This window comes from Panicum hallii, chromosome 7, assembly GCF_002211085.1.
Source record: "Panicum hallii strain FIL2 chromosome 7, PHallii_v3.1, whole genome shotgun sequence".
NCBI classification, from domain to species: Eukaryota; Viridiplantae; Streptophyta; class Magnoliopsida; order Poales; family Poaceae; genus Panicum; species Panicum hallii.
In genome coordinates, this window is record NC_038048.1 from 42,179,815 (window position 1) to 42,301,710 (window position 121,896).

General features: G+C 50.4%; 15 protein-coding genes and 1 long non-coding RNA gene across 23 annotated transcripts; 14 read left to right on the top strand and 2 right to left on the bottom strand.

Annotated features, from left to right (window-relative positions):
• The first annotated feature begins 4,491 nt into the window (after positions 1 to 4,491).
• Positions 4,492 to 6,816, top strand: LOC112901562 (protein DETOXIFICATION 49-like). Its single transcript, XM_025970498.1, has one exon. The coding sequence runs from the start codon at positions 4,602 to 4,604 to the stop codon at positions 6,609 to 6,611; it is 2,010 nt and encodes a 669-aa protein (XP_025826283.1). The 5' UTR covers positions 4,492 to 4,601; the 3' UTR covers positions 6,612 to 6,816.
• A 5,357-nt stretch (positions 6,817 to 12,173) lies between these two features.
• LOC112898985 (putative RING-H2 finger protein ATL69) lies at positions 12,174 to 15,559 on the top strand. The gene is made up of 3 exons (XM_025967314.1): positions 12,174 to 12,695; positions 14,173 to 14,270; positions 14,939 to 15,559. Exons 1-3 carry the CDS (start codon positions 12,534 to 12,536, stop codon positions 15,255 to 15,257), a joined length of 579 nt encoding a protein of 192 aa, XP_025823099.1. The 5' UTR covers positions 12,174 to 12,533; the 3' UTR covers positions 15,258 to 15,559.
• A 4,648-nt stretch (positions 15,560 to 20,207) lies between these two features.
• On the top strand, positions 20,208 to 21,363 carry LOC112901250 (ethylene-responsive transcription factor ERF025-like). The gene has a single exon (XM_025970120.1). It carries the CDS (start codon positions 20,297 to 20,299, stop codon positions 20,897 to 20,899), a length of 603 nt encoding a protein of 200 aa, XP_025825905.1. The 5' UTR covers positions 20,208 to 20,296; the 3' UTR covers positions 20,900 to 21,363.
• A 3,721-nt stretch (positions 21,364 to 25,084) lies between these two features.
• LOC112900126 (dehydration-responsive element-binding protein 1E-like) lies at positions 25,085 to 26,133 on the top strand. The gene has a single exon (XM_025968875.1). The coding sequence runs from the start codon at positions 25,129 to 25,131 to the stop codon at positions 25,804 to 25,806; it is 678 nt and encodes a 225-aa protein (XP_025824660.1). The 5' UTR covers positions 25,085 to 25,128; the 3' UTR covers positions 25,807 to 26,133.
• A 2,489-nt stretch (positions 26,134 to 28,622) lies between these two features.
• On the top strand, positions 28,623 to 31,786 carry LOC112900125. Its single transcript, XM_025968873.1, has 3 exons — positions 28,623 to 29,436; positions 29,584 to 29,773; positions 31,190 to 31,786. Exons 1-3 carry the CDS (start codon positions 28,942 to 28,944, stop codon positions 31,660 to 31,662), a joined length of 1,158 nt encoding a protein of 385 aa, XP_025824658.1. The 5' UTR covers positions 28,623 to 28,941; the 3' UTR covers positions 31,663 to 31,786.
• A 314-nt stretch (positions 31,787 to 32,100) lies between these two features.
• On the top strand, positions 32,101 to 37,165 carry LOC112901214 (nucleoporin NSP1). 4 transcript variants are annotated; one of them, XM_025970072.1, is made up of 10 exons: positions 32,101 to 32,465; positions 33,146 to 33,253; positions 33,686 to 33,773; positions 34,116 to 34,374; positions 34,485 to 34,808; positions 35,651 to 35,692; positions 35,820 to 35,917; positions 36,036 to 36,155; positions 36,557 to 36,646; positions 36,740 to 37,165. In XM_025970072.1, the coding sequence occupies exons 1-10, from the start codon at positions 32,380 to 32,382 to the stop codon at positions 36,863 to 36,865; spliced, it is 1,341 nt and encodes a 446-aa protein (XP_025825857.1). In that variant the 5' UTR covers positions 32,101 to 32,379; the 3' UTR covers positions 36,866 to 37,165. The 4 variants fall into 4 exon arrangements, with proteins under 4 accessions (XP_025825857.1, XP_025825858.1, XP_025825856.1 ...); XM_025970073.1 differs by having other exon boundaries at positions 32,102 to 32,465; positions 33,099 to 33,253; XM_025970071.1 differs by having other exon boundaries at positions 32,102 to 32,433; positions 33,099 to 33,253.
• An 8,842-nt stretch (positions 37,166 to 46,007) lies between these two features.
• LOC112901102 lies at positions 46,008 to 48,876 on the top strand. Of its 3 annotated transcripts, XR_003230245.1 has the most exons (7): positions 46,008 to 46,280; positions 46,376 to 46,581; positions 46,694 to 46,903; positions 47,259 to 47,380; positions 47,528 to 47,635; positions 48,021 to 48,072; positions 48,667 to 48,876. XR_003230245.1 is itself a non-coding variant. In XM_025969935.1 (6 exons), the coding sequence occupies exons 2-6, from the start codon at positions 46,750 to 46,752 to the stop codon at positions 48,724 to 48,726; spliced, it is 309 nt and encodes a 102-aa protein (XP_025825720.1). In that variant the 5' UTR covers positions 46,008 to 46,581; positions 46,694 to 46,749; the 3' UTR covers positions 48,727 to 48,876. The 3 variants fall into 3 exon arrangements, 1 of the variants encoding a protein (XP_025825720.1); XR_003230244.1 differs by having other exon boundaries at positions 46,008 to 46,581; XM_025969935.1 differs by lacking the exon at positions 47,528 to 47,635 and having other exon boundaries at positions 46,008 to 46,581; positions 46,694 to 46,767; positions 46,847 to 46,903.
• Positions 48,877 to 48,977: 101 nt separating this feature from the next.
• LOC112901415 lies at positions 48,978 to 50,346 on the top strand. Its single transcript, XR_003230277.1, has 2 exons — positions 48,978 to 49,095; positions 49,532 to 50,346. It is a non-coding gene; the product is annotated as an uncharacterized LOC112901415 (long non-coding RNA).
• Positions 50,347 to 66,360: 16,014 nt separating this feature from the next.
• Positions 66,361 to 68,934, bottom strand: LOC112900418 (putative pentatricopeptide repeat-containing protein At3g11460, mitochondrial). Its single transcript, XM_025969260.1, has 3 exons — positions 66,980 to 68,934; positions 66,822 to 66,906; positions 66,361 to 66,751 (listed from the first exon to the last, which is right to left on the bottom strand). Exon 1 carries the CDS (start codon positions 68,877 to 68,879, stop codon positions 67,389 to 67,391), a length of 1,491 nt encoding a protein of 496 aa, XP_025825045.1. The 5' UTR covers positions 68,880 to 68,934; the 3' UTR covers positions 66,361 to 66,751; positions 66,822 to 66,906; positions 66,980 to 67,388.
• Positions 68,935 to 75,334: 6,400 nt separating this feature from the next.
• Positions 75,335 to 76,193, top strand: LOC112900962. Its single transcript, XM_025969754.1, has one exon. The coding sequence runs from the start codon at positions 75,524 to 75,526 to the stop codon at positions 75,890 to 75,892; it is 369 nt and encodes a 122-aa protein (XP_025825539.1). The 5' UTR covers positions 75,335 to 75,523; the 3' UTR covers positions 75,893 to 76,193.
• Positions 76,194 to 80,379: 4,186 nt separating this feature from the next.
• Positions 80,380 to 87,871, top strand: LOC112899442 (SPX domain-containing membrane protein OsI_17046). 2 transcript variants are annotated; one of them, XM_025967923.1, is made up of 12 exons: positions 80,380 to 80,598; positions 80,735 to 80,875; positions 83,260 to 83,340; positions 84,019 to 84,139; positions 84,324 to 84,635; positions 84,743 to 84,847; positions 84,965 to 85,419; positions 85,688 to 85,989; positions 86,155 to 86,333; positions 86,773 to 86,963; positions 87,219 to 87,352; positions 87,470 to 87,871. In XM_025967923.1, exons 3-12 carry the CDS (start codon positions 83,288 to 83,290, stop codon positions 87,706 to 87,708), a joined length of 2,091 nt encoding a protein of 696 aa, XP_025823708.1. In that variant the 5' UTR covers positions 80,380 to 80,598; positions 80,735 to 80,875; positions 83,260 to 83,287; the 3' UTR covers positions 87,709 to 87,871. The 2 variants fall into 2 exon arrangements, with proteins under 2 accessions (XP_025823708.1, XP_025823709.1); XM_025967924.1 differs by having other exon boundaries at positions 83,266 to 83,340.
• A 1,017-nt stretch (positions 87,872 to 88,888) lies between these two features.
• Positions 88,889 to 91,194, top strand: LOC112899443 (protein HOTHEAD). Of its 2 annotated transcripts, none has more exons than XM_025967925.1 (4): positions 88,889 to 89,528; positions 89,605 to 89,984; positions 90,076 to 90,641; positions 90,799 to 91,194. In XM_025967925.1, the coding sequence occupies exons 1-4, from the start codon at positions 88,904 to 88,906 to the stop codon at positions 90,863 to 90,865; spliced, it is 1,638 nt and encodes a 545-aa protein (XP_025823710.1). In that variant the 5' UTR covers positions 88,889 to 88,903; the 3' UTR covers positions 90,866 to 91,194. The 2 variants fall into 2 exon arrangements, with proteins under 2 accessions (XP_025823710.1, XP_025823711.1); XM_025967926.1 differs by having other exon boundaries at positions 88,898 to 89,528; positions 90,121 to 90,641.
• A 6,300-nt stretch (positions 91,195 to 97,494) lies between these two features.
• Positions 97,495 to 101,950, top strand: LOC112899382 (copper chaperone for superoxide dismutase, chloroplastic). Its single transcript, XM_025967824.1, has 6 exons — positions 97,495 to 97,884; positions 97,989 to 98,012; positions 99,389 to 99,461; positions 99,568 to 99,702; positions 100,179 to 100,399; positions 101,571 to 101,950. Exons 1-6 carry the CDS (start codon positions 97,648 to 97,650, stop codon positions 101,805 to 101,807), a joined length of 927 nt encoding a protein of 308 aa, XP_025823609.1. The 5' UTR covers positions 97,495 to 97,647; the 3' UTR covers positions 101,808 to 101,950.
• Positions 101,870 to 104,740, bottom strand: LOC112899381 (subtilisin-like protease SBT1.3). The gene has a single exon (XM_025967823.1). It carries the CDS (start codon positions 104,416 to 104,418, stop codon positions 102,088 to 102,090), a length of 2,331 nt encoding a protein of 776 aa, XP_025823608.1. The 5' UTR covers positions 104,419 to 104,740; the 3' UTR covers positions 101,870 to 102,087.
• A 4,585-nt stretch (positions 104,741 to 109,325) lies between these two features.
• Positions 109,326 to 111,332, top strand: LOC112901475 (cytochrome P450 704C1-like). Its single transcript, XM_025970400.1, has 4 exons — positions 109,326 to 110,123; positions 110,214 to 110,549; positions 110,626 to 110,829; positions 110,910 to 111,332. Exons 1-4 carry the CDS (start codon positions 109,326 to 109,328, stop codon positions 111,090 to 111,092), a joined length of 1,521 nt encoding a protein of 506 aa, XP_025826185.1. The 3' UTR covers positions 111,093 to 111,332.
• Positions 111,333 to 112,741: 1,409 nt separating this feature from the next.
• Positions 112,742 to 114,991, top strand: LOC112898783 (cytochrome P450 704C1-like). Its single transcript, XM_025967071.1, has 4 exons — positions 112,742 to 113,639; positions 113,720 to 114,055; positions 114,170 to 114,373; positions 114,499 to 114,991. Exons 1-4 carry the CDS (start codon positions 112,836 to 112,838, stop codon positions 114,679 to 114,681), a joined length of 1,527 nt encoding a protein of 508 aa, XP_025822856.1. The 5' UTR covers positions 112,742 to 112,835; the 3' UTR covers positions 114,682 to 114,991.
• The last annotated feature ends 6,905 nt before the right edge of the window (positions 114,992 to 121,896 follow it).

Sequence of the window (121,896 nt, forward strand, 5' to 3'; positions counted from 1 at the left end):
GACAACAGAATTGATTTTCTCCGTTTTCCTAGTCTGAAATTTTCTGACCGCCCATGTATATATGGATGACGACTGAGCGTGTACTCTTTACGCTTCCTGAGTTGAAACTCATGCCTTCTGTCATCGTCCATCCTCTCTCAAGCTACAGAGTTTCTCAAAGACCAAAAATATCCTGGCAAACTAGACTACAGCAAAACAGATTTTTTTAAAAAAAAGAAATAGAAACTGCTGTAGCATGTATAGTAGGTTTACGTATATCACGATAACCTTTGTATGAAAGAGCAGTAAGGGAAAACAATTCCTACGGTAAGTTGTGCTGAAAAAAGATGCGGTCAGTTGATGGTTTCACACAAGAACGGAAAAAGGAGGAACATGATAAGTAGCAAGCAGCAGCAGATGGAGGGAGAGGGGAGAAAAACAGCAGAGTGCTGCTGTTGTTTTGGTTCCTGTCAATATCGTAGCTTTCGGCCGTAATTTTTTACCGCGAGATCCTTGCTTAGACCAGACGCATGCAAATATGGAGTAGACTAATTGACGGTATCGGATTCCAATTTTCACAGCCGCCCATTTGTCAGATGCCCTGCGATCACCACGATAAAAAGTGGAGGGCATCGGGCCTTGTCGCGTCTCCTATCCTATCCCCTGCGTCCGCATTTGGAGACACGCCTGTCTCGTTCCTGTGATTCCCGGGCAGGGCTAACAGATTTCTCAATCTCGGCAGCAATTGTCCGGCCACTGTTAAGGTAACAGAGTGTCTGCGGAGACAAGGGCACATGCGCGCCGCAGCGCCAAATGTTCTCCCCCTCCCATCTCTCTCTCATCTTTTCTGGCGCAAATGATTCGTCCCATCCCATGTCCGGAGAGGGGGAAAAAAAGGCGCTTCCTTTGGGGCAGATAATTCGATCCGCGCACATCTGAAAAGATAAGCATTGACCTCGCCACATATTACGTCGGTCGGATGGATTCCCCGGCGAAATTCCTCCTCCAAAACGCCTCAAAAGGATGTGCCAACACGTAGGAAATTCTTCCAAAACGCCAATATTTTATACGTGATCGTCGCTCATTTGCTTTGTTTCTCGTGGATTTAACTAGAGCTTCTTGGTCTGCGCTGCAGGCACGACAGGCTCGCTCGGATAAACTATAAAAACGGAGCGACTATCCAATACTCTGAATTTTTTTTAAGGGCCTGTTCCAGCCGTGTCAACAAATGAACAAGCACCGTATACTTTACTGAAGCTCGCCGTCCACAGTGCTTCGAATACTATCCTAATACGGTCGCATAGGTGTGCACACACCCAGACAAATCCAATGGATTTGCGAGGTCAAATCCACTACTGCAATCTCAGCTGTAATTTCTGCTCCAAGTTTGCCACCACGCCGGATACGATAGCATCCAATCCAACCGCGAGGGGCCCACCTGTCAGCACCTGGACCAGGAACCGGACGCCGCATGCCGGTGAATCCAAAGATCTTGTCACGTACGCCGCGGACGATCGAGGCGCCCGGAAACGTATCCGCGCGCGCGCGCCACCGCCGCCGCCGACGACGGCAGACGCGCCAAACCGAAGCGTTCTTTTGGCCTCAGCGTCCCCGCCGCGCTCGCACCAGGCTAGCTGAGGACAGCCCGGCCGCTGCTTTGTTGTGCCGCGTAGGAGGCGGGGTCGACAAGGCCAAAAACAGACGCGCGCGGCGCACGGGTTGGTTGCGTTCCGCGCCCCGTCCCTGTCGCCTTCGTCCGCGCGACCGCGGCTTCGCCAGCCAGCCAGCCTCGTGCTCGGGCGTGAGCCAAAAACGAGGCCCCTACTGCTGCGCGACACGCGCGTGAGCAGAAACCCAAGCGGCTCGTGCAATGTAATCGCGCGCCGGGCGTTCTCGTTGGCTCTGCTCCAGAAAAGCGCGCTCGTGTCGTGTCCTCGACCGCCCGCCGCGCCTCGTGGTCGCTGGCTTCGGCCAGGAGCAACGCAACAAACGAGTCCAGCGCGCGCCCCGCCCGCGTCCCGCGACAAGCGGAGGCCGCGCTGAGCCAATGGCGCCTCCGCGCCGGCCGGCCCCCCGGCGCCCCGCCCCCAGATACAACAAGAAAGGCCACGGCATCCGGCTTGGAACGGACGGACCATCTCACTACTAGCTCAAGGCAAACAAAACAACGCGAGAGCCTTGGAGGTAGCAGCAGCAGCGCTAGCACCGCAGCCTCACTGCTACTAGCTCAGGAAAGCGCCCCAGCGCATGCAGTGGCACCGCCCATGGACCATGCCGGCCGGTTGGTCGCTCGCTGGCCAGGACAAAGAGGCCAGTGCTGCCGATACTGCTGCCACTGCCACTGCCACTGCACTAGCTAGCCATGGACCCCGGGAGCCGAAACCTCTGGGTGCCCGGTTATAATACGTCCACTTGTTGCCAAGATGCGTTCCCCATGCCATGTGTGCCTAGGCGACGCGCACATACGTACCGCACCCGATCGGCGCCTAGCGCTAGCGGCCGGGGTGCAACTTGCGAGAGGCAGAGGCCTAGATTTCCTCGTGCATAACATGGCATGTTCCTTCCGGTGCCTCGCCGAGACGGGCAATGGTGGTGGCGCGGTGCCATCCAAACGCGCGGGGTTGCCTTGCTATTCTTAGCGTGCGGCGGATCCTCCAAAAAGGGAGATGCCATCATGCTAGTAGGTTGGGTGAGGCTACCACGGCCGCAACTTGACGCGAGGAGGGAGAATATCAAGGCAGCAAGGGGTGGTGGCGATCGCTAGCCGTTGCCTGATTAGGAAACGAAACAACTTACTCCAGGGAGGGGGAGTCCATAGTTTTGCAGACACCTGGTTTCGAGCACGGAGCCTAATCCCAACTTAGTAACGCCCTGCCTGTTTTTCTATGGCAAGCTGCTGTACTAGACCACGGCAGATGCAGGGAACCTCTGGTGCAAAGGGGCTATCCGATGCAAGCTTTGCTTTCTCTATAAGCACCTTGGCCAGTCGGAGCAAAGGCTAGCTAGAGATTCCAACTGTGCCATGACGACTTCACTACTACCTAGCAGGCGTGTTGTTAAGTCAGAATAGCTTAATTAGGGACCAAAAACGAATACGGCTTTTATGGTCTCTGCCGACCAAAACTCGTCGCCCACGTATGATATTGTTTGAACGGAACGTTTGCCACCATACTTAAATGCCCTTTGGTTTCTTGCACATCGAATTCAAGCATTGGTCTAAGCCTCTAAGTGAAGCCAAGCTCTTACCGATCGAGTCGCAGCGAAAATTGCCGGCTTCCCCCTAATTTTTTTCTGCATTGACAAGGGTATTTTTTCCCACAAAAGTACAAGATGACATAGCAACAAAGGATAAGAGTATAGAAACGAAGATGGCATCGTATTCCCCATCCATTAGCTGCAGGACAACGAGAGATGGTGTGATGCCACGGCGCCAAGTGTTGAAAAATTACGGTCTTCTCTTGGGAAATATTTTGAATTAGGAGGCAGGCTGGTTGACCGTCCAGACTACGTTATTATACACAGGTTTAATATATAACTGATGGCCTGCTGTATAAAAACAAATGTTGTGTCAACTCACAACTGAACACATTAAAATATGAGTTGACCAGAAAAAGTCCAAAGGTGCTTAAGGTAACAGTCGTCGTCGTGGTGTGGTCCCTGTAGCAAGCTCAAACTGCAAGTGAAAGCAAAATTCGAATCGGTTTCATCTCCAAACTTACAGATCGGGCTCGTTGAGCTAGAGCTACTTGCTAGTAACTTAAGTTCCATGATGATCGCTTGCAAAACTACACAAGTCAGCTCTTGGCACCGCAACTTCCCTACTAGCAAGTTTTGCAAATGTTAAAGCGTAGCGAAATGGGTCAAACGTAATGAAAAGAATCAAACAATTCGGATCGCTTGCGCGGGCCTCCATTTGTCGTCCATACGCAGATTGAAAATGGAGAGCCAGATTTGTACAACCGTACTTATGGATTTGATTCAGTATATTACCTCACAACTTATCTTCATCTTCCATTTGGAGTTTTGTATGGGACCGGCCAAAATGCAATGAAGAAAGATTCGGGACAATATCTTATTATCAGCAAATTATCTTAAACAAATCTGTTTACTTGAGCAGGTTGAAGAAAATTAATTCTCCTAGTAACATCTTTAGGTGTCTATTTAATTGTTGACTTTTTGCCCCCTGACACCGTTCTTCATTCAATGGACAAAACTCTGTCAAATGAAACAACTTTTAACAAAACTCTAACATCCACGAAAAGAGTAACCTACTCTTAAAGAAGAAAACACCTTATAAATAATATCAAGACTTGATTTTATTACCCAAGAGCAGTGACACTAATATTTTAATCAATGCTAATTACTGAAGCTGCAAAAAAAAAACTTATGTACGTAACCGAAGCGCAATATAAAAGTACTACCAGTACAACCAACATGTATGCCTAGGACAGACACACAACAAATGCTGTGAAGAATTAGTTTAGCAGTACGTTACCGGTACATGTATTGTACAAATACACCCTAAAAAATGCAGGCGGAGAACTGAAAGAAATGCTGGGCGGCACTTAACTGAAAGATACAGCAACAGCAAAGACAAACACAGAGCCGATCCAAGAGCTGTCATGGACCCAAAAAAGCCGAAGAAAGGGAGGCTCGCCGTGCCATCACCGAGGCTCGCCCAGCTTCTGCTCTCCCCCTTGGACGCCTATAAAAAGGCAGCTCCGGGCTTCCCAGTCCCCCGCGCCGCTGCTCACGGCTCTACCAACGAAGCACCTCCAGCCTCCAAAGGGGAGACAAGCGGCCAGACGCTTCTTGCCCCCAGCAGCAGCAGACCCGCGCGCGGTCTCGTGAAGGTGAATCGCCTGGGAGTTACCTGCGCCGCAAAGGTTTTTACTCCCTCGCGGAACCGCACGCGCGCTGCGACAGCCACCAGAGCAGAGTATTCCCCTGTTTCTCCAGCCGCCATGGCGTCGTGCCGGGACGGGGCGCCGCCCCATGGCGACGCGGCCCGCGCCCTGGTCTCCCCCTTGCTTGCTAAGGAGGGGCAGGTCCTCATCACGGTGCCCGCCGACGAGGTGCCGGTGCTCACGAGCAAGCCGCCCGGGCGGCTCGCCGCCGCGGCGAAGGAAGCCGTGTCCCTCTCCCTGGGCTTCGCGTTCCCGATGACGCCGTTGGTGTCGTCCAGCGACGCGCGCGGCGAGGCGCGGTCCATTCTCGCCCTCGCGCTCCCCATGATCTTGACCGGGCTCCTGCTCTACCTCCGGTCGATGATTTCGATGCTTTTCCTCGGTCGCCTTGGCGGCCTGGCACTTGCTGGCGGGTCTCTCGCCATCGGCTTTGCCAACATCACCGGATACTCTGTCCTCTCCGGCCTCGCCATGGGCATGGAGCCCATATGCGGTCAGGCATTCGGCGCGGGCAACTTCTCGCTCCTGGGCATCACCATGCAGAGGACCGTGCTCCTGCTCATCGCGGCCGCCGTTCCCATCGGCGGCCTGTGGATGCACATGCGGCCTCTCCTCCTCCTCTGCGGCCAGGAAGCCAGCATCGCAGCGGCCGCCGAGACCTACATTCTGGCCTCGCTCCCGGACCTCGCTCTGCAGGCATTCATCCACCCTGTACGGATATACCTGAGGACGCAGTCCATCAACCTGCCGCTCACGGTCTGCGCCGCGCTCGCCATTGCCATCCACCTCCCCATCAACTATGTCCTCGTCACCGTCCTCGGCCTCGGCATCAAGGGGGTGGCATTCGCCTCCGTGCTGGCAAACTTGAACCTCCTCCTCTTCCTCCTCGCCTACATCCTCTTCAAAGGCGTCCACAAGCGCACCGGCGGCTTCGCGCTCTCCGGCGAGAGCTTCCGGGGCTGGGGCGAGCTCGTTAGCCTGGCGCTGCCGAGCTGCGTGAGCGTCTGCCTGGAGTGGTGGTGGTACGAGATCATGATCCTGCTGTGCGGGCTGTTGCTGAACCCGCAGGCCACGGTGGCGTCCATGGGCATCCTGATCCAGACGACGTCGCTCATCTACATCTTCCCCTCGTCGCTGAGCTTCGGCGTGTCGACCCGCGTCAGCAACGAGCTCGGCGCGGGCCGGCCCGAGGAGGCGAGCCGCGCCGCCACGGTGGGGCTCATGCTCGGGTTCGCGTTCGGCGGCTTCGCCTCCGCGTTCGCGTTCCTGGTGCGGAACGTGTGGGCGAGCATGTTCACGGCCGACCCAGCGATCATCGCGCTCACCGCGTCGGTGCTGCCGGTCCTGGGGCTGTGCGAGCTCGGCAACTGCCCGCAGACGACGGGCTGCGGCGTGCTCCGCGGCAGCGCCAGGCCCAAGGACGCCGCCCGCATCAACCTCCGGTCGTTCTACATCGTGGGCACGCCGGTGGCGCTCCTCCTGGCGTTCTGGTTCCACTACGACTTCAAGGGCCTGTGGTTCGGCCTCCTGGCGGCGCAGGCCACCTGCATGGTGCGCATGATGCTGGTCATCGGCCAGACGGACTGGGCCAGCGAGGCCAAGCGCTCGAGGCAGCTCACCGGCGGTGACGCCAAGGCTGCAGCGGCCGGCGGGGACGAGAAGTCGCGCTGCTTGCTCCTAGACACGGACATCGAGCGGGCGAATGATCGGTCTGATCGGTGTTGATAGCTACAGCGCGAGCCGCATGTGTGCTCCCTCTAATCTACTCTTTTCCCCCTTTTCTATTTCCCCCATTTTTTTCCCCAATATTTTGGCGGGGGAGGGATCAGAGGCTGACACAATGACAATTTTGTTCACCATTTGCTAATGAGCCTGTAAAGATTTTTCTGATTGTTATATTACAGAGATTGGAAATATTCTAGTACTGATACGACGCAAATCTTTACCCTTTGTTCTCATTTCATATTTAAATTTTTTCATTAAAAAGAAAAGAGAGAGATTTTCATCAGAGAGAAGAGAGAGAGGGAGATGGGAACAAACCGTTCACGGCTTCCGTTGGGTGTCAGTGTCTGGTCCAGGGAGGCGAGCGAGCGAGCCGCGTGACGACCGGGTCGCCGGCGCGGGGCTACCGAGTAGCGCAAGCGCAAGCGCAACACAAACACCGGGTCCAAGTCGCGTGGCGTCGCCAAACCATGCGGCCAGGGGACCCACCTTCCTCTCGTGCCGTGGCGGCGAAAAGGCGCTCGAATTACAGCACGTGATTCGCGTAACGATACCGAAGCCTGACCGGTAAGAACATGCGTGCTAACGCAACGTAGACGAGTCGGACTCCGTGTCCACGAGGGCTACCATGGCAGGGGTTCTGGGCTCTGCGAGATACGTGGCCCACCTTTCTCACGCGCAGTAATAGAATTCAGGACTATTTGGCGATGACGATGGCATACTACTACAATCCTTAATTTATTTTCAGCTCCACTACAAATCGTTTTACCAAGTTCTAGAATCAACCGAACGTTCAAAAATATTTATATTTTGCATCCCCATCGCGCCGGCCGCAAGGAGAAAGATTCCCGCTGTGCTCCCGGCATCCAGGCAGGCAAGAGTGGCAACGTGCAGGATCCGTATCGATCCACCTGTAGCGGCAGGCGGCAGCGCGCGATCAGAGCCCCCCGGCCAGAAGCGCGGGCGCAGAGAGATCCCAGTGGCCAGCCCGTCCCGGCTCTCGGCTCTGCTGCGGTGCGGATGGCACCGGCAGCGCCGGCAGTCCGCATAGAAAACGACTCGCCTGACGCCTGCTCCTCCCGCTCGACTCCACTCCTTGGAGCCCCGAGAAGATGGCACTGCTTCGACGCCCCCAAAAGCCAGCACCAGCTGTTCCAAATACAATATACTCGACACCGTACGCGCTGCTAAAATTATCGCCCCGAGACAGAGAAAAAAGAAACAGAGAACTTCCCATATCATTGCACTCCTTCAGTTCGTGGGTCGCAGGAGCTCTGAATTCTGAATTTCTGATCGGGAGAGGGGGCACGATGCATTGCATCTGAATGTCAGACAACCGCGCCCCCGTTCTGAGCGTGCCGTGGCTGAGACTGAAAACACCCACTGTTCGTCACCCAATCGGCCACGCCTGGCGTGGAAGACGGGATCGTCTCTCCTTGGGGTCAACCTTTTATCAGTGAACTGATGTACTAGATGAGAGGAACCTAGCTGGCTCGTCAGTTCACGCCCGGCCGATCAAGTCAGGTAGTCAACGGCCGTACCCCAATCGGATCGCTCCAGCGTACCAAGCTCCTTCGGTGTCCCCTGGCGCCGGGGCGAGCCCTAGAGGTGTCCCCAGCGAGCTGGCAGGGCAATGCGCCTCTCTTTCCAGGCGGACCACGGCCACATCTCGCCATGACAGATGAGCGATGACTGGGATCAAGGCCAATATCATTTTGGACTTTTAGGGTTCTTTCATATTGTAAGCCCACTTGCTGGCATGGACGTACAAATCGCAGCTTTTCCTATACGCTTCGGCGTCGTCTATTAGCAGCAGGAAATTAGTTTTGCTTCCAGTTCACGCCGACCTCCGCTCGAGTGGCGGCGTCCGTGCATGCATATCCTCACTGGAAAGCACGCCGGTGTCTGTCCACATCGCTTCCGAATCATACCATCAAGAGAAAAAACAAACTCGAAAGCCTGCAGCAAGGGCATCGTCAAAGGCAACGCGACGTAGCCGGCGAGCGCGTGACGGCAGGGCACTGCTGATGATCCCGATCCGATCGATCGTCCCGCTCAGCCAGGTCACCGTGATGATGGTGGCGCCAGCAGTTTCATGCCGTCAGGGCTTCGTCCTCCGACCGGGCTAGCCGGCTGCTAGTAGTAGCTACGGTTCCGGCTGCAATGCTCGTACGACTTTCCGCCGCGACGCCGTCGCTTCCATTATACAACAGGAACCCACGGGCGCGCGAGTCCGGCGCCGCCACGGCCGGCCGGCCGGCCGGCCCCTGCATGCATTTCCTGTCGCGATCGGGGGGAGCCCACCGACCCACCGACTCGTAAAGCGACGCGGGGCGCGGTTGACCACCTTCTCCGCCGTCCCATGCAATCCCGGCGCGAGGCCGGCCGCCGCCGAATACTCTGCACCCATCGCGGCCGGTCGCCCGGATTGGCTCTTTCTCGAGCCTCTTTTTCAACCGGAGAAGGCTTGACGGAACGGCTCCCTCGTGGAGTGCGGGTTCCTGGCCAGTCAGATGGATTCGCTTCCGGCGACCGGTTTCAGCTTCCGAGACGTATCGGCTGACCACGACGCCGCGCCCGGGACAGGCTGGCGCGTTTCTAGTTTATTTTCCGTGGTCGAGCCGGGCACGGCAGTCCGCCGGGCCGGCGAAGCGCGCACTCCTCGTCGTGGTTCCGGTTCCGGTTCCGTGCCTACCATCCTTTTGTCGCGGGCGCGCGCGGTCGCGGTCACGGTCACGCGTTGGCCGGGCGGGGCTTCCCCTTTGAACAGGGCAGGTGGAGGAGAGGCGAAAGGGAAATCGCGCACGCCGCCCGCCGTGCCTGACGGCGCCCGGGCGGTCTCCGCGGCGTCCGCGCCGCAGCTAGCTGCCGAGCCGGGGCGAGAGGCGGGGGGCGAGGGGCTCGTGGATTTTTTCGGCGCGGGGGGGCTGACCGGGGAGCGTGTCTAGTGGCGGGGGAGCACGGGCGAACCCGACCGACGGCCCCGCGAGCGGTGGTGGTGGCGGGGGCACGCGGGCGCGGGGAGGCAGACGGCGCGCGTCGCCGTCGCCAGCTGCCGCTAGCGGGCGCGAGGTGGACGCCTCCGGGCCGCGCGTTGACGTCGCGCGGCGCCGCACCCGGTGCGTGCGGGCGGGCGGAAGTCGTGACAGGAAGGTTCCCGCGGGGCGTGGTTGGTACGGTGGGGTAGCTAGGCGGCTCGCGCGGTCGTTAAAACGGCCGGGCCGGGCCGCGGCCGTCGCACCTGGTGCGGCGAAGCTGGACCGCTGAATTGGTTCCTTCCGAGGAAACATTCAGCGCCATGCCGCCATGCATCTCATTCCGATCCGCGCGCGTTCCTGCCCTGCTCCTCCGCCTAGAGCTTACTGCGAAGCGCTAGCTTACCCGGAAGAACTTGATCCTGTCGGGAGCCATCAGCAGCCACACTACGGTCGCGCCCGCACTCCTATTGGTCGCTCACTCATCGCCATGCCGGGGGCCTAAATTCCTGCGGAACGCACGTATGCGCGCTGACTCCCCACCACCTCGAACGAATCGACCCGCCGTTCTCCGAATTGAATTTTGTTAACCCGCAACGATCCAGGCTCGTCGGGTGCGGCACGGCAGGAGAGGCGGGGGGATAGCTTTTCTAATTTCCCCGGATTCCTCTCATCCTCCTTGATGACGGCGCACGTTTGCTGTTGGGCCGGGGAATATCAGGCCCTAGCATAGCGCACAAAAAAAGTACAACAAAAGTTGGACCTGCAGGGAGATAAGATTATCTACATGTATAAACAATGAATCATAGCCATGCTGCCGCTACTGCGCGCGAGTTAGCCGCCTACAATCCCTAGTGATTAGCAAGGATAAGCCTTTCTTTATCTGCCAAGCTATCATTATTAGTTTTAGCCCATGCTATTTACTCCGGATAAGCTAATAAAAGTACGCGATCGCTTCGGTTAGCTAATAGGCCCGCCTCCGTCCTAGGACTGATTTGAGGCCCGCGTTTCCTCGGGCGCGGAATCGGAATCTCCAGAGGAGAGGACGGACGGGGGGCGGCGGCGAGCTCGTCGCTCCAGCGGCCTCGCAGCCGGTAGGCGGGTTGACCCTCTGATCGTGCGATTCCATATGGCCTACCAGCGGCGCGGGGTCCGGATGATTGGCGCTCGCCGGCGTCAGCTCGCGGTGATGGTGGCGACACTGCAGCGGCCATTCATGCCTGCATGATCCTGACTGCCAGTGGCGTCGATAATGTGACAGTGCTATTATTGTATGCGACCTGGTACTTGCCAGTGTCGCCTCCGACCAGAGTGGACGAAGGCAGCAGAGGCCGCGGAAGTGCCGCGCGGTGTTCACAACTTCACGGCAACAGTAGGGCCGCGCGCTTGCAGTCGCGGAACACTGAAAGGTGACGTACCGGCCGGCTAGAGTTTGGTAAAGCAGGGCCTCTCCCGGCCTTTCGGCTCAGATCAAACCCGTCAGGTGCGCCGGTTTTGCAAAGGATGTTTTCTTTCGAGGAATATAATCTGCGTGAACTGAATCCATCAATGCCGTGAAAGCAAGACTAGTGGTAGCCACTGAAACAGAGTGTACTTGCGAGCACCTTTTCTGATTCTTTAGAGGCTGACTTAGCTAAGTACAGCTGGTTTTAATACTGTCGATGTTGACACAACTAATAGTGAATAGTACAAACCAAGTCAATTAGAATCAAATTATCACAAGAAATCCAGCGCGCACTTCACTGATAAATTATGAAAAGTCAGCCTCAGGTATATACAAACTACAATATTGAAGTCAAGTTCGGTTAGAGATGGGATGGCTTGCCGAAGCAGTTGGCATTATTTGCTATTTCGTTTTAGTTGTACTATAGTCTTGTGCCGGGCGTACAAGACTTACTTCTTGTACTTGCAAGTGTCTAAGTAAATATGTACGAAACATTCTATATGAAACATTGCAGTAGTTGGATGTCAGTTCGAGAAATCTTTACAAGTAAACATACAAAGAGAAGTTTTCAAACTAGAACAATAATATCATTCTTGGCCCAGAGACTTCAAAATATACGGCCCAGCCCATATCCTTTTCGCTTCTATTTTCAGGCCACAAAGCCTGCGACATGGCAACTCACAAAAATCATAATCAGGTTCATAAAAATTAAAAAGAAAGATTATGTTAGACTCCTTACGGATCTCGTCCAAAATCAGACGATGTCTAGATAAAAAAGATATATAGATCTATCTTTTTTATCCTTTTTAGAGCAAGCAAAATAGACCAGGATGGGTAGGCGCGCACCCGAATAGGCAGGCGAATGGGCAAGCGCGCTTGTCATGGGCCGGCCCTCTGGCCGTGCTATAAATAGGCCGGATGGGCCTCAGTGATGGGCCGTGACCGACGTATCGTGGAACACGTGTGGACAGACCGACCGAGCGGCCGCCGGAAAATCGCTTTATCCAACACAACAAGTGGGAAACCTTCTCACGGCAAAGCCCAGCCAGCCCCCAACTGCCGCCGCGCAGCGGGCCCCACGCCGCCGGTCGCCTTCGTTTCGGCCTCGCCCTGCCGGCCTCCCGTCCCGGCACGCCGAGTCGCAGGTAAGCCTTGACTCGGAGGAGAACACCACTTCGCCCAGTTCACAACCGCAGCCGCCCCTTCCAGCGTCCATCGGCCACCGCTCCCCTCTTCCTCCGCGCCTCGCCGCCGGCTGCCCCTTCCTTCCCCACGGCACAATCGCGCCTAAGGGGGCAGCGCCCGGCTAGCTCCTCATCGCGCCCCCCGCCAAATGGGCGCCCACGGCCGCGACCTCACCGCTCTCCTCGCCATCCGCCGCAGCGGCAGCCGCCTGTTCAAGCGGTAGGCCCGCCTCCTGCGCCTCGAGGTGGCCGGCGGGTGGGGACGGGGGACGAGGGGAGGTGGGGGGAAACTCGGATTGCAATTGCAACCACAGCAGCAGCCATGTTGGGGTCGGGGCTCAACCTGGTCAGCGCGGCGCTCGGCTTCGGCATGACCGCAGCCTTCGTCGCGTTCGTCTGCGCGAGGTTCCTCTGCTGCCGCGCTCGCGGCGATGACTCCGGACCGCCGCCGTCGCTGGACTTCTCCGCGGATCTCGACGGCCCGGTGCGTGCAACGCCTCGATCCCCATGCATCGCTGTTGACAACTGCAAGTATTCTGGCTGCCGTCCTGCCGCTGTGTGACTAGTCGTAGTGGCGGTCGTGGTCGTCCTCCTCAAAAGGGGAATTTTCTCGTGTGGCAGTAAAGGCATCGACCCTGAAGTGCCCCCCACTGGATTGCACGTTTCGTTTGCTATAAAAATCGAAAATGGAGTGTTCGATGACCATTTCCTGTGTTGGTGCCTCGATGGGCACTTTGTCCTGCCAAACCAAGACGTTTAGCATGCCCCATATGTTTCTAGTTTTAGCCATGGAAACTGCTATGCATTATGAGCTTAGTGCGTACCGGATCAAAGGGGTGAATAAAATAGGGACACAAGTGGCGAACCTGCTTTACCGGTGGGTGTGATGCAGGCAAAATGGCTTTAGATTCCTTCGTGTTAGAGCACAATTTTTTAGATTCTTTACGAATTGGTAGCCCTTAAATAGCATACTGCAAATTTTGCATTAATGTTATTTGAATATTTTCTATCTGGATGTGATCACAGACTGAACCCTAACCTTTAATGGCATGTATAAGCAGTCGTCGAAGCATCACATTGTCATTTCCCCTATCATTGGTCCTCTCCCGGTTGGCCTTATAGTTATGAGTGCAAGTTTTTATCTATCTGGATTCATATATTTTGCCATTAATCGTTTAGAATGCTTCTCTGATCTTCTTTAAGATCCCCCCTGCATGTATGAATGCAACAGTAGAATCAGCAATGTTAAGAATATCTGCATAGGTCCAGCTGAAACTATTTTAAGTTCACAGTATTAGACTATACTAGTCGCATTGATTCAAGCTCAATGCTCTTGTTCAATGATGTATTTCAATTCACCCTTGTTTCTGTTATGTTGACTAGAAGTCTGGGAATCCCTCTCTCTTGAGCAAACTTCATTGTTGAGTGCCCATTGTGTGTTCCTTTTTTTCATACTTGTATGAAATTTGAAAAAATGAGAATGCCAATTGGGCAAAAGCATTGTTCTCAGAGTTAGTGCTGTATCATTTTCACAAAGCATCTCTTTAATAGTTAGTCTTATGGTAACTAGCAAGTGATTTCTTATGTCCTCATAGTCAAACTAGTACTTTTTCTTCATTGATAGTGTTACTACGGGTCTGTTTGGAGGAGCTAAAGTTGAGTGCTAAACTTTAGCGTATATTAGCACTCATACACATGCTAAAGTTTTTGAGTCTTTTCTAAAGTTTAGCCCACCCCATTAGCACTTCCGTTTGGATGAGCTAGTATAAAGTTTAGCGCTTTCACCCATTAGCACTTGGATCCAAACGGGCCCTACATGTGAAACAGCGATTTCTGAATTCCTGATCCTGATTTTTATTCTTGCTGAGCTTATTTGAATATTACTAATCAGTGACCAAATACCCTGAAGAAAATTTTTAATTGGAAATTAGAAATTAACTGTATCCTTTTACATTGTTCAGGTAGAGCATACTCGTTCTGGGTTGGAACCTTTGGTTATTGCTGCAATTCCTACTATGAAGTATAATTGTGAGGCCTTCTGTTCCAAAGATGATGCTCAGTAAGTAACTAATATAAATTTCTTCATTTGAACTAAGTATCAGTTGTTATTTTTTGTGCTTCAACGTATCTGCAACGCAGTCCCTTGTGATTCGCTATAATGTGAAATAACTATTATTGCTGAAATTTTTTGATTCACTACACTGTGAAGGCAGTGAGCTAAATAATTTGTCACTTGTGATTGATTTCATTTGAATCTTGGTTGGAAGTTTCATTAGAAAAAACATAGAAACATAAGTACTCCACATGTATGTGCATATGCTCCTATTGGAGATTGTATGTCAAGATGTAATTTAGAATCATATTTGTTACATAAAGCAAATTGAAGTTGAACAGGTTTCTGATTCATTCTCAGTACAGCTCCTGCGTTTCTTTAAGCCTATATTCTTTGTCTGGAAACGCAACAAAGTGCAAATTCAGAAGCTGACAAGGATCACCAATTCCTTTTGTAGTTGGTGCATACCTGCAGCTAATTCAACTTGAAATTAACATAATTTAGACCGAATTTGCAAAGTAGGGCGCTTTTTGTTTCTTGGATTAATGGTTGCATTTGTTGTACTATCAAGTAATAACTAAACCTTGAGCAGCTTAGTTACCATGATGCCTAGAGCGCTGTGTAATTTACTTTTTTAGACAACTAAACAATTTAATGATTGTTTGTTTTAACAGGTGCTCCATATGTTTAGGTGAATACAAGGAGAAAGATATTCTTAGAATCATACCGACATGTCGCCACAACTTTCACCTTGCCTGCTTAGATTTATGGTTGCAGAAGCAGACGACTTGCCCCATATGTCGGGTCTCACTGAAAGAGCTGCAGGCTGCCATGTCATCTGCATGTAGCATCCAGCAACTCCCCACCGTCCCAGAGAATTCTGTTAACCCAACACCTCAGTGTCTCCTACCTGTTCGTCAAGATCAGAGGGTTCAACGTAATAGCCAGGAGAGGAACGAATCAGTAGAAGTGGTTATTGAAATTCGACAATGAATTGAACATAGACATGACTGTAGGAGCGAAGTGGAGGAGGCTACCAGCATGTTCTGTACGGCTTTCGATAATCTTGTCCACCGCAACATCATGATGTTTGATCTCAGAATTCAGATGAAGCATCTTTAGTATATTTCATGTGGTAGGTCAGAATGTTGTACCGAGACATCCGTGGCCTTTGAGTTCATTTTGATGTGATGAACTTTTTAGATAAAGGATGTGATGAACTGATGACTAATACTGTAAATACACTGTCAGTATCAATACCGAATCTTCTTCGGTGTCAGAGCTGCAAAAAATTATCCTACCTTGTGGTTCCTAAAGCTGGTTGTGATGCACAATCATCGCATCTTGTCTCAAAAGATTGTTTCCTTTCGTAGTTTCGTTACCCAGTGATTCGCAGCATTTACCTGGTGATCTTCCTCAACACTGAAGAATTTTCCCCCAATCAAAGAACTCAAATAAAGTCTGCCAGAGACTTGAAATGGGACGTGCCCATTTTCCCTTTTTTTTGCAGGACATGCATGGTTATCAACCATCCAGAGAGCGATCTCGTTGGCAGCCAGGAGGCCAGGTCGGGCTGCCATCTCTGCAGGGCCGTACCAACTGTCGCGACATGCCCATCCATGGCCAGTGCGATCCGTCCCCTTTCCACATTTTTTCCTCGCTGTGCAATCGCGCGCCACATCTTTCACAGCCTGCCCGTCACAAATCACCTTTCACGCCGGTGCCCCTCCGCCGTGCACAGCCGTTGGTAGGTCGCATCTCACACCACACTTGGCGACGGCTCAGATCCAGCCGCGTAACCGTGTGGTCGGGCGCCCGGGCCGGGCAGCTGAAAACCCCTGCCCGGGTGACGGCGCTGTCAGCATCACGACCCTTCGCCGTCGCCGAGCCGCGGGACGCGGGCGTCGCTCTCGCCGCCGCCGCCGGCAAAGCATCCTCCCCGCCTGGGCTTCACATGGCAGATTCCGCCGGCCACCGGCTGCGCACGCGGTCGTCACGCTCGCCGTGCCCGTCGGACGTGACGCGCTCGCGCTTTACAAGCCGGAGGGCCCAGCCGAGTGAGGTGGGCGGGAGGTTCGGCAGGCGCGTGGGTAGATTCTGGGCGCGTATCGTTCGCAGAAAAAAAAATTCCGGGTCGCACTCGCACCGTGTCCTTGGCGAAGAAGATTTTGGTATTGCTTACGATGGAGCGACACGTCAGCACGGTTCCACGTGACGGCACGCCTTCCTGTGTCCGTAATTCGGAGCATAGTTGAAGCTGAGCCTGTGCTTCATCAATCAATCATCGCGCAACAGAGTTGAAGCTGAGCAGCAGAAGATGCCCATGGATGAGCATATATAAGAAACCTACATACTTCACACATCAGGAATTGCGACGTGCACTAGGAGCGAGGGGATATTATTGCTGCTGTTTACATCATGCATGCACCCAGCTGACCAATTGCCCAATCCGTGGTTGCCCTGCATGCTAAGAGTTTATTCCATTTGGCCTCGGAGGGTTGTGGACGTCAAGTCAGTACTTGTGACATTTCGGAGGAACCTCTGCCGAAGGTCCATTTCGTTCTGCACAGTCAACCACATTTCCACAAAGAACAGGACAAAGTTTTCCTGGTCATCTTGGGCCATTCCGTACGAAGATGAATCCAATGAACAAGTTTCCCGCTGATGTGGCTATGATCTAGTTCTCTGAGCGCATACATGTTTTTCAAACTCATAAACCGAATATATATATATATATAAAAGCTTCAATTCGTGAATGTACACGAGCACAAATTGATTGTAGCTTAGCTAGGTAGGTGGTAAGACTCATTGCGCCGTCCATCCGAATTTGAGTTCTCAACGACTAAGCATGGGAGCTCGCATGATTTATTATATTTCAGAATTTAACCGGCGTATTTCTTTGCTCGCATGATTTATTTCAGAATTTACCCGGCGTAATTCTTTCAATGGTGAGCGATGTACCTATCGACAGCCAGACGCTTGCAGTGGCTTTGTCAATCTCAAGATCTATCCATATGGTAAGTGTACATGCCTGTATGTGACCGTATTCGTCTATATTGTGTTTATAATTACTAGCTAGTACCACCTTTGTGGATATTTAGAAATTTAGATGACCTGTTCATTCTCTGCAATCTGGTAATCAAATTTCAGGTAGCCAAAATGGCTGCCGCAACTCCCACTCTATCAGCAAAGCTAAAAAAGTTTGCTGCAATACTTATGCATTATCTTGGTATAATCTCGATATATAGAGCAATCTGGAGCTTAGCTCGCACCGATGCCCTTGCTCGATCCACTGACGACGGAGCGACCGAGCAGTCAGTTTCCACGGCGAGGGCGATATGATCGCGTCCCATGGACGATGCCACTAAATATATGTCAGATGTCACGCTCACAGCGCCTATCCGGCAATTTTTCATCTGCCGCGAGGGAAATGAAAAATACTTGTGTGGAACGAGATCGGATCCCTTTTCTTGGCTACTGACACACAACACAAGTGCCGCGAGGGAAATGCGTCCGGCCCCCAGGTCAAGAAAGAATACATGTGTGGAACGAGGCCGGAGCGCGACGCCGGCGAGGGGGGAAAAAAAGCATCCGCAGAAAGTGCGGTGCCTGCTGGCTTAGCGCGCGGGTGCACCTCTCGCTGCCGCAGCCACAGGCGCACTGGAGGAATCGCAAGCGCGCCCAAACAAACCAAAAGTGGAGCTGCGACTGGGATGGGACCTGCTCCGCGTCGTGGAGCGGCGACGGCGACGGGGGATTGATCGACGACGAGGTTTTATCCGCGGAGCAGATGGGACCTGCTGCACCTGCTCGACGACCCCAGCCGCTCTCGCGCCCGTCCACAGCGCAGGCTAGCTGGTCCCCGGCCGGGTCCTAACGGGTGGTGCGCGTCCGGCGGCGAGGCTAGGGCTTGCATCAGACCAGAGAAGCAGGTCGTCGCTCAAAGTTGAACCGCGTCGTCGGAGCGGGACGAGGTGTTGGGTTGGGCTGGGTTTGTCGTCTCGTCTGCAGGACGCGATCCGGACATCAAACGCTGTGACGACGGGCCCTCTCCTGCTGCCGTCCTGCGCTGCGAGCGCCTGTGCCCGCGCTCCATCATCCTATGTTGATCGTTGGACTTTTCATCTGCGGCATGGCGTCCCCGCTCGATCGAAGCGCTTGCCTGCATCAGGCCATACAATGATACACAAAATCCGAAGCTACCTTTTAGGTCTTTAGTAACGGTGTAGCTAGGAAAGAGCTCAGAAAGGTTAACCGACCCTGTCATTCCTGGTGTGTTAGCGGGGACAATTAGTTATGCAGTTATATTAATTTCCTCTCTCTCTCACGCACACACAGCGTAGTCACAAGCAGCTACGTTCCACCACCACTTTTTCGACGATGGTTGCTCTGACTTGTGCGACTGTACATAAAATTCTACTGTTAGCTGCATCATTCTCTTGAGCAACAATAGCTAAAAGGCAAGCCAACAAAAGCTGCGTACCATATATAGAGACCATCTCTGTTCATGACATGCATAATCAAGTACATGGCTCAACATACCTACGAACGCGCGCTCACACGCGCATACTTTAAGGCGATGGATACACACGTAATTAAGGTCTTGTTAGGCTTTTAACTGATCATACACTCACGCTACCAAGGAAGGTTTGTGTACATGACTGAAGAAACCAAACCCAAAGTCACATCACATCAATAAAAGGTTTACACATGCCTTCTTGGATTTCTAAGTAACAGCACGTTTGATGGCAGGACATGCTACGTACGATAGATAACCACATATGTACTCTAGTCCCATCAGTAAATTATTCATTCAAAAGTGTACTCCGTCAGATAGCACACTTTTGCAGTGTCCTTGCTAGAGTTCAGAGTTGGATTTGGTACGGTGCACTTGAATTTACTGTTCAAATAGCATGCATGACTTAACACATTGGATATGCTGGAGCTGGCAATTCCATAGAAGTTGGCTGTAAAAAAAAAACAGGTGTGTACAGTTGACAACAACAGCCATACCTCCAACTTGCATAAGAGTGGGGGAAAACAAAGATAACAGGCCCAAAATAATGAAGGAGGCAGTACCTGCTGGATTCGAGGAAGAAGTGCCACCCATCTTCACCCACGGCCAGGACTGCTTCCTTATTTACCTTACCCCATTATCGATGGAGAAAAGTACTTCATTTCCGAGCGAGGCCAAAACCTCTTTTAAACCTACATCACATCCGAAAACTTTATCGCCTTTTGGATGGAATCTAAAAGAGACCGCTGTCAATGTACTGTGCCACAATGACCGGCCTTGTTGGCTAGTCCGCACCTCTCTGTCGATCTATCGCTGGAGCGGTTGTCCAACTCGAACACCGAGTAGGGCCACATTTCGACGAGCAGTATTCTATGCGGTGAACCTCAATTATTAATAAGGTGGAAGTATCTTCTCCTATTTAGATTGGGTACTGGAATTTGTAGATGAAATTTACTGGGACAATATTCTATTATTTTTCTTGTTAGCAGAAGCTGCTAATGTCTTTGCTCTATTGCTTACTAGGTTGAATCTTTTAGCACTGGTTAGGGGATGGCAGGAGTTTGGAAATGGGGAAGTAAATCGCGCGTTCCAAAAAAAAAAGAAAACAAAAAAAGAAACGGGAGCAGATCGATCGGACACAGATCCACTGTCTACTAATAGCTCTTAATATAATCATCAATCAGGGGGGAAGATTACTAAAAACCGCAGGAATGTCAGAAAGCTAGCTCGAGAGCGACGCGAAAGTAACGCGCCATATTGTACCTGGGCATTGGTTGTTCGCCCCCGTCCCGGCCGGGGCACCCGCTCACCGCAAGCCAAGCGCGCCATGGCGTCCCTCTCGCTTCCCGCCTCCTTCGCCGCCTCTTTAAATAGCCGTGTTCCTCCTCGTGCTTCGTGGCAACCCGCCCGCCCGCCGCCGCCGCTGAGCCACTGCACACGTGCAGATAGCAGCTGCTACGTGCGTAGTGTGATTGGGTGTGGTGGAGCTGCCGCAGCCCTAACGCGGAGCGGATCAATGTCCGACTACGGCGGACCGGCCTCGCCGCGGACGGGGAAGCACCCCTACTACCGCGGCATCCGGAGCCGCAGCGGCAAGTGGGTGTCGGAGATCCGGGAGCCGAGGAAGACGCGCCGCATCTGGCTCGGCACCTTCCCGACGGCCGAGATGGCCGCCGTGGCCTACGACGTGGCCGCGCGCGCGCTGCGCGGGCCCGACACGGCGCTCAACTTCCCGGACCTGGCCGCGTCGCGCCCCGCGCCCGTGTCCACCTCCGCGGACGACATCCGCGCCGCCGCCGCGGAGGCCGCCGCGGCGCTGCAGGAGCCCGATCGCCGGCCGGCCCGCGGCATTGCTCCCGCGGCGGCCAGTGGAGAAGCGCAGCAGCAGCAGCCGGCCGGCGGGAGCGGCGCCGCGGCGGCGCAGCAGGAAGGCGGCGGGAGCGGCGCGGGGAGCCAGTACTTCCTGGACGACGAGGCGCTCTTCGAGACGCCGCAGTACCTGCGCAACATGGCCGCCGGGATGATGATGAGCCCCCCGAGGCTCGGCCGCAACTCCGATGACGACTCGCCGGACCCGTCGGAGGCCGGGGACAGCCTCTGGAGCTACCGTGATCCTTAGATTGATGCCGGTAATGGCGAAATTGGCGCTGACATGTGGTGACGGAACTAATAGGCTCTACTACTACTCCTGCTGCTGCTGCCTGCAGCTGCTACTCCTATTCAACCTGGAAGCTGGGAAGAATTGAATGATGTGGAGAGGTAAGGAGCAAGGTACATACTGGTGCCCGGCGTGGAGCCTCGTTTTTTTCCCCTTCTCCTATCCAGTCCAGCCGCCATGTGTACAGTGGGATAGCTTCAGTCCTCCGCCGGAAGCCCGGCAGATGCAGTGTGTCCTCCCCTTCTCTCCTTTTACCCCTCGATGTGTGTGTTTCTGCTGTGGAGGCCAGAAGGGAAGCTCTTCTTTTTCCACTAAATCCCACTTGGCTCTCTACCTAGCTAGCACCTCTCTATTTGGCCGTTGCAGTACATACGAAACTGCAGAGGTATATATATATATATATGTATAAGTACTGCTGTGTTGTATGAGTGGGTGTCGTTGTGTAAGCTTGAATTGTGCTGATTAGTCGGTGTTTCAGTCGGTGGATCAGCTTTGCTCTCCACCTTTACCCGACACTAAACACTTTGTGTTTCTACAATTCGCAGTTTTTTTGAACCGTGTGTGGCAGTACAGTAGTGTGGGCGTTCCCCCTTTGATTTGGAGTGGGTGCTGGCCCGTTGAAATGAAAGATTGAATGGAGAATGGAATGGGATAACGCACAAGCATAGTTCAGCTCTTTGCGAAGGCGCTGCACTGTAGATTATCGTCACTCCACTGCTTTTTGGAGATCTTGTTCGCCTACGCATAAACAGACAACTGTTTTTGCTTCCCGTACGCCCATTGGAAGTGATTGATTTCATGTAGCAGCCAAGCTCTTGGCTCGGTGGCAGCAAAGGCCGATCACTCTATGGATAAGCAGCTCTCATTATCAACCAAACTAAAGTGTCAGTGTATACGAATATACGATGAAATTGTGTTTCCAGTTGAACTCCATCATAGCCCTCCGCCGCCGGTGCATGGCCAAACTCTTCCCCCTTCTGTGTTGTTGGACGACCACCCCATTATTATTTAGATCCGCCGCTCTCACTCCCGGCTCTTGTTGTTCTATGCCTTTCTCCTTAAAATTTTGGTAACCGGTTCTATAGTCCTAAACTGTAATATCTAGTATGGTCAACCCACCAACACCACTACAAATTAGCCCCAAGTTCGAAATGAATCAAAATTTGTCTATACTTCAGACAAAATAGAAATGGTTTAGTAAATCTGGTAGTGAATTATTAGGAGTCTTCTATTGGTTAAACTACTTCACTGTACACTTTCATCCACTGCACAAATAGGCCAGTGATCTCCAATCCAAAACTTCTTTTTGAGACGACATTGATTAATCGAAATTTAGCAATGTACGATTGGGAAAAATAGAAAAGGATGCAATCTGCAAAGGCATTAATCCAAATAAAAAAAAATACTCCTTTTCGCCCCAAATAGACATATGGCACGAGTTTCAAGATTCAAACACTACCGGGTTGTTTGGTAACCAGCCACAATTTGCCACGCCAAAACTGTGGCGGATGCCGCAGCTTAGAATTGGCATCACAACCGTGGAGAGTAGATGTGTAGAAAAAGCATTGTCTTCTACTGTGGCTGCCTAAGCTTTCTCATCGACCAAACAAAGTAATATTTTGTGGCGGTGGCAAAGTTTGGCGTTGAACCAAACACGCCCATTTCTTACAAAGAATTAAAAAGTCCATGCTACAAAAGTGGGAATAAACATTAAGTTTGTATCTAGAAACACTTTCTAATGTTAAAACTTTGTTGCCACAGGTGAATATTATTGTATGAACAATCAGTGGTCAAAATGCACCAAATCCAATTGCGTCATACATTTTTAGGCATGGAGTTGTAAAAGAGGCAATTTCCACCTAATGAAAGAAATAAGAGCCGAAGACTTGTAAGTAGCTAATAATCTGATCAAAGTATACTGCCTCCCGCTATTGCCTGTGGTATCTTTATGCTAGTATGTGTTTGATTGATACTCATTGGTTGTCTAGTTTTTTTTGTGCTGGTACTACATTGTGATGCTATTTCATGTTTTCAGTGTTCGCCGATACCACTACATCTTTGATTTATGCTATAGTAAAATTAACCGGCTAATATATCTCCTGGCCTTCTTGATACGAAATCAAGCTTTGGTTTATTAGCAGAACAGCTTGCAAACGTGAAAACCCGCAGCAGCAGCGTAGCCCGTAGAGCGTCAAGTAGAGTATTCCGCGGTACCAAGTAGCAACCACCAAACAGGCAACAGCCTCACGCGGCCGGGCGTCCACCAGAGCAACACGTGCCCATGCCTTCCGCTACGCAGCTGTTAGGCGCAAGAGTGCAGTGCCCACGAGACGACAAAAGCCTCTCCCGCCTTTACGCTGCCCGGGGTCGCCGCGGCCCGCATGGGGTTTCGCGGGCACACAGCGGCTGAGGCTGAGCAGTGGTCCGCAGACCCGCCCGTACCCTGCGCCACTGAGCGCGCACGCGCTGCCTGCCCGGCGAGGCGAGCGCAGCCAAAGCGCGGCTTGGCCGTGGCCGTGTGAGCCGGTGGGGGGGGGGGGCCTAGGCTGCCGGCTCGACAGGCCACGGCGGTACGGAGCCCCTGGCGGCACGGCGGCGCGGAGGGGGTGGTCCGCCCGGGAACGGACCGAATCATGGCGTCACGGACGTGCGGTTCTCATCGTACAGTTGGTGCCCCGCCGTGCGTTTGTCCAGGAGCCACGGCGGACGAATCTGGCCGCCCGGCGTCCCTGGGGCCGTTGGCGCCAGCACTGTGGCCAATTGGCCATGGCCACCGCTAAGCTCGCCCGGATTGGATTGGATCATCCATCAGCGCTGCTCCGGCAGCATCAACAAGGCCGCCCGCGAGCTCCCTTTCGGAGGTGCATGATTGACGCGACAGAGGCAGATCCATGAGGCGCCTTGGTAATTGCTGATTCGCTCATCACGCGTTGCAGCTTTCCAGGCGGACGTACAATGGCGCCATGGCGTTAGCGGTTATTAGGGCAAGGGGGGCGAGAGGAGATCCAATGCTGCCGGGCTTAAAGAAGAGGGCCGTGGGAGCAGGCAAGACATCCGGTTCTAGCAGGGGAGATGGCGGGAACGCCCCGCAAGCTAAGCTACTGGAGACCATCGGCGTGCTCACGCCGGAGCGGGGGAGCTCCAAAACGAGTGGTTCGCGTGGCCACTCTGGGGGCAAGGCAACGTAGCGCGACGCAGAAGAACGGGGGGAGGAAGACAACTCACTAACGGGCCGCGCGAACTTTCCACTTTTGCAGTAGCTAGATTTGTTGCCGGGCTCGTCTTTCCCAGAGTGTTTGCCACACGATGCAAAGAGCGGAGGGCGGAACTGTAGGTGCTGGCCACCAAATCTAGCGGGGGAAATCAGCAACAGCAGTGGCACTGTGGCGGCGATGATTTCTTCCGCCTTTCTACGGGTCCCACCAGTCCCATGGACGGTCGGCCCATGCCGGGGCACTGCACTGCGACGACGCAGCAGGTGCATCCAGCATCCAGCTCGTGGAACGATTCAAAAGCGGCGCGGTCCTCATCCAACTGAAAGCAGAGCAGCCCCCCCCCCCCCACCCAATCCGCCCATACGGCTCCGACAAAAGATCACGCGCAATCCAACCCACCCACACCATGACAGTTGACGCGAGTCCGCATCACACCGCCCACTTTAAAGCCCAGCTAAACCTCAATCCTTCCTTGCCCTTGGGGCCTCTTTCAACGGCCGTCGTCCCCCTCAAACCCCCCCACAAAAAATAGCAGCAGCCCAGCCCACCATGGTGCCGAGCGAGCCAGCGACCGAGTCCGCCTTCCGCCGCCACCCCGCCGTAGAGCCCCCCATGACTGCGCGTTGCGCGCGTCCCCATCCGCTTCCCCGCGGCCTCCAGCTGGTCCGACAGCCAGCCAACTCCACCACCCCCACAGGCCACAGCGCCCCGCCCAACCAGCCCCCCGCGCAAGCCCAGCCCGCCACCATCCCCGCGGGGACCCGCCTCGCACATCGGCCCCTTTCGCCTGGCTGGCGCCCTTGTGGCACGCCGCGTTGCCGCAGCGCACGCGCCCGCGTCCGTACGTCCCCGTCCCCGACTAGCCCCATCCAGGCCATAACTATATAAACCGTCGCCCGCCAACCCCTTCCCTCCCAAATTCGAACCAAGCCACACGCACAATCCAGAAGCTCTCCTCGACTGGACTGACCGACGATGGACTGGACGTACTCCGGCAGCGGCTGCGGCTACGGATACTACTCCTCGTCCCCTCCGGCGGGCGGCGGCGGCGGGGGCGAGGAAAGCTCGTACATGACGGTGTCGTCGGCGCCGCCGAAGCGGCGCGCGGGGCGGACCAAGTTCAAGGAGACGAGGCACCCGGTGTACAAGGGTGTGCGCAGCCGGAACCCCGGGCGCTGGGTCTGCGAGGTGCGGGAGCCGCACGGCAGGCAGCGCATCTGGCTCGGCACCTTCGAGACCGCCGAGATGGCGGCGCGCGCGCACGACGTCGCCGCACTTGCGCTGCGCGGCAGGGCCGCATGCCTCAACTTCGCGGACTCGCCGCGCAGGCTACGCGTCCCGCCGCAGGGCGCCGGCCACGACGAGATACGCCGCGCCGCGGTGGAGGCCGCCGAGCTTTTCCGCCCGCAGCACAATGCGGGGGCTCCCGAGGCGGCGGCAGCGGCGGCGATCGCGGTGCCTGGCGCCCAGGCGAGCGGGGGCCTCGGCGGCGACTTCGCTTACTACCCGGCGGACGACGGGCTGGAGTTCGAAATGCAGGGGTACCTCGACATGGCGCAGGGGATGCTGATCGACCCGCCGGCGGCGAATGCGGTGCAGTCGGCGTGGATCGACGACGAGTACGACTGCGAGGTCAGCCTGTGGAGCTACTGATGATCGCGCGCGTTCTGACCGAGCCCGGCTTTGGCGGGAACGACAGTGTACAGTACAGCTTATGGTGTGCTAATGTGTGCTGTTTCCCTGCTATTCTGACGAAATGCGATGCGATCAGAAGGAGCAGAGGAGTGTGCTTAGGTTTTCAGAGGCTGCTTCTGGACATGTGGCCCTGGCGTTAGCAAGGCCAAGGTAGCCATGGCGCCAGATATGTATGCCACTTGTTGCGGGCGCCCTTTATTGTAAGGAAGATCACCTGGTGTAATAAACAGCAGAGTCTGCTGAATGTTTGATCCTGAAGGTACGAGCCGCAGGGATCTAAAGTAAGGGTGCGTTCGTTTCCGGGTACCTAAAGTTTAGAGGGTTACATAAAAAAGAATCTAGTCATTTGGAAGTATTAAATAAAGTCTAATTACAAAATTAATTGCAGAACCCTAGTGCTAATTCGCGAGACGAATCTAATGAGGTATATTAGTCCATGATTAGTGAATAATTACTGTAGCATCACTATGGCAAATTATGGATTAATTAGGCTCATTAAATTTGTCTCGCGAATTAGCACACAGCTGTGCAAAAAATTTTATAAACAGATTTTATTTAATACTTCTAAATAGCAAGATTCTCTTTGATGTGATGGGTCTAAAGTTTAGAGAGTGGGAAACGAACAGGCCCTAAGTTGCCGTGTGACTGGCCGAAGAATTTCGGTGTGATTTACCTGAAACTCATCCCTGTATGTTCCAACATTTTGAAATGGTGCGGTGCAGTACTGCAGTTCAGAGCTTCAGGCAATTAGCAGAAAAGGATTGTGCTGCGAGCCTGCGACACCAGTAATTCTGGTTTGATCGTCCTCGAGTTTGAATCGAAGGTCATGGTTCTGTTGGATTGAAGATTTCAGCAAGGATGTTTCTTAATCTGAAAATCTTGTTGGAGGCAACAAGCTTTTTTTTTTCTATTGATGAGTCGTAGTCTGTCGTTTTACCACATCGAGCCCGGATGGTTCCCTTATTGGTTCAGTTTGATCAGAGCTCACGCCGTCGACGAAGTTTCTAGAGAGTTCTCATGTCTCATTCCCAGAGTTTGATTAGAACTCGCGCCGTCGACGAAGTCTCCGGAGAGTTCTCGGGTCTCAAACTCTCAATGCCAGATGCAGAGTAGCTAGCTGAACACTAGTAATCCTTCTGCTATCCGCCTGTCCCGTCTCCATGTCACTTCCCAACTTCAGAAAGACGCTTCCTGGAGGAAAAACAGTCCCACGTACAAAAGCGAGCTTCCCCAGTTGTGATCTTTCGCACCTGGTCAGACGAGACTGACCACCCGAGTACCCACCACCCGAGTACCCGACTGTGTGGACTGCAGATGTCGCTTTACCTTTACCCCAGTTCAGAACCACCTGTTTGAGAGAGAAGTTCATAACCATCTGTTTGAGAGAAAATTTCAGAACCATTTCAACTTGAGCATCAAGTTCATAAGATACGGAGTGTGCTGCTTGCTGCATCTTTTGAATATTCAGTGAGCTTCAGTATCCGACAGTTTGGAGTTAAAAATAAAGGCTGCAACAATTGCTGAACAAACACACTCCGCAACTTCAGGTGCAAATCAGTTCCTGCCTTTGTCTTCTGGATCAACCAAAGACTCAAACGGGCAATCTGTCTTCTAAAAAAAAGGGGGGGGCGGTGTCAATCTGAAGATAATGTAACTAATAGTACCACAAAATGCAAGCACCTGCCACCGAATCGTAACGACGGACTTTGTCGCCACTCCGTATTCGGTACGTGTGGAATAACACTAGCTGTCAGGCTGTACAAGAGGAGGAGGCCAGGCCAGGCACGCTAACCCACCGCAAGCGAACACCGGCCCAGACCTGCTGCCGCTGGAATCCAATGAAGCGCCGGTTCATTGCCCAATCATATAGGCCTCCTCATCGGCGGCAACGGCAACGCACCGGACCGGGCCAAAAGCGCGCCTCGGAAGCTACACGCTGCCAGGGCCGCCGGTCGCGGGCGCCACGGCGGCGTGGCGCACGCCAACCCACCCCGGCACCACCGCGCCCCGGCCGCTTGGTACGTTTCTCCCCCTGCAGCCTCGCCTCTGCATTCGCGAGGTCGCGGATCTCCATGCTGCGCCCGCGCCCGCACGCGACCCACCCCCGATCGGCCAGGCGCCGCCGGCCACGTAGCCAAGGAGAGGAAGAGCGGGGCCGCGGGCGGGCGGGTCCAAGATATTTGAACCCCGGGCGCCGCATCCGATGGGGGAGCCATGCGTGGTGCTGCTGCCTGCTAAAACTAGTCGGCCGGCACATGAGCCAGACCTGCCCTCCCCGGCACGCAGCTCCACCCGGCGCTTTGCGTCCGAAACGGGGGTGTGAGCGGCGAGCTTGCCACCGCCAGTTCGAATCCAGTTCGAATGAGTAGAGATCGAGCCAATTCGAGTATTGGGTAGAGATCGAGGGTCAGTGGATTCGTGCTCTCGTGCAATAACCTGAAGTGAACGCGACTCGTCTCTACTGTCTAGTTCAGATGACTCTTTGTACTAAACAATCTCGCAATCCGACAGGATTAATATACGCTCGACCGACAGTGTGCTGGATCAGGACGGTCATTCTTGTTTATCGCATTTGCATGCACGAGCTCTTGCACCCAGACTAGCACGACAAATCCGGCCTGAAAACGATACGAGCATCCGATGCAGGCACTGCTGACTGCTCATCTGCAACCACCCCCTCCAAAATCCGAAGGCCTCTTCCAGCATTTCGTGCTTTGGCAACGTGAGCACAAAGCGCAGACATCCTCTGCGCCTCCTGACGCCGCTGAGCTCCTGCTCCCGAGCTCCAGCTCAGAATTTACTCCCAGTCCCAGAGTCCCTTCTCGGCGCACGCCAGTTCGGTCGCCTCACCTCGGCTCGTGTCCTAACTCCTAACCCCATCCGGCCATACATTAGCAGGCAGCAGCAGAGGCCGAGCGCTGGCGGTTTCGTCTTCGTCGTATCTGCTCTCCCAACCTCCCAAGGACGCAGGTCACGCCACATCGATCGCCTCCGTCTCTCCGGCGCACAAGATCAAATTATTCCTTCGGAGGTCGGAGCAATAATCGCGGTGTAGTTCGGTTGGCGCGGCCGTGCAAGAAACAGCTGCCCGCCATGGGCGGCGCGGAGCTGGAGGAGAGGCCGGGGCCGCAGGCGCTGATGCTCAAGGAGTGGCTGGAACTGGAGTCCAGCGCGGAGCTCTCCCGCGACGGCTTCGGCTGCTACCCGCGGCACCTCGCCGCCGAACTCCGGAACGCCAGCGGCAGGCGGAGGAACGGGGACGTCATCGCCAGGTTCTCGGCCGCGGTGAGGGCCGCGCTGGCGCTGCCCCGCGTGCCGGCGGGGCGAGAGGGGGAGGCGGCGGCCGCGCTCCCCAGGACCAGGAGCCTCTCGAGGAGGCTGCGGGTTGGGTTCTGGAAGAAGCGGAGGGGGGAGGAGGAGGAGACGGACAGGCCGGTGGGCAGCTGCTCCGCGACGGCAGCGAGCAGCGGGAGGAATGCGCCGCCGTCGCCTGCAATGTCCCCGCGTCGCATGAGCTGGGAGGGACGGCAGGCACGTGGCGACGGTGCAGGTCATCTGAGCGGCGGCCGTCGGAGCCATGAAAAAATGGTAGGAATTCATCCTTCTTTTTCTTGAAAGTGTTAATTCTGATCAATTCCTTCTTCCTCACAAGTGTTTCATGCTCTTGATCATAAGTCGTAACTAGCAAATTTCATATTTGATTGATCGCAACGATTCTGTGAATACGGATTGAAGGTTGCGGGATGCGAGTGCGAGACGACGTGTCGCTTGGACGAGGCGCGGGAGCGGGAGCGGGAGCAGCGGCTGAGCCCCGTGTCGGTGATGGATTTCCTCAGCCAGGACGGAGATGACGGCCACGACGACGACTGCAACGACCGCGGCGGCGGCTCTCCGACGTTCGAGCGAAGCCTAGCCAGCATCCGAAGTAAGCCCTCTGCTTTCCGTATGGCTCCTTTCCCAACCGAACTCAGTTGACCCAGTTCACTCCTCCCGTTTTAGCGCCATCCAAGTTGCGTTGCTCTGTTTCATGTGCATCCGTTTCCATCTCTCTTTTGAATCGCTCACGTACAGCTGTCTGTTAAAAAAAATCTGGTAGTACACGGTACAAACTGTCCCTGAGTATCCCGAGAAGCAGGAAACAAGCACACTGGCTCGGTCATGTTGGCAGCAGAACCTTTTCTCTGCCAGCGTCCGTACTTCGTACTGCAGGTGTAGTAGCTGCGACAGCAGCAGTTGCCCACACAGCTCGTTGTCTTCGCTCGTGCTAGACTGTTAGTGTCAGGCTGCTTCCACCGTTTCACCCGAGACAGTCGTCAAGCAATCCGGGCCGTTGGAACAGAGCACGCAACGCGTGTAACCTGACGCGCACGATCCGTAGGCGTACTAGGGTTTAGGATCGAGCATGCTGGTAGCCCGTTGCTATCGCGAGGGTAGCTTCCTAATCTGCCCATGGAGATCGCGCATGGGCGAGAGCCGTTGGAGAACAGTGCGGCTGGCAGGTGGTGAACAAAACGGAAGGAAGAGAACGCGACGTTGATAGCCAAGCGGAACGTATAATTGGGGCTCGGGGAATAATAATGGTGGCGTGGGAGTTTGTATATTTTTTCTTTCCGGAGGGACCTCCCGGTGCTAGCGCCGGGGCTCGAACCCTGATCGCCGGCTTGGGGGCTGGCTCAACAAACCACTCGAGTGCTACAAGTACTATCAGATTAAACAATCATGAAAACCTGATTCCTATGCGGCCAGAAAGGTATACGACGCATGGTATTCTGGTCCAGTCCAATATGCAATGCGCAAAGGGAAAGGGATGGGACAGAATAAAGGCTTTAAATTTAACAATTAAATATACAATCAACTTAAGGGCCAGTGGTTGCAATAAGGTATACATACCACACACCCACTCGATGCCCGGTAGACTTTAGCTCCACATATACTTGTATACATGTAGTCTCTGGCTAGCAGAAGAAGATGGCGTATATTATGGAGATGTAAAATAGTATCTATGCTGAATAATATACTGAAAAGGAGCCAAACTGCGTTGATATTCCACGGTGCGGTCAGGTACGGCTCATGATGCCATACCCTTTTCAGCTGTCACTAATCATCACTAGAGCTTCTTTCAGAAAGAAACATTATTCGCCAACATTTGTTGTAGGATCATTCGCCCCTACAATCACGAGGCTTAATTTTCTTTTTTTTCAAAGAGATGAGGTTTAATTTTCAAGGGCCCGTGATTTTAGCACTAGCTAGACAACCTTTTTTTCTTCTTCTTCCAGCTCATACGATCGATTCGCCGTTTCACCAAACGAGCTGACGTCTAAAAAAAATTCTCTTGCTACAGGAGCAAGCCAGCAGCTGCTTCAGAGAGTCCGGCGATTCGAGCAGCTGGAGGAGCTCGACACGTCCGACGTGGACGACGCCGCCACGACCGCCGAGGACACAGAAAGCAGCTGCCACGTCGAGGAGCTGGACCCAACCGAAGAAGACGACGAAGCGGGCTCGCCGCGCGCCGCCCACTGCTTCAAGAAGCTCCTCAAGGATTTCTTTCGCGAGGGCCTGTCGTCGTCGCCGTGCCACGACGGGAGGCCGGACGACCCAGAGGAGGTGGAGAGGTCGTTGCTGGAGACCGCCAGGGCGTGGGTGGACGGGCGCCACCGCGCGCCGGTGCCGGACGGGAAGGCGGAGGTGGAGGAGATCGAGCGGCTCGGGCGGTGGAGGCGCTTCGGGGAGGAGGGGCGGGAGCTGCTGGGCTGCGACGTGGAGGGCGGCATATTCTGGTCCCTGGTGGAAGAGTTGGTCGACGATCTCTGCTGACCGAGCAGCGCCGCAGCATGAATGAAACTGTACCTGGATAGGAATAGGATGGCGTGGATACAGAGTTTATAGGTAGACTCGACATGTGTTTCGTGTTGGGGATCCGGTATGATTCCTTACCCGATTGGAGATCGGCGTTTTGCTCCGCCAACAAAGCTCAAAGCTCAACGTAAATACTGTAAATTTGGGATTCATCTGCAAGACTTGGACGCTCCTTTTTTCACCTGCATCGCACGAACTGAAACGAGGGCGAAAACACTTTGGCCGTCCTTTCCTTCCCGAAATAAGCTTTCAGGTACTTTTGGCTGGCTGACTTGCAAAAATAAGCTTCGAGATATTTCCCCATCCGGGCCCCACCCGAGGTAGCAAGCAACACGTTCGGTCTGGGACTCTGGCTGCTTTGGTTTGACTGACGCGCGTGGCCCGCACGCACAGCCCGCGCCGCGCCGGGGGTACCAGACCACTAGCACCAAAGGTGTGGCGCCGCCGCCAGCTTCCACACACGCCTCCTCCCTCCCCACCCCAGCGCCCGCGCCCGCCACCGTCGCCTTCCCAAAACTAGGCGCTCGATTCCATTGCCTTGTGCGCTGCAGCGACCCCGCTCCCGTTCCCGCGCGGTGCTACTCGGCTCCCCTGCCAGCTCCCCCGGCCTTCTCTGCAGTCCGCAGCGGTCCGTGTCGCAGCCGCTAGGGTTTCGGAAGCTCGAGGCGGGGCAGCATGACGACGCGGGGAGCCAAGCGCGCCGCCAACTCCGAACCGGGCGCCCCCGATGTACGCATCTCCTGTCTTTCCCCCCTCGCGAGGTCGCCCCCCCCCCCCCCCCCCCCCCGCGATATGTGATGTTTATTTGTTTGGGGACATTAGTTGGGGATTTGGGGGTTTGGAGACTGTTTCTGGGTGATATTCGGCTCGCTGTACTGATTCGATCTGGTTGATTAAGAGGAGTAGCGGCGCCATTGCGGTGGGGTTATTTAAGATCAAATGTTTAAGTGTAAGTGCACGCAGAAGCTAAGGAGTTGCTGCGCGCGCTGTTGAATTTCTGTGCAATCAGTAAGATATTTTGAGTTATGTAGATTCAGCAGTCCGAATCTTTTAGCTTGGAAGAGAAAGCTGCAGCATAGCCAGTTCTACATCACAGGATCATTACTAGCTTACAATGAACTAAAGGTCTTAGTTGTTAGTACACTTCAGTGTTGGTAACTAAACCATATCGCTATTGGTTACTCCGTCTAAGAGAACCATCACAAGTCCAGAACTTGTAATTGAAGCTTGACCGTTGCATATCAGTGTTAGCATGTTATACGAACGACCACTCTGATTTAGTAACTGAAACTTTGGAAGCTACCATCCGTTTCAAATAAGTTGTTTTCCTGTTGTTCTATATTTATGCAGAATCTGCTCCTCTGTTATTCATTTCTGTCATTATAATGCTGCAGCTACCAAGTAAGAGAGTAATGGACGGACCCTCTTTTGATGTTCACAGGGCGGAGTCTTCCCATCAGCATGTGATGGCAGGACCCGCTACTTTAGATCCTCGACGGGCTGAGGCTGCCAGCAAACATGTCAGGGCACTCAATAACCAGTTTGCGAGGTTTGTTTCTTCACCTGCTAGCTTGTGCTTCTTCTCCTGTGTGCCGTACCATGAGTATTCTTCTGCCATGTGCTGTTCCATATACTCATAGTCTCATTACTCTCGTACAAGTCATATCACCATCTGGGAATTGGTGCACGGCCTACTAGGTCACATTATCATGGTCACAGTTTTCTCATGGCTAATGAAGTAATGAGTATTAGATCTCTTGAGCATCCCTATTTTCTTCTCTCATTATCGGTTTCCTTGGTGATTCTGTGAAGTATGAAGTCTTCATTAGATATTAGTGTATTTTTCTAAGGAGAAAACAATTTTGGAACGCTTCTTGCTCATGTCAATTTCTGCTACATATACTTTAAGAATTATACTTTTATATTTATTTCTAGTTGAATGCATACTGTATACTCATATGGCGTTTGATTTTTTGGGCAGCTGGGTTCAATTGCAGCTGCAAAATCATCCAGCTGAACTTTGGGAGGATGGTATCAAAGATTACTTATCCCATGCTTCTGAAATCATGGTAAGCTTCGCTGGCTATAAATGGACAATATTTCCTCTGTTTCATTCATATAACTCATGCAACTAACATTGCTTTTGGAATATGCATAATCATGTCTTATTGTAGCTCCTGATGGCTTACGAAATGTATCATGTCAACTTTATTTTGCTTCTGATTGCAGACTTTCTTCTGACACTGTGTTTGTGTTGAGGATTTGAATTTTTCTTTACGCAATGATTTCATATTTCTTTTACTTCCATTTATGTTTCAACATTGCATAGGCGGCTGCATCTGTACATTCTTTAAGCAGTTTGTAAATCAGATTTCTCATTGTATATGCTTATACCATTGTTTGTTCATTAGGAAAAATTCAAGGATGTTGTCAACTGGCTTAGACAAAATCAAGCAGGTTCAAAAGCTGTTTCATCCCCAAGTCCACAAAAGGATGAGAAGACTAACCCACCGGCAGCAGATGATAGCAATCTCTTGGTGCAGCCAAGTTCAGATAACACACAGAAGGCACCAGTGATGGTGTCTAGTTCTTCAGCTTTTCAGAGCTCAAGCTCACCGGCACCAAACCTCTTTTCGTTTCCTTCTAAGTCACAAATGCCAGATTTCAGTGGTATGCCTACTCACTAGTTTATATATGATACTGTGTTAAGATTTACTGTAGATTTTCTTGCAGATATATCTATTGTATTTTCATATTGGTTATGTTGCAATTATGTGCAGGTATGTCTGGTGATAAGAAGAACACATCCGGTGACAGCAGTAAACTGGCTTTCCAGTTCGGTGGGAATAATGTCATTTTTGGTGATAAGAAGAACACATCTGGTGATAGCAGTAAACCACCTTTCCAGTTTGGTGCAAATAATGGCATATTTGGTGACAAGAAGAATACGCCTGGTGACAGCAGTAAACCAACTTTCCAGTTTGGTGTAAATAATGGCTTTTCGGCATCAAGTGCACCATCATTATTCTCTACTTTAGCTGCCCAAAGTTTTAGCTCACAGTCTCCACCTCTGTTTTCAATGAATCAACAATCAGTTCTCTCAGGTACTTTTCTGATCTTGAATTAAGTTGCTCCTCTCGTGTTGTTTATTTCACAGATGCTGGGACTTAATGCATCAGATATTAATATTTTTATGTATAGCCATAATGCCTTGGTGAAGCCAGCGTTTGGTGCCTTTCTTGATCTTTATTGCAATGCCATAGGGACGTCTCTCCCCATGGGTCGAGGTTTTTTTTTTTTGTGTATGTAGTAAGGTTTCTTTCCATTTTAGCAGTAAGGGTTTAGGACTGCAAGTCATCAACCAACCAAAACTGTGTTATGCTTATTTACATGTTCCGCGTTCACTATTCTATTGGAATTTGACAAGTGCATGAACTCTTGGAAACCATTTATGTTCTTCCCAAAGGACTCCATAACACTGTGATATACACTTCAACTTTTAAGGAAATTTTGTTTTATATCACCGAAAGATCCGGTTTTCAGCAATACCGCCAAACCTCTCCGTACACTTAGGTAGCAGCAAAACTTGCCTCTGTTACTTAATTTAGCATTTCATCCATCTCCCTTAGTTAAGAATATCATATGGCAGCAGTGTACCATGTCTGCATGGACTTGTCTAAATGTCAAAGTTACTGCAAATTTTCAGTTTGGTAAGTGTAACAAATACCACTTGCAAATTTAGAAACACAATTGTAATTTGATTGATGTACACAAATTTGTTGTTTCCTATAATGCAACTTATGTCGCATATATTGTGCTCGCTTATCCTGCTATTTGCATTTGAAATTAGATAAGTAATTAACATTGGCAGCACCTGATCAACCTGATTATTGGTATCATATCCTTATTTTTTGTGTGGATCATAAACTTCTTGTTGCTTTATCAGGAAATCAAAATGCTTCTGAAGCTTCAGCTGATGCAGATGAAGGTGAGAATCTAATAGTTACATCCTGCTTTTATGCCTGGGACTTGTGTCTTAAGTAATGCAAGTCCCACACCACCTAGTTTCCAATATTCTGTCCTCTTAATTCATGGTTTATCATGATCATGATCAGATGCTGAACCTGAGAAACCAAGCAGCCCTTCTGTAAAGAAGGCAGAAGAGAAAGGAATAGTTGTTGTTCATGAAGCCAAGTGCAAGGTGTATGTGAAGGTACCATTATTTTCCATTTATCATCTTGCTTTCCTTCCTAGAACTGTAATACCATGCACATTTTGTTAGCAAGTTGTTTCAGATTTTGCTTGACTAAATCTGTTTTCCATTCATGCAGCATGATGATGCTACCAAGGGTTGGAAAGACATTGGTGTCGGTCAACTCTCTATCAGAAGTAAAGAAGGTGCAGAGAAAGCTTCCAAAGAGTCCACTCCGACCATTGTTATTAGAAACGATGTATGTGTCCTTATCTGTTAATTTAGATTAATAAAAGTTCATTCATTTATATTCCATTCTATGTATGCTCATGTTAATATTTATCCTTCTACTGGATGTCAACCTTGAAATTACATTTGTATCTGCTTGAATGTTATCAATATTCCAATCCACAATTGATATCTCCCCAACTTCTGTCCATGTAAAGCAAGTCTAATTGTTCTTACAGAGTGCTAATTGTCTTGTCAATTTGTTTTTAATTTGAGAAGTTTCCAGCAAATTTGTCTTGAAAATTACCTTCTACTTTAGGTGCCAAGATTGTGTTAGAAAATTTCTTTTCACACTGTTTTTTGCAAGATTTACACTGCTTTAAGATTGTTTTGGGTATGGACAAAATACTAATGTTTTTAAACTGGTAACAGGTCGGTAAAATTCTCCTGAATGCTCTGATCTACAAAGGCATAAAAATGAATGTTCAGAAGAACACAGTTGCTTCGATTTTTCATACTTCGGTAAGTAATCAGAGTCCACTGAACCACGCACCCTACACTGCCCAAAACTCAGAAAATAAAACGAAAGACCATAATCCCTGTATATATTTTCAGGATACACAATCAGATGAATCAAGCAGTGGTGCAGTTGTAGCTCGGGCGTACTTGTTCAGGTTGAAAAATGAGGAGGCGGCTACAAAGCTGTCAACAGCAATCAAAGATAGCGCGCCCTCTGACTGATTCTTTCTTGCAGCTTGGATTACCGTCTCACGACGTTGCACAAGTTGTAATAGTAGAGGGTAGCACCACCAATGGCCTCTGCAGCAGGCCAAAAGATGCCTTGCAGAGTTCTTTTTTGCCTATATAGTTACGCCAGGATGAATATTTCTTGCCTGTAACTTGTAACGTGTAAGGCTATGTATTAGTATCTTTTTTTCTCCTCACGTTATGTATCGTATATTGAACATTGATAAGGTTATTGAGCATGCTTTGAGCTTCATCACCAATGGAGCGGCAATGATTCAAATATGGGATGAATAAGACTTCCTGCCTTCAGAAATCATGTTCGGTTTTCAGCATCACCTACCCATTGCCACAGGACCACGGTTGATTGTATGAGAACGATCTGACCAGGATCGGCATCCTAAATTGCTCGCCGAATGGACTTCGTAGTTTCCTGAACGCCTGCAGGATTAACCGATTAAGGTGACTAAGCGCCTTCCAGTACGGCATTTCGATGCAGGGTGTTGGGACCAGAATTCTGAATGCTAACGATGAACAGGATGCGTTCGTTGAATGGAAAAAAAAACGAAGCGCCCGAGTAGTCAAACGATTAGACACGATGCGCCAGCACCGTTTGTTAATCCCGTGATCCCGCGGCACAGCAGCATCTAATCAGGTAGCCTTCTTTCACATTGATCCGTTTATAGCGGAGGCTTGTGCGATGTTGGTTTCCCCTGCTCGTCATCGACCAGCGTCACGTTCTTGTCGTCGTCGCCGACGGCGGCGGCGGCGAGCTCCCTGACAGCGCTCCACGACTGGCTGCGGATCGTGCTGGCCTTGCGGCGCCGCACGTACAAGCTGCTGGTTCCGCGCCGTTGGCCATTGCCGGCGCCTCGTGCTCCAAAGGCACGCCTGTCCCTCTACGCTACTCATGATTAACCAGAGGTTTCATCATCAAAGAGAGATGCTATAAGACAGGGTGAGCCTCCAGGATTTCGGGAATCGGTATCGCCTTGGGCGACGGCGCGGTGATTGCCGGAGACGCGGGAGAAGCAACCGCCGCTCCGCTTCGTCTTGTAGGCCGGGCACCACGCCAACGAGCAAGCCCACCGTCCTGCGCATCCTAATCTCCTTCACTCCCTCGATCCCAAAGTTTCTCCATCCGGAACGCAGGCCACGGAAGCCTCCGCTCCTTAGGCGGCCTGAGGGCTCGCCACGGCCGCCGGCAGGAGCATTGCTTTATTTGGATCGCAATCCAAATCTTAACATAAACACCCCCAACATTTTTTTCAGAAAGCCCTCTAAATCAAATCGCGATTAGATCCGATTCAGGAGTGTTTACGTAAAAAGTTGGATCGCGATTAGGGGTTTTTATGTAAAATTGTTGGCAATAGTTTTCACAAAATTCCCTTAATTGAATCGCGATTAATAATCGCGATCCGTTATTTTTCGAATAGCCCCCTTATATTTACAAACTAGTCCAAAATTTTCGGCTACTCTCCTCCCGTCCCCTTCCCATCCGGCGGCGGCCGCGGCGGCGACAGCTGCATGGCCTCCTCCGGCTCTTACCCCACCACCCCTCCGGCGGCCGGCATCATCGTCGATGGCGAGCCCTCAGGAGCGGAGGCTTCCGCTGCCTGCGTGCGAATGGAGAGGCTCCTGGATCGAGGGAGGGAAGGAAATTCGAAGGCCCAGGGACGGTGGGTGCTAGCTCGTCGGCGTGCTGCCCGGCCTACAGGACGAAGCGTGCCGGCGGTTGCTTCTCCCGCATCTCCCTCGCACGTCGCGCCGTGGCCCAGGACGTGTACATGCGGCCGGCGCAAGTCTGCATCTCGTTGGAGCACGAGGCGATGGCGATGGCCTGTCGGGAGCTCGCACCAATCATCCACTCGTGAGTTGGTTGACTCCACAATACCTCGTGCTGACTGCTAGACCGAGAAGTCGCAAGGATTTGGGTGTTTTTTTTAAGCATGGATTTGGATGTTGGGCGGCGCAAAGCCTGCATGATTGCTTCAGCGGCGCCATCCATGATCATAGGATTACCAGGATAATGCCGTGCGCAACCAACGCCACAAACCCGTGGAGATCATGGATGGCACCTTTTAGTTTCTCGATATCATGGTCCATAGGAGAAATGGAGATTGCAGTACAACACTGCCATTAATAAAAAAGATAGAAGTTAGATTTTTGTTGGAGTTGCAGCTCTTATATACGGGCAATTTGGTGTACGCGTAATGATGTGATTTTTGAGAAAGAAAGATTCACCTCCTTTATACAGTCTATCTTCGTGAAGCATAATGGCTGCATTTTTATCCTAGATACAGCATGAGGACGCTCGGGAGATTGTCCATATGACAAGTAAGATGTTGGAGGTTGTCGACATGGATTTCTTTGCTAAAGATGGATGGAGAAATAATAATAGGCTTTGCTTTTGAATTCTCCGTACCGTTTGCGTACATTTTTTCTATTTATCTTTTATCAGCTTGTGAGCTGATGTTACTGTAAAATTTTAGCTGTATGCGCGTGCAGAGGCCGGAACATCTCTTCCTTTTTTAAGAAAAGAAATATTGCTATCAGTGCATGCATACAGATACACCAGTATCAAGAATCCAGCAGCTACCCAGGTGCAAGGCGACAACGTAGAATTTCTAACTAGGCTCGGGAGAATGAGATAGACACCATTGATCACCTCCCCAGTCCATGACTGGGGGAGTTCATAATTTCGGCACTGCAAGAAGCTCGCGTCGTTTGCGTCAGTCATGTCCTTTTTTTTTTTAAAGAAGTCAGTCATATTCTTGACACTGGCGTTTCTAGCAGCAGTGACAGCTCGCACCGTTGCACTTCTTCCAGCTCCAACCAAGTACACCAACGGCCTCCGCGCCTGCCGGGTGCCAGCCCGCAGCAGTGCAGCGCCAAGTCCACCTGGTGCAGGGGTGGGTGAAACGCCGACGCCGTGCCGTTCCCCGTTCCACGACCGGCTCACTTGGACTTGGCTGCCGCGCGGCAGTGAAGGATGGAAGTGGTTGGGGCGCGCGGCTGTACGGCTCCAAGTTCGCGAAGCTGAATGTACAATCGACGGAGGTTCTCGACCGAGCGGTCCTCGCACGACCAGCTATCTTCGTCAGCTTCCCCCACATAGTAGGTCCCACTATCGGATTCCGTCTCTGTTTTGAATTTTTATTCCCACTATCAAAAATATCATATAACTTTTTTGTTTTGAATTTTTGTTCCCATCTTTTTCAAAAACTCTGGTGTCTGTCATGTTCTCAATTTTTCTATATCCAAAATTTGTCTCCAAAATTTTTGACCATTTCTCGTCCAACTTTTTATTCAATTTTTTCCAAAATATTTTTATCAAAAAAATTGCTTCTATAAACTTGTACTGTAAAAAATTTTGAATATATTTTATATGTAGGAGTTTATTTTTGTATAATTTTTGCATATTAGATTTTTTGTAACCACCTTTGATGGCGGGACCTGCAGGTTTCGTGCAGGTGGGTGGGTTGGGGGACCACGTCAGGCCGTAAAACGGAAGGAGAGTACGGGATGGTGAGGATCACGGTAAACATCAGGGTTCAGACAACGCGCTAGGCTGAAAAGGAAAAGGAAAATGCTGATCGGAGATCGACCGCGCTAGGCTGAAAAGGAAAAGGAAAATGGTGAGGATCACAGTAAACATCTGCAAAAGTAGGATGGAATAGCTCCATTCTATTTCGCTCCCAAACCAAACACCCTCTTAAGCTTTTTTGGGAGGGCTCTGGCTCCATACTCGAAGGGTGGAATGGGAGCGGGAGCAGATGGAGCTAGTTTTTTTAGCTCCGTCTGCTCTATCATCCCGCAAGCAAAGTCGTAAGAACGGTTCTTATATGTTTCGGTGGAGCAGCTTCACCTTCTTTCTTAGTTTGGTAGAGCTCCAGCAAAAATTGTTGAAGGAGGCTGAAGCCGGAGCGCTTCCAAACGGCCGGTAACGTAAATTAGCTGGTCCCCTCCGAGTTCTAGGACTCGAGGGGAGTGTGATGAGTAAACTTGTGGAGTACTGGTACTTGGGCCTCGGGGTCACTTGTCCTTTCCTGTTGGTCTTTCTTTGCCGCGCCACAGACCCACAGTTCAGTCAGTGGCGCGGTGGTCGGCAGTCGGCACTCGGCAAGCCGCTCTCTGTTTGTCAACGCGCTGGCCGCCGGCCCGGAGCTTCCCTGACGGCCGCACGCGCGTACGTGCAGGTGCAGGGCGTTTTGCCGTTTTCCGTTGGCTGTGGTGCGCTGCGCTGTACAGATGCTACGCCATTGCAGAAGCACAGCAGTACGAGTATGCCGGCTGTACGCCAGTTACCTCGGCTGCGTCGTCATCGACTCAGCGTCACGGCATTTTAATCCGGCACCGAACCAAGTGGGATCATCCGCAGTGTGATGCCTGCACATCAGGATGCAGGTTTTTTAGGTTGACCTAATAACCCACTACCTAAAATTCAAAAATTCAAAAATTGGTGTAAATACCCGTTAAGTCGGCCTAAACAAATTTGGTGTCCAGTAGTGCCAAACCCATTGGATCTATCAGGTAACCCAGCCACACGATGAGATCGCATCCCAAACTCCCTGTTGGGTGCGGCGGCGGCGGCGCGGTGGCCGCGAGCAGGTCGGGGAGCGTGGCCCGGAGCTCGCAGTGTTGTCGAGCTCCTCCTCCTCCTCGTCGATGAGGATGACCTCGCGGTACTTGCGCGTGGCCGTGGCGTCGCCTTGGAAGACGACGGCGGCCCTCCTCGCGACGCCATCCTGTGAGCTCCGGCACCACGTGGAAGAGCCCAAGCTACGACCGGAGCCGCTCGCGCTGCTGCGGCGGCCGCCGCTGGTCGTGGAGTAGCGCTAGGCTGGTCGACGAGGACGAACCCGTGGCGGAGCTCGAAATCCCGCCGCGTCGCGTCCGCTTCCAGCTCGCGCAGATGCGACCGGGGCCGGAGGACGCGTCGGAGGCCATGGAGTCCTTCTCCTCCTCGGCGCGCTCGGCCCGCAGCACCATCCACCTCTGCTGGGCGGCAGGGTCGCAGCGGGCCCCGTTGGCATGCTCGAGGTAGAGCATCCAGCCGGACTGGCACCCGCTGCTCTTTGCCCGCAATTACTCCTTTCGCTTTCTATCCAAACGTGAGCTATCTGCTATCATCCTTAGAGCAATAACAATAGTCTACCCCGCTGCCGACTGCAAAAATTTGCTATGTCATCTAAAGTTAATATTGCAGTAAACAAATATAATAGATTGGCTATTATGTTGGCTAAAAGAGTGTTACGTAATTAATATTAGACCCACTTGCATACTCTCATTCTCTCACCTCAGTCTGGGAATTTGTGCTATAGCCAGTTATGAGCTGGCTACTATCCTAAAGCCAGCTCCTTCTCTCTCTTCTCTCTTCTCTCCTCCACCTCAGCATAAATATAATAAAATAAGGCCTATAGCCAGCTGACTAGGTCTATTGTACCTGCTCTTAGGAGCATCTGCGGCAGGCTGGCAGCAAAGCATGGCCATCATATATAATTTTGGTGTTTTCTAGTTGACCCATGTGCAAACCTTGTTATGGTCAGGGTAACCCAAAATCCAAAAGAAAATATTGATGGGTAGTGTGGGTTAACCACTGGTTGACCCAATTTTAACCCACCTGCATCCTGACCTGCACAACAACGATGCCAGATTCCCAGTTTTTGCGATGGGACTCTGGCTACTGCAGAGGATTTTTATCCGCGTACTAGGTTTACAGCATTATTTATTCACTGCGCATGGAAGATTGTACTGGTGTCGGGGCTTGAATTTTTTCACCGAGCATCGCAGCGTGCAGAAATCGATCTTCTCTCTCTTTTTCACACACTGTGGGTGCTCTGGGACCGTGGGAGACGAGGCCCAAGGCTGCCGCGGCCGCCAGGCTTCTGCTACTGCCACTGCCAGGGAGGGCCACGAGCGTCGAGCCGGCATGCGCGGCCAACCCGAGCCCGATGGCTCTGTGGCTGCCACTCTGACGCTCTCCTCTCCTGGTCGGGTAGTCGGATACTTTTGAGGCGCCCTCACGGCCCTCGACCGCTCTCGGCATGGGCAGGGCTCCTGGCCGCCTCCAGTCCAGTCTTCACGATGGGCGATGGGAGTGGGAGTCAGTGGCGGAGCTAGGGTTTCTCGCTAGGCTGATCCATGGTCTAAATATTTTTTTTACCACTACAAATTTAACATGTCCATGCACATATAAATTACAAACACATTAAGAAAAATAGAACGCTTAGATTTCATAATAGATGAGTATAACTTTAAGAAGATATCCCGCTCAATAAAAGTTATTAGACAATGATCCAGAAGGCTATCACCCATCTTATTTCTCAACTTATTCTTGATAAAGGTCATTGCAGAAAATATTCTTTCAACACTTGCGGTAGCCACGGGTAGAAGCAATACTAACTTGATAAGTAAATAGACCCAATGATAAAATTTATCTCTCTTTGAATTTATCTCTCTTTGTTTCAACAAGTTTTACTGACAGGTCAACAAGATTGTTTATACCTTTGAACAACTCATCTTTTCTCATGTCATCAATAAAGGTTTCAAGTTGCAAATCAAATCTTAGCAAGTCAGAGCTTGAAAATTGATTAAGGTAAAATTCAGCAAGTCTATGTACCTTATTTGCATCAAAAGAAGCGAAGGAATCTGCTGTATTCAAAGCAGCCATACAAGTAGGCAACTCCATATTTACTTCATCAAATCGACTATCAAGCTCTTGACTAATTTTATCTATGACTCCAATATAAACTTCCCTTCTAAAGTGATCGTCATTTGTTTGGTCTGGAGCAAAACGTGCTGATCAAGTACACTTTCTTGTTCTTCAATTTGGCCTTCTGGAAGAGCTTGAGCCACAGAAGGAGATGGAGAAGATGCCTGCTTCTTCTTTGCTTCATAGTTCTTCCAAAGAGAGGCAATATCACCACTCTTCTTCATGTTTCAACAATTCTACGAGAGAATAATATGATGTTCAGTATATCTAACCAATAATTTAATACTATAAAAATTATATATTGAAATAAAATAATTCAAAGATGTAAGATTACCTATCTGTACGTGCAGATTGCAGACGGCAGATCAACCGCTGAAGCCTGAACCAATCTCGCTTCAGTAATGTTATCAATTGCAAGTTGCTGTGATCTCTTTAGTTAATTAACTCAATTAGCAGTTTAGGGATTAATCGATTGAGATATAGTGAATAGAAAATAAACAATAAACAAGATGGTAGATGGATACGGAAGTACATGGATAAAATAAAGGATATATGCGTTTCTTGAAAACCTGCTATGCGTTCGTCGATACTCGATCGTCGTCCAGCCGGCGGGCCACTGCGGCGCAGCAGAGAAGCCGAGAGCGTCGAGGGAGGAGACGAGACGACTGGAGACATACGCGACTGGAGACGTACGCATCAGCCCTTCGACGCTTCGACTTCGCAACACAGAAACCGATCAGTGCTTCATCAGTTGGGCTTCGGCGGTTCGGCCTTTGCAGAGAATTGGTACTGGCCTTCTGGACCAAAACTCAAGGTGGTCCTTGGCCCACAAGGACCACCCTGTAGCTCCGCCCCTGGTGGGAGTGGCAGGGGAGTGAGAGCATGCGACTCTGCGACTGCGAGTGCCCTGCTTGCCTCCTTTTACTGGAACTCTTCCGGCCGGCCTTTCCTCCCGGCGGCACCGAATTCTCATCCTTCTCGCGTAAAAGGAGCGCGAGAATCAGGAGCGGACGACCCAGCTCGTCACGTCACCTTTTCCAGCTAGGTGACAGTACAGCCTTGCAGTTACGCTGAGTAAAGATAGTACCACATCCGAGATTCCAACTTTCCTTTTTTTTTCCTTGCAAAAAAGATGCCATTTTTTCCCTGGTGAAACGAGCGGACGAAGATGCTTGCCACTCCGTTTTGCTGGATAGTGTTATCGTTTTGTGCCGTTTTAATGGTGGAAAACTTACATATTTAGGCTTTATGCCGGTTACGTGCACCTACTTTCCTCCTATCTTCTTCTAAGTCCTCTTTTATCTCTAAGAGAGAGTCATGATCGATAGATTTGTTTCGTTGGTCCTTCCACGGGAAGGAGCGGTGCCGTGAGTTCTTTTCTTCGACATGCCAGATCCAGATGGTAAAACGTCTGCATATATCCGATTATCTGATTATTTAAAGGAAAGGTTCGAATGGTATATTCGGTTATTTAAAGGCAAAGTTAAAGTTAATGACAAAGATAAAGTTAATGACAAAGACGGATGAGAGATTTAGAGAAATAAAATAAATTCTATTTAGTACAAATTCGAAACCTAAATTTCACCGGCTAAACTTAACATGCATCCCCATTTTGTCACCACCGCCCCTAATCCATGCTATCTGTGCACCACCCGCCTTTACCATTGTAGCCATTATGGTGGAGGCGAAGAAGGGCGGAGTTAGGTCGTCGCACGGGGCAAAATAAGAGATCTAGGCCAAATAAAATGAACAATCCTTAAAAAGGATTGCAATCAGATAACCACACAAGGCCGAAACAGACTTCGTATGTTTTTACACTACCACTAAAGTGTCTTCTTAAGAAGAAAAGTTTCTATATTTGAAGATGGGAAGAAGAAACCACCGGAAAGAGATGAAAAAAAATGGAGGATGTATTGAGAAGACACCACGGGGGAGTTTTAAGGGGAAAAGCAGATGGTGTGGGCCCAACACACGTGAAAGGGTTAAAAGCGTGCAAGTGAAAGGTTCCTTTCAAATCCCTCGCCTACACGTCATGCGCATCGACTCCAAAAACATTAGTCACGGTTCAATATACAATCGAACCGATTCGAAATACGAACCGTTTAAAATAGTGCCCCGCAGTTTGTATCGGGAACCGTCTGGAATTAGTACGTATCTTAGATGATTTTTTAATTAAAATTTATCTTAAATGGTTCTTGGTTCCGAACTGCATAGGATATTTTGTACTGTGTATATCTTGCCCCTAATGTTCTTGAATCATTGATTCCTCCCTTTGTCCCAGTATTCTTGCAACTTTCATTTTTACTGATATACATATATATGGTAAACACAAGACAAGAACAACTGTTTTGGCTAGATTTTGGTTATTGATAGGATACGGTAATTTTATTTTATTTTAGACAATGTATATATAGGGAGATCAACAACGGTTTAAATGTTGTTTAATGGAAAAGATACAACTGAATCATTAGTTTCATCAGATCATCGTATTTATATATAGTAACAAATACTGTATTCCATCACCGCCACCACTAGCACGCAAAATTATGCCTTGTGCTGTATCAGACTTCCAAATTATGCCACCCGGCCGCTGGACACTGCCCCTCCCTCAGCGGCGGCGAGACGCCCTCCATCGTCTTCCCCACGCGCCACGCGGCCATGGCTGCCGGTGATGGAGCCTCATCGACGCCCCGACCGGTGACTCCATGGCCAAATCCAGTGCTACCGCGGCCGGATGTGTCGCTCCCCCACTAGATCTGTCTGGGTAATGGCTCTCTGGTTGCAACTTGCAGGAACAAACTGGCGACTGGGTGGGCGGCGTTGTGCTGCTGCTATCCGTGGAGCATCGGAGGGGCGCCCAGACCACAGCAGCGGAGCAGCCGACGCCAAGATAGCACGTATCAAGCCAGCCGCAGCACCAGGCAGCTGCAGACGGGAGGAAACTGGGCAGGCCACCAAGATATAGCAGGCGGAGCAGCAGAAGGGATAGGCAAGAAAGGTATAATACAATGTACTGATGCGATTGTTTCCTTATGCTACTTATTGAAAAAAAATAGGTTTTCAAAAAAAAATTGGTACCGTTGTTGTAACCATATTGGTTGCCATTGCAGGGGGGAAGGATGTTCCAGTGGCTCCAAGTTGAAACGTCGATCTGAAGTGTCCTAATATGCCCAATCTATTCCATGTATGCCCAATATTACTTTGACAATTTGAATGAATAGAGCAGACAACTGCAGCCAAATCTGTTTTATTCTTCTGGCCAGCTTGGAACTTCAAGTGCTGTACACATGGTGACATGGATAAGCATCATTGGCATAAAGGTTAGTGGACGCTCTCTAGTGGCTATTTATCCTTTACAATTGATCAATCTTTTCTTAGACAGGTAAAAGAAAGCCAAGGCTATTTCGAATTGTATACTCTTGGGCTTAATTTATTGGTTTGAAATTTATGCACCAATTAGTTCATGGAATGACTGTGATGTTGATCCTTTTTTGAAACAGTTTGAAAATTTTGGTAGTTCTCATCCAATTAATTCACAAACTATTAGAGATGTTATGCGTTGCCACTCAGTTTAAAGGAAAATTGTCTTCGTATTCGCATGCACCTTATGTAAAGATGATTAACCAATTGTGCCTAATTTGTTATAATGGAGGAAAAATATATCTATGTTTGCAGCGACCTCATAAAATTGAGATGCAAGAACAAAGATGCAATATTCTTTCTGGTGCTGGATGGAATGATGTATGGAGTGATCAACCTAACAATACAAGCAAAGTTCTGATGGCCAGATTGCCTAGGTACGGTGGAATCTTTCATTTACCTTTATGCCCCTTATGTGTTTGCTGAAATGTAAATGTAACACGAGCCACCTTTAAGATTAAATTTTGGTGGTAATTATGCTTGGTGACAATTGACGCAACTTTGTGCATCTGAATGGTGTGCAGGCCAATGAAATCAGCCTTTCATTGTCTAGACTTTCTTCGCCCATCCGATTGTATTTTTGCTGCTCAGGAATATCACAAATAAACAAAAACTTTATAGGGTATCAGAATGTGAGTGCTTCCACTTCTTTTACTTCATGTATCAATTTCTCGATCTGATCTAAAACTGCTTGCTGTGTTTTACAGGGTATATTTTACAAATTCATTTTTTTTGTTCTTACTGTGCGAACCGAGAAACTAGCATTTATAGGGTGCACAAGTTGTATCAGGTTCATGTTGCTTTGATGAATGCTGAACGTGTGAACCTAGATTGTTGGTATCTGAATAGTTTGACAGTAGGATTGGTGGTTTTCTTTTGCTATATAGTGCATGTATATTGAATTCATGAATTCAGACATGAGGATATTGGACATTATTAGGTGGGCTGATGTTATTATCATTGTTTTTGCCGATTTTAAAGACCGAAACACTTACTGACTTTTTAAATTTGTGTTAGCTCACTTCCAATTCGATGCCAAAGAAGAGCAGGCTGGGCAGTGAATGGACAGGTAAACAAGTTGCAGAAACAATTTCGTCATTTTTTTCTCTCATATTTGCGCCAACCCAACAATACTATGTTTTGCATGCACGTATAATCTACCATTTATATGTCCATTCCATGCATACATATGCATTTCTCATATATGAATCTCTGTCCTTGAAACTAGAACAGGACGACAGTTTCTTAAGCATCAATGTTAATTCTTTTTTTATTTTTCAACTCGCAATGTTGCTTATTTGCTTAATAACTCAAATAATACCTCAGATTAAAAAACATCAAGCAGGGGCTCTAGGCTTTAACAGGAATGTAGTATATTTTTGAAAAAAATTACAAAAGCATCGTGAGAAATCAGTTTATATTACCTTACCATATTCTATTGCTCAGATCACTATGTTTGCTTCGTTAGATTAGGTAAGAGATCATGTGAATCTATCTTGATCCGAGCGCCTCCTTTTCCCAACATTCAAATAATCTAAAAAGGATATAATTGTAATCTTCGGTTATGATTTGATATTTTTTTGGTCACATGCATATTCATTTGTGCTGATTTCAAGAGGTTGCTTACCTTTCGCTCATAATTATTATATTTCTAATTTCATAGATTGATGGACCTAGAACCAAGAAAGCCAATAGATGGCAACTATTGCAGTTGTGGACCTAGCAGATGAAAGGTGGCCTCGACGAATTTGTACAAATGGCAGTGGCAATATAACAAATGTTGTATTGAATTGTACCGTTATTTTGTAGATAAAGTAACAATAACCACCATGGCTATTGAGCAGCCATTTCATATCAGTATATGCATTATTTGCTTAACCGAAAAATTCAGTTCAGTAAACATTATCCAAGAGCTCTAGGACACTAACTAAAGGTTCTCTACTACTTAGGAAAGACGACGCGCTCCTGCGCGCGCGCAAATCACTAGTGATCTTTACGCGAAGAGAAAGCTTCCATATGCCTATGCTTATGGCGATGGCATAGGAGTGGTCGACGTGGAACCATCAAGGCCCTTGATCATCATCAGTGGACGGTGAGTCTTAGCACTGGCACACCTTCCCGTCTCTAATCGCTACGCTGCTCCATCCCCCGCTGCCGCTCGGCCGTTCCGGCACTCCCCCGCTTGGCTTCCGCTATATTACGCCGTTACGCGAGCCGAATGTCGAGTCGTGCCGCGATTCTCTGGCAGCGGCAGGCACGTCCAAAGGCTCCTGATCCCGGCGTGGTCCAATGCTCGCGAGCAGCTTGATTGTTGGGTTGTTTCTCTGGTCGCCGGTTGGGGTTTTCCTTTCGGTTCATGCTCTGTTCCCGCTGTGCTTGCGTGCTTGCTCTGTTTCGCCTCCGCATTGTGCGGGGGTCTGGATTCCGGTCGATAAACGCTGCTCTTTCCCTTTTTTATTTATTTTGCCGCCGCTTGAGCCTCCGCTCCCAGTCCTCTTTCCATCAGCCCGTCCTTATCTCATTTGCAGGTGGCGCCAGAGACCGCCGCACTGCCGCAGAAGTGGGGCGGCTGCCTGGTCGGCCTCGGCGGCGTGGGGAGCCTGGAGCCCGGCGAGCCTCATGCGCTCCGCGCCCGGCGGCGCGGCGGCCGGTGGGCGGCGCGTCGGGACTCGTCGGAGCAGCGGAGATGGGATGACGTGCGTCTTTTCTTTTGCGTGTTCTAATTTTTGTATATTGAATTTTTCCCTTAAATTTTGTTTCCAAAATTTTGTGTTCGCAACTTTTTTGTTCCAAATTTTTCGTTCGTTCAAATTTTGTTCTTGAGTTTATGTTTCAAAGTATTGTCTCCAATATTTTTCACACTGTTCGGAATATTTTGGTTTTGCAAAATTTCTTTGATTCAAAATTTTGCTTGTACAACTTTGTCTTTACACAATAATTTTGTACATAAAAATTTATGTATATATGATTGTGGAAATTTGTTTTATAAATTGTGCGTCTTCCTAGCATCTATTCAAATGATAGAAGCTCAGAAGATCATCGGGATTGGGATGAATGTCAACTCAACTCAACTCAACGGGACTCCCGAAGGAGGCCTGAAATGGTCGTGACTCTGGTTTCATGCCTCCATTTCCGTAGTCCGTAGTCTACTCATCTGCTAGTCTGCGTGTTGTCTATTGTGAGCATGTTATGTGACTAGAACATGATGTGGTGAAATATTCGTTTATTTGTTTCCGAGAATTGTTGGTGGCACGACATACGATAGGCGCTACCACCATCCTTGTAATACTTGCACCTCCAGGCAATCTACTGTGATAATCATGAAAGCTTCATGCTGCTTCAATTCGATGTTTCTGACAAACCTAATCTGGAATGGTAAATGCAGAAGGCGCGCAGGCACTGTCACGCAACTTGCTCATTTGTGGTATTACAAATGCACTTTATTGGTTCAGTTTACTGAAATGTCATCCGGTGATGGTCATTTCTCCGTGATTCGGGTAATGCTGGCTAAGAGGCACCGGAACGCTCCGAAAAAACGTACACCTTCCATCCCACATAAAAACTGTTCGTTTATAAATTTCAGATATACTACTAGTAGCGAAAAAATAACCATATTACCCCTAATTAACTATAGCAGCTGTGATTGAAAACCATACTGTTTATTTGGTTCCCTGGATCCTTAATAAATGCAAATGCATTGGAATCTGAAAAGTAACATCTGCTTAAGCATACTTAAGCATTTAATTAGCTTCATGCCCTTCTCTATGCAATTATTTCTTGGTATTTTATATTATTTTAGTTAGATGGATTTTACTCTAATTAAAAAACACTCTTTGTGGAACTAAATTTGAAGGCTAGACGAAATCTTTGTGCAACTTTGCCATCGGAACTCTATGGCAGCTGTTAGTAAATGGTAGTAGAACCGTACAGGAGGATGGGAGATGGGTTTACTGGTGTAATGGAATTCACTTTGCCTTTAGGAGACGGTTAACGGTATTTTTTAGAGTTTTAGGGCCGAGCCCCAGTCTTACTTAAAAGGCAGCAGAAACATTCAATTACAGCCCATACAAGAACCAGAACGGCAACCAGCCAGCCACAGTTTCGACAGCTAAACGTTAAAAGACCAAGACGCCAACCCACACACACCGAAACCTCACTAGAACCAGGGAGAACAAAAAGCCGGCGCTGCAACAGCTAAGACAGAAGCTAAGCGACGGAGAGAGGATTCTTCCATGTCGAACGGGTCTTCAGATTGTCTTCAGGCATCAGAGAGACATCCAGATTCTTCAGTTGCCAACTCCAGCTTCCCAGATTTAGAAGGTTATCATCTTCTCTCTCCATCAGAACGTCAACATTCCTGGATTTCTTCCCAGACGAGACAGAGTCTCGGTGGTTTTTTTCAGGTCCTCCTTTTTCGAAGTTGGGCAGAGGATCAACCAGTTCTGAAGCAGCCCCATCACTCTCAGGAGCAAGACACCCATGCTTCGCCAAGCCTGGTGCTGAAAGCAAAAAACATTTCTGAGTTTCCAAAGACCCCACAAAGCAGCAGCACTAACCATATTAACTACCAAAAAGCACTTATTACTCAGCCAACAGGTCCCAATTGACTCAAAGGAGGAACCTATATCGAAGCCAACTGCTTGTGAGATTTCTTTCCACATTTGCCTAGCAACTACACAGTCAAAGAAAAGATGCTGACACGTTTCTCTTTCTGCACAGAAAAGGCAACTCATATCCTCAACATTTTGACGTTTTGCTAAATTATCTCTAGTTAACACTTTATTTTTTAAGAGCAGCCACAAGAAATAGTGTACTCTGGGGGAACTTTGATGTCCCAGATACCGGGAACAAAGAAAGGGACCATCCCTCTGAAATTGATTATTCTATAAAAGGATTGAGAAGAGCAGGGGTAAAGCCAGATGAAAATGTTGCCGGGATCTTTCCTATTTCTTGCTGGGGTCTTTACGTTTACAAAACAGCGCAGAACAGTGATTCTTACTGATTTTGCAGAAATCCATCGGGGTTCGAAGACCCCAACAGCAAAGCCCAGCTCCGCCCGTGGAGAAGAGTAAACCCCATTAGAGCTATATCTCGAGACGAGAGCATCCTCTTCATCTGAGAAAATTATTGTGGAAGCAATTGGACCACCTCCAACCACATTCTGTAACACTTCTTCTAAGGGTGTATTTGGTTGGACCGTGGTTTTTGAAAAAACTGTTGTGAGCTGCGGAAAAGCTGTTATGAAAAAACTGTTGTGGGAAAGCAGAAGACCGTTTATCTAGAGCAGCTGTGAGCTGTGACTGAAATACCTGTATGAAGCGTCCCCCCATCAGGGAAGACTTAAAAGTGTTGATTTATCAGTCCTAAGAGGCTGATAACACTTTTATTACATCAGATGGTACATCACCGTACAACTCTACGCGGTAATGGGCAGTGAAGCGCCACTATCGCGAGGATTACAACTAAAACCCATACTACTACACTAGCTACGAAAAGAGGATCATCAGAGTCTTGCGCCATGCGGAATCCAACGGCGGCCTCAACCACAGGCAAGACTGGGTGCAGGTCGAAACCCTACTCGTTGTCTTCGGAGACGTAGTCTGGGTCTTCCACTGTAAAAATAGGAATGAGGTGAGTACAAACGTACTCAGCAAGTCCAATCACACCCACGGAGGGGGGGGTATAAGAGAGTTAAATGCACAGGATAATCCAAGGATAATGTTAGGGTTTATTTGCGGAAAACTCGGTTGCATGCAATGGTTCGTTTAAAACATTTTCAAAACAAGCTTTCAAGTACCAAAGAGCATATGATGTTGATCCACGCAGGATCCAAGTTTTAAACTGCTACCGGACTCCCCGTCCGCCGTAGCACACGGCACAACTGCCGGACACTTTCCAAACCACTCACACCAGCTCTACCATTCCCAGAGAGAAACACTAGTTATGTGACCACACCATAACTTGCCCAATACCGTGGGCACGGCTATTCGAATAGATTTTTAACTCTGCAGAGGTGTGCAACTTTACCCACAGGTGGGGTACCACAGCACGAACACCTTAGTGCCGGTGCAGATCCCATCAAAGCCATTACCCACCTTAGCTAGACCTGACTAGCCACCACGGGATCTATCAAGGGGGTCACTCAACCTATCACCGAGGTTTAACCGGGGCATAAGTCACACAGAGCTTATCCCGTCTCCTTGATCACCCGTTGCTCCCAGCTCTCCTGATGGCTATCAGACTAACTAGTGGGGTTAGGCTAAGCCGTTGCCCATACAACGGTCAAGTGGTTTGCACGACAGGAAGCTAGGTGAGATGTCACAACAACTCGGTCCTTAGGGGTGACAGGACGGACATCTCCCTTCCTTGCCCTACCACACAGGTACGAGCACACCAACGGCAATTCACACAGAAATGCCATCCATCCCGTCTGACTCGTCTTTCAAGACCACATTTTATCCCTTCCCATACACACACATTTTCCTTATAAAAATCAAGTGGTCAAGGTATGGTTATCACAAACAAGGGTGGCTATCCTACCAAGTTTTCAGCACACAAAACCATGCAATTTTATAAAACAGGCCATCGGGTTGCGTTTATAAAAACTAGGACAGAAACATGCATCAAAGGGCGGAATTGAACTTGCCATCGTCAAACCCTTGCGGGAAGTCCTGATCGAAGCACTGTCCTTCGGGTTCGGGGTCGCAGAACTGGTCCTCAGTTGCTTGGTCGCAGTCGGGAAACTCGTCGTTCACTCCGTGTCCTACGACGCAAACAAACGGACACACAATCAAGCGAAAGAACTAAAAGCTTTTATCGTTGGGCTTGAATCGGAAATAATTTAGTTACGGAGTTAGGGGTGATATCTTTGGGTGGTTTCTTAATGGCATGGCTAAAACTATACTAGAAGTGGAGTGGTAAAGTTTCGGGTCAATCGGAGGTCGTTTCGCACATAAAATGACGAGCTAAAGAGGGTTCGGGTGGTTAAACAGGGCTCCAGGGATTTATTCGTAAGTATCTGGAGGGAACAAGGGCCTATTTGCAATTTCTAGAAATACGCAGGACACATTAAAGGATGTCGAGTGTAATTAGGTTTACGTGGTGGAGGGACTTGGTTTGAAATATTAAAAAGAGTGAGGTTTCTTTAGCAAAAGAAGTGACTAAAGGGGGGAAAGGTGTCCTCTTGGGAAATACAGGAAGAGGGGGGGGCTATGGGCAAAACGCCCTTCTCCTTCCTCTCCCCCGTGCAAAACAGAGGAGGGGGGAGACAGGGCGCCGGCGGCGGCCCGATCCGGCCGGCCAGGGCACGGCGGCGGCCCGGGAGTGGGGGAAAAGAGAGAGGGGCGCGTGGGGATCCCATCCCCGGCCTCACCTCGGGCCGGGATGGCGCGTGCAGGCGGGGCGACGAAGGCCGGCGGCGGCGGACGCAGGGGCTCGGCGCGGCAGCGGTGAGGGCTAGGAGGGGGGAGGCCGGGTGTGCGGCGGCGGTGGTGGGGTGCTGGAGGTGCCCCTCGGCCCCTTTTATAGGTGGCCGAGGCGGTGGGGCGGCGGGCTCGGCCGGCGGCGGTCGCGGGCGGCCATTAATGGCGCTCGGCCGCTTGCGGCCGTCGCGACGCGGCGTGGCGGGGAGGGCGCCGAGCTCCGCACGTGGGGAGGAGCAGCGTGGTGCGGCACAGGGGCAGCGCGCGCGCGGGGTGCGGCAGGGAACAGCGGTGGGCGGCACGGCTTGACGACGGGCGGCGCGGCCGCGTTCCGGGGGTAGGCACGCGCGTGCGCGAACGGCGCGGTGAAGCGCGGGCCAGGGCGGGGCGCGGGCACGGCGCGGCGCTCAGCGTGGCGCACGGCCACGCGGGGCACGCGGGGGCGTGCGCGGCATGGCAGCGCGCGGCGTGTGGCGCTCGGGAGCAGAGGGAAAAGAGGGAGAGGCAGAAAGGAAGGAGGGAGAAAAGAAAAGGGAGGGAAGGAAGAAAGAAAAGGGAGAAAAGGAAAAAGGAAAAGGAAAAGAATTAGGGAGAAAGAGAGAAAAGAAAAAGAGGGGAGGGGAGAAGCGCTGGCGCCGGTCGCGGCGGTGACCGCGGCCGGTCGGCCACGCGCGGGGAAGCGCGCAGCGCGAGGAGAACAGCGAGGGAAAAAGGAAAACGCGTCGGCGCCAATCGCGGCCGCAGCCGCGGCCGGTCGGCCACGCGCGCGGTATTCGCGTGAGGAGAAAAAGAAAAGGGGTCGCGCCGGCTCTAATCACGGCGGGCGGTCGCGAGCGATGCAGAACGGGACGGCGATCCGGTTAGGGTTAGGGTTTTGACGTCGAACCGTTTCTACGAATTACTCTAGCGCATGATTTAGTTAAGTGAATTTTCAGGGCGTCACAAACCTACCCCACTTAAATGAATCTCGTCCTCGAGATTCGGCCGGCTCTTGAACAGATGGGGAAATTCTTTCTTTAAAGCTTCCTCGCGTTCCCAGGTTGCTTCCTCTACTCCGTGTCTGCTCCATTGAACTCTGCATATCCGTACTTCGGAGTTTCTTGTCCTCCTGGTGACAGTGTCCAGAATTTTGACCGGTACTTCCTGGTATCGCAGATCCGGTTGCAGGTCAATTGTTTCTACCGGCACGTGTTCTCCTTCGGGTACTCTCAAACATCTCCTTAATTGCGAGACGTGAAACACTGGATGTATATCCGATATTTCTTCTGGTAACTCCAGTTGGTATGCCACGGCTCCGACTTTCTTTAGAACCCGATATGGTCCGATGTATCGAGGAGCCAATTTTCCCTGTACCTGAAATCTTCGCGTTCCTCGAATGGGTGAGACTTTGAGATAAACAAAATCGCTTGGTTCGAAACTTATTTCCCGCCTCTTCTTGTCTGCGTAGCTCTTCTGTCGGGACTGAGCTGCTTTCAACTTCTCGCGGATTTCCGCTACTTTTTCTTCTGCTTCTTTTATGAGTGCGGGTCCAACTAGGGCACGTTCCCCAACTTCCGACCACATTAGAGGAGTTTTGCACTTTCTTCCGTAGAGAGCTTCGAATGGCGACATGCTCAGGCTGGCTTGGTAGCTATTGTTGTACGAGAATTCTGCATAAGGCAGACTCTGCTCCCAGTCCTTTCCGTAGGTTAGGACACATGCTCTCAGCATATCCTCCATAATCTGATTTACCCTTTCGGTTTGACCATCTGTCTGTGGGTGATATGCAGAGCTGAAATCCAACTTGGTGCCCATGGCTTGATGCAAGCTTTTCCAGAACCTAGAGGTGAATTGGGTCCCTCTATCCGAGACAATTCGGCTAGGCACTCCGTGCAACTTTACTATGTTTTCAATATAAAGCTTTGCCAGCTTCTCTCCACCGTAAGTGGTTCGTACAGGTATGAAATGAGCCGATTTAGTGAGTCGATCCACTATTACCCATATGGAATCGTGTCCCTTCTGTGTTTTAGGTAGGCCCACTACAAAGTCCATCCCTATCTCATCCCATTTCCATACTGGGATAGGCAAGGGTTGCAATAATCCTGCCGGTTTCTGATGTTCGGCTTTGATCCTTTGGCAAGTATCGCAATGAGCCACGAATCGTGCAATGTCCGCCTTCATTCCATTCCACCAATATTTTTGCCTTATGTCCATGTACATTTTGGTGGATCCTGGGTAGATGGAGTAGGCCGAGTTATGGGCTTCGTCCATGATTAATTTCCGGAAATCTCCATTCTGGGGAACACAAATTCTATCCTCGTACCATAATGTTCCCTTATCGTCCACTCTGAAACCTGGCGCTTTGTTTTCTCCGGTTTGTTTGCAGATTTTCATTAACTTCTGATCCGATCGTTGGGCCTCTCTAATCCCATCTTCTAGTGTCGATTGGACGTTTAGCACTTGGCTGGAACCTCGAGGCACAATGTGCACATTTAATCGTGCTATTTCCTCGCGCAGATTGTCATCCTTGGGCCCATAGGATTTCCGGCTTAAGGCATCGGCTACTACGTTAGCTTTCCCGGGGTGATACTGAATTTCCAAATTGTAGTCCTTAACCAATTCTAACCATCTTCTTTGCCTTAGGTTTAAATCCGGCTGGGTGAAGATATACTTCAGACTCTTGTGGTCGGTAAAAACTTCACACTTATTTCCAATCAGGTAGTGTCTCCAGATCTTAAGGGCATGCACTACGGCTGCCAATTCCAAATCATGGGTCGGATAATTCTGCTCATGAGTCCTGAGTTGGCGGGAAGCATATGCAACGACCCTCCCATCCTGCATCAGAACACACCCTAATCCTTGTCGGGATGCATCACAATAAATGACAAAATCCCGATGAATGTCCGGTAGGGTTAGCACTGGGGCGGTTGTCAACCTTTGCTTCAATTCTTGAAAACTTCCTTCACAATTTTCCGTCCAGGCGAATTTCTTCTCCTTCTTAAGAAGTTCCGTCATGGGTCGGGCTATCTTAGAGAATCCCTCAATAAACCTCCGATAGTATCCGGCTAATCCAAGGAAATTTCTGATTTCACTAACATTGGTCGGTTGCTGCCAATTGGACACGGCTTCGACCTTCTCTGGGTCCACTGCTACGCCTTCCGCGGTCAGAATGTGACCAAGGAAAGCTACTTTCTCCAGCCAGAATTCACACTTGCTAAATTTAGCATATAGTTTATGCTTCCTTAGCTTTTCCAACACTACCCGCAGATGTTGCTCATGTTTCTGAATACTCTTGGAGTAGATAAGTATGTCGTCAATAAAGACTACGACAAACTTATCTAGCTCGTCCATGAATACCTTGTTCATGAGGTTCATAAAATAGGCAGGGGCATTGGTTAGTCCGAAGGACATTACGGTGAACTCAAACTGCCCGTAGCGGGTGACAAAAGCTGTCTTAGGGATGTCACTTTCCCTGATTTTGAGCTGAAAATATCCTGACCTTACATCGATCTTGGAAAAATACTTGGCTCCTTTTAGCTGATCGAAAAGGTAATCAATCCTGGGGAGGGGATACTTATTCTTAATGGTAACTTCATTCAGTGCCCGGTAATCTACACACAACCTCATACTCCCATCTTTCTTCTTGACAAATAGGACTGGGGCTCCCCATGGTGATGAGCTTGGTCTAATGAATCCAATTCGCTGCAGTTCTTCTAGTTGTTTCTTTAATTCCGTTAACTCAGAAGCTGCCATCCTGTAGGGTCTCTTGGCTATAGGAGATGTTCCGGGGATAAGGTCTATGACGAACTCTATATCCCTATCCGGCGACATACCGGGAAGCTCTTCGGGGAATACATCCGGGTACTCGTTTACTACCGGGACTCCTTCTAAGGGTTTGGCTTCCACGCTAAACACCATCGGGTCAAACTTACTATCTCGGGTATGGCAGATCACTTGTACTCCTTCGGGGTTTGTTAGGTGTACCACTTTGTCAGTACAGCCGATGAGACCATTGTGTCGGCTTAACCAGTCCATCCCAAGAATCACGTCTATTCCCCCAGGCCTAAGTACTACCAAGTCTGCTAGAAATTCTACCCCACTTAAATTGATCCTTACCCGTGGACAGCCTAATCGACAATTGATGTCGCCTCCAGGCGTCCGGGTTAATAGGGGTGTATTTAGTAGTACTGTGGGTATTTTGTGTTTTTCCATAAAGCTTGAGGATATGAACGAGTGCGATGCTCCAGAATCAAATAATACTGTTGCGAGAGCTGAGTTGACTAGGTACTCACCGAGCACTACGCCCTGAGCTTCTTGAGCCTCCTGCGCATCGATGTGATTGACGCGGGCTCGTCCAAACGATTGCTGGGGCTGCTTCGTCTGCTGACTGTTGTCATTGTTGCGGACGGGCACACGGTTGGCACCAGTCAGGGCTGGTCTGGGTCCATTCACTGTGTTGGAGAAGGCTGATGTGGCCGGCTTATTCTTGGCATAAGGGCAATTGGCAATGTAATGCCCTATTTCACGGCAGTTGAAACAGGCCCTAACATTGTTGTTGTCGGGGGCGACCTGGCTTGCATTGCTCTGCGGGGCCCTCGTGGTATTCTGGCTCCTGGGCGGGGCCTGTGATCCTGTCACTTGAGACTGAGTTCTATACTGCATCGGGGCCTGAGATCTTGGTGCAGTGTAGCTGGAGTTCCTCGGCTTTTGGTAGCGGTCCTGTTGGCGGGCCTTACTCTCCAGGAATTTGCGTTTGTTCTCCTTCTTCTCTTCCGTTTTGGCCCTTTCCGTAAGGATAGCCTTGTTCATCAGGGTGTTGAAATCAGGGTAAATCTGAGGGGTAAGCAAGGTCCGGAGTTCTGGGCTTAGCCCCTTCTTGAACATATCCTGTTTCTTGTCATCGTCGTTCACTTCCTCCGGTGCATATCGGGCCAACTCTATGAACCGGTGGGTGTATTCTTCCACCGACATGCTTCCTTGTTGTAGTGCGCGGAATTCATCCGCCTTGCGCTTCATGGTGGCAGAAGGAATGTGATAGCGGCGGAACTCTCTTACGAATTCTCCCCAGGTGATGGTAGATTCATCTTCGGCTGCGGCACAATAGTTTTCCCACCACGATAATGCTGTTCCGGTGAGCTGGTGGGCTGCTAGAAGGACTTTGTCCCGGTCCTGGCATTCGAATGGTTCGAGCTTCCTCTGAATCACTCGCAACCAGTCGTCTGCATCCAACGGGTTGCAAGATCCGGCAAAGGTGGGCGGCTTGGTCCTTAGAAAGGCCGTCAGCTTGTCGTTCATGTTGTGCCCTCGTGGCTGCCGGTTAATGAGGGCATTGGCCAGAGTCTCCAGTATGAGGGTCTGGTTGTGAATTATCTGCGCCAGGTCTCCGAGGGGCGGGGGTGGTGGTAGTTGCTCTCCTTCTTGACTTCCTCCTCAGTTTTGGCTTACTTCTTGTTCTCCTTGGGGAAGATCTTGTTCAACGGGCTGTGCTCCGGCACTAGCGGCTACTGGGTTCCGGCCACGGGAGGCCCTCGTGATGCTCCGGGGAACCATCTGTCGATTGGGTAGAGTGGGGTTACGATTAGGTGATGTTTAGGTTGTTTAATTCGTATATAAGGCAGAATCTACCTCCTGCCAGTAGCTATATAAACAAGTAGCACACAACAAAACAGCACACAATATCACAAGCAAGAGCACAAACAGCTTTATTACTGCAAGGGGGTACAGCTTAGGGTGAGACTAGGCCTCGTACTACTCGTCTAGGGTCATGTCCAAGAGCACAACTTAAACAAAAGGGGCTGGGGGTACGTCACTAGGGTGGCGTCGGTCATTCTACTCGCGGAGCGTGCCTTCTCCTGGGGCGGGGAGCGTGAGTGATCCCTGCTCGCCGTCCTCTGGATTTCCATTGGTCGAGGGTTGCGCTGCAGCATCTTCTTCGGCGGCAGCAGCGGAACCTTCAGGGTTCTCGGGTGGGGCTTGTGTGTTTCTGAAGAGTGTCCCCCATCCTATGATGGGTGTCCCGAGTAAAACATGGTCCTCTCCAATTGCCGGGACTGGTGTTCCACTTCGGGTCCAATCTTGCATACGCCGGTCTCGGGCTTGCCTGAGGCTCTCTTGGGCTACTGCCTCGCTGCTAACTGCGGCTGCGGCTCTTGCCTCAGCGTGGGCGGCTCGGATCTGCTGTAATCTCACTGCGAGCTCCGCTTGCTCGGCTCGATGGGTCTGCTCCCTCAGAAGGTTGGCTTGCTCATCAAAGAGTTGGTCCAGGGCAGCTAGGTAAGTAACCACTTGGTACAGGGGGCCTTCTTCGTGGCGACGTCGTTCCAGGTTTCTCATGCGTGCTTCCCAGACTGGGGTTCTGATGGCCGGCGGGAAGAACTTCGCTGGTGTGGGGCGAGGTGTTCTTCAAAAATCCGGCACAAATAACGGAGTGCTTTTCTGATGGCCAAGGGGTAGGTGTCCTGGTGTCTAAACCCCGTGGCGGTCGCTCGCCAAGGTTGAATGTCGGGGTAGCGGTTGCTCCTGACGATGACCAGGATCACCCTGCAGCGGAGGGTACCATGGTGCTCGTACTCTCGGCTGTAGTACCTTGGGCGCTCCGTAACGCTAAGGCCTTCCAGGGTGTTGATCAAAAGGCTGGGGAATCCAGGTGCAGCTTGGCAGTCGCCCTGGGTCCATCCTTCCTCAGCCATCTGAAACAGAAACGGGGTAAACAATCCAGTACAGGTGCAAAAGGGAGTAGATGATATTTATTATTACAACAAGAGTGGTACAGTTTTCATGGATACGTGGTCATTAGGGTAGAGTTCTATCTAGGGGTGCTAATCCTATCATGGGGATTCTTCCTCGGTCCTGATAGAGCGCTTCTTTATTGGAAGGAACCGATCCATCTCGTTTTCGGTCTGAGTACCCTTATCCCAATGGGTTTCCATGGGTTCTTCTTCTTCTTCCTCTATCCATCCACCTATTCCGTTGCGGTTCTCGTATTCTTGCATCTGGGCTTGGAGGGCGGCTAAGGAATACTCGGCGTTTGCGGCTCTTGTCCGTTGTTCCTCCAGCTCCTGGGTTATCTTTTCAATCCCACGAATTAACTGCCTCAGTTGTGCCGCCTGTTCGCGGTAGAGGGCATCCAAGCCAGTAAGGTAGATGGATAGGTGGGAAACCGTATCTTTGAGGTCTTCTTCTTCTCGTCCAAGGCCCCTCATTCGGGCAATCCAAGTGCGTCCTCGTCCCTCAGCGGGTGGGAAAAACCCCATAGTAGTCTGCTGAAGGTGGTGCTTGTAGAGTACACGCAGCCGTCGCAGGGCTTTACGGGCGGCCTTTCGATAGGTATCGGGGAAGCGGAAGCCAGTGGTGGAGATGAACCAAGGGTCCACATCAGGGTAGCGGGTGCTTCTCTCCACAAAGACCATCATGTCGCACCGAAGGGTGCCTCCTGCGATGTACTCACGGTAGGCATACTCCGGTGGTTCCCTAATCCCAACGCGTTCCAGGCTGAGCAATAGTAACTTGGGGAGGCCAGGCTCTGCGTGGCAGATTCCGCTAACCCATCCATTGCTAGCCATCTGGAACAAGGCAAAGACCAGTGGTGAGTGTTTGTGCAGAAAGTTTCTAAACCGAGACAAGTTCTAGGGTCTGAAAAGGGGTCTCGTTCCTAGGGTCACGTCCTACGGCCAGCCTACGGCTCTGATACCACTTGAAGCGTCCCCCATCAGGGAAGACTTAAAAGTGATGATTTATCAGTCCCAGGAGGCTGATAACACTTTTATTACATCAGATGGTACATCACCGTACAACTCTACGCGGTAATGGGCAGTGAAGCGCCACTATCGCGAGGATTACAACTAAAACCCATACTACTACACTAGCTACGAAAAGAGGATCATCAGAGTCTTGCGCCATGCGGAATCCAACGGCGGCCTCAACCACAAGCAAGACTGGGTGCAGGTCGAAACCCTACTCGTTGTCTTCGGAGACGTAGTCTGGGTCTTCCACTGTAAAAATAGGAATGGGGTGAGTACAAACGTACTCAGCAAGTCCAATCACACCCACGGAGGGGGGGTATAACAGAGTTAAATGCACAGGATAATCCAAGGATAATGTTAGGGTTTATTTGCGGAAAACTCGGTTGCATGCAATGGTTCGTTTAAAACATTTTCAAAACAAGCTTTCAAGTACCAAAGAGCATACGATGTTGATCCACGCAGGATCCAAGTTTTAAACTGCTACCGGACTCCCCGTCCGCCGTAGCACACGGCACAACTGCCGGCCACTTTCCAAACCACTCACACCAGCTCTACCATTCCCAGAGAGAAACACTAGTTATGTGACCACACCATAACTTGCCCAATACCGTGGGCACGGCTATTCGAATAGATTTTTAACTCTGCAGAGGTGTGCAACTTTACCCACAGGTGGGGTACCACAGCACGAACACCTTAGTGCCGGTGCAGATCCCATCAAAGCCATTACCCACCTTAGCTAGACCTGACTAGCCACCACGGGATCTATCAAGGGGGTCACTCAACCTATCACCGAGGTTTAACCGGGGCATAAGTCACACAGAGCTTATCCCGTCTCCTTGATCACCCGTTGCTCCCAGCTCTCCTGATGGCTATCAGACTAACTAGTGGGGTTAGGCTAAGCCGTTGCCCATACAACGGTCAAGTGGTTTGCACGACAGGAAGCTAGGTGAGATGTCACAACAACTCGGTCCTTAGGGGTGACAAGACGGACATCTCCCTTCCTTGCCCTACCACACAGGTACGAGCACACCAACGGCAATTCACACAGAAATGCCATCCATCCCGTCTGACTCGTCTTTCAAGACCACATTTTATCCCTTCCCATACACACACATTTTCCTTATAAAATCAAGTGGTCAAGGTATGGTTATCACAAACAAGGGTGGCTATCCTACCAAGTTTTCAGCACACAAAACCATGCAATTTTATAAAACAGGCCATCGGGTTGCGTTTATAAAAACTAGGACAGAAACATGCATCAAAGGGCGGAATTGAACTTGCCATCGTCAAACCCTTGCGGGAAGTCCTGATCGAAGCACTGTCCTTCGGGTTCGGGGTCGCAGAACTGGTCCTCAGTTGCTTGGTCGCAGTCGGGAAACTCGTCGTTCACTCCGTGTCCTACGACGCAAACAAACAGACACACAATCAAGCGAAAGAACTAAAAGCTTTTATCATTGGGCTTGAATCGGAAATAATTTAGTTACGGAGTTAGGGGTGATATCTTTGGGTGGTTTCTTAATGGCATGGCTAAAACTATACTAGAAGTGGAGTGGTAAAGTTTCGGGTCAATCGGAGGTCGTTTCGCACATAAAATGACGAGCTAAAGAGGGTTCGGGTGGTTAAACAGGGCTCCAGGGATTTATTCGTAAGTATCTGGAGGGAACAAGGGCCTATTTGCAATTTCTAGAAATACGCAGGACACGTTAAAGGATGTCGAGTGTAATTAGGTTTACGTGGTGGAGGGACTTGGTTTGAAATATTAAAAAGAGTGAGGTTTCTTTAGCAAAAGAAGTGACTAAAGGGGGGAAAGGGGTCCTCTTGGGAAATACAGGAAGAGGGGGGGGGCTATGGGCAAAACGCCCTTCTCCTTCCTCTCCCCCGTGCAAAACAGAGGAGGGGGGAGACAGGGCGCCGGCGGCGGCCCGATCCGGCCGGCCAGGGCACGGCGGCGGCCCGGGAGTGGGGGAAAAGAGAGAGGGGCGCGTGGGGATCCCATCCCCGGCCTCACCTCGGGCCGGGATGGCGCGTGCAGGCGGGGCGACGAAGGCCGGCGGCGGCGGACGCAGGGGCTCGGCGCGGCAGCGGTGAGGGCTAGGAGGGGGGAGGCCGGGTGTGCGGTGGCGGTGGTGGGGTGCTGGAGGTGCCCCTCGGCCCCTTTTATAGGTGGCCGAGGCGGTGGGGCGGCGGGCTCGGCCGGCGGCGGTCGCGGGCGGCCATTAATGGCGCTCGGCCGCTTGCGGCCGTCGCGACGCGGCGTGGCGGGGAGGGCGCCGAGCTCCGCACGTGGGGAGGAGCAGCGTGGTGCGGCACAGGGGCAGCGCGCGCGCGGGGTGCGGCAGGGAACAGCGGTGGGCGGCACGGCTTGACGACGGGCGGCGCGGCCGCGTTCCGGGGGTAGGCACGCGCGTGCGCGAACGGCGCGGTGAAGCGCGGGCCAGGGCGGGGCGCGGGCACGGCGCGGCGCTCGGCGTGGCGCACGGCCACGCGGGGCACGCGGGGGCGTGCGCGGCATGGCAGCGCGCGGCGTGTGGCGCTCGGGAGCAGAGGGAAAAGAGGGAGAGGCAGAAAGGAAGGAGGGAGAAAAGAAAAGGGAGGGAAGGAAGAAAGAAAAGGGAGAAAAGGAAAAGGGAAAAGGAAAAGAATTAGGGAGAAAGAGAGAAAAGAAAACGAGGGGAGGGGAGAAGCGCTGGCGCCGGTCGCGGCGGTGACCGCGGCCGGTCGGCCACGCGCGGGGAAGCGCGCAGCGGGAGGAGAACAGCGAGGGAAAAAGGAAAACGCGTCGGCGCCAATCGCGGCCGCAGCCGCGGCCGGTCGGCCACGCGCGCGGTATTCGCGCGAGGAGAAAAAGAAAAGGGGTCGCGCCGGCTCTAATCACAGCGGGCGGTCGCGAGCGATGCGGAACGGGACGGCGATCCGGTTAGGGTTATGGTTTTGACGTCGAACCGTTTCTACGAATTACTCTAGCGCATGATTTAGTTAAGTGAATTTTCAGGGCGTCACACCTGTAATACCCCTGAAGGTTCGTGGGACTGTCTATATACCAAAATACTCGTACAAATCTAATATGTTCACTATTTCGCATGTAAATGTATCTTTTGGAAATGAAAATATTAAATTTTTTAAGTTTTCATCCATATGGTGCACATAAATATAACTGTAGCAATTACATAAGGTAAATGGCTCATAATTTAATATATGTTAACATAATTATCCTCCTCTCGTACTAACCAAATCATCAGCGATCTTGTCACGAATTAGTATTCATGGTATCCTCATTATCTACATCTTCACTCTCATCTTCTTCATCTTCCTGTGTTTGTGCCGTGGTACTGCTCATCAGCATCACATCTCTCAAACTCCTTATCACGCAAATTGCTATCACGAATAAAATTATGCAAAGCAAAACAAGCCATGATTATATACTTCTGAGTACGAGGTGAGAAACTTGGCATGCTCTTCAAAATACGCCCCTTCTGCTTTAAGACTCCAAAAGACCTTTCAATCACATTTTGAATGGACGAATACAAAAAATCTACCTTGTCACCATTCTTGAGCCAAATAAAAATTTTCCAATCAATTTGCATACAACAAGTACTAATCACACCTTCTCCAAATCATCAAACAATTATACATTCTTGAATAAACTTTCTCTCATATTCTCCAATGGACAGAGCAACAATGGCCTGGAGACGCGCTGGGGTAGAGGCGGGCGGGGCGGGGCGCCGCTGGGCGGAGGCAGGCGGGGCAGGGCGACGGCGGGCGGGGACCGTGGGGCGGTGGCGGGCGGATGCGGCGGGTGGGGTAGGAGGCGGCCTGGGCGGAGGCGCGGGTGGGAGGCGGATGGGAGTCGGACGGGTGTAGGAGAATAGAAGCAAATCTGTTTTTCATAACTAGTAGCAGGTGGGTAATTTTTTACCCCAAAAACCACTAAAAGTAGGGGGAGAGTGAAAGCTGCTTTTAGGTAAAAGCATCTAGAACTTTTAAGCTTTTTGTTTAGCTTTTAGCTTTTTGCAAAAGTAAAAGCAAATTGGAAAGTCCAACCAAATACACCCAAAAAAAGCATTTGAGCTCCTCACCATCCCAAAGATCAGCATGCCAAAGATCAGCTACTGTACCGACGGTTAACGGTATGCATCATGGAAATTTCATATCTTGAGGATCCCATATTGTACTCGGTCTATGTGTTCTCTCAATATTTGAGAAGTTGAGCACGAGGTGTACGGTAGAACCGTAGAAGATCGTTATGTCGCATCCACCAAATGTTCCGTACAAGCCCTCCACTTTACAGCAAATAATCTGCAGTCTAACTCAGCCCTTCTACTACAGTAACGATACTATTTTAGTTGCTTCCATCAAACAGACCGCAAGATATTCTAAGCCAAAGAAGGCGAAATTCCGATTTGGTGCCCATTTTTTTTAAAAAAATGCCCACATTCTTGTGCAAAAACCCTGTTGCTATTCTTCTCCCTTTCCTCCCCACCGCGCACTCCATCGCCGGCTGTACCACCACCCTTTACCTAAAACATGTCATTGTGTGGAATGATCTCTTGATTTGCATGAATTCACCGACAGACTTTCTTGCATATAAAGGATCCAAGCACAAGGACTGTCAACAAGCAAATAGAATTAGTAGTAATCAAAAGGTACCAAGCCTGCAATCCCATAAATAAACTCACTTTTACACTAGGAGGAAATGATGCTCAGCACATATCTCATGTGACAGCATAAAACTTCTCATGGGGGCTACAAGGTAACATTCACCTAGTCCAAGGAAATGATGGAATTAGCCAAGAATCAACAATTCTAATATAGTGAAACTCTGATTAGTGCTTACCTCATAGAGATTGACATTGCTCTAGTTGACTGATTGCAAATTGCCATTTAGGGAAGTTTATCATTTCTGTTTCCTCTCATGTTATCACAATGTTCATAATCAAGTGGTTTGAGGCTTTGAGCTACCTGTTGCGCAGTTCGATGGCATCAGACACCAGCACAACTGCTGTGGCTGTCGGAGTAGAGAAGGCATTTCTTCCCTTGAATCAATTGCCCTTCTTTCTCTCACCCTAGCACTTCATGATTCATAACAGCACTCCAGATCTTATCACTTAAAATTCCGTGCTTCACATCATAAAAATGTATCATGTGTAGCACAGCAGCAATGAAGTTAGATTGGCTGCTTTATCTTCACACGAAAATGAGATTGTCAATATTGGACCATCACAAATTCAGTGTCCAATTAGCTCTCAGTTCATGCTCAGATATTCATCTTCAGATTCTGAAGCACCCATATCCTCAAGTAACTGATCTAAAACCCATAGCATCTGTCTCCTCAAGTAGCGTGGGATGCTCCCTTGGTAGAAGGCATGGGCTCTTCCCTTCACATCAACCCAACTGCAACCAGGTGTCTTCACCATGTCAAGTTCCTTCATCCTTGACCTTAAGCCTGCAACACAATCGGACCGACCAACTGCATCGTAAATGCTACATAGAGTAACATAGTTGCTAGCATTGCCTTCTTCCAATTCAAATAGCCTATAAGCTGCAATCTCTCCGACATCGACATTATTATGCATCGCACAAGCAGAGAGCAATGCTCCCCAGGGACTGGCGCCAGGCTCCATAGGCATCTTCCTTATGAATCCAACAGCTTCTTCAATGGCGCCAGCACGCCCTAAGAGGTCAACCATACATGCATAATGGTCAGCAGTGGGCTCCACACCATGAACTTTGCTCATGGCCTCAAAGATCCTCCGCCCATCACTCACAAGCCCTGAGTGGCTGCAACTTGACAGGATCGAAGTGAACGTGATGCAATTTGGCTTCACCCCTCTGGGCACCATCTCCTTGTAAATCCTCAATGCTTCATCCCCCATGCCATGGACACCGTAGCAAGAAATCAGTGTCGACCAGCTCACCACATTCTTCTCCTTCATGCCTGCAAACACAGCCCGCGCGAGGTCCACACGGCCACACTTTGCATACATGTCAACTAACGCATTCCCCACAGCGATGTCTGAATCAAAAGCAAGGCACCGTACCATCTTGCCATGGATCTCCCTACCCTTTATCAGCTCCCCTTCCTTTGCACAAACATTGAGAACGCTCGGCATGGCCCGTAGATCATTCACCATGCCCGCGGCCTCAACCTGCCCCCTCCTGAAAAGATCCAGGGCCTCCGCTGCCCTCCCTGCCCTCGCATACCCAGTGACCATGCAATTCCACACGACAACATCCCTCTTCGGCATCTCGTCGAACACCCTCACGGCATCATCAAGCAACCCAGCCTTGGCGTACATGTCCAGCAGCGCCCCCGAAACCACAACATTGGGGAATAAGCCGAGCCGGACGGCGAAGCCGTGAAGCGCGGCTCCAAGGACCGCGTCCCGGAGCTCCGCGCACGCGCGGAGCGCGGCGGGCACGGCGTACCTGTCGGGCCGGTGTCCTGCGGCAAGGAGGCGCGCGAGAAGCTCCAGTGACGCGCCGGGCGGGGACGCAGCGAGGAGGATGTTGTAGGCGTGCCTGGACGGCGAGGGCATTCCATCGAACACCTGGCGGGCCCGATGGAGCGCCCCGCAGCGGCAGTAGAGGAGGACGAGGTCGGTTTCCAGGGTGGCGTCCGGAAGGCAGCCGCCAACCAGGGCCCGCGCGTGGAGCTGCGTCCCGGGGGAGAGCGCCCCCAACGCAGCGCATCGCCGGAGGAGGGCCGACAGGCTGCCGGTGGTGGGCGGCGGCATTTCGATCGACGGCCTCCGTGTACGAGGACGTCGCCGTCGCTGGCTTGCCGGGGTGGGCGGTAAATGAAACAGTGCATATCAGGTGCACAGAAATTGCAAAAGGTGCAAATCCTCCTATGGATGAGGATGATGCTAATATTCTATAAACACGCTCAATTTGGTAAAATATCTACAAATTGGTAAAATTCATGTTTGTCATGTACTAGTGCAAATGCACATGAAATTTGTGATTTTGTAACTAGTATATCAGATTGTGTTTGCACCTCAATTTTGCACAGGCGTAGGACCACCCTCCTCATGGCCCTCAATCCTCATTTTCTAGCGGCACCTATGTTCAGAAATGGAGCAAAAAATCATTCATAAGGATACATCTGCATGGTCGTGCATGTTTTGAGAGCGTGAAGTGATCTCTAGAATAAGAAACGAAAAGGTCAAACAACGACATGGACAGGTAAAAATCAAGATAAGGGTCCGTTCGTTTCACCCCTCTAAAGCCCGAAACATCTAAAGTTTAGAGGCCCGACACCGAACTGCCCTCTAATCCGGCCTCTAATAAGACCGCGATTCTTTAGAACGAGCGAGCACTCTAGATCCCTCTAGTAGGAAACGAACGCACCCTAGATGTCACCGGCCCAGCGGGCAACCCGACCTCGAGCGCTGAGTGTGTCTCCAGCCAAGACGGCGGAGGAAAGAGGAGGACCCGGCCCAATGCTCGCGTCTTCGGCCTAGAGTGGACCCAGTAGGTGTTGCGTGTGGAGTGTGTGAGGGCCTGTTTAGATCGCGTATAAACGCAAAAACGCAGGTGTAAAACTTTACACCTTTTTGTATTTACAGGTGTTTAGATCGCGTGTAAACGCAAAAAGCGTAAACGCAAAAACGGCGATGCTGGAGCCCGGCTGCCGCGGCAGGGGAGGGGGCGGACGGCACGGCGGCGACGCGGGGGGGGGGGGGGGGGGGGGGGGGAGGGCCGGCGGGGGGAGGGCCGGCACTGCGGGCGGGAGAGAATGCACGCGGCCCGATGCCCAAACGCAAAATTAAACGGACCGGCCCGTTTAGATGCCTAAACGCGAAAAGGCCGTAAAGGCGAAATTTTTTTGCCTTTACGGGCGGATCTAAACAGGCCCTCAGTTTAAGTTGCGCGTGAGCTCCTGCTTGAGCGACTCATGTATGGACTAGCACATTCTTCTCTGAACTAATCCGTCCTCCGCCACCCAGTTCTTCTCTGTTCCCTTCTTCTTCCCTAAATTCTCTCTCAATCTCCACTCATACCCTAACATTCTAGTATCAGATTCACCAATTCTGGATCTACCACACCACCACTGCACCCACCTGCAGCGCAGTTTGGGTGCCATGGATCCCAACACGAAGATTGTTCTTGACGAGATGCAGCAGCGCTTCGTCGATGAGATGAAGAAGCAGTTCGATGTGCTCGACTCCAAGTGGACACAGCAGTTCACCGACGCCGAGAACCGCAAGGAGGAACGCGTCCTCGCCCTCGAGCAGTCCGTGGAGGCGGCGGCGACGGCATTCGAAACCTGGCGCCCTCAAATCGATTCTGCTGTGGAGGATCTCAAGATGGAGGTCACCAAGCTGAACAAGCATCTGGATCGGGCGTTGCTGGACCGCTCCACCGATTCGGGACTCCTCCAACCCACAGTGTCGGCGACCGCACGCCCATATGCTGGATTCACCGCCGACGGCTCCAGTGGGCACCGCCATGAACACAACCACCGGGATCATGAGTTTGGGATCGTGTTTACCCACACTCATATCCCGGTCAAGGGTACATCACCACCCTTATTCACTCCCCCATCCTCGAAACTGGCTGTTATTCCTGATGATTCCCTTATGTGATCTGGTGGTTTCAATCGCGGCAGCCTTAGTTACCTTCCTAAGTTGCCGTGTCCCAAATTTGAACATGATAACCCCAAATTGTGGATCTCCCGTTGTGAAAGTTACTTCGAGATGTACTCTGTGCCCATCGATCCTTGGAATCGCATTGCTGCCATGTATTGTTCTGATCCAGCCGCGTGTTGGCTTCATTCAGTAGAGTATACTGTTCGCAAGTGTAGCTGGCAAGAATTCTGTACTCTGCTTCTTGATCGATTCGGTAGAGATGAGCATGATGCCGCCAACTGTTGCACATAAAACAACAATCCACAGTAGCTGAGTATATTATTCAGTTTGCTGAGTTGATGGATCAGCTTGCTGCTTATGAGACACATATTGACTCTAAGCATTATACCATGAAGTTCATAGATGGTTTAAAAGTCAAAATTAGATCTCATGTCTTTTTAGAGCATCCAAAAGATCTCGATACTGCCTATGTTTTGGCTTCCTTGCAGGAAGAGGTGGCTGACAACCCCAAGGTTAGAGAACCACGACGGCAATTCTTCAGCTCTTCTACAACTGCTGCTGTCAAAGGGCCTCATCCCCTTCCACTACCACCACTTTATGATAAATCCAAATCAGTAAGTCCGTCAGCTGCTGATACAAAGGGGCATTCCTCAGGCAGAGCCACTACTGAGCAGGGCAAGATGGCTGTTCTGAAGGCATATAGAAGAGCACTGGGGCAATGTTACAAATGTTGAGAAAAGTGGTTTCACAACCATACTTGTTCACCTACTATCCAGCTACATGTTGTTCAGGAATTGTGGGAACTTCTGCAGTTGCAAGCTGATGATGACCATAGCTCTCCTCCTCCTGAAGAACAATCTAATGCTCAGTTGTTTTATCACACTGTCTAAAGCAGCAACTTCTGATAAGCATTCTCCCACAACTCTTAGGTTTCTAGGTACTTTACGTGGCAAGGTCATCCTGATTCTCATTGATTCTGGCAGTTCTCACACCTCTGTGAGTCAACAATTGGCTTCTCAGTTGGTGGGGGGCACATCAATGGCTATTCCTATTGTTGTTCAAGTGGCAAATGGTAGTAAACTGGTTTGTGACACTAAATTACTTGACTGCTTGTGGTCAGTTCAGGGCTACCAGTTCCACTCCAATGTTAAGGTCCTGCCTCTGCAATTCTATGACATGATAGTTGGCATGGATTGGTTGCAGCAGTTCTCCCCTATGCAAATTGATTGGTCCAAGAAGTGAATGACACTACCTTACCAAGGCAAGCTGATACACCTCCAGGTGGAATTACCTGCTGATTATGAAATTTCAGCAGCAGAAGTGATAGTCATTCTGGAGCTAGAGTCTTAGCCTGATATTCTTCCTCCTATTCAGGTTCTCATTGATAAATATCACAATGTTTTTGCTGAACCACATGGACTTACTCCTTTCAGGGCTTGTGATCATGCTATACCCCACACTTCTGGAGCACAACCATTTGTTATCAAACTACAGCCCAGACGGGAGACCCAGCAGGCGACCCGACCTCGAGTGCTGAGTGTGTCTCCAGCCCAGACGGCGGAGGAAAGAGGAGGACCCGGCCCAATGCTCGCGTCTTCGGCCCAGAGTGGACCTAGTAGGTGTTGCGTCTGGAGTGCTTGAGTTTAAGTTGCACGTGAGGTCCTGCGTGAGCGACTCATGTATGAATTGGCATATTCTTCTCTGAACTAATATGTACTTCGTAGCCCAGTTCTTCTCTGTTCCCTTCCTCTTCCCCAAAATCTCTCAATCTCCACTCATACCCTAACACTAATATTCTCTGACAATGGAGATGGTAGATGGAGTGCCCCACCCCCAATGCGCTGAAAAGTTTGAGAACCTAATTTCAACTGAGGGAGAACTGAAAAGAAGAACTTGGACTGCTCTTTACTTTCTCAGAAGAAGCAGAGCAGAACTTTGCACTTTGCCTTTTCAAAAAATATTGTCTTCCATTGCATGCATTTCTGCTACGATCCGTGTGCAGTTGTGTCGCCATTTGCAACATTCCAAGTACCATTTGCTGTAACTTACCTTACATTGAAAGAAGGCTGTGAGCTGTGCGTGACCATGACGTTCTCTTGGTCAGCCCGCAGAACATTTCTTCCACCTGCAGCACCTAAATTGTCACGCAAAATCTGTGCTGATCGATGGTCCATACAGGTAGAAACAAAATTACGGTTGTTTTCCCTAGAACTCAGGCCAAGTTGGTGCCCCATCGTTGTCTCGCGTGCCGGAGATTCGCAGTCAATCGGTCGAAAGCGTGCAGTAGCATGTTCAAGAAAGAAACGAGCTGAGTCTGGACTCTGGGGGAAGAAACAGAAGGCGCGGTGATCAGTAAGCCGTGACATCGCGGCGCATTCAGAGTCTTTTGCAGATGATCTGATCATCCTTCCTGTAACGGGCGCTACTGAACTTTCATCTGCAGCAGATTCATGGTTCAACTCGTTGCCACAAAACATACAGAAAACAGCTTATTTCTCGTTGAGAATTAGGTCAGAAGCAGAGGCCGGATGCATTCTGCCGGTGTTTGAAGTCCTGAACCCCTGCACCAAGAAGGTAACAATCTGTTCGGATTTAGGTTCAGAGCGAGCAGTGGATGAAATCGACGAACCAGGGTATCCTATCGTCCTCATCTTGCCAGTTGACATGCATGTCTGCCCACCCGTAACGTGTACGCCAGCAGTAGACCCTAAATCACACCCTCCAAATATTAGATGGGGGCTGTCTCTATTTTGTAGGGACTTCCAAATTTATTTCAAATCCAACAATAGCCTTTAATTCTAAATTCTTAAATTCTAAATAGAGAGCTCCCTAGGATCTCTTAGAAATAGAGGGTGGAGGGAAGAATTTGAAGATCTTCTCAAAATAGGCCCGTAGAAAGTGTGCTGGAGTGTACTACCTCCATCCCAAAATACATCCCAAAATATAGCTACTTTTTTACTTGATCAAAGTCAAATATTTTCATCTTTGATTAATAATATTTTTAAAATAATCACTTTTAAATAGAAAAAGTTACATATGATAGGTTTCATATGAATAAATTAGTATTATTTTTATGTTATCAATTTTTATGAACCTTTTAACCATTTACTGTCAAAGTTTAAAAGGTTTGACTTGAATATAATCTAAAAATAGCTATATCCTTGGATGAAGATAGTTTTTTTAAAATTTATAAATTTAAAATAGATATCTATTTAGAGGGTATGCTCGAGTTGAAGTTGGTCCAGGTCACTTTAGCGCATCACCCCACCTCACACGTTCCTCTCAGCGAAGCCTCGGCTGCAGTGCGCTCCTGACGCCGACCGGAGCGCAGGCCTCGCCGAAACGGACGCCGGGCGAGCGCCCGGACGACGGACACGGCCGATCCCTGGCCTCCTTATCACATCGCATCCTCTGTCTCTGGCTCCCCTGCCAATGCCATGCCATGCCGTATCGGAGGCTCTGAGGCCGACGGCGATTTTTGTTCGGATTTCCACCACCTGAATTTTTTGAAAACCTTTCCACCACCTGAATTGACGCCGGGGTTGGACGCGACCGAGGCAGGCCACGCCAAGGGGCGAGGGCGACAAAAACTGAAAGCTGACGCGAGGAAGAAGCGCTGAAAAATTTAGGTGAACAGTTTGGGTGGATATTCGGGGGTGTTTGGTTACAACACGACTAAATTTTATACTAATTAGTCTTGTGATATTGAATATTTTATAATTAGAAGTATTAAATGTAGATTAATGATAAAATTAATTGCATAACCCTTAGCTATTAAACCTAATTAGTCCATGACTTGATAATATGGTGTTACAGTGAATACTAATTAAGTTTAATAAATTCGTCTCGCGGATTAATCTTATAAAATTAGTTTTATAATTAATTTATATTTAGTTCTTCTAATTAACATCTGAACATACAATACGATAGAACTAAATTTCAGCTCTTAGCATCCAAACATCGCTTGGGACGCATCAGGAACGGGGTTGGCCACACGAGCTCGATGGCGCGGTGCCGGCCGGCCCCGTCACCCGACGGCTGCGGATTGCCTGGCCGATTCAGGCCTTGATTTTGGGTGGATTCTTGCTCGGCGCTCGGCAAGGGGAGGAGGACGGCTCGTCTGTAGAGGGGCTCGCACTGTTTGCAACTGCCACACGTGAGAGTGAGGGTACAGAAACCTGCCGAATGAGGTACGGTGGGTGTTCGGCCCCCTGCTCCAAATCTAGGTAGTACGTTGAACGGCCAGCAGACACCGCGGCGTCCACTTAATAATGGCGCAAACTTTGGTCTCAAGCAAAGGAAAATTCTGTGCTAATCATGGGCATCCATCATGTTCCTTGTCATTTCAGTGGTGCCAATGTCCCAATTTCCAAGCCTGAATCATAGGCTCTCGAGACCAATTTGCGATGAACTGTTGCTGAGTTTTAGTAGAACTATTCACTCTACCATCCTACAGAAGAAACTTGTTTTATTAATAGTATCCCTTTGAATCTCGTACACTTGACTAATCCATCTCTGCCATCGCAATTAGCACCCGTACTTAAGCGCCTAACCTTCATGGCTTCATTAGTGAACGGACACTACATTCTCCGCGCGCGGTCTCGCGTGGGCTCCCACGTCTAAGAAACCGTCACCGAAAGTCCGCCGAGCCAAACCGCGTCCGTGCCGCCGCTCCGGCCCGCCCGATAAGAATCCGTCCCTCCGCCGCGAAGCCAAGCAACTTCCACTCCAAACGCAACGCAAACTCCAAGGGGGGCAAGGGACACGGTCGCGGAGCTCCCGCGCGCATGGCCACGCCGGACACGAGCGGCGGCGGGCGGCGGCGGCGCGCGGAGCTGTGCGCGGCGGCCGTGTCGGCGGCGGACGCGGCCTCGTGGTGGTGCGCGGTGGCCCTGGTCGCGCTCGTGCTGCTGGGCGCGCTGCGCGCGGAGACCGCGGGCGGCGACGTGGACCGTCGGTTCAGGGGCCCGCGGCTGGGCGGCGCCGCGGCGCGGCCGTGCGAGGAGGTGTACGTGGTCGGGGACGGCGAGACGCTGCACAGCATCAGCGACAAGTGCGGCGACCCCTTCATCGTGGAGCGGAACCCGCACATACACGACCCCGACGACGTCTTCCCGGGGCTCGTCATCGCGCTCAGCCCCACCAAGAACGCCTGAGCTCTGCACGGGCGTCGCGCGACGCGTCCTGCACGGCACGGTTCGCGTGCGCGCGGCGGGGACGGACGAGCAAGAAGAACTCGAAGAGTTCTTCTGTCCTTTGTTGCTTTCTGGATCCTTTGTTTAGTTTGCTCCCCGAACCGATCCTTGTGTTCTTGACAATATCGATCTCTGTTCTCAGGAGAAGAAACGGTAAGCTCTAAGCTGTGTATACACAAAATCACAATAAATTAAACTATATATTTGAAGGAACCGGCTCTATGCTTTATTTTATATTATTATTATTCTTGTATTCTTTCAAGGTTGTGTCATTATGTGCGGTTCAGGTGTTCTCATCATGTTTGTCTCTTCAAAAATCAAATGGCTAGTTTTCATGATGTGCTAAGTTGTACTGTAGCTAGGCCGTTTCTTCTTTTCCCTTACGTTGTAATTTTTTCCTTATGTTTTGGCGTGAGGCCCGGAATGGTAAAACTTTTCTAATCCTCGATGGAATGATTGCCTAGGCAAGTTTTCACAAAAAGAAAGTAGTCTCATCTAATTTTTTCCGTGCTTACGAATCAATGCATCACGGTCAACATAATACCTAGTTATTTTCAAAGTTTGGAAAGCCGTATGCACGTTTACAGTCAAGATGAGGAGAGGACCGGTGGAGGCATGATTCAGTGCATGGATCCCTTTTAATTCTGGTTGGAGTACAAGTGCTTTTTGCATGACAAAGAGTCTCGCGAAGCTCTGTTAGGTTACTAACTAGTAACAAGAGAGCCTAACCCCAAAGCAAGTGGCACTTGGAGTGCAGGTTGCATTGTAAAAACTCTATATAACCCCTTAACATATTAAAAATCGACTACATCACCCCCTCAATTATAAAATTAGATTTTTAACCCTTCATCTTTGCAAAATTGTTTAAAACACCCCATGAGATGGTTTTGTACGGTGGTTTTGCCACGCTAACGCGCTGAGGTAGATCGAGATGCTCACATGGACCGAATGACAGGTAGACCCCGCTTGTAATGGTAGATCACATCCCTTTCTTCAACCCCCCTCCTTATCCTATGGCCACGGCATCGCCGTCCCCATCGTAGTGCAAGCCGCAGCTGCCGAGCTGGAGTGGCAGCGGCAAGCGACACAGGTGTGGACCTGCCTGGCATGCCCTGGAGCAACGCGCGTTGCAGGCGCTGGTGCAGGCCCGCGCAAGCGTGGGCTTCGGTGATGTCGCGGAGTGGATTGGGTGGCGGGGAGGAGGAGGAGCAGGGCGGGCGCTGGCGCGGGCCCGTGCGAGCATTGGCTCCATCATCATAGGGTGGAGCAGGTCGGCGATGGGGATGAGGAGCACGTCGGGCGCCGGGTGGTCAGAGAATAAGGAGAGGGGGGAGACAGATGTGATCTACCACTTACAAGCTGGGCCCACCTGTCTGTCAGTCTATGTCAGCATCTCGATCCACCTCAACGCACCAGCATGGCAAAACCATCTTGCAAAATTGCTTTGGGGTGCTTTAAACAGTTTTGCAAAGATGAAGGAGTTAAAAATCCGGCGGTTTTATAGTTAAGGGGGTGATGTAGTCGACTCTCGACACGTTGAGAAATTATGTAGACTTTTTCCTATTGCATATGTGCTTCTTCCGTTCTTAAAGAAATAACGTGACGTCTTATTAAACTCTAGTTAGTTTTGTCCTAATGCTCATATGCTTGTTGCATTGGGGTGACAGGCTAGAGCAGTTGTTGAATCTTGAACGGCTATTGATTTGCTCCATCCACCACTTGCCGATACTGCCGTGCACGGTGCACCCAATTAATTCAGACGAGAAGAGAAACAGAGCTGCCGCTTTTGGGCTGTCTCACTTCCGATAACAGCCAGGGCCCATGTAATGGGTGCAATGCTACTGCGAGCGACACGGCCTATGTGCGGCGGGCACGCAAATTGGTTCAGATCCACGCGGTCGCACGGCCTGCAAAAAGGAAAGAAGTTGGAGCCAGCGCACGGATGGGCCGCACGTGAAGTGGCAGCCCTGGCGCCCGTTAAGATTTTCTCTTTTTCGAGCGAGCAGCCAAACTCGAGCCCAAGTTCCATGGCCGTTGCATCCATGCTCCGTCTCGCGCGTCGTCGTACTCGTACGAGTCCGACGAGCAGCGACCGGTCAGGCGGTCACAGGCCCCGTCGCTCTCCGCATTCATCTCGCCATGTCAAGCGCGTGCGTGGACGGTGGACGGACAGACAGGTTGGTGTGCCTCGACATTGCATGATTGAGCTGCGCATGGCTGCACCTGTACGCTTCTCCAATAATTCCGGATTTCAATGGGGGCACGTGAATGCGCGGTAACATGGGGCACCCTGGGACTGGGAGAGCTTGATCCGTGCTAGCCGCTGGTATTTTCCTCCCGGTTTTCAGATTCCAGTGACAGTTTTTCAAAAAAAAAGAAAGATTCAGTGATAGTGATGATACGTGCGTTGAAATCCTCATCAGGATGGTACCGGCCCGTCTCTGGAAGTCTGGATCTCTGGCGCCATAGCAATGCTGACAAAGGTTATTAGGTGGATCTCGTCTCTTAGTTCCAACCTCATCGCTGGATCAGTACTGCCTGCCCCGTTTAATCGTCGTACTCATCCTCGCCCTCTTCAAATAATTGAGATCGGAACACGGAAAAGACGCGCTTTCAGTGCAAAAACCTTATCGTACGTCTTAAACAGTTGAAAACTTTTTGTGTTTACAGAGTTATTATTAGCGACGTACCTGCAGTTTCAAAAAGAAAAAAAAAGTACCTGCAGGATGAAACAGTGATCTCAGCCCATTATGGACTTAGTATAATCGAGCAACAAACAAAACTACCACACAAAATAACGAGTGAGCATAGAGAACCTCATCTGTAGTATTTCTGAAGAGAATCTCAGCTCTTTTCAAGCATCAGTATGTGGTCTGACCTCTTCCCTAAGAGCAGTGACAAACAACAGGGTTCTTGATTCCATGCAACTGATGCTATCTAGCACTACTAACAAAGTAACATGTACGTTTTCTAAAGACCATCGCCTCTGCGCGCACGTTTTGTTTTTTTCTTTGTGTCAAACTCAAGACTCATGGCAGCTGCCAGTCAGATACGCAAGAAGAAGATGATGAGGAAAAAAAATAAACTTCTGCTAAAAAGAATAAAGAAAAATTTGTATACGGACAAAAATGTTTCAATCCGTCGTCGTTGCGGAACAAGAAATTCTTGTCCCTGTCCTGGAGCTGTCCATTTCAGTGATAAGCCATCGATGGCCTTGTAGGTTCCAAACTGAAATCGTCCTTTGGGGGAACTGCGGTAGCTGGGAGGTGGGTGTGGCCATCTAGCCAGGCTATAGCAGCGAGAGGGACGTGCCATGTTTCTTGTCTGGTGAGCCATGATTTGTTACCTGACTGCTCCGCGGATGCAAGGCGTAGGCTTTGGCCGCTGCGAATTCGCCAAAAATGAAATGCGAAGAAGATCTGGACAGTAGCTGACGACCAGTAGTAGTCCATGTCCAGCATAGCATGCCTGTGGACACTACTAGCTAGCTGGGATTCCAGATTTCCATGTGAGAATGAGATGCTGAGATGTGAGTATGTGACTGGGGCAGCAGCAGCGCACACTGTTACTCTTACTCATCGTGTCAACATATTCCGGCACCATAACGGCATGCATGTGCAATGCCGTACGGTGTAAGAGCTAGCTGTCCGGGAAAACCACAAGATCCAGGACCATTCGTATCGCCATCGCATGAACTCAGCTGATCAGAATGTTCATATGATCAACGAAAATCTTTGTTGCTGCTGTCAAGATTGAAGAAAAGAAGGCGGCGGAGACGTTCAGCGTTCTTCCGGCTTGTTAGAAACAGAACTGCCGCTGAAAGCAAAGTCTGAAGCGAACTCGTCTCCTTCAACAATCAGGTTTGCTTCGGTAACTCTCCTGGGAATTGAGAGGCGAGCGAGAAGACTCCTGACGCCAGGAAATTGCAAGCGGGACAAATGCCAGCCAGGATGCGAAGAAGCCGGGTAAACCCTGAACACTGACACGGTCGGGCGGCATATGCATCAATGACCAATCCAGGACGCCGCAGTCCGGATCGAACCCCCCACGTCCTCACACGTACCCCGCCCGAGCGAGCACGACGCCACCGCGGCACGAGCGCCCACGGATAAGCCATGGTTTACCTGGACTGTGTTCTATTTACCGGGTGCTTCGTTCGGCCGACGAGCAATCAGCACGATAGCTGTCAAGAAGCACAGAGCGGAAATCGATCGCGTACAAGAGAAGCAGAGTCCGGAGGTGGACGGAGGACGTGGCTGTGGTCCGCCGCGCGTATGGTTAGCGAAAACCCTGGCCACACTACTGACCGACCACGCCGCCACGCACGCATCCAAGTTCCAAGACGACGGGGTCCAGGTCGAATCTCCCGCACCCGCCACGCGAACGCATCTCCTCCGCAGCCGCAAGTTTTTGGAGCGGATTCCACTTGTCTCTTCTTCCTCCCGCGCCTCCGCCTCCGCCTCCGCCTCCCCACGCTGCGGTCTGCGTCTATAAATACGACTCTCCCGGCGGGTCTTCTGCCCGCCCGCCTCCTGTCTTGCCCAGCAGCACGACAGCAGGCAGCTGCGTGCGCCATTGCACACCTCCGGCCGGCTGCTGCCGTGCTGCCGCCGCCGCGCATCTGTCCTCGTCCCCGCAAATCGCCTTGTGCCTCGTCCCACATACGTGTGAGTGACCTCTGCTCTCTGGCCCTCCGAGCGTGTCACCTGCCCGCTGACGCGCACCAGGCATGGCTGCACACACAGAGTTTCCTGTTCGTAGATCGTGTTCCAGTGTCCTAAATCCTGAGTCTCTGTGCTGCAGAAGGTGCTTGGTTGCAGGTTTGGCGCCTCCGTACAGGCGGTGTGCCGCTCGTGTTTGCTGATGTTCATCTAATTGTATCGCCGGGGGGAAAGAGTAATTGTCAAGGCAAGTAAAGGGATAGATTGGAGGCCATTAATCACGGTGAGTTGCTCGATTCAATTCCTATTCGCTGTCGCTGGGTTGCCCTGTCTGCTTTGCTTGCTGTCCATGGGCCATGGCGCTCTGCTGCATCTTCCACCGCGCTGCCTCTGCTCGTCTCGTCAGGCATGTGAGATTTCACAGAGAGATGCTAGACGAGAGCGAGCTCTCTGAGCCTGTGAAAACCGATTTCATAATTTGGTTGTCTACGCATGCTGATTTCATAATTTGGGCGTCGCTTTTGAAAACTGAGAAGCAAAAAACAATTTGCTTTGCATTCCTTCACCATCCAACTCTCTTCTGCTTTGAGCGTTCCATCCTCATGATCTGTTCCTTTCCACCGCCATGAACTTTCCTTGTCCCAACGAACTCGCAAGGTCCTAAGTATATAATAAGGAAGACGGAAACACATCTTGCCTTTTTGTCAACGCAAAACAATCGCTCGAGACAAGAATTGGGCGACGTCAGTCCAGTTCTAAAAGACAAGTTGTTCAAGTTCTCTAACCAGACTAGCCTCCTAGCGCTTCCGTGTCCTGGACGGGGGCTTCTCTGGCAAAGGCCAAAGGGACCATGATTTTGTTGCCACGTCAGACGCCGGCTCCGTCTCGTTTGCTACCAGCTGGCTTATCAACTAGGAGCTTACTGCACACACCTGGTGACCAGTCAATTACTACTGATGTTGATCCGTCTGCGCATTTTATCTTTACCTGAACTTTTAATATTATCTCTGATTGATTTGTGCCACTCTTACATATGAGTAGAGTTTCGTCGTCCGAGTTGTCCTTTTGTTACGCTGTTATCACGGTATTTGGCATGTTTAGCAATTTTAAAACTGGCGTTCCATGACAACGTTCAGTTTGGCCACTCGTTCGGTCATCTTTCCCTCTCTCTGCTCCCACGGGACAGGGCCAGGACCCATCGATTTCGAGCTCTCAATCTCACAATATATTTTTTTTAACTCATCTTCGATCAATATGGACATCAAGCGTTGCGATTGGGCCCTTCACTAGAGAAATATGGATCCAGCTTCAGCTCGAGTCAGATTTAAGGTTTAAGCTATCGTTGCAGATTCACAAGGACGCACAAACACCAACCGGTTCCAGCTCCGGTGATAACTCCGAGCTGTTAATGCTGGCGATGTTTTTTTTAGATTAATGCTGGTGATGTTTTTTTTTGATGTAACGCTGGTGATGTTTTTGAGTTGTTGAAAACGTACGGGGAAATCAAAACCACACCGGCCTGGCGAGTATTCATTTGCAAATTTCTCATCAGTCCGCCGTTGATTCTTCCGCGCTCGTGGGTCCAGCCGTCCGATCTGGACAACGGACCAGCGCCGCCCGTTCCACTTCCCACAGTTCCACCGTTCGTCGTCGTTCCCCTCCCTCCCAAGTCCGAACCGGTCCCTCTCCTAGATCGCCGGTCGCCGCCGTGCCTCGGCGCGGGGCATGGGGCTACGGCTACCCTCCCACGCGCCTCCGTCCCAATGCGCTACGCGACGCCTCGGGGCTGGGTGAGAGCCGCTCCCCTCCCTCGCAAGCGACGCCGTGGCCGGCTCTCGGCCCCGCATCGGCGTGCTCCGGAGAGGGCCTTTGCCCGGCTGGCTGCAGATGTCTCCGGCACCGCCTCCCACATGTGGGGACCGGGGTGGCAGACACCTCGGGCACCCATTTGTCAGTGTTGAAAGGTAGGACCCCAACTGGAAGGTTTGAGATGTCGATTGTTCGAGCTAAACTTTCGAGCGTTTTAATCGGAAAATCATTGTTAATCTTCGACTGAGAAGCCAAAATTTCGTGCTGTGTTCAGGTGCCCCACTTGAGTTTGGCGCGTGCGATGCGACTGTAAACTGATCCCCCCAAATATTATAGGCCTTCTATTGACCCGACTGAAAATCATTTTACCGTACTCGGTCTACAACGGCGTCTGTATGATTTTAGTTCTCCTTGCAATCTATCGTCAGAAGATACTCATTGATGATGGCTTAGACTCTTGTGCACGGCATTAGTGATTAGAAAAACTACCGGACATGGACGTTAAATGCGATCAGCAACCATTATTTGGTTTTTTGTTTTGATTAAGCAGGCTGAACTGTGCGAGCGCATACAGAATGATTGGCTAAACCTTAGTCTTACATCGCTGTCTTTCCTATCGTTGTACTGCAAGGCAACCACCAGTTCGATAGAAGCATATAAGCAGGCTTACCGATCAATAATTGCAAAAAGGTAGCTTTCATGAAGTCTGCTTGTGTAATAGCAGTATAGCTTTCTTTCCCCTTTTTTTTCTCCCCTTGAAGGAGGCAAAAGGACCTATGCTAAAATAGCATTATGGTGTAAATCATACTGTATTACTTTTTTTTTTCTGTGCCATGTCATCTAATTCTTTACCTTCAGGTTCAGAAATAGCTATTGAAGCGGCAAGATGGTTAATTTTGGAAAGAAATTGATGGTAGATCAAGTAGAAGAATGGAAAGGGTATGACTTTTCTTTTGGTCCAATCTACCCAACTAATGATATTTGTCTTTATTGTTTCTCCACTTACAAGTTGTGTTTTAAGTTCAATTTACGTGAAGGGATAAGTACATATATCCTGAGTTAGAAAAATACTTTACAAAGTTTTCATCATTAATTTTCATGCAATTTTTTTTTATCTTTAGAGATAAATTAGTATTATATGCTCCTAACATATGAGAATAATCATGAAAAAAATCTTAATGTATTTCTCTAACATTTATGTTACTGTATAATTTGAACTTAAAAGTCAGCTGTGATGAGGAGTTTGAACAAATTGAAATAGTTTCGTGGACTGGAGTACATCTAGCTGAACTTTTGTTGAAAGGGCTACATGGATTGTTTCATTTTTATTTATGCCCCACTAATATAAATTGATACACCAAACTAATTACCGCCTTATGGCTGTCCCTACTATGTGATCTGGTTTGATTTTTAAATGAAACAAAATCTATCAGTTATTATAACCAGTAGGGGCTTCACCCTCCTGTTTCATCAAAAAAAGAAAAAGAGCAGCTATCCAATTGCAATGTTGCTCTATAATGATGAAGTCAATACCCGCAAATGCAAGCTAGTTTCTTTGCCTGTAACCAACTAACTATTTAGTAGAAATCTTATCAGTTTTGGTCTTCCTTCTGCTAGATACTACATCAATTACAAATTGATGAAGAAAATGTTAAAGCAATATGTTGAACAGACCCAACATGGTGGGAAAGATTGTGAACGCGTTCTTAAAGAGTTTTCAAGGATTCTTGATGACCAGGTATACAAAGAAAGCTTTCTCTTGAAATAACTATAAACAGAAGGTTTTGAGCATCATGTTCATTTTATCAGTAGTCACTTGCAGTTTGCTAGGCACTGGAACAGTGCCATACAACAAACATAAGGGTCTTAGAGAAATGGCATAAATTGTCTTGGGTTGTGGGCTAATTGTTGCTTTGTTCCAGATTGAAAGGATCGTACTTTTTCTGCTACAACAACAAGGCCATCTTGCCGGTAGGATTGAGGAATTGGGAGAACAAAGCACTGCTCTTCTAGAACAGTATGATATATCACAAGTTTCTCAGCTACGTGATGCATACAGAGAAGTTGGGTTTGATCTTATAAAGCTTCTCCGCTTTGTCGATATGAATGCTACTGGTATACGGAAGATACTAAAGAAATTTGATAAGCGCTTCGGCTACAAGTTTACAGATTATTATGTAACCACTCGTGCAAACCACCCTTATTCTCAGCTTCAGCAAGTCTTTAAGCAAGTGGTAATTTTCTTGTATTATGCATTTCTAGGACCGTTGTTTTTTCCCCTTTCTTCATGTGGCAGGTAATTTAACACAGCCTTTTATTTATCATGCACCCCACAACGCAGGGAATTGTAGCTGTAGTAGGTGCATTATCGCGCAACCTTGAGTATCTGCAACACCATGAAGGAAGCTTTGTATCCATCTATGATCATCCAGCAGTTACCTTGAAGGTATCGTGTCTTCACTATCCCATTCTCGGTTCAAAACTCTCTCTGATAAGTTTCTAAAAATGAGAGGTGCCCTTTCTGACCTCTGATTTTTTGACATTTACCTTTTATGATATTCAGGATCCTGTTATAGACCAAGTAAACCATGCAGTACAGAAACTTACACATGCCACGAATTTTTTGCAATTTTTGGGCCAACACTCACTTATTGTCCAGGAAGATGCACAAAGCGGGTCGGAGGATCTTGTTGATGACCAGAACTACCATTTCATGTCTCTAATACTTAATCTAGTGAACACGTTCCTTTACATGGTGAATACATATATCATTGTGCCGACTGCAGATGACTATGCAGTAAGCCTTGGGGCAGCTGCAACTGTCTGTGGTATAATTATAGGATCAATGGCAGTCGCTCAAGTGTTCTCCTCAGTCTACTTCAGTGCCTGGTCAAATAGGTCCTACTTCAGGCCTCTTGTATTCAGTAGTATTATGCTGTTTCTCGGAAACCTGCTATATGCATTGGCATATGATCTGAATTCACTAATAGTTCTCCTGATTGGACGACTACTATGCGGGTATGAAATTTTCTTATTCACTCCTCTGTGTCACTTAATTTATGTTTCACCTTTGTAACCTAGCATTGATCTGAGTGAAAAGTACTCTCATGGTAAATATGTAGGTTGAGGACCCTTAAGCTGAGGGCATATTCTAGAGTATATTACTACATACAAACAAAATGGAAGCTTTCTAGATTACAAAGAGATAAAGGCTTTGAAATGTGGTAATTTTCTTGATGTCTTCTAAGGTGCCTCTGTGATTGAACTGGTGAAATGCAATGTGCAGGTTAGGCTCTGCAAGAGCAGTGAATCGTCGCTATATCAGTGACTGTGTGCCTCTCAAGATGAGGCTACAAGCCTCTGCCGGATTCGTTAGTGCTAGTGCTCTTGGCATGGCATGTGGCCCTGCTCTTGCTGGTTTTCTCCAGACAAAATTCAAGATATTTTCGCTCAATTTTAATCAGAGCACATTACCTGGATGGGTCATGTGCATTGCTTGGCTTATTTATTTGCTGTGGCTGTGGCTTACATTCAAGGAGCCAGAACACTTTACTAAAACTGTTGTCAGTGAACAGCCGTCAGAATCCAGTAAACTTTCAACCCACTGAAACAGCAACATGTTTTGTTTGATTTCATGAATTATGCCCGAATCTAACCTTGTTGTACTATTAGGATGTGTAAGCTGCCACTGTCTGTGTTTTTACCATTACCAGGAACTATTCTGATCTGATATTTATTTCCCTACAAAAATAGGTCACCAAGGAAATGCTAACTTGGAGGAAGGTTTAGCTCAACCATTGCTTATAGGTACAGAACGAAGGCAGGATGAGAACTCGGAGGACAATGATGATAATGAAGTAGCCTCGCAAAACTCTCATGAACCTGCAACATCAATTGCTTCAGCATACAGATTGCTGACTCCATCCGTGAAGGTTTCTTTCCTCTCCCCTCCCAATTATCAAAATTCTTTTGTATTGTTCTTCGTTCCAATATCAAAATAAAGAAGAGAACAGTCTATAAAGGGTTCTTTTATGAAGGAAGTTAGGTAATTAACTGTATATATAAGAAAATAGTGTCTTAGTGTTAATTATAGTAATTGGTAAATGCATTCCAGTTACTAGAATGTACATCCGCATGACATACAAGCATATGTAAATGTATTAATATAATACTATTTTGCCTCAAAACAGCTGTACTATTGACACACCATGTCGAATGAACTGAGCCCATATGAAAAGCTCCCATCAGTGTTTACCCCTATCTTTGGACCATTACATGCTCAGTTGCTTTTGTTATCTTCCAATCTTTGTTGGATCTACCTTCTTCTGCACTTTGCCTTTTCATATCTTTACAAGAGTGGTTATTTGTCAGGCCCAGCTATTGATATACTTTATGCTCAAGTACGCTATGGAAATTTTACTCTCTGAGTCAAGCGTTGTCACTACATACTATTTTAGCTGGTCTACAAGTGCTGTGGCCATCTTTCTAGCGATTCTTGGATTAACGGTTCTTCCAGTAAATGCCATTGTTGGAAGCTACATTACAAATTTGTTTGAGGACAGGTAAGCTTTGTGCTCTTAAGAAAACATACTACAGGAAAATCCTGCCTTCTTTTTACATTGTTTTTCCTCTCTTAATTGAGACATGCTATACAGATGCATTACCCATGTCTGATTTTGGACTTAAATTTTTGTCCGCTCACATTCTTTGCATATGATCAGATCAGATTCGAAATCATTTTACTTTCAGAACACTAGATCGTAAATCATAATTAATGAACAGCTGCTGCCTGCTGATCTGGTCCTTCTCATTTGCAGGCAAATTTTGTTGGCATCTGAAGTCATGGTTCTCATTGGTATAATCATGAGTTTTCGCTTCACACCTCACTACTCCATTCCGCAATATGTCATTTCAGCTCTCATCACATTTGTATTTGCTGAGGTGCTTGAAGGTATGTATGTTTGTATATGTTCAGCGCACCCATCTCAAAGCATTATGTACAGCAACATCTAAATCAATCATACGCTACTGATATCTGTCATGCAACTACTAATATCGAGCAATGCAGGAGTGAATCTGTCCTTGCTTTCACGAGTAATGTCGTCAAGGCTTTCCCGAGGGACCTACAATGGTGGACTCCTCTCAACAGAGGCTGGGACTTTGGCCCGTGTGATTGCAGATGCCACAATTACCGCAGCAGGTTACCTAGGCACGGACCTCCTCCTCAACGTCACTCTTCTGCCACCTCTTGTGATCTGCATACTCTCCATCGCTGCAACACTCTACACGTACAACACGCTCTACTGAAGAGGCATGTTTATTCCCTTGTAGCTATACAGCAATGATCCTTGTTAAAACGATTCATGGGTTTGCATATTTGTTCAAGCATGGTTTGTAAACATTCAATGAAGTGTATTTGTAACATTTATTGTATTCAATCATTGCATTACGTAAAGATTCATCCTGTAAAGATTTTATGGCTGCTGACTCGCCAGAACTGAAAGGGCGGCGAATTTCATCTGAATCAAAAGCGTCCGCGTCTGCTCCGGCACGGCACGGCCGGGCGCCACCGCGGGCGATGGCCGTGCGATCCGAAGGTGAAGTCACCGGCCGTTCCGGCGGCATGGTCCAGCCTTGCCGCGACCTACCGAGCGTAGTCCCCCCTTCTTTCCTCACGCGCACGGCGTGCCGGTGGCCGTCATCCTGGACGTGGTCAAACGTGAGCGCGCGCGCAGCGAGCGAGTGAACCGGCGGCAAAGCCTGGAGCCTGGAGGCGAGGGCGATTTACTCTCGGCCACGACTCCGGCGCTGGTGGCTTGCGCTGCTGCAAACAGAAAGAAAATGATGGCGCCACCGGTGGACGTTTGACCTCGTCTGTGCCTGGCGATCTTTTAACCTGGTTTGGTTTCCAAGTGTACCAGCCTACATGCCATTTTGGCTCCCTTGTTAAACAAATGCGAAAGGCTCGTGGAGAAACCTTTGGTGTGTGGATTACATGCTACAACATTGCTACTAAGTTTCAAGATTAGGGTGGTTGTTGAGCCGAAGAGACCAATCCGATCTCTCACGAGCTTTACAAGATGCACGGTGATTTGAACGTGCGTCTCCTGCAGTACTGCTCCCTGAGAGCCACGGCCTGACAGCCAAGTAGCCAGTGCTAAGCACCAATTAACCCGTGCAACAGTCATCTGCCCTCTGCTCACTTATATAAAGGCACGCAAAGTCTCACTATTGAGCCATACGAAGTCTACCCGGTCATAGCTTAGAAGGCTCCCAACAATGGCTGCCAATCAGATCCTCGCACGAGAGCTGGTCACCTTTGTCGCCGCAACCTTCTTCGCACTGCTGTGCAGCTCACCACAAGGTGATCATCTTCTTGCTCGCCTGACATTGTTCTCCATTTCCTAGTCTTTATTAAGCCATGATACTAAATCGAATGCTGGCATGGATGCGCTGATACGTGCCTAAATATAATGCAGTACGGGGCGTGCACTACGCGTTCATGAAGGACGCGACGCAGGCGGCGAACGTGTCCTACTACGACTACATCGTCGTGGGCGGCGGCACGGCCGGGTGCCCGCTGGCGGCCACGCTGTCGGAGCGCTTCCGCGTGCTCCTGCTGGAGCGCGGCGGCTCGCCCTACGGCGACGAGCGCGTCGAGGACATGACCCGCTTCACGGACACGCTGGCCGACACCTCCCCGGGCTCCCCCGTGCAGCGCTTCGTGTCCGAGGACGGCGTCATCAACTCGCGCCCGCGGGTGCTGGGCGGCGGCAGCTGCATCAACGCCGGCTTCTACACGCGGGCCGGCGACGACTACGTGCGGGGCGCCGGCTGGGACCTGGAGGCCACCAGGGCGGCGTACCGGTGGGTGGAGGACGTGGTGGCGTTCCACCCGGAGCTGGGCCCCTGGCAGGCCGCGCTGCAGGCCGGGCTGCTCGAGTCCGGGATCACGCCGGACAACGGCTTCACTTTCGACCACCTCGACGGGACCAAGGTCGGCGGGTCCATCTTCGACGCCGACGGGCGCCGGCACACGGCCGCGGACCTGCTGAGGTACGCGCGCGCCGACGGGCTCGACGTGCTGCTCTGGGCCAGAGTCGCCAAGATCTTGTTCAATGTCAGAGGTCAGAACTCGAGCAGAATGTTCGCGGCCACTAAATTTGCACGGAGCTGAGTGGCGGTTGCTTCTTTTGGCGCCAGGAAGACGGCCGGTGGCGCGCGGCGTGGTGTTCCACGACTCCAAGGGGCGGATGCACAAGGCGTACCTCAACGCGCGCCGCGGCAACGAGATCATCCTATCGGCGGGCGCCATGGGCAGCCCCCAACTGCTGATGCTCAGCGGCGTCGGCCCAGCCGACCACCTCAGGTTGTTCGGCATCACTCTCGTCCACGATCAACCTGAGGTCGGCCAGGGGATGTCCGACAACCCCATGAACGCCATCTACGTGCCGTCGCCTTCCCTGGTCGAGACCTCGCTCATCCAGGTCGTCGGCATCACCCAGGTCGGGAGCTACATCGAGGGCTCCAGCGGGGCAAGGCACTCGGCCTCGGCCCGCAATTTCGGCATGTTCTCTCCACAGGTAAGGTTCTTGCCACCTTGATGCTTCGCCGAATCTCAAGTCCGTGCCCCGTTGCAGTGCAGCTTTCTGAGAACTGCCGCCGTTCTTGCAGACGGGGCAGCTGGCCACCGTGCCCCCGAAGCAGCGCACGCCGGAGGCCATCGCGCGCGCCGCGGAGACGATGAGGCAGCTCGACGACTCGGCTTTCCGCGGCGGCTTCATCCTGGAGAAGATCCTCGGCCCGCTGTCCACGGGCCACCTCGAGCTCCGCAACCGCAACCCCGACGACAACCCGTCGGTGACGTTCAACTACTTCTCGCACCCCGAGGACCTCCGCCGCTGCGTGGCCGGCCTGTCGGTCATCGAGCGCGTCATCCAATCCAAGGCCTTCGAGAACTTCACGTACACCGACTTCTCCATGGAGACGCTGCTCAACATGTCGACCGGATTCCCGGTGAACCTGCTGCCCCGGCACGATAACGACACCACGTCGCTGGAACAGTTCTGCAGGGACACCGTCATGACCATCTGGCACTACCACGGCGGCTGCCAGGTCGGCAGGGTCGTCGACACCGAGTACCGAGTGCTCGGCCTCGACGCGCTGCGCGTCATCGACGGCTCCACTTTCAACGCCTCGCCGGGAACCAACCCGCAGGCCACCGTCATGATGCTCGGCAGGTACTCCCTCGTGCTTACACCTGTGATGTTTTATCGGGTACACTTTGAGCACTCTCCAGGCAGGCCCTAGTGGAACTGATTCCTGTCTCCAAGGCTGCGGTTTTAGGTCGAATCCTACCGATCTTCCGATGAATGATTATGTCTCAAAACTTGACAGGTACATGGGCCTCAAAATCCAAAGTGAGAGATTGAAAGCTGAAGGATCAGAGAGGACAAAACTGTAATCATGTCATCCAAGGTAGCTGCACCGCCACATAAAGTATTAGTAGTATTGCAGTATGCATTGCTGGATTCCGTGTTGATAGTGTGATTCTGATAGGTTGCACATATTGTCGGAACTCGGAACTGTATCATGTTGTGTCTTACTATGTACTATTTACCGGTGAAATCTGCATCTAAGCTTCAGATCATGTATTCTTGCTCAGAACAGAAAGATCCGGGAGACAGTATCACTAAATGCCTAATTCTACTCGCCCATCTTTTTCTCTAAGAAAAATGAAAGTCACCGGCAGTAAGTGCCTTGTGCCTAGTGCCAATTTCCAACGAAGAGTCTCGAATGGGAAAGAGAATCCAATAGTGGGATACAAACTTTAGAGACATAACCATGGAGGAAAAAGGGGAAAGGGAGAAGTTGGATGCCAAGAGGATATCCATGGTTTAAAACCCTTTGAAAAATCCAGCTCGCATATGCCTTCTCAAGGATATGTTCCCTATATAAATCTTGCTCTGCTGCAGGCCCACAGAGAGGAGTGAACAACAATACCAAGATAAGAAAGAGGAAAAAACTGATCAAGAAGTGGAATTCCTAAGCTGTCCAGTTTCAGGGCTTCTCTTTCTTGGCAGGGAGAGCATGTGAAGCTGTAGGCTGTAGCTCTGCTCTGTTCAACGCTCTGCCAAAGGAGAGTTGCCCTGTAACAGGACCCAGCTTAAGGTTCATGATTCTAGGGACCATTGATGATTGTTTCAAGTTTTCAGCTACACTGCAGTTTAGTGTTATGCCTGCCAATGGTGATGCAAAGGTTCGAATGCTTTGAATTACTGGGTTTACATGTTTGTGTTCAAGCAGCTGAAGGAAATTGATTGCTTTCTGTGCGTTCCTTTGTGGCCAGCTCTTTGCTGAATATCTGGGTACTAGATCCTTTTGGTTTGCTGCTACCTTTTTCAACAAAGGGTTTACTGCTACGTTGTAAGAAGAGCTTTATTATATGGATGAAGAATGGCCATCAGCAGCTCAGTACCATCTATATCTGCTAACCTCTGAATTTTTGTTGGTAAAATCATGTATGCCGAATCAGGTACATGTATAGTTCAGTAATCTCATTGGAATCTTTTCTCCAAGACATTGCCTTGGAACCTGAAATTATAATATCTTAACAGCAGTCACTGCTTAGTTTTGGATCATCCATTGGCCATGATTCAGTGTCAAGATCTAGCATGGTTACCAAATTGGTTACCCAATTACCCATAATCGTTGCTTTGGCAATGTTGGCTTGTCAATTTAGCATGACCACAACTGAGTGTCAAAATTGTACATTCTTGTTACAGTTTTACCTGAACTTGTAACCGGATTGCTTGCTGAAGGAGATGATGCCCAATGGAAGGAGTTGCCTTTCTTTTCAGAGTCACTGAACTCGATTCTGTGTAGCTTTGTCATTAAGGTGTCATAACAAACAATGCCGCAATAATCTTGTCCTGACAATAACCGAAGAGAGGCACCACAACACTAAAATACTATAAGTGAGATTTGGATAAGGGAGATTTGCAAGTGGCAGTCCACGACCATATCATACCTAAGCTATGGAATTTGAGGCCATAAGGGATCAATCCACAACATTGAAAAAGTCTCGTCAAAGAGGTGCAGCACTAGTAGATATTAATACACTATCACTTGAGGAGCTCTATGAAAAATATGAATATGAAGTTGGTTTCTTCTGGAGTTTCCAGATCTGCAGATCTGAAATTTCTAAGGCTAGACATGTTTGGTAGTGACTATAAAAAAAATGGAGTAGAGCTCTCCCAAACACGGCCTTACACTTATATTGCCGCTCTGCTCCAAGTTAACCCACATGAATTCGCTGTCAAGAAAGCAGCAAATTAAATTTACAAACACTTCCCAGAAAAGATCGAATTGGTTGCCAGGCGCCAGTACACAAGCAGAGAACACCGTTACTCGATCAGGGGACCCTCCTACCTAGCCATGCAGTAGGCGAGGATGGACGAGGCCACGAGGGTGATGTAGGAGGAGACGTTGGAGTTGAGAAGGGACGGCGTTGGATCGGCGGAAGAAGAGGACGGTGTGGGGGACGGACTGCGTAGCCTTTAGGCCTTAGCTGCGGTTGCAATCATGGAGGCAGTGTCGTCACGGTAACAGGGGAAGGCGGAAGACGGCTGAGCAGGGCGGCGAATGGACGAGTTTTTTTAAAAAAAATAAAAAAAATAAAAATAGAAAAAGGGGGATCGGTGGGAAAAATTTAAAAAAATGGGTACCTTCCGCCCGCTGATTGGGCGGGAGGCGTGGGGCCGGGGACCTCCCACCCACCTCCCGCCCATCCAGTGGGCGGGAGGTTCCCCGAGAGCCTCTTCGTAAATTTTTTATTTGCGAAAAGGTCCCTGCCGGGGCAGGCGGGGGCATCCCACCCATCCAAAGGGCGGGATGTTGTCCTGAGGGGCATCCCGCCCTTTGGTCAGGCGGGATGTCCCCCCGCTATATAAGCCCGAACCAGCTCTAAAAATTTCATTTTATTCAGCAAAAATCAGAAAAAAAGAAAGAGAGGAGAGGAAGAGAGAAGAGGAAGGCGAAGCCCTGTTCACACGTCGATTTGGAAGTATATTCTTATTCTAGTCGTATAATTACTTGAAAATAACTATAATCTAGGAAATATTTCTTAGAGTAGTTATGTTTTGAATAGTTTTTAGTATTTTCATTTGTTTTTAGTATAATTGATATTCTGAATAGTTTAGAATTTGTAAAATATAATCTGAGAATCGCTGAAACTTAGGGTCGTCGTTGTGTATTAATATGTAGTGTAACTAGTTTATTCAACTGTGCGGTATTTTCAGATATGTCTTCCGAGAAGGGTATTTTCAGTATATATTACGGAGAAAGAAATGTGATTTATGGGTCAAATGGGGTAGATTTAAGTGAATTCAACTGTGCGGTCAGAGAAATTACCAGACCGCACGAGAGGACATTTGATTCCCTATGCAACTGGTTAATGAGGGGATTAAGGATTAATCAGGAGACACACTGTGAGTGTTCAATGCGTCATTAATCGTACCACTCATGCTTTGATCTGAGAGCTGATGCCACTTGCAAGCAACGAGCACTGGTTAAATTATCTGCAAAATGCAAGTCATTGGCAATGGCCACTGGTACTCCTTGTCAGTGTGCACCAGAACCCTTTGATAAACATTGAAGCTGCTCCGGGGGATGAAAATATTGATGAAGAAGTTGAGGGGGCAAATATTAAGGCAGGTGGGACCGCAGCATCTTAATGCGTGGCTGATAAGGGGGAGAACATACCCTTCATTGTTGAACAGCTGCAAGACAAAGAACGTGAATTGTACGAAACAATGAATACCGATTTGTCTGATGATGATGATGATGTGCCTCAAGATTGGGTAAGTAGCGACTTCAGTCATCTTGTCGTAGATGACGGATCTAGCTGGACTTCGGATTGCAGGGAGAATGAAATTATCCAGAGTGCGAGGTACCACTCAATTGAAGAGGTGAAGAAAGCTGTTAAGTGCTGGTCTCTATCTCTTATGTGAGAGTTTAAAACAGTCGAGTGCAAATCTCGTAAGTACGATGTGATATGTGTGAACGAGGGCTGTCCATGGCGGGTGCATACCTATAAGGGTAAATGGAAAGATTATTGGGAATGCTCCATTGTCACTCAGCACACTTGTCATTTGCCTGGGGTGCAGAAGACCCATCGCAACCTCACGTCGCAATACATCGCAAATGAGATGTACGGGATGATAATAGACAACTTGTCATATGAACCAAAGTCTATTATCAGGTACATTTAGGAAAAGTACAAGTATACCATCTCGTACAACAAGGCGTGGAGTGCAAAACAAAAAGTGTTGGAGATGAGGTTTGGTACGTTCGAGGCTGCATATGATAATGTTTCTCGATTGCTGGCCGTCCTATGTCAGAGAAATTCTGAAAGCTATTATGACCTGAAAACTCTAGACAGAAGAGAAGTTCCGCCCTACACATTGTAGTGGGTCTTTTTCAGCTTGAGTCCATGCATTAACGCATTCCATCACTGCCGGCCTCTCCTGTGCATCGACGGGATCTTTTTCACAGGAAAGTATAGATTGCAAATGCTGACAGCTATTGGAGTAGATGGAAACAATCAATTGCTGCCTGTTGCTTTCGCTTTTGTTAAAAGTGAGAATACGGACAGTTGGTACTGGTTCCTGGAACGGGTTAAGCTTGCAATCGTCGGGATAGGGAAGATGTCTGCCTGATTCATGATCGTCACGCCGGCATACTGAGGGCAATACTAGATTTGCAGCAGGGGTGTGTGGAGACCGGAGAGCCGCCCAAGTGGCGTGATGTTCGCAGTAGGTGGTGCATGAGACATATCGGTGCAAACTTTTTCAGACAATTCAAGAACAAGCACCTTATGGATATGTTCAAGAGGCTATGCAAAGAAACGAATCAGCAAAAATTTAACAAGCAGTGGCAGAAACTTGATGAACTAACCGGGAAGAAAAGAGTCGGGGACGCATCAAAAAACATAACTGCACAGGATGAAGCAGATGCTTTGTGCCCTTTGCCGACAGATACTGCACGTACTTGCAGAAGGTCTGGGTCAGTGGTGAAAAACTTTTCTGAATGGATTGAGAATGAACCTAAGGAGAAGTGGACGTTACTTTATGATACCGATGGTGCAAGGTACGGCATAATGACCACCAACTTCGCCGAGGTTTACAATTGGGTGCTGCGAAGTGTTCGTGGGCTTCCACTGGTTGCAATTGTGGAATTCATCGTCCGGGGGTGTATCGATTACTTTAGGGAGCGGTTCACTAAAAATCAGGTATTCATGCGAGATCCTGACAGAAATTTTGGATTCATGGTAACACAATATATGACTAAGAAGGCAGAAAGCGTCCGGCTACACCACGTACGGCAATGTGGAACACAGGAGCTCAAGTTTGAGGTATCTCCTAAAGACAGGGCGCGACATGGCATGAGACGTCAAACTCCTGTAAAGGAGTGCATTCTCAATTTTGATGGAACTTGTTGTTGCTCATGCATGAGGCCCAAGTTGTTGCACTTACCTTGTTCTTATGTAATGGCTGCTTGTGCGGATATTCGACATCCTGTCGATATATATGTTTCACATTACTTCAGAAAGGAGACAATTGCCAGCACCTGGCAGTATGAGATCTATGGGTTCCGTTTGGTTGGGTCGTTCACTGAGACAGCGAATCCTATTATATATATTCCAGACCCAAGATCAGCACGGGCTAAGAGAGGACGCCGTCAGTCACGGCGTATTCGTAATGATATGGATGAGTCAGAGCTCCGTCCGAGGATACAACGCTGCAGTGCATGTAATCAGATTGGACACACATATAAACGTTGTCCAACCATGATGCTGGCCCCCAGTTCTGCTGAAGCTAGCCCTACAGGTGATGCTACAGATGGAAGACCTCCGGTTGCAGCAAGGAGTGGGAGATGTCGCCGATCGAGTGCTAGTACGTCATCAGGCATCATTTAGTTGTAATTTTATTTGAACGTTGTTTGCTCATATATAATATTTGCCGCGTTGAGATTGTATCAGACCTGGATGCGTATTTGTAATATTTGCCGCATTGACTGAAGACAGAATATTTGGATTCATGTATTTGTAATATTTGTAATGTTTGTAATGTTTGTTATCATATTATTTTATTTTTTATGGCTTCATGTATTGTACTATCATAATATTTAGATTCTACGTTGCAAAACGTTATCGTTTAACTATCTTTGTACGAGTTTTAGATACCGTAATCTTTTTCGTAAAATTGAATTAAAATTTTATATGCATACATAAGAGTATTGCGAATAAATCTTGTATTTGAAAAAAGTCTGAATTTCAAATAGTTTGTGAAATATAAATTCTAAGAAAATATAACAAAAATCATAAAGTCTGAATTTCAAATAGTTTGTGAAACATAAATTCTAAGAAAATATAACAAAAATCATAACCAGGGACCTCCCGCCCGCTGCCCGGGCGGGAAGCATCCCGTCTACTGGCCGGGCGGGAGGCCTGCTTCAGGGACCTCTTCGCGAATAAGAAACTTTTCTTATTCGCGAAGAGGCCCCTGGAAATTTTTTCGGAACCTCCCGCCCGATGGGTGGGCGGGAATTATCTATTTTCCTAATTTCTCCCATCCGACTCCCCTTTTCCGAATTTTATTTTTTTATCCTTTTTGAAAAAAGTCCGCGAAGGGGGCGTCGGCGAGGTCACCGGGGCGGACGAGGAACTACCGGAGTAGACCCAGAGGCTGACACGTAGGTCCTCTATTCAGAGCTTATCATAGTATAAGTAATAATCCGAAGTAAACGCGATTACGCGAAGTCTCTTAAATAAAACGCCCTTCCAGTGCAGTTGTGCTATGCTGCTACAGTAAAGAGCGATCTTGGGTAGGCCTAACGGACCATCTGGGCCACGCAGCGCGATTTGGTGTGGTGCGCGGGCCTGCGTACGTTTGGGCCGACGCAAGCTTTGGACCAATGCGAATAAATGGGCCTTCTACTGGGCCGTGGCAGGATAAGCTGCCGCCGCCGATGATGATGTTTCTCGAGGCGGCTCGAGAGAACGAACAGCCGCAACCTGGAATCCTGAAAACCAAAAGTTCAAGTTCAGAAGGAAAACCAGCAGCATCAATAGTAGTCAACCAACCCCGATTCCGTCCAACCAACCCCACGCCCACGCGCACCGCCGCGGGAAGCAGAAGACACCGGAAGAGGCTACAAAAAGCTAGGGGCGCAAAGCAGCGCAGGATGGTGGGCTTCCTCAGGGCCTTCGCCGCCGCCTCCGCGGTGCCCGCAGCAGCTGCCGCAGCCTGCGCCCTCTCCTCCTCCTCCTCCGGCCCCTCCACCTCCAAGCTCCGCTTCCCTCTGCCTGCCTCCTTCCTCTCCGCCTCGGCCTCCTCGACCTCCGGGCGCGCGCCCAACGCCGTGCCTCCGATGGCGGCCGCCTCCGCCGCGGCCACGGCCGATCTCGCGGCGCCCGATAAGGTTTGGTCCCTTGCTCGCGTCGTCGCCAGTAATTTTGTCGCCTCCCCTGAGCTATGCGGCTTGTCTGACCTTGTGTGTGGTGTTGTGGTGTGTTGCCGTTGCAGGAGTCGGCGCTTCCGGAACTCACGGTAGGTGCACCCTGACTTCACTAGGCCCTTCAGTTTTTTTTACCTCCGATGATACTTGGGCAGGGAGGTATTCGCGAGAACCTCAATTAGTTTTTCATGATTAGATACTGGTTTGAATTGGTGCATGAGAAGTGAGCAATCGAATACAGGAATTCTCAATCTAGGCTTAGATAGCTTGCCACTTAGTCGAGTGGTATGGTGATATACTGATATGTTGAGTTGTCTGATTGATGTGAGTGGCCTAATTGGCTGACTAGATTGTCCTTCTCACTGTAGTTATTGGGTATTTTGCACTTTGTAGAGCTCGTAATCCACTAATGGGTACTAGTGCCACCATCTGATCTAGCTGTTTACAAGATGAGTTGCATCAATGCATTTTGGATGCACCTGCAGATGATGTGCTAAATGTCATGTTTGTTTTCATGCCACATCAAGATATTTGATGCATTGCCGCAGTAATACATCTACCCTTCATTTCATTTACTCCTGTTGCTAGAACATACCTTTAAGGGGATAACTAAACCCAGCATATATGTGGGAGGATTGGGAGGAACCACCGTCTCATCTTCAGAAACATCCAGATTGTTCCTTAGAGAGGGACAGTCAGTTTTAGTATGAAGTATATTAGGACAATTAGACCGGATGAGTAGTTTTAGTTTTACATGACTTGTATAGAGGGTGTCGAAATTTGAGTAGTTTTAGTTTGAGGATGATAGTAGGCAGCGTAATTCATCCAAATGCTTGTATTTTGCTTGGATATGTGATAAACTATCAAGATGGCACTAGGTATCAATCCTAAATTGCTTGAGATGCTCTGTCATATTCACAGAGAGCCATTACTTAGCACCAATCACTAAAAGACACTGTAATTTCCTCCTAGCAACCTAAGCTCTCGCATGGAAGGGTGATGTAATCATAATACTAGATTAGTTGCTCAGGAACTAGGTTCTGTAGTCCTGAAGCCTAGCCCAAAGTGTGTTTGTTCCATTCTGAAAAGACAAGCCTAGGTTCTGCTCAAGGTAGGATAGGAATTTCTTGACATGGGGAGGCTTCATGAAGTCCATGAGTTAGACCTTTTTCAGGAGTGCATTTTTAGAATTATCTTAAGTAATCTCGAGTTCTGATGTACAGTATATTTAACTTGAATGCAATCTAGAAAGACAAGGCTGCAATATTCTAGCCTTTATTTTTGTTTTTATGAATTAGGCAATCTGTAATCTTTCTGGCTTAACAAACTATTGTGGCTTTTGTTTCTTTGCATGCTATTTTAACAGAAACATTAAGTTGTGGTTCACCTTATGCATTTTCTCGAGATATTGTTAAATTTCTCAATGAAAAGATTTATATAATAATCTTGTGCCTCATATGATTTGAAGACGGAATTCATGGTGGACATGAAATGTGAGGGCTGTGTTACAGCTGTGAAAAACAAGCTGCAAACTCTTGAAGGTATGGGGTCATGTTATTTAATTCTCTATTGAGTGAATGAAACTTTGAGGATACTTTCTCTTTCAACCATTTCTGTTTGGTTTATGAAGATCGCCTTTTGCTGCAGGAATAAAAAACATTGAAGTGGACTTGCCTAACCAAGTTGTCAGGGTTCTTGGGTCTCTTCCAATGAAGACAATGTTAGATGCCCTGCAACAAACAGGCCGAGATGCACGTCTGATTGGACAAGGGAACCCAAATGGTTTGTGCTAGTTTATATATTCAGCATGTCTTTTTATCAAAATTATTTCAGATTAGCTTGGATATTTGCTGGTATTTGTCCTCAAATCATGTGATATTGAATTAGATGTTCATTATGGTAAGTTTAGAGATCAGTGGTGGGTGAATCATGATACTGGCTACTTCCTACAGCATGTAGAATTTTGTAGCACTAAGCTTTAATTGTCTCTTGTGCGTGTGTCCTCTCTTTCATATTAGGAGATGCATGGAAATTGTGAATACCTTTAAGATGCTACTCTAGTCTTTATGTCTTTGATGATGAAATGCTTCTAAGCCGCACCAGGTCTTATTGAGCTCATTTAATTGTTTGATGGAGCACCAATTTTAAATTGGCACATACTTTGAAGACTGTCTTCGGATTGCTTGCTTGTTATATTTTGCTAATGTGCTTCATAGTTTTGTATAATGAGGACTAATTCTGTGCCCCTAACATTGCAGATTTCTTAGTTTCCGCTGCTGTAGCTGAGTTTAAAGGGCCGGTTGTATTTGGTGTTGTTCGTCTGGCCCAAGTTAACATGGAGTTGGCTAGAGTTGAAGCCACCTTTAGTGGTTTATCACCTGGTAAACATGGATGGTCGATAAATGAGTTTGGGGATTTGACAAGAGGGGCAGAAAGCACTGGCAAAGTATATAATCCACCAGATTATGAAGCTGATATGGTAATATTCCGACACTTGAAACCATCAAAACGGTCATAAAATGAGTTACAAATGGTAACATGTTGGTGATGGGATAGGCAAAGGGATTCTCTTCTGTTGTTTTGATATATATAGAATGGGATAATTTAGCTTCATATAATCATTTTATCTTTTATCAAGATTGATACTACAAAGCCAAGCAACTTCAAAGCAGACTGTTTATTTTTTAGATTTCTTTATACTTTGCATTACTTGCTCTTTCAGAGTTGCATCCATTGCATGTAATAGCTTATCACAGTTGTTATAGTGACATGCCACTATATGCCTGTATCTCAGATAAATTCTCTTATGTCTGTTTCATTTACAGTCCCTTGTGACCTTCTATAGACATAGGTCACTGTTGCATAAATACAAAAGCAAAATTCTGCCAAATTAAATAGGTTAGCTTGCTTTATGGTTTGAAGCATATACTTATGGTTAACATATCCGCGCACTTATGACCATGACCCCATGAGCCATGATACTTCTATGTGGTCACTATTTATGAAACAACCAACCATAGTGATTTGCCGCTACTAGATTTGTTATTCATGTTCCCTCTGCAGTTTCCCCCTGATCTACCGATCTACTTTACTACAAAGCATTCATTGTGTCTTAAATACACGACCAAATTCACCAAACCAAATAGTTCCTGCAAATATGAGCAAGACACTGGCCTGGCCTGTGTCTTTTTTTTTCTTTGCTGCATCACATGTGTTGTCCGAAGATAGCAGATTTGGAATGGAGCAACTGTAGTCCACCTCACCGGTGGACCGACTTTTATTGCTTGCATCTGTTACACTAGATTTGCTTAGCATAATTTTTACAAAGGGCACATCTTTATGAAACATAAGCAGTGGCTGACAACTTAAGGGTGGGTATGTTATGTAGAGGTTTCAAAAAAAAAAGCTGAATTTTGCTGAGTGATCAGTCTTTCAAAATGGTAGGAACTGGATCGGCCATTTCATTTTCTATTAGTTTCAACAGTGAAAACATGTCCGTATTTACCCTGATCAAAATGTGATATTCAAGTGTGCTTCTGTTTTATGGAGAAAAAAAATAGTTTAAGGAACATGGTTTCAAAGATGAAAGCATTATCCTTTCCTTTCAAATCGAAATTGGAACCTCTGATATTTATGCTTTCCTGAAACAGGCTCTTGGTGACCTGGGAACACTAGAAGCTGGAGACAACGGGGAAGCCCATTTCTCAGGATCAAAAGAGAAATTGAGAGTTGTTGACTTGATTGGCCGCTCGGTCGCATTGTATGCAACGGAGGACAGATCAGACCCTGGCATTGCAGCAGCCGTGATCGCACGAAGTGCCGGTGTAGGAGAGAACTACAAGAAGCTCTGCACCTGTGATGGTGTCACCATCTGGGAATCAAGTTAAACCGGCTGCCAGCGAATTTTCCATACTATTTGCTCGCATATGTTGTTGTACACACATTAATGTAGAAACAATCAAACCAGCAACTGAACATTTGGAATAAGCATGAATACAACATTTGAGGAATAAAGCCTGTTTTGCCTGGAGCTTGACAGTGTTTGCGTCGGTTAGTGGACTCCCTGTTTTGCTGCTACACAGCCGATATGTGGCTTGATTACCCTGGCCGCGGAGGTCCCTGCTCCATTGCTTGACTAAATGCCCATGCACAGTAGACAAACCAAGCTCACATTGGTGGCAGCCATGTGATGACGAGGGGGCTCCGGACGATGTGGACGCCGTCACTCCAGGACAGCGCTCCGAACTCCGGCGTCTTCTGCGCAGCCTTGGTTGTCATTGTCACCTTGTAGGTCAACTTCTGGTTCGAGCTTGTGAAGTGCAGGGTGCTCGGTTCGACGACAATGTCGGCGCCTTTGAACTCAGAGACCTTCACATGGTATGTCGAAGACGGAGGGCCGACGTTCGTCACGGTGCGGCGCACCATCAGCGCTTTAGATGGCTGCTCGGTGAAGACGGCGGAGATGGCCGGATAGTTCAGGTCACCCGGCGAGCTGAAGGTGTGCTTGCATGTCTTGCTCGAGTTCTTGGTGAAGGCCCTGAGCTGCATTGGCGTCAGGTTCTCCACGCAGAGGAACTCCAGGTAGTCGTCCTGGCCGATTTCGTAGACCAGGCCAGGGTTGAGAGCGCGCAGCGGGTGTATGTGCCCGGCTCCGTGATCGAACGGCGTGGACGCCTTGCCGGTGGCCGCGTCCTTCAGCGACCGGTACGTGTTGTCGTGGACGTAGGCGGTGGTCATCAGCGCGGACTTGATCTTCGCGGGGCTCCAGTCCGGGTGGCTGGCCTTGATCAGCGCGGCCACGCCGGCGACGTGCGGGCACGACATGGACGTCCCCGAGAGGATGTTGAACCCGACGCGGCGGCGGTCGGTGGACAAGCTCGACGGGCTGGCGTCGCCGCTCCATGCCGCCAAGATGTTCACGCCGGGCGCGATGACATCCGGCTTGAGGATCTCCAGGGTGAGGAAGTTCGGTCCCCGGGAAGAGAATGCGGCGACCACCGGCGATGGGCGGATCCCGAGCTTGGTTCCGTCGAAGCTGAGCGTCGCGGTTGGTTTCGCGGCGGTTTTGCTGTACTTCTTGGCGGCGATGCCTTCGGACTCCCCAACGGCAACTGCAGGCAGCAGGTGGCTGTCGGCGACAAGCTCCTCGCCGTTCGCTTGAGTGTTGGCGAGAATCATGCCCATGCCGCCGGCGTTCTTGACAACCTGACCCTTCTGCACCCGGGGACTAATGCCGCGGTCGCAAATCACAATCTTTCCAGCGACTTCTTGCGGCTGCAGAGTCCCCTCCAGGCACAGAGACCTGGGGTCCGGGATGCTCGAGTTGCCGCCCATGTACACCAACGGGTACTGCTCCTGGGAAGAGAGATTTCGCCGGCCTTTGTAGAGCGAAACGCCGGTGATGTTCGCGCCATTGCCGAGCGTCACCATGGCCGGGAAATCTCGGTCCATGGTGCTCGCGCCCACCGTGGTTATCCACGGCGACAGGTTGGTGAGGCTTATGGGGTCCGGGCCGGCGTTGCCGCCCGAGCAGGCGACGAACACGCCCATCTGCATAGCGCCGAACGACGCGATGGCCAGGCTGTCATGGTAGTAGGGGGAGGTGCCGCCGCCGAGCGAGATGGAGAGCACGTCGACGCCGTCCGCGACGGCGCGGTCGACGGCCGCCAGGATGTCGGAGCTGAAGCAGCCGCCCGCCCAGCACACCTTGTACGCCGCGACGCGTGCGCGGGGCGCCATGCCGCGGGCGACGCCGCGGGCGTAGCCGAAGAGGTTGGCGTCCGGCACGGGCGCGCCCGCGGCGGTGGCCGCGGTGTGGGTCCCGTGGCCGTCCTGGTCCCGCGGGGACTTGAGCTCGGTGGTCTCGTTGATGGGCCCCGACGAGGCCTCGTAGCCGTTGTAGAAGATGCGCGCGCCGATGACCTTGCGGTTGCAGTTGGCCGTGGTGAAGCCGCGCCCCGTCTGGCACAGGCCCTTCCACTTGGCCGGAACGGGGCCGAGGCCCTTGTCGCTGAAGCTGGGGCTCTCGGGCCATATGCCGGTGTCGAGCACGCCCACGACGACGTCGTGGTCGGCGAGCCCCGCGGACCAGATGCTGTTGCTGATCTCCGGGCTGATGCCCAGGAAGTCGGGGCTCCGGGTGGTGTGCAGCTGCAGGACCGTCTCCGGGAGCACGGTCACCACGCCGTCCGCCTCGGCCATCCGCTCGGCCTCCTCCTCGTCCAGCCTCGCCGCGAAGCCATGGAACGCAGTTTCGTAGTTGTAGACGATCCTCGCGTACGGGTCGTCCTCCTCGCCTTCCAGCTGCACAGAACTCACGGATTTCACAGTGGAGGCGTACCATTCGTGGTGGAAATCGAACGAGCTCGGCATCTCAGACGCCGCCATCTGAACGATGTACGTCTTGGGCGCCGCCGCGCACGCCGAGAGGCACGCTTGCAGAGCCACAAGCGCTAGGCACAGCGGCAGAGCCCTCCATCTCGCGCTGCTAAAACCCATGGAGGACGAGCCGAAGCTGACCGAGATGGATGGATGGAAGCACACTTCAGGACAGCAAGGTGGAGAAGCCTGCTGCCCTGCCTTATGTATGCTGCTACTCTAACAGTGTCCTAGGCTCCTAGCTTGCATGCTCTGGCCAGTGGAGCTGCGTTGTGTGGACTGTGGAGGGGAGCAGAGGAATGGCGAGTGAAGAGAGCTGGATGGTAAGACGGTGGTGGTTGCTGGCGCCGGCGTCCTCCTCATTGAAGTGAATTCACTCGGGTGTGCGGTGGGGGCTTGTAAATTCCGAGAGCCGTTGTTAGGTGCGCTCATGACATTCCGCCATTACTACTCCCTTCCCTTGAAGATATTTTATGTGGGCCATCGACCCTTGCGTGCCTCGTTTAGAATCTAAGACAAGTATTAAAAATAAAATCTGTTTATGAAATTTTTCAATGGATAGGTGCTAATTCGTGAGATAAATTTAATAAATCTAATTAATTTATAATTTGCAGCGGTGATGCTTCGCTAATTATGAATTAACATATCTTAGATTCTACAATTAATTTTATAATTAAATTTTATTTAATACTTTTAAATAATAATATTTTTTTTCTTATGTGATAGGGCTAAATCCAACAGCCTCTTAGATTCGAGGGAGGGGGAAAAAATAGAAGCGGTGGATCCGATCCGAACGGCGCATCAGCACATGGCGCTTACCGCTTTACGGGGGGCTGAATCGCATTGATTTCGTCACCGTAGACGGTTGCTCTGGTTCGTGAAAACAATTCATGTGCTAGCTACTGTTAACGTCAGTGACGCAGCGTACGGGGAGTCAGTCGGAGAAGATCGCCGGCGACGGCGACGCCGGCTAATCAAAGAGAAGAACGTTGCGTTGCTAATGGCAGCGGGTACGTACGTTTGCATCAAATGTGAGCGGGTCGTACGAGGAATACGGAAATCTGGAGCGAAGGCGCTGCTGCTTCTGCTTTGTGTTGCAGAGAAATGCCTTGCGAGGAGACAAGCCATGGAGCCTGTCGTGGGGGACCCATCGAGGTTGCATGGAAATGTTGGATTAATTCGCCTAATTGGACGATACGGAGAATGGTTTAAGGGGTGAGCTGAGCTGAAGACAGTTGAAGAAACGCATGAACAACAGGGACATGTAACAGACGGTTTCTGTGTCCCACAAAGGATTTATTTCGCTGTTGCGGTTGCCCACCCTGGGTGTGTCCCCGTTTCTGTGAACATAGCCTAGGAGGCGGGATGTCACACTCTGATCTTGACAAAACTATGAGCAATCATCTTCAGGACCTTATTAAACCCGTGATTTAACATACAGGTTGCTATTGCATATTTTTGGTTAGTCGTCCATTTTTGCATACTTGCACTGTAGTACTCCTGTGGGCAGTCGATAATAATTGGCCAAGATGGACCATTGACCGTCGGCCAACGCTCATGTTTGTGTCATAGCGACAGATCTCACTTTCTTGCAGGGCCCAAGCTAGCATTAGCCAATTTAGCAACTAAATTTATAAGGAGGGAAAATGGTATGTTGCTTAAAAATGTACACTGCTTAGAAAGGGTATGTCCACACCACATTTTTTTTTCTCAAGTGTAGATTTTGTAGAGCTGGTATATATACCCTGTTTCATGTAAAAAAAATGTGATCTCGCTTGTTGATATAACTGAAAGATATGAAATGCACTGATCATTTCTTTCCAGAAAAAAATTGAAAATAAGACGTGTTTATTTTCAACCGAACGTAATAGTTCGAGTCGCGGCGTCCCTCAACATACACGGTCTTCCAAAAACTCGCAAGTGGAAATATCGCAAGCCCACACTCCCACACCGAAACAAAATGCCCGGTTTGGCTAAGCCTAGCCTCACCCCCGTTCCATTCTCCGAGCCCTTTGTTGCCGGCGTTCTTATCTTATCCCTCGAGCATATCACGGGACACGCAGGCGGCGCTGTCCCCCGGACGACGACGACGTCACCGGCACACCACCCGCCGGTGTCTGGATAGGCGAAAGCATCCGGAGCACCGTTCGGTTCCAGCGTGCGTGACCAGCACGTCGTCACGCACTCGTGTCACAGGCGGCGACGCCGCGGGGGCCCGGCGGACACTGCCATATAGCCAAGCAGCCAACGTGCTGGCTCGGAACCCGTGCCCGTGCGCGCTCGCTTTCACCTCGTCTTTTCGCTCGGCGTCGGAGCCGGTCTTCACCGTGTCCGTACGTTGCCGGGAGCGCCGGCCACCGATGATAGGCACGCGGCGCTCCTCGCGGCTCGGGGCCATGTACGTACGCGTCGTCGTCTCTGGCTCTCTGCGGTTCTGCTGCCACTCTGCACGCTGGGATGGTCTCGTCTCCAGCTCAGGCGGCACGTGGTGTTGTCTTGCGTTGTGCCAGTACCACCACCACCAGCAGTCGGCAAGTCCACTCCAGCACCGGAGCCGGCCGGTACGGACGGCATGAGCGCCAAAAGATGTTATCCCGGGGGGGTGGGGAATTAAGGGGGCGGAAACGCCAAAAACAAATGCCCTAATCGACGGGCCGGAACGCCGTATGGGCAATTCTTTGGATGCGCGGCTGTCTTGTCATCCTCCATCTCAGGGAATGATAGGGACCAGAGCAAACATTTCTGGCATCCTGATTCCTGCTACTATGCTTGCCAGTGACCGTTAGGCCTGCGAGTTACAGCGTCTGAGCCTCCCATGGTCCATGGAGTTGCTGCGTCTGAGAGAGAGGAGGCTTATCAGTGCAGTGACCGTGGGTTTGAACCTGCGAAATGCAACGTAACCGTGCCAAAAGGGCACACACAATTCGCAACTGAAAAGTGAAAACTCCTCTCTCGTTTCCCAGAGTGTTATTGCTTTATTGAGACACCTTAACAAGCGCCATGCCCTGATGCCCTATAACACGACGTCAGAAGGTGGCATCACATCACCCAACACGCTCCCTGGCGTGGTATGGACAACGGAGGCGGCCGGGCACGCGACGCAACGGCCAGCCATCCAGCGGGGTCCCGCCGCCCGCCGGCGTTCATCCATAGCCGCGCCCACTGTCTCCTGTTCTCCTCCTCCACTCGCGCCTCTGACACGGTCGCTGCATCAACCCCCCCCCCCCCCCCCCCCTCCTCCACTGCTCCGATGGATCCCCGGCTTTAAAGGCGCCACCGGATGGCCGGCCGCGCGCGCTTGAATGCGATCGCCTTGGTTGCTCCATGATCGGCCAGGCCCGCGCCAGGCGCCGCACCTCCCCGGAAAATCGCCAGTGCACAGCACAGTGTAGCGGCCGGCCATCGCATGTGGGCGCCGGATCCACAGGCTTCACCCCCGCCGACACGCCGAACGCTGCTGCAGCGACTGGGGAGGACGACGAGCGGGGCCTGATCGTGTCGCGGCCACTACTCCGGCACGTCCCGCAGCCGTGTGCGTGTCAGGAACTCTTCCGTCTCCGGGTGGCGTTTTGACTTTGGTTTGAACGGGTGGGAGCACGCGCTGCCACAATGACGTGAAGAAAGCCCGTCGTTCCATGGGCCGTGAATCTCGGTCAGCAAGTCTGTATAGTTTCGGTCCAATGCGCCCGCCTGCTCCAGCTAGCCAACTCGTCGATGGGCTATAGAATTCTGATTTATGGGCCGTGAATCTTCGTAGGCAGAAGGCCCACAAACTTCTCTCCTATTCTTTCCGTCGTTCTCAAGGTTTTTTTTTTTATACTTTGCCATCTCAGTTTACATGAACGATGTCAGCCCACCTTGAAGATTCCATGATAGTTTCCCTACGCACAAATTTGGGCATATCTCGCGGAAGGGACTCATTGTTCAAATTGCTGTCCTCGGAGGCTGCCTACTAATTTTACTAGTCGCTGGTAAAATTTGGAAAGAGCGGAACTAGGAACATTCTCGCTGAAGAAGCTTTCGTCGACCGGGGCTATTCCCAGTCGCACCAACAGAAGCTTCGCAGACCGCCGTCCTACCTCGCTACCGTCTCGACTGGTTCTACCGCCGACCCGGCAGCCTCCCAAAGCCCTTGTCTATAGTCCGGCAGCACATGAAGTCTGGCAACCCCGAAACTCTAACCTGCCGCTAGGACGCGCGACAGGCGGCGGGACATCCACAGTGGCCGCTCTTGAACCTTCTGCGATGGGTTGAATGAGGTCGCGCGACCTCGATTATTCCCGTTCGGCGGCAGTCCTTGGAGGGTAATGCGGAAGACAGAGAGGATACGCGACCCAACTAGCAACGAAGCCTCATACTCCTTGATATATCGACAGCCCACTAAAAATTGGTGACTAATACATTATATAAGGCCCAAACTAGTAAAATGAAAAAAACAAGCGAGTGGGGCCGTATCCTCGTTGGGCTATATTATATATGGGTCTGCCCCCTGCCTTTTGAGGTGGCTGATAATGAGTTGGGTGCATTCAAGGTCAACTGATATGTGTGCATTTGCCAACTTCTTGCTAGGCTGCAGACTCCATTTCAACCCAATCGGATACGCACGACTGTAGCATTTATTTCCGTATAATTCAGAATAAATCTAGATTAAGTCAGACATTACCTGATTGTTTCAAAATGCTCATACCTAAATTCAACACCTTCTTTCCATACCAAGGAAATCACATGCTTATTGTGTCATGCAGAACAAATACCATCGTCAACAGTGCACGATTTCGGATTTTTTTTCAGAGACAGTAAAAGGGTGGAAAAGGACGAAGAATAGTGTGACCAAGAATTCCGGTACGGCGCTGGATATCAACGGTGCAAGACAAAGACGTGACGTGTATGTATAAGGATCAGCTCTAGGTCCTGTCGATGCCGATGGTCACACAAGCTCCAGAGTCCAGAGCGCAAAACGCAAACAGGAACACCTACCGGCCGTCTCTATCGCGCCGAGACACCATCGCTCGCCGCCGAGAATGGGAATGGACTCGCCACTGAGCCTCACCGCGCTGCTCGCCCTGCCGCTTGCCCTGCTGCTAGCGCTCTACGTCGCGAGCCGGCGCAGCGGCGCCTGCCCGAGCCGGAAGTACCCGCCCGTGGCCGGCACCATCCTGCACCAGCTGCTCAACTACCACCGCCTGATGGAGTACCACACCGAGCACTCCCGCTGGCACCGCACCTTCCGCGTGCTCACCCCGGCCTGCAACGACGTCTACACCGTCGACCCCGCCAACGTGGAGTACGTCCTCAAGGCCAACTTCGCCAACTACGGCAAGGGGGCGATGATGCACGACGTGATGGAGGACCTCCTCGGCGACGGCATCTTCAACGTGGACGGCGCCAGGTGGCGGCACCAGCGGAAGGTCGCCAGCCACGAGTTCTCCACCCGGGTGCTGCGCGACTACAGCAGCGCCGTGTTCCGCGACACGGCCGCCGAGCTCGCCACCATCGTGGCCGCCGCCGCCGGGGAGGAGAAGGTGGACGTGCACGACCTGCTGATGCGGTCCACGCTGGAGTCCATCTTCCAGGTCGGGTTCGGGGTCAGCCTGGGCGCCGTGTTCGGGTCCAGCAGCGAGGAGGGCCTGGCGTTCGCCAAGGCCTTCGACGACGCCAGCGAGCAGGTGCTCTACCGCTTCATCGACCCGCTATGGAAGGCCAAGAGGCTCCTCAACGTCTTGTCGGAGGCGGACATGAAGCGCTCCGTCCGCACCATTAATAATTTCGTCTACGCCGTCATCGACAGGAAGATCGAGCAGATGGGCAGAGACCAGAAAGAATTCGTGAGCCCAAAGACTTCACAGAATATACGCTGGGTGCATGGAAGAAGCAGATGCAGGTTCTGACAGCAGGACGATGTTTCTCTCCTGCAGGCCAAGAAAGAGGACATCTTGTCGAGGTTTCTGCTCGAGACGGAGCAAGACCCCGGTTGCTTCGACAACAAGTACCTCCGAGACATCATCCTCAACTTCGTGATCGCCGGCCGGGACACCACGGCGGGGACCCTGGCCTGGTTCCTCTACGTGCTCTGCAGGAACGAGGCCGTCCAGGACAGGGTCGCGGAGGAGGTACGCGCCGCCACCACGGGCGACCGCGACGTCGGCGCCCAGGAGTTCGCCGCGAGCCTGACGGAGGACGCCATCAGCAAGATGCAGTACCTGCACGCAGCGCTGACGGAGACCCTCCGGCTGTACCCCGCCATACCCGTCGTAAGTTGTCAGTGCCATGACGCGATTGGCGGGCGACGAATTTCAATTCCTTGGTGTCTACTGACTGCTGTTGCAGGATGCCAAGTGCTGCTTGTCTGACGACACGTTGCCGGACGGCTACGCTGTGAAGAAAGGGGACATGGTGAACTACCAGCCGTACGCCATGGGCAGGATGGATTTCCTGTGGGGCGCGGACGCCGAGGAGTTCAGGCCGGAGAGGTGGCTCGACAAGGATGGCGTCTTCGTCCCGGAGAGCCCCTTCAAGTTCACGGCCTTCCAGGTGAGTTCCAATGCAACACCATTTCTCAACTCTGTGGTTACATCTTTGTCGTCTGATTCAATTGCTCGCTCAATCTACAGGCAGGACCTCGCATCTGCTTGGGAAAAGAATTCGCGTACAGGCAGATGAAAATCTTCGCGGCCGTGCTTCTCTACCTCTTCAGATTTGAGATGTGGGATGCCAAAGCCACCGTGGGCTACCGGCCTATGCTCACGCTCAAAATGGACGGGCCGCTTTATGTTCGTGCTTCGCTCCGGCGATGAGGTGGGCGTCGTGCCGTCGTGCCTAACACCAGAAGTTCAAACCTCTGCGGGCGGCTCTTTACCACGTAATGAGAGAAGTGCGGCCTCTGCCTATGCGGAGGCATGGATAGTTATTAAGCACTCCACCTCAAAAGGAATTTTAAGTTTTATCATAAGTCAAACTATTTTAAGTTCGAACAAATTTTAAGAAAAATAATAACAATATTTATAATATCAAATAAATGCTATAAGATCCATTATGAAACATACTATTTTTTATATGATAGGTGTTGATACTTGTTACTCTTCTGTTATACACATGATGGGGCCCAAAGGAACTTTGTAATTATTATTTTTCTTTTGTTCTTTTGCTCTCTTTTCATCATGCTTATTTTGCTTTAGTCACACCACTTGCCTTCATTGTACTTACCAAATTTTGATCTCTATGGGATTCTTCCTTCCCCAATATCTAACAAAGCTTCATTGGGATTGCTATCGGAACAAGCTTGTACATTCTATCTTATGGAATCTTATTCAAATAAGTTTGGTACAAAAATTAGTTAATTGAGTCGTTTCGAACAAGTTTCCTAAACAACCACCTTGTGAAATTTATGTGAAAAGTTATCACGCAGACATGGACATGGTCCTGATAGGCTGAAGAAGTTATACATACAATTTTTGTGAGAGCTAGAATCTTTGCTCACAAATATTGGCCAACAAAATGTCCTGAAGATTATTATGAGAAGAAGTTTGACAAAGTTATACGCAAAAGTCGTAGGAATGAGGTCTATAATATTATTTAAAAATCTTGTTAAAAGGGAACTTCACAAATAATGAGTTCTTGATCGTGCCCTGATCGAGGGCGCCCAATCGAGATATGGTTGGTGGGCTCCCATCATGTAGCGCTATATAGAAGAGGTGGGGCCGCGGGGGCACGCATGCCAAAGTTCACCGTACCCTAAAAATTCCATCGACAAAACACTAACGGATCTATAGAGAGTCTTGAAGCGGCGGGAAGCTCGCCACCTTCTGCACCGCGCCGCCACCATCGTTCACGTCCGCGCCGCCACTCCTGCATCTTCGACGTCGGCATCCTCGACCACCGATGTCGCTCCCGCCACCACAACCCCGTCACCGTCGCCATGGCGAGCTCCTCCACCAAGCTCGAAGGTCTATCTTCCTCTATCTCTCTGCCGTTCATGTGTATTCTAGATGTAATCTATAAATTATTCCCAAGATTAATGAAAAGATCTGGTGGATCTATTCCTGGAGATCCGGTACACCCTTACAATAATAAATTGGGGTGTTGGAGATCCGCCGCGGCGCCCCGTTGGAAGCTTGCCATCGTGTTCACAATGTTCCAGACAAGTTGGAACGAAAAACTCGCTGATTTTAGAAGGATACGAGCTAGATGTGCGATAAAATTCACCAACTGCGTCCTGACGGAGTGATTGTAGTTCCAGGAGCAAGACGACGAAGAATGATGGGCAAGTGTGAAGACAAAGCCACGACGTGTGATGTTCCATGATGTGCTCGCTTCAAAAGGTCTCTCTCCAACTCCTCGGCGGTGATGGAGTGATGGACCAAATTCAGACACCGTGCTTGGCTATCTTACCTGATCTGATGTTTTGTCGTGTCCATCACCGCAAGTGATTTTTTTAATCGAGTGCGCAGCAAACGCCCCCTGTGCATCCAGGCATCCAGCCGCTCAGGCGCTCACCTCCCAGCCGCCTCGCACCGAGACGCCAGCGCTCACCGCCGGGCATGGACTCGCCACCGAGCCAACCCGCGCTGCTCGCCCTGTCCCTTGTTCTCCTCCTAGCAGCGCTCTACCTCGCGCGCCGGCGCCGCGCCCGCGGCAAGAACCGGAAGTACCCGCCGGTAGCCGGCACCGTGCTGCACCAGCTGCTCAACTTCGGCCGCCTGGTGGAGTACCAAACGGAGCTCGCCCGCAGGTTCCGCACCTTCCGCATGCTCACTCCGACCTGCAACTACGTCTACACCGTCGAGCCCGCCAACGTGGAGTACATCCTCAAGACCAACTTCGCCAACTACGGCAAGGGGAGCACGCTGCACGGCCTCGCCGAGGACCTCCTCGGCGACGGCATCTTCAACGTGGACGGCGCCAAGTGGCGGCACCAGCGGAAGGTCGCCAGCCACGAGTTCTCCACGCGGGTGCTGCGCGACTACAGCAGCGCCGTGTTCCGCGACACGGCCGCGGAGCTCGCGGGCATCGTGGCCGCCGCGGCGCGGGGCGCCGGGGAGAGGCTGGACATTTCGGACCTGCTGACGCGCTCGACGCTGGACTCCATCTTCAAGGTCGGGTTCGGGGTCAGCCTGGGCGTGCTGTCCGAATCCAGCGAGGAGGGCGCGGCGTTTGCCAGGGCGTTCGACGACGCCAGCGAGCAGTTGCTTCACCGCTTCTTGGACCCGTTCTGGAAGGCCAAGAGGTTCCTCAACCTCTCGTCGGAAGCGGCCATGAAGCGCTCGCTCCGCACTATCAATGACTTTGTCTATGCCGTCATCGACAGGAAGATCGAGCAGATGGGAAGAGACCATCAAGAATTCGTGAGATCCTCTGCAGCCCCTTTGCTCGACTCACGGTCGCTCCGACCATTTTCTGAGACGGTGATGTTTCTCTCCGGCAGGCCAAGAAAGAGGACATCCTGTCGAGGTTTCTGCTCGAGAGGGAGCGAGATCCCGGCTGCTTCGACAACAAGTACCTCCGGGACATCATCCTCAACTTCGTGATCGCCGGCCGCGACACCACGGCGGGGACTCTGGTCTGGTTCCTCTACGTGCTCTGCAGGAACGAGGCCGTCCAGGACCGGATCGTGGAGGAGGTACGCGCAACCGCCACGGGCGACCGCGACGTCGGCGCCCAGGAGCTCGCCGCGAGCCTGACCGAGGACGCCATCAGCAAGATGCAGTACCTGCACGCGGCGCTGACGGAGACGCTCCGGCTCTACCCCGCCGTGCCCGTCGTGAGTTGATCTGGACTCTGGAGCTCGGCATGTTCCACGATGGCAGGTTTCACACCTCACGGCAGGACTCCTCGATTGGGCGATGATTTCGTTGTGGGTCTGCTCCTGTTGCAGGATGTGAAGTGCTGCTTCTCGGACGACACGTTGCCGGATGGCTACGCCGTGAACGAAGGGGACATGGTGCACTACCAGCCGTTCCCCATGGGCAGGATGGAGTTCCTGTGGGGCGCGGACGCCGAGGAGTTCAGGCCGGAGAGGTGGCTCGACGGCGCCGGTGTCTTCGTCCCCGAGAGCTCCTTCAAATTCACGGCTTTCCAGGTGAAATCTTTCATTATTCAGCATGCCCGTGATCTTTTTCTTTCCAACTACGACCATCTTTAGTGTCCTTGACCAACCATGACATGTGAGTACGTGACATGTTTAGCCTGTTGTCTGTTGCGCAGGCGGGGCCTCGCGTCTGTCTGGGAAAGGAGTTCGCGTACAGGCAGATGAAGATCTTCGCGGCTGTGCTTCTCTACCTCTTCAGGTTTGAGATGTGGGATGCCAACGCCACCGTGGGTTACCGGGCTATGCTCACTCTCAAAATGGACGGCCCGCTCTACGTTCGTGCGTCGCTCCGGCGATGATGTGGCTGATGCAAAGAGGTCAAGCACGTTCGTGACTTTGAGCATGTCCCCATCCTCTTTGCGCTGAAAAGCAGGATTCTGAAGATGCCATATTGTTGCTTCTTTATGACATCAGTAACGTGGAGCTCACTAGTTGTACATATTATATATTGAATTATTTTATGAGAAGTTTAGCAAGCAGATCTACGCAAATAAAATTATCGGCATTAATTGCTGTACAATCCATGGTGCTCATCGAGGGAAAAATCTCAAATGTGAGCATTTCTTCATTTTCCGATTACAATATTCTTAAACTTTTAAATTTTACCAAGAGATCTGTCATTCAGAATTTTAGATTAGATTGGCACTGGATTGAAAGTAGGGGTAGTAATGGATCATGACTATAGTACTGTCTTCACAATCAATTTGACCTTTATGTATATTTAACTCAAAACTCAATCCAACTTGGCCTTTATTTATATTTAACTCTGAAAGTCCATTTAGGCCCTAGTGGATTTTGATGAATAGAATGACACCGCGATTAAAAAACTAATGATCTTGTTGAGTATATGAGTATGTGTTGATTGGTATATCAATGGAATATTTATAATGAAAGATATTGAAAGTAAAGATAAAAGTCTCTTATGACAAGATGTGTGACTAAGCTATGATTAAAGTGATAATATTGATAAGCAATTATTACTATATGGATTGAGTTACGTGTTTGATGATAACTATTTATTCTCATATCCAAATAAAGCTTGTTAACAAAGTGAAGCGTCCCCCCATCAGGGAAGACTTAAAAGTGTTAATTTATCAGTCCCAGGAGGCTGATAACACTTTTATTACAACAGATGGTACATCACCGTACAACTCTTCGCGGTAATGGGCAGTGAAGCGCCACTATCGCGAGGATTACAACTAAAATCCACACCACTACACTAGTTACGAAAAGAGGATCATCAGAGTCTTGCGCCATGCGGAATCCGACGGTGGCCTCAACCACAGGCAAGACTGGGTGCAGGACGAAACCCTACTCGTTGTCTTCGGGGACGTAGTCTGGGTCTTCCACTGTAAAAGTAAGAAAGGGGTGAGTACAAACGTACTCAGCAAGTCCAATCACACCCACGGAGGGGGTATAACAGAATTTAATGCATAGGGTAATCCAAGGGTAAGGTTATGGTTCATTTACGGAAAACTCAGTTGTATGCAAAGATTTGTTTTAAAACACTTTCCAAAACAAGTTTTCTAGTACCAAAGAGCACACGGTGTCGATCCACACAGGATCTAGGTTTTAAACTGCTACCGGACTCCCCGTCCGCCATAGCTCACGGCACAACTGCCGGACACTTTCCAAACAACTCACGCCAGCCCATACGTTCCCAGAGAGAAATACTAGTTATGTGACCACACCATAACTTGCCCAGTACCGTGGGCACGGCTATTCGAATAGATTTTCAACTCTGCAGAGGTGTGCAACTTTACCCACAGGTGGGGTACCACAGCACGAACACCTTAGTGCCGGTGCAGATCCCAACAAAGCCATTACCCACCTTAGCTAGACCTGACTAGCCACCACGGGATTCATCAAGGGGTCATTCGACCTATCTCCGAGGTTTAACCGGGGCATAAGTCACACAGAGCTTATCCCTTCTCCTTGATCACCCGTTGCTCTCAGCTCTCCTGATGGCTATCAGGCTAACTAGTGGGATTTATGCTAAGCCGTTGCCCATACAACGGTCAAGTGGTTCGCACGACAAGAAGCTAGGTGAGATGTCACATCAACTCGGTCCTTAGGGGTGACAAGATGGATATCTCCCTTCCTCGCTCAACCACACAGGTACGAGCACACCAACGGCAATTCACACAGAAATGCCATCCATCCCGTCTAACTCACTTTTCAAAACCACATTTTATCCCTTCCCACACACACGTACTTTCTTTATAAATCAGGCGGTCAAAGTATGGTTATTTCAAACAAGGGTGGCTAACCTACCAGGTTTTTAGCACGCAAAACCATGCAATTTTATAAAACAGGCCACTGGGTTGTGTTTATAAAAACTAGGACAAAAACATGCATCAAAAGGGCGGAATTGAACTTGCCATCGTCAAACTCTTGCGAGAAGTCCTGATCGTAGCACTGCCCCTCGGGCTCGGAGTCGCGAAACTGTTCCTCGTTCGCTTGGTCACAGTCGGGACCTTCCTCGTTCACTCCGTGTCCTACGTCACAAACAAGCAGACACACAATCAAGCGCAAGAACTAAAAGCTTTTATCGTTGAGCTTGAGTCGGAAATAATTTAGTTACGGAGATAGGGTTAATATTTTTGGGTGGCTTCTTCATGGCATGGCTAGAACTATACTAGAAACGGAGTGGTAAAGTTTCGGGTCAATCGGAGGTCGTTTCGCACATAAAATGACGAGCTAAAGGGGGTTCGGGTGGTTAAACAGGGCTCCAGGGGTTTATTCGTAAGCATCTGGAGGGGGCAAGGGCCTATTTGCAAATTCTAGAAATACGCAGGGCACGCTAAAGGGTGTCAAATACAAATGGGTTTGTGTAATGAAGGGTTTATTTTGAATTATTGAAAAGGGCGAGGTTTCTTTTGCAAAGAATGGGTGGATAGGGGTGCTCCTAGGGGGGGGGTTTCTTGGGAAACACAGGAAAAGGAGGGGGTTATTGGGCAATTTGCCCTGTTCTTCCTCCTCTCTCCCGTGACCGAACAGAGGAGGGACAGGGGCGGCGGCGGCGGTCTCTCGCCGGCCGGCCAGGGCCCGGGGGCGGCCCAGGGTTGAGGGGAAAGGGAGAGGGAGGCACAGGGGACTTGATTCCCCCACTCACTCTGGCTCGGGACGCGACGAGGGGGCGGGGCGACGGAGAGCAGCGGGCGGCGGCAGTGCGATGCGCGGCGGCGGCGCTGAGCTTGGGGAGGCGTGGGCTGGGTGGCGGTGGAGGGTTGTGAGGGTGCCGGGGTGCCGGGAGGGGGGCCTATTTATAGGCGCCCAAAGGCGGCGGGTGATGGTGGCCGGTGGGGGGGCCGGCGAGCGGCGCGCGGAGCCTTAATGGCGGCCGCGTCGTGACGTCCGTGTCGTCGAGCGGCGGCGCGGGCAGCGAGGCCGGGGCGACGCGACGGTGCGGGCACGTGGGCGGCACTGTGCGGCACGGGGCGAGCACGCGGCAGGGAGGCAGCGGTGGGCAGTACGGTTGGCGACGGGCGGCGCGCGCGCGTGCGCGGGCGGCGCGGCGAGGGGCGGGCCAGAGCGGGGGCGCGGGCGTTCGCGGCCAGAGCACGCGTGAGCGAGGAATGCGGGGAGCAGGGGCGCGTGGGCTCGTGCGCAAGCAGCCTGGCGGCGGGTGGCGCGGCGGCCTGGGCGGAGCGCGGCGGGGCAGGCGGCGCGGTGCCGCGGGCGCGCGTGCGTGCCGTAGCTGCGCGCGGGCGCGTGCGCGTGGAGTGCGCGCGCGGTCCGGCTTTGCGCGCGTGTACGGCGGCGTGCGCGCGAGGGCGGGCGGCGTGGCCGGGGCCAGAAGCCGGGCGGCGTGGCTGAGCGGCGCACGGGAGCAGGGGAAAGGAGGGGAAAAACAGGAAGGAAGGAAGGAGAAAGAAAAGGGAGGGAAGGAAGAAAAAGGGAAAAGAAAGAAAAGGGAAGGGAAGGAAAAAGAAAAGGAAAAAGGAAAAGGAATAGGGAGAAAGAGAGAAAAGAAAAGGAAGGAGGGAGGAGTGCCGGCGCCGGTCGCGGCGGTGACCGCGGCCGGTCGGCCACGCGCGGGGGAGCGCGCAGCGCGAGGAGGAAAAAGGGGTTGCGTCGGCGTTGATTGTGGAAGGCGGTCGTGCGCGGTCGTCAGACCGCCGAGCGGCGCGGGATGGGACAGCGGTCACGTTCAGCGTCGGTCGGAAAGGGTTAGGGTTAGGGTTTCGACGGCGAACGGCTTTTAAACAAAGCACTCTAGCGCGTGTTTTATTTTGGTGAATTTTCAGGGCGTCACAAACCTACCCCACTTAAATGAATCTCGTCCTCGAGATTCGGCTGGCTCCTAAACAGATGGGGAAATTCCTTCTTCAGAGCCTCCTCGCGTTCCCAGGTTGCCTCCTCCACTCCGTGTCTGCTCCATTGAACCCTGCATATCCGTACTTCGGAGTTTCATGTCCTCCTAGTGACAGTGTGCAGAATTTTGACCGGTACTTCCTGGTATCGTAGATCCGGTTGCAGATCTATTGTTTCTACCGGCACGTGTTCTCCCTCGGGTACTCTCAAACACCTTCTTAATTGCGAAACATGGAATACTGGGTGTATATCCGACATTTCTTCTGGTAACTCCAGTTGGTATGCCACGGCTCCGACTCTCTTTAGAACTTGATACGGCCCAATGTATCGAGGGGCCAATTTTCCTTGTACTTGAAACCTTCGCGTTCCTCGAATGGGTGAGACCTTGAGATAAACGAAATCCCCTGGGTTGAAACTTATTTCCCGCCTCTTCTTGTCCGCGTAGCTCTTTTGTCGGGACTGAGCCGCTTTCAATTTCTCACGGATTTCCGCTACTTTTTCCTCTGCTTCTTTTATAAGTGCGGGTCCTACTAGGGCACGTTCCCCAACTTCCGACCACATTAGAGGGGTTTTGCACTTTCTTCCGTAGAGGGCTTCGAAGGGTGACATGCCTAGGCTGGCTTGGTAACTATTGTTGTACGAAAATTCTGCATAAGGCAGACTTTGTTCCCAGTCTTTTCCGTAGGTCAGGACACATGCTCTCAGCATATCTTCCATAATCTGATTTACCCTTTCGGTTTGACCGTCCGTCTGTGGGTGATATGCGGAGCTGAAATCTAACTTGGTGCCCATGGCTTGATGCAAGCTTTTCCAAAATCTAGAGGTAAACTGGGTTCCTCTATCTGAGACAATTCTGCTAGGCACTCCATGTAACTTTACTATATTTTCCACATAAAGCTTTGCTAACTTTTCCCCACCGTAAGTGGTTCGTACGGGTATGAAATGTGCCGATTTAGTGAGTCGATCCACTATTACCCATATGGAATCGTGTCCTTTCTGTGTTCTGGGCAGTCCCACTACAAAGTCCATTCCTATTTCATCCCATTTCCAGACCGGGATAGGTAAGGGTTGCAATAATCCTGCCGGCTTCTGATGTTCGGCCTTGATCCTTTGGCAGGTATCACAATGGGCCACGAATCGTGCAACATCCGCTTTCATTCCATTCCACCAATACTTTTGCCTTATGTCCATATACATTTTGGTGGATCCCGGGTGAATGGAGTAGGCCGAGTTATGGGCTTCGTCCATGATTATCTGCCGGAAGTCTCCTCCCTGGGGCACACAAATCCTATTCTCGTACCACAACGTCCCCTTATCGTCTACTCTGAAGCCCAGTGCTTTGTTTTCTCCAGTTTGTTTGCGGATCTTCATTAACTCCTGATCCGAGCTTTGGGCCTCTCTAATTCTATCCTCTAGTGTTGATTGGACGCTTAGCACATGGCTGGAACCTCGAGGCACAATGTGCACATTTAATCGTGCCATTTCCTCGCGCAGATTGTTATCCTTGGGTCCATAGGATTTCCGGCTTAAGGCGTCAGCTACTACGTTTGCTTTCCCGGGGTGATACTGAATTTCCAAATTGTAGTCCTTGACCAATTCTAACCATCTTCTTTGCCTTAGGTTTAAATCCGGCTGGGTGAAGATATACTTCAGACTCTTGTGGTCGGTATAAACTTCACACTTATTTCCAATCAGGTAGTGTCTCCAGATCTTAAGGGCATGCACTACGGCTGCCAATTCTAAATCATGGGTCGGATAATTCTGCTCATGAGTCCTGAGTTGGCAGGAAGCATATGCAACGACCCTTCCGTCCTGCATCAGAACACACCCTAATCCTTGTCGGGATGCATCACAATAAATGACAAAATCCCGATGAATATCTGGTAGGGTCAGCACTGGGGCGGTTGTCAACCTTTGCTTCAATTCTTGAAAACTTCTTTCACAATTTTCCGTCCAGGCGAACTTCTTCTCCTTCTTAAGAAGTTCCGTCATGGGTTGGGCTATCTTGGAGAATCCCTCAATAAATCTCCGATAGTACCCAGCTAATCCCAGAAAGCTTCTGATTTCACTAACGTTAGTCGGTCGCTGCCAGTTGGAGACTGCTTCGACCTTTTCTGGGTCCACTGCTACACCTTCCACGGTCAAAATGTGACCAAGGAAAGCTACTCTCTCCAGCCAAAATTCACACTTGCTGAACTTGGCATATAACCTATGTGCCCTCAGCTTTTCCAATACTACCCGCAGATGTTGCTCATGTTCCTGAATACTCTTGGAGTAGATAAGTATGTCGTCGATAAAGATTACGACAAACTTATCTAGCTCGTCCATAAATACTTTGTTCATGAGGTTCATAAAATAGGCAGGGGCATTGGTTAGTCCGAAGGACATTACGGTGAACTCGAACTGCCCGTAGCGGGTGACAAAGGCTGTCTTAGGGATGTCACTTTCTCTAATTTTGAGCTGAAAATATCCTGACCTCAGATCGATCTTGGAAAAGTACTTGGCTCCTTTTAGCTGATCGAAAAGGTCATCAATTCTGGGGAGGGGTACTTATTCTTAATGGTAACCTCATTCAGTGCTCGGTAATCTACACACAACCTCATACTCCCATCTTTCTTCTTGACAAACAGGACTGGGGCTCCCCATGGCGACGAGCTTGGTCTGATAAAGCCAATTCGTTGCAGCTCTTCTAGTTGCTTCTTTAATTCTGTCAATTCTGAGGCCGCCATCCTATAGGGTCTCTTGGCTATAGGGGAGGTTCCGGGGATAAGGTTTATGACGAACTCTATATCCCTGTCTGGTGGCATACCGGGAAGTTCTTCGGGAAAAACATCTGGGTATTCATTTACTATCGGGACTCCTTCTAAGGGCTGGGCTTCCACGCTAGACACCATTGGGTCAAACTTACTATCCCGGGTATGGCAGATCACTTGTATTCCTTCGGGGTTTGTTAGGTGTACCACTTTATCGGTACAGCCTATGAGACCATTGTGCCGGCTTAACCAGTCCATTCCAAGGATCACGTCTATTCCCCCAGGCTTAAGTACTACCAAATCTGCTAGAAAGTCTACCCCACTTAAATTGATCCTTACCCGTGGACAACCTAATTGACAATTGATGTCGCCTCCAGGCGTCCGGGTTAATAGGGGTGTTTTTAGTAGTACTGTAGGTATTTTGTGTTTCTCCACATAGCTCGA

Excerpts from the sequence above, each read along its gene's own strand:
- LOC112901562 (XM_025970498.1), top strand. The coding sequence starts at position 4,602 with ATGGACCCAAAAAAGCCGAAGAAAGGGAGGCTCGCCGTGCCATCACCG.
- LOC112898985 (XM_025967314.1), top strand. The coding sequence starts at position 12,534 with ATGTTGGGGTCGGGGCTCAACCTGGTCAGCGCGGCGCTCGGCTTCGGC. Across the intron at positions 12,696-14,172 it reads CCGCGGATCTCGACGGCCCG|GTAGAGCATACTCGTTCTGG; the intron begins GTGCGTGCAACG and ends TACATTGTTCAG. Across the intron at positions 14,271-14,938 it reads TGTTCCAAAGATGATGCTCA|GTGCTCCATATGTTTAGGTG; the intron begins GTAAGTAACTAA and ends TTGTTTTAACAG.
- LOC112901250 (XM_025970120.1), top strand. The coding sequence starts at position 20,297 with ATGTCCGACTACGGCGGACCGGCCTCGCCGCGGACGGGGAAGCACCCC.
- LOC112900126 (XM_025968875.1), top strand. The coding sequence starts at position 25,129 with ATGGACTGGACGTACTCCGGCAGCGGCTGCGGCTACGGATACTACTCC.
- LOC112900125 (XM_025968873.1), top strand. The coding sequence starts at position 28,942 with ATGGGCGGCGCGGAGCTGGAGGAGAGGCCGGGGCCGCAGGCGCTGATG. Across the intron at positions 29,437-29,583 it reads GTCGGAGCCATGAAAAAATG|GTTGCGGGATGCGAGTGCGA; the intron begins GTAGGAATTCAT and ends TACGGATTGAAG. Across the intron at positions 29,774-31,189 it reads AAGCCTAGCCAGCATCCGAA|GAGCAAGCCAGCAGCTGCTT; the intron begins GTAAGCCCTCTG and ends CTCTTGCTACAG.
- LOC112901214 (XM_025970071.1), top strand. The coding sequence starts at position 32,380 with ATGACGACGCGGGGAGCCAAGCGCGCCGCCAACTCCGAACCGGGCGCC. Across the intron at positions 34,375-34,484 it reads ACAAATGCCAGATTTCAGTG|GTATGTCTGGTGATAAGAAG; the intron begins GTATGCCTACTC and ends AATTATGTGCAG. Across the intron at positions 35,693-35,819 it reads TTCAGCTGATGCAGATGAAG|ATGCTGAACCTGAGAAACCA; the intron begins GTGAGAATCTAA and ends GATCATGATCAG.
- LOC112901102 (XM_025969935.1), top strand. Across the intron at positions 46,904-47,258 it reads TAAGCATCATTGGCATAAAG|CGACCTCATAAAATTGAGAT; the intron begins GTTAGTGGACGC and ends CTATGTTTGCAG. Across the intron at positions 48,073-48,666 it reads GCTGGGCAGTGAATGGACAG|ATTGATGGACCTAGAACCAA; the intron begins GTAAACAAGTTG and ends CTAATTTCATAG.
- LOC112900418 (XM_025969260.1), bottom strand. The coding sequence starts at position 68,879 with ATGCCGCCGCCCACCACCGGCAGCCTGTCGGCCCTCCTCCGGCGATGC.
- LOC112900962 (XM_025969754.1), top strand. The coding sequence starts at position 75,524 with ATGGCCACGCCGGACACGAGCGGCGGCGGGCGGCGGCGGCGCGCGGAG.
- LOC112899442 (XM_025967923.1), top strand. The coding sequence starts at position 83,288 with ATGGTTAATTTTGGAAAGAAATTGATGGTAGATCAAGTAGAAGAATGG. Across the intron at positions 84,636-84,742 it reads AGCAAGTCTTTAAGCAAGTG|GGAATTGTAGCTGTAGTAGG; the intron begins GTAATTTTCTTG and ends CCCACAACGCAG. Across the intron at positions 85,420-85,687 it reads ATTGGACGACTACTATGCGG|GTTAGGCTCTGCAAGAGCAG; the intron begins GTATGAAATTTT and ends TGCAATGTGCAG.
- LOC112899443 (XM_025967925.1), top strand. The coding sequence starts at position 88,904 with ATGAAGGACGCGACGCAGGCGGCGAACGTGTCCTACTACGACTACATC. Across the intron at positions 89,985-90,075 it reads TCGGCATGTTCTCTCCACAG|ACGGGGCAGCTGGCCACCGT; the intron begins GTAAGGTTCTTG and ends CCGTTCTTGCAG. Across the intron at positions 90,642-90,798 it reads ACCGTCATGATGCTCGGCAG|GTACATGGGCCTCAAAATCC; the intron begins GTACTCCCTCGT and ends AAAACTTGACAG.
- LOC112899382 (XM_025967824.1), top strand. The coding sequence starts at position 97,648 with ATGGTGGGCTTCCTCAGGGCCTTCGCCGCCGCCTCCGCGGTGCCCGCA. Across the intron at positions 98,013-99,388 it reads CGGCGCTTCCGGAACTCACG|ACGGAATTCATGGTGGACAT; the intron begins GTAGGTGCACCC and ends TATGATTTGAAG. Across the intron at positions 99,462-99,567 it reads CAAGCTGCAAACTCTTGAAG|GAATAAAAAACATTGAAGTG; the intron begins GTATGGGGTCAT and ends CTTTTGCTGCAG.
- LOC112899381 (XM_025967823.1), bottom strand. The coding sequence starts at position 104,418 with ATGGGTTTTAGCAGCGCGAGATGGAGGGCTCTGCCGCTGTGCCTAGCG.
- LOC112901475 (XM_025970400.1), top strand. The coding sequence starts at position 109,326 with ATGGACTCGCCACTGAGCCTCACCGCGCTGCTCGCCCTGCCGCTTGCC. Across the intron at positions 110,124-110,213 it reads GCAGAGACCAGAAAGAATTC|GCCAAGAAAGAGGACATCTT; the intron begins GTGAGCCCAAAG and ends TCTCTCCTGCAG. Across the intron at positions 110,830-110,909 it reads TCAAGTTCACGGCCTTCCAG|GCAGGACCTCGCATCTGCTT; the intron begins GTGAGTTCCAAT and ends CTCAATCTACAG.
- LOC112898783 (XM_025967071.1), top strand. The coding sequence starts at position 112,836 with ATGGACTCGCCACCGAGCCAACCCGCGCTGCTCGCCCTGTCCCTTGTT. Across the intron at positions 113,640-113,719 it reads GAAGAGACCATCAAGAATTC|GCCAAGAAAGAGGACATCCT; the intron begins GTGAGATCCTCT and ends TCTCTCCGGCAG. Across the intron at positions 114,374-114,498 it reads TCAAATTCACGGCTTTCCAG|GCGGGGCCTCGCGTCTGTCT; the intron begins GTGAAATCTTTC and ends TCTGTTGCGCAG.